The sequence below is a fragment of the Arctopsyche grandis genome, chromosome 10, assembly GCF_051622035.1.
Source record: "Arctopsyche grandis isolate Sample6627 chromosome 10, ASM5162203v2, whole genome shotgun sequence".
Lineage (NCBI taxonomy): Eukaryota > Metazoa > Arthropoda > Insecta > Trichoptera > Hydropsychidae > Arctopsyche > Arctopsyche grandis.
In genome coordinates, this window is record NC_135364.1 from 28,137,795 (window position 1) to 28,281,973 (window position 144,179).

At 35.4% G+C, this 144,179-nt stretch overlaps 10 protein-coding genes and 7 non-coding genes across 26 annotated transcripts; 9 read left to right on the forward strand and 8 right to left on the reverse strand.

Annotated features, from left to right (window-relative positions):
* Positions 1-18,885: 18,885 nt before the first annotated feature.
* Positions 18,886-30,812, forward strand: LOC143918402 (tRNA (adenine(37)-N6)-methyltransferase). 2 transcript variants are annotated; one of them, XM_077440318.1, is made up of 10 exons: positions 18,886-19,281; positions 20,162-20,491; positions 20,629-20,726; positions 24,141-24,369; positions 24,453-24,610; positions 24,683-24,910; positions 27,356-27,524; positions 27,595-27,677; positions 27,754-27,857; positions 30,188-30,812. In XM_077440318.1, exons 2-10 carry the CDS (start codon positions 20,418-20,420, stop codon positions 30,398-30,400), a joined length of 1,356 nt encoding a protein of 451 aa, XP_077296444.1. In that variant the 5' UTR covers positions 18,886-19,281; positions 20,162-20,417; the 3' UTR covers positions 30,401-30,812. The 2 variants fall into 2 exon arrangements, with proteins under 2 accessions (XP_077296444.1, XP_077296442.1); XM_077440316.1 differs by having other exon boundaries at positions 18,886-20,491.
* Positions 25,292-26,625, reverse strand: LOC143918406 (uncharacterized). The gene is made up of 2 exons (XM_077440323.1): positions 26,381-26,625; positions 25,292-26,305 (listed from the first exon to the last, which is right to left on the reverse strand). Exon 2 carries the CDS (start codon positions 26,031-26,033, stop codon positions 25,692-25,694), a length of 342 nt encoding a protein of 113 aa, XP_077296449.1. The 5' UTR covers positions 26,034-26,305; positions 26,381-26,625; the 3' UTR covers positions 25,292-25,691.
* LOC143918400 (uncharacterized protein KIAA2013 homolog) lies at positions 30,545-38,034 on the reverse strand. The gene is made up of 4 exons (XM_077440306.1): positions 37,556-38,034; positions 34,744-37,472; positions 32,577-34,680; positions 30,545-30,936 (listed from the first exon to the last, which is right to left on the reverse strand). Exon 2 carries the CDS (start codon positions 37,165-37,167, stop codon positions 35,365-35,367), a length of 1,803 nt encoding a protein of 600 aa, XP_077296432.1. The 5' UTR covers positions 37,168-37,472; positions 37,556-38,034; the 3' UTR covers positions 30,545-30,936; positions 32,577-34,680; positions 34,744-35,364.
* On the forward strand, positions 37,693-46,277 carry LOC143918401 (uncharacterized). 8 transcript variants are annotated; one of them, XM_077440307.1, is made up of 5 exons: positions 37,693-39,553; positions 42,259-42,339; positions 42,414-42,545; positions 43,974-45,702; positions 45,796-46,277. In XM_077440307.1, the coding sequence occupies exons 4-5, from the start codon at positions 44,082-44,084 to the stop codon at positions 45,834-45,836; spliced, it is 1,662 nt and encodes a 553-aa protein (XP_077296433.1). In that variant the 5' UTR covers positions 37,693-39,553; positions 42,259-42,339; positions 42,414-42,545; positions 43,974-44,081; the 3' UTR covers positions 45,837-46,277. The 8 variants fall into 8 exon arrangements, with proteins under 8 accessions (XP_077296433.1, XP_077296434.1, XP_077296440.1 ...); XM_077440308.1 differs by having other exon boundaries at positions 38,621-39,553; positions 42,286-42,339; XM_077440314.1 differs by having other exon boundaries at positions 39,382-39,553; positions 42,308-42,339.
* Positions 46,278-46,383: 106 nt separating this feature from the next.
* LOC143918489 (5S ribosomal RNA) lies at positions 46,384-46,502 on the reverse strand. The gene has a single exon (XR_013261133.1). It is a non-coding gene; the product is annotated as a 5S ribosomal RNA (ribosomal RNA).
* A 6,552-nt stretch (positions 46,503-53,054) lies between these two features.
* On the forward strand, positions 53,055-53,173 carry LOC143918493 (5S ribosomal RNA). The gene has a single exon (XR_013261137.1). It is a non-coding gene; the product is annotated as a 5S ribosomal RNA (ribosomal RNA).
* Positions 53,174-53,796: 623 nt separating this feature from the next.
* LOC143918404 (uncharacterized) lies at positions 53,797-56,756 on the forward strand. Of its 2 annotated transcripts, XR_013261117.1 has the most exons (5): positions 53,798-53,942; positions 53,995-54,162; positions 54,380-55,976; positions 56,040-56,362; positions 56,415-56,756. XR_013261117.1 is itself a non-coding variant. In XM_077440320.1 (3 exons), the coding sequence occupies exons 1-3, from the start codon at positions 53,837-53,839 to the stop codon at positions 54,847-54,849; spliced, it is 816 nt and encodes a 271-aa protein (XP_077296446.1). In that variant the 5' UTR covers positions 53,797-53,836; the 3' UTR covers positions 54,850-55,266. The 2 variants fall into 2 exon arrangements, 1 of the variants encoding a protein (XP_077296446.1); XM_077440320.1 differs by lacking the exons at positions 56,040-56,362; positions 56,415-56,756 and having other exon boundaries at positions 53,797-53,942; positions 54,308-55,266.
* Positions 56,757-60,880: 4,124 nt separating this feature from the next.
* Positions 60,881-60,999, forward strand: LOC143918495 (5S ribosomal RNA). Its single transcript, XR_013261139.1, has one exon. It is a non-coding gene; the product is annotated as a 5S ribosomal RNA (ribosomal RNA).
* Positions 61,000-61,478: 479 nt separating this feature from the next.
* LOC143918482 (U2 spliceosomal RNA) lies at positions 61,479-61,671 on the forward strand. The gene has a single exon (XR_013261126.1). It is a non-coding gene; the product is annotated as a U2 spliceosomal RNA (small nuclear RNA).
* A 4,688-nt stretch (positions 61,672-66,359) lies between these two features.
* On the forward strand, positions 66,360-66,552 carry LOC143918484 (U2 spliceosomal RNA). Its single transcript, XR_013261128.1, has one exon. It is a non-coding gene; the product is annotated as a U2 spliceosomal RNA (small nuclear RNA).
* A 2,364-nt stretch (positions 66,553-68,916) lies between these two features.
* LOC143918483 (U2 spliceosomal RNA) lies at positions 68,917-69,109 on the reverse strand. Its single transcript, XR_013261127.1, has one exon. It is a non-coding gene; the product is annotated as a U2 spliceosomal RNA (small nuclear RNA).
* Positions 69,110-69,588: 479 nt separating this feature from the next.
* LOC143918494 (5S ribosomal RNA) lies at positions 69,589-69,707 on the reverse strand. Its single transcript, XR_013261138.1, has one exon. It is a non-coding gene; the product is annotated as a 5S ribosomal RNA (ribosomal RNA).
* A 3,903-nt stretch (positions 69,708-73,610) lies between these two features.
* Positions 73,611-76,212, reverse strand: LOC143917751 (zinc finger MYM-type protein 1-like). Its single transcript, XM_077439332.1, has 5 exons — positions 76,188-76,212; positions 75,991-76,140; positions 74,644-74,872; positions 74,096-74,505; positions 73,611-74,035 (listed from the first exon to the last, which is right to left on the reverse strand). The coding sequence occupies exons 1-5, from the start codon at positions 76,210-76,212 to the stop codon at positions 73,611-73,613; spliced, it is 1,239 nt and encodes a 412-aa protein (XP_077295458.1).
* Positions 76,213-76,322: 110 nt separating this feature from the next.
* Positions 76,323-77,243, forward strand: LOC143917752 (uncharacterized). The gene has a single exon (XM_077439333.1). It carries the CDS (start codon positions 76,323-76,325, stop codon positions 77,241-77,243), a length of 921 nt encoding a protein of 306 aa, XP_077295459.1.
* A 3,364-nt stretch (positions 77,244-80,607) lies between these two features.
* On the reverse strand, positions 80,608-121,175 carry ldd (lipid droplet defective). The gene is made up of 66 exons (XM_077439334.1): positions 120,900-121,175; positions 106,973-107,070; positions 106,807-106,897; positions 106,609-106,738; positions 106,384-106,526; positions 106,151-106,278; positions 105,887-106,078; positions 105,659-105,822; positions 105,304-105,585; positions 104,976-105,228; positions 104,715-104,897; positions 103,432-103,673; positions 102,627-102,840; positions 102,325-102,549; positions 102,040-102,260; positions 101,809-101,957; positions 100,222-100,355; positions 99,953-100,144; positions 99,662-99,867; positions 99,468-99,574; positions 99,336-99,392; positions 99,109-99,239; positions 98,849-99,037; positions 98,022-98,773; positions 97,698-97,947; positions 97,450-97,626; positions 97,112-97,374; positions 95,863-96,028; positions 95,624-95,790; positions 95,302-95,548; positions 95,114-95,221; positions 93,981-94,192; positions 93,346-93,482; positions 93,135-93,253; positions 92,850-93,059; positions 92,569-92,773; positions 92,357-92,497; positions 91,333-91,472; positions 91,020-91,259; positions 90,801-90,936; positions 90,630-90,732; positions 90,217-90,559; positions 89,949-90,139; positions 88,969-89,107; positions 88,673-88,877; positions 88,396-88,600; positions 88,113-88,322; positions 87,429-87,546; positions 87,194-87,349; positions 86,787-87,121; positions 86,518-86,717; positions 86,052-86,334; positions 85,880-85,985; positions 85,646-85,806; positions 85,349-85,567; positions 85,090-85,270; positions 83,640-83,752; positions 83,424-83,571; positions 83,077-83,336; positions 82,718-82,997; positions 82,420-82,561; positions 81,699-81,796; positions 81,475-81,623; positions 81,223-81,405; positions 80,847-81,153; positions 80,608-80,773 (listed from the first exon to the last, which is right to left on the reverse strand). Exons 2-66 carry the CDS (start codon positions 107,039-107,041, stop codon positions 80,630-80,632), a joined length of 12,351 nt encoding a protein of 4,116 aa, XP_077295460.1. The 5' UTR covers positions 107,042-107,070; positions 120,900-121,175; the 3' UTR covers positions 80,608-80,629.
* An 11,167-nt stretch (positions 121,176-132,342) lies between these two features.
* Positions 132,343-136,064, forward strand: LOC143917579 (uncharacterized). Its single transcript, XM_077439132.1, has 8 exons — positions 132,343-132,665; positions 132,772-133,031; positions 133,101-133,314; positions 134,404-134,545; positions 134,680-135,159; positions 135,232-135,347; positions 135,427-135,582; positions 135,658-136,064. Exons 1-8 carry the CDS (start codon positions 132,579-132,581, stop codon positions 135,850-135,852), a joined length of 1,650 nt encoding a protein of 549 aa, XP_077295258.1. The 5' UTR covers positions 132,343-132,578; the 3' UTR covers positions 135,853-136,064.
* A 1,425-nt stretch (positions 136,065-137,489) lies between these two features.
* Positions 137,490-144,103, reverse strand: LOC143918399 (NEDD8 ultimate buster 1). The gene is made up of 12 exons (XM_077440305.1): positions 143,579-144,103; positions 143,242-143,501; positions 142,994-143,094; positions 142,801-142,910; positions 142,573-142,730; positions 142,307-142,503; positions 141,945-142,233; positions 138,290-138,461; positions 138,146-138,220; positions 137,951-138,071; positions 137,805-137,877; positions 137,490-137,727 (listed from the first exon to the last, which is right to left on the reverse strand). Exons 1-12 carry the CDS (start codon positions 143,759-143,761, stop codon positions 137,601-137,603), a joined length of 1,866 nt encoding a protein of 621 aa, XP_077296431.1. The 5' UTR covers positions 143,762-144,103; the 3' UTR covers positions 137,490-137,600.
* Between the last annotated feature and the right edge of the window lie 76 nt (positions 144,104-144,179).

Genomic DNA, 144,179 nt, shown 5'->3' on the forward strand with positions numbered 1-144,179 from the left:
TTCCTCGTCTAAAATTCTAGTATATTCTAATCGTTAATCTGTTTTTCGATATATATTATTGACATACATATACAATTATATTGGTTCGTTTAATAGTACATGATATGTAGATCGTAATGTTGTGATACTATTCGATATCAAAATTGAAGCAAATCAGTATCATTTAAACCGTCATCAGATTGAACTTAATATACATAACATTTTCAACAGGATATGGCAATATATGTACTATTACAGGTTTACATTCGTTGAATGTAATATATTTCATCATAGTTCATCAGCTATACCTACATTAAGATAATTTGAGTCGAAATATATCGCCATACAGGTGACTATAATAACAGTATAATATTCACGGTCATATATTATTTCTAAAAATGGACACAATAATTCTACTGTTTCTCATATTTATGGGTTTAATTTCTATCAGTAATATTTCATGCCTAAAGGTATAATATAGTCATTATATGTAATATAGATCTATACATATGTACATACATACATATTTCATACATATTATTTTTTTAGGATACATATAAATTTGAAATTGAAAGCATTTTTTTATGTAAAGGTATTAAAAAAAAGAATATTACAAATCCATATTTAAATTTTACAAAAACTGATAAAACCTTTCTAATAAATTTCAATATAACAGTTTTAGAAGATGATGGTCCTGTAAAGGTAAAAAATTTCACTTTTTCAATAATTATGATGACGTAGTGTTGTGCCCGTTGATTTCAACGGGTGGTTTCGGAAAGGAATGTTATTTATAAGCAAACGCAAGTGTAAGGTAATTTATAAGCAAAGGCACATGTAAGGTAATTTATAAGCAAACGTACGTATTAATGGTAAAATGTTGAGTGCCCGCATTACTCGCTCGCCGATCCAACCCATTCACCCGTTCGAAATATGAATCAATGTGTGTGTGTGTGTGCCTTCATGGATGTGTTTATGTGTGTACCCTCCCGCGCAGCGCATCTGACGCCAACGTCACCCGTTCCAAGTCAGGTGATCAATATCAGGAGCACGTGTCAGACGCTCCACACAATAAAAAACAATATAAAAGCAGATAGATCCCTTAATACAGACTTGTATCCCTTCAAAACAACATCCCGAATTAAATCAGGACCAAAAGATCTATTATGTTTCAGCTTCTGGAACCCATACTCCATATCACTGATTTCGAATTCGAATATTGACAGAATAGAGAAATAGCTCGCTTGAAAATTGACTTATTTTCTTGAAGAATCTATCAAAAGAAGAATGCACAATTTCATTAAATACATGAACAGCAGTGTTTACCCCCAAACACTCAAATAGACCATTCCACTCAGATTCAGACAAAACCGAATTTAGACCAGCAAAATCAATATCACCAAATATTCAACCATACATATCAGAATTAAAAATATTATGATGATTATTATTGCGCAAAGAATTATTTATGATTGAATATGAACATATTATATTACATTCAATATTGAGCGTGGGGCGATATTTATTTATTTATTTATTTATTTATTCTAAACAGACCATTGTGGCATAACAGGAATTCCTAAAGCGCCACAATGGTCAAAAAATATAACACAAAAAAAAAACAAAAAAAAAATTAAACATAAACATAAATACATCCATACATAAACATAAAAAATAGCATTTAATGATAACAAATAAAGTAAAAATATCAAATAAAATATAGCATAAGGAATGCCTTGCACCTACAGCCAGTTTCAATAAATATGTAAGAAACAACTACAAATACAAAACATCCCTGTAAGGCCCAAATATGTATCTTCAGGTACGATGAAAGTGGAACTTCTACTAGAAATGGCGTAATTAATATTAGATATCACTAAATCAAGCTTACCACCATATATGTATATTGCTTACTTTATTTAAATCAGTCAAATCAGCAAATATGCGATAGCTCCACACTTAAATTATTTAAAGATAGAGTGTTAAAATCACCCACAATTAAAATATGTTAATTCCTTAAATATTTAAATTCATCTTGTAATTTATCAAAATAAGCTTCAGATATCTTATAGTTTTGAATTGGAAGAAAATAGACAACGCAAATAAAAATTGAATACCGCGGTATATCAACGCAAACCCATAAATGTTCACCGAAGGTTTGGAGACGATTAATTTGGCGAGTACATCATTTTGTTGTGCCAAAACAGAGGAAAGGCATTCAACTGTATTGGAGTTGAGACCCCTAACATTATGGTGCAGCATTGTCATCCAACGAACGTTGCGCACCCTATTTATGCAAGGGTTTGAAACTCCTCCGAAATTTCCAAGGATTAATCTTCTTCTTCTTGTTTATGCCTTGTCCGCATCCGGACGTTGGCGACCACCTCGTCGATTATTTGAAGATATCCACATCGGTCTTCAGCGGCTCGGAATAACTCTTCGGCGCTCATATCGGTCCACATGCGCATGTTTCGAAGCCAAGATAACTTTTTCCTGCCAATCCATTTTTTTCCTTCTATTTTCCCCATGGTTATCAAACGGAGAAATTCGTATTTTGGACCCCGTATCATGTGTCCGAGGTACTCAATCTTTCTCCGCTTGATGACAGAAACAAGTTCCCTGCCTCTCCCCATCATGCCGAGGACAGCTTCGTTTGATATCTTTTTGGTCCACGGAATCTTCAGCAAACGCCTATAGACCCACATCTTAAAAGCTTCGATGCGGCTGATCATCTTGGTCTTCAGAGTCCACGTCTCACATCCGTGTAGTAATACTGTCCAGACGTAGCTCTTCGCGAATCTCAACCGCGTATGAAGATGGAGATGCTTATTTGTAAGCGCCGCCTTAATTTTTACAAATGCTGTTCTAGCCATCTCGATGCGGATTCTTAGATCTTCATCTGGGTACATCTTTTCATTCAGTCAGGTACCCAGGTATTTGAATCTTTTTACTCTTTCTATCACCTCTCCATCCAAGGTTTGATTCCCGGTGTCTGTTTGCATTCTATCTACTATCATAAATTTTGTCTTCTTTAGATATATGCGCAGACCTCTTCGATTGCTTTCTTCATGTACACGGTCTAGAGATCTTTGCAGGTCTGCTAAATTTTCAGCGACTAGTGCCGTGTCATCAGCATATCTTATATTGGTGATCGTCTTGCCGCCCACCTTGATGCCCTCCGCCTCTTGGAGAGCATCGTGGAAGATGGATTTGGTGTAGGTGTTAAAAAGAGTAGGTGATAGGATGCATCCTTGCCTGACGCCCCGTTCTATAGGAATCTCATCAGTGAATTGATCATCGACACGCAATAATTTCAGTCTGATTCCAATAAATATTTCGTAGCAATCTGACATCTCTGTCATCCAGGCCAATATTTATTTAATGTTTCCATCAGGTGAGCGTGTTGGACACGATCAAGGATTAATAGCCACTCCTAAAGGCCAAATATCATGTTGAAGTATGTACATTAGAGTAGTGATCCTCAATCACCGACACTTTAAAAGAAGCATAGTCTCCCTTTGAGTTTAAATTTAAAACAGACGCATCGCCAGAAGGAACCTTTAAGTCAATGAATTGCTTCATAGAGATTTCTGTTGTGTACATACATATATACATAAAATATGTGTAAATGCTTCCTACGTTGGGCCGCCAGTAATAATGAATTTCCAAATCAGTTCCGCGTACAAACGAACGTCTTGAAGTTCGAGCATTATTAGCAGAACCCAATAAAATTGGAGATGGATCAGGGAGTGGATCCTGAGGTGCAGGTAGAGGTGACAAGACCAAGTTATCTGGCAAACTATTCTTCTCTATGAGATGAACAGGAGAAGTTTCATTTGATTTATCCAAAACGAACGGTGACCCCCTTCTTCTCTACAGAAGTCGTCTTCTTCAATGAATCCAGTGAAGCAATAGAGCGCGATCACACAGCAAGGGAGCGGTATGCTGTACGCGGGATATTTTTTTTAGATAGTCTTAAACATACAAAAAAAACACGCTTATACGGCGTATGATACGCCGTATCGTGCGGGATTGGAGCGGTCTCGTTGAAATTCTAAAGAATTGTTTATACTAACTTGACGGTGATATATACCATTTCGTCGACCCTCGGACGGAGCTTGACAGTGATCGATAACGGTGTATCCCATATTTGCAAAAAAATATAGCAGAACTTGTCAGAATAATAAGATTATAGAAAATAAAAATTACATTAAGGATTTCAAGCTTTTATTGTTTAATAATTCAGCTTTAAACTTAATTAGTAAACAATTAACAAAAATAGACAAACAAGTGTCTCTTGTCAAGGCCCTCTTGTCAGATACACAAGTCAGCGTCAATGCTTCAATACCCGTTAATAGTTCATCAAATGCAGAAAAAAGACACAATTTTTGGTCTCTAGATAGCATATTTGATTTCGAAGTTAGAATTGTATTAATCAATTTGTTTATTTCACGCGACCTCTTCTGGAATTCTTCCGGAGTATTCGACATCGTAACAGTAAGCTTATCAATTAAATTTATTTTATTTGAATTTATTAATAAATTTATCGAATTTATTATTATACACACAAATATGTATGATACACGCTAACGGCAATCAGCTGATTGTGACAATTCATTTAAACTTATTGTAATCACATAAATACATATAAAATTAAGAAATATAAAAAAAACAACAATTATCAAGTACCACAGTCAATTAAGACCAGTCAGTTAAAATAATAAAGTCACAAAAATAAACAAAGCTGCCGTTATAATAAGCGATACGTCATTCCGCAACGAACGTCAGAACGATATTTTAAAAAGGGAACGAAAACATTTCTGTGTGACATAATTTGTTTCAAATAACACACGTGTTTACGGTCGCAATCAATCGGTGCGTCTCATAATTATATAAGAAAAAAAAAATTAATATTGTTCAAGCACGGATAATCCGCAAACCGGATAATCGAGAGTTTACTGTACTTACTTTTTATTTATACCTTTTTCATTACCGATCTATCTATATACATGTACATATATAAAAATGAATGTGTGTGTGTGTGTCTCGAATAGGCTGCTAAACCACTGAATCGATTACGATGAAACTTTCGGGATTTGTTGTGTGCATGTCCGGGAAGCTTACTGTGACAAAAAAACGGGAACAGAAACGGGAAAAACGGGAATGAGTGTCATTGCAACGCGATAATTTCAAATGTGTTCGCTACCTGCGTTATATTGAATATATATATATATATATATATATATATATATATATATATATATATATATATATATATATATATATATATATATATATATATATATATATATATATATATATATATATATATATATATATATATATATATATCTAATCTATAATTTGGAAAGAGACTTTGTATGTATGTAAATATCCTTGGTCGTCGTCCGTAGATCGGTGACGTCATCGAACACGTGATTCGATTTTTTTTTTTTTTCGATCCATGGGCGCCGATTTGTTTTATTCGTTTCGCGAGTAGCTTCATGGGGCCCCGCCAGGGGCGCCACAAGGGGCGCAGCCCCGTGGGGCCCCGAAGGGGGCCCGGAGGGCGCAGCCTCATGGGGCGCAGCCCCATGGGGCTCAAAAGGGGGCGCAGCTTTATGGGGCACAGCCTTATCGGCCGCAGCCTTATGGGGCGCAACCTTATGGGGCGCAGCCTTATGGGGCGCTGTCTTATGGGGCGCAGCCTTAGGGGCGCAGCCTTATGGGGCGCCGCCTTATGGGGCGCCGCCTTATGGGGCGCCGCCTTATGGGGCGCCGCCTTATGGGGCGCCGCCTTATGGAGCTTAGCCACATGGGGCCCCGAAGGGGCGCAAGGGGGCGCAGCCCCATGGGGCCCCAAAGGGGGCGCAGCCTCATGGGGCGTAGCCCCATGGGGCCCCGAAGGGGGCGCAGGGGGGCGGAGCCTCATGGGGCCCCGAAGGGGGCGCAGGGGGGCGCAGCCTCATGGGGCGTAGCCTTATGGGGCGCTGTCTTATGGGGCGCAGTCTTATGGGGCGCCGCCTTATGGAGCTTAGCCGCATGCGGCCCCGAAGGGGGCGCAGCCCCATGGGGCCCCAAAGGGGGCGCAGCCTCATGGGGCCCCGAAGGGGGTGCAGCCTCATTGGGCCCCAAAGGGGGCGCAGCCTCATGGGGCACAGCCCCATGGGGCCCCGAAGGGGGCGCAGGGGGGCGCAGCCTCATGGGGCGCCGCCTTATGGGGCGCTGCCTTATGGGGCGCCGCCTTATGGGGCGCAGCCTTATGGGGCGCTGTCTTATGGGGCGCAGCCTTATGGGGCGCCGCCATATGGGGCGCCGCCTTATGGGGCGCTGCCTTATGGGGCGCCGCCTTATGGGGCCCCGAAGGGGGCGCAGCCCCATGGGGCCCCGAAGGGGGCGCAGCCTCATGGGGCCCCGAAGGGGGCGCAGCCTCATGGGGCGAAGCCCCATGGGGCGCAGCCTTATGAGGCGAAGCCCTAAACGGCATTTAATAATGGGGGCGCGGAGGGGCGAAGCCCTAAAAGGCATTAACTAAGGGGGGCGAAGCCCTAAACGGCATTTAATAATGGGGGCGCGGAGGGGCGAAGCCCTAAAAGGCAACTGATAATGGGGGCGAAGCCCTAGACGGCAATTAACCATGGGGACGTGGAGGGGCGAAGCCCTTATCGGCAACTGATCATGGGGGCGAAGCCCTAGACGGCATTTAATCATGAGGGTGCGGAGGGGCGAAGCCCCAAAAGGCATTAGTTAAGGGGGGCGAAGCCCTAAACGGCAGTTAATCATGGGGGCGCGGAGGGGCGAAGCCCTAAAAGGCATTAGCTAAGGGGGGCGAAGCCCTAAACGGCAATTAATCTTGGGGGCGCGGGGGGCGAAGCCCTAAAAGGCATTAACTAAGGGGGGCGAAGCCCTAGACGGCTTTGAATCATGGGGGCGCGGAGGGGCGAAGCCCTAAAAGGCAACTGATCATGGGGGCGAAGCCCTAAACGGCAATTGCTCATGGGGCGTGGAGGGGCGAAGCCCTAGAAGGCAAAGGCTCAGGGGGGTGCCGAGGGCGAAGCCCTAGAAGGCAAAAAAAAAATTTTGATTTTTTAAAAAAAAAATTTTGATTTTTTTTTTATTTTTTTTTTAATTTTTTTTTAATTTTTTTTTAAAAATTTTTTTTAAAATTTTTAAATTTTTTTTTTTTTTTAATTAAATTAGCTTAGTCATGTTTAAGCGGTTTATATTATAAACACTGAGCGAAGCCGGGTAATACAGCTAGTATATATATAAATATATATATATATATATATATATATATATATATATATATATATATATATATATATATATATATATATATATATATATATAAATATATATATTTATATATTTTTAAATATATATATTATATAATATATATTTTTATATATAAAATATAAAAATGAATGTCTTGTCAGTCTGTGTGTCTCGAATAGGCTCCTAAGCCACTGAACCGATTACGATGGAACTTTCAGGATTTATTGTATGCATGTCCGGGAAAAAACGGGAAAAGTGTCGTTGCAACGCAATAATTTCAAATGTGTTCGCTGCCTGCGTTTTTCCGACAAATGGGAACGGCAACGGGAACGAGAATTGCATGCGTTATTGTGGCATTGCAACGCATGTCGGGTTCAGCTAGTAATTCGATAAATTAGGTTACATGTCAATTTTTAGTGATTTTTTTAAATTAAATTAATATTTTATATTTTGAAAATCACTATTATTTTTATTACTAACAATTTTACACGTTGGCAAGAAAAGTCGATCTTAATAAAATCGTCAAGTTGAAAGCGATTCAGAGTCGAATCATAGTCGGAATTGTACATATACATTTTGAAGCAACTCCAAAACCCTGGTTTTATCTACAATGCAATTCCACTTTTTTCAATATTGCACTACCTATCGTATTTTGAAAACAGTAGAAACTCTATGAAAGCTTCTTCTCCTTTTCCTGAATAATTCCTAAGTTCCTGAAGTGAACTAGTTATATACATACATATATGAATTAATATTGGTTTGTATACTTGTTTTCCTGATATACAAAACCATTTTTCATCTTAGAACCACCAAATCGGTATACTATCTCATGGTATCCTGACTTTTAAAGGGATCAGCTCTTAAAAAGATTTTTGCCAGGGATAGTATATTATATATAAGAGTTTGTTTTCTGAAATTATGATATAATTAAAATAATATTATGTGTATTTTTGGTTACATAAAAAATAATTTAAATTTCCGTTTTAGCTTGTGAGAAAATATGCAACTGCTCAAGGTTCCAAATATGTCACACTGTTCAATGTAAAATCTGACAACATATGCGAATATAAATTTATCATTGCCAAATTTCTTGAAAAATTTTCCGAAATCCTAATTGAAAAACGAAAACAATGTCACGTGAAAAAAGTTGGGCTTTAATTATATTATTTTTAATTTTTGAATAATTGGATGGCATTGGTTTACGATTTTGTTCTATTTTTCAGGGAACAGCTCAAATGAAGGATGAAAACCTATTAAAGCTTTTTACAAACATATTCAAATTCGATAGTACTAAAGCACTTTACGGCAAATTTAAAGTAACGCACAAGCTATATTCGCCGAAAGGAAATATTTTATGCTATGTCCTAAAGTTCGAAATCAAAAAAATCTGAGATGTTTTGAGGCGTATTGTAAATTTTTGTATTATCTGTTTAAATATATGTAGGTCATATGTACATATTTGAATAAAGGTCTTAATGTAATTTTAATCAAGTCAGAAATGTAAATCTACATGTACATTCAAACAATATGCATGTACAGATATAATATGTACATATGTACATATATAAAAATTATTTTTTATATGTACATATGTTTATTGTTTATTTGAATATACATATAAAATATATGTCTACTACGCAAATCCTGGACCGACGAGAGAGGGGGGGGAAAGGGTATGCAAATAACCCGGGCCCGACTTTCGAAGAGGGCCCGGGGCCCTCGCAAACAATATGTACATTTTTAGCAAAAGTATAAAAGCATTATTTGGCCTTTATACTCTTAGGGTTTTTTGAGCACTAAGCAAAACGGATTTTACCTAATTATGGCATAATAAAATTTAGGGAAAGATCTGTAAAGCAATTTAGATCAGAATAGTTAGTTACTTCGTCTCAATATCCAAAACAAATTATTAAAATAACCCTTGGCCGATTCAAGCAGGTAACAACCGGACAGTTAAAAGTACGAGATTAGTGCATTTTTACATCGATAATAAAGATAAAATCTTTCACATTTACCTATTTGCAAATTTGCTATGAAACTTTTAATTTAAAATTGCAAATGTGATGCACGTGCAATTCCTAGAATAATTCCACAGAAATATACTAATAAATGGTTGATTTCAATCGTTAAAAGTATCCGTTTGTCTTTCGATTTTAGGATAAAATACGTTATTCAAACATGTTAAAATTTTGCTGTGTAATTGCGAACGGTAGACTGGATTTAGAATATTTCAAATCGAAGTTAGCTTTTGAATTAATAATATTTGTCATTTACGAATTCATTGTTTTCAATGTTGATTATTTTAACCCATCATGAACATGTATCAATCTGAAGTATGTACATATGTATGTACAATATGTATATAGAGACATTTTAAAAAGCTCTCACAGAAAAAATCATCCCAAATTCAATACATTATTACCTACTGTGTACCTGCTTTTCCATAAATAATATAAGTTGATATTTTACAGTTTTTTATGTTATATAATGTTATATGCTTAATTTTTATTTCATGTATGATAGCATTATTTTTTTAAAATGAAACTATTTTTTAACGTGTGTATACATATGTATATTTTAATTATTTCATTTTTCATTTTATGTGTTGTTATAGTTTATTGTTGTATTTAATTAATTTCATTTGTTTCACTGTATTGTATTTATGTATATAAATTAATATGAAATATATTTTTATTAATTAGTACTTTTTTTTACATATTTTTTTTTCAATGGCTTAACAAATGGCTGGAAAGGCTTAATGGATAGTATTCTTGTTTACATTGTGCATGTACAAAAAGTGGAAGAGAAATCGAACAAGAGTAAGCTTCGACTTCACTAAATTTTATACATTACTTGTTATTAAGCTAAAACTTCTGGATATGAAATTTCAGTTCAATACATTGAAAGGTTTCTGGGAAAAAACTCAAAGAACTTCGATTCCAGTAATTGATATATGTACATATGTATGCAAATAAAGTAATATTTTTTAAATATATGAAACAATTCCATATCCAAAATAAATTGAGAAGCGTTGATCTACATATCATATCAAATAATTATTATTCACTACGTAATTTAAAAATAATAAAAACATTTTTTTAAATATAACTCTTGCTCTCATGGTCCATGATTCGATTATAAGTATACATATGTACTAGGGCTTCCAAGCCGGTTTAAGCCGAAACCGAAAAGCCGGCTTTTTGACCATTTTTCAAAAACCCGAAAACCGGTTTTTTGGCTCGATCAACCAGTTTTCTTTGGTAAACGTTTTTTCATCAAAACATAACAATTATTAATTTCAAATTTCTATGAAAGATCAAAATAAATGTGTATATCCAAACTTTCTTCGGGAATAGGCGTATACTTCTTTGAACAACAAAAAAAGGTACAGCACTTAGCGGTGGTTTTGAGATTTAGTAATGGATGAAGTCCAGATCATAAACCAATAAAATATTATTGAAAGTAGTTTCAATAATCTACCCACAAAGCCTTTCAAAATTTCGGCAAATTGGGTTTTCCATAATTTATAGTTCTTATCGTAAATAAGAATTCGTTGTTGTTTTATACTAAAACAGATGTATAAAATAACTTTGAAAATGGAAATATTTCATACTTCGTTTTCTTATTCACTTATTATTCACATATTCTTATTCATATTGTTCTTATTCACGATTCCACGATTACAGTTTTTCTACGAGGTAAGACATTATTTTTTTAATATATTTTTGATATTAGCTTATTTAAATCATTTAATTATTTGTGCGTATTCAAGATCTACCATTTTACGGCTATATATATATATATATATATATATATATATATATATATATATATATATATATATATATATATATATATATATATATATATATATATATATATATATATATATATATATATATATATATATATATATATATAAATCTTAATTTTCTTAAACCCATGAAAGCCGGCCAACCGGCTTTTTATTTGTAAAAAAACCGAAAATCGGCTTTTTCTCTCGAACGGTTTTTTGGAACCCCTATACATACATAGTTCTATAAAAACATCAATGCTTTTTATTTAAAATACATACATACATATGCGAATCAAACGCCATAACTACAGATCATTGCGAAGATGAACATCAAAATATTACTAATCATGGTTCTGGATTTCATTCCAAGCATTCATACTTCTGTGACAATGTTTGCGGATAGTCTAAAAATTAGAGTACATATATATTTAAAAAAACTTCAAATTTAATCCAATTTTGTAAATACAATGTCCATTAATTGCAAATTATTTCTCAGGGGCCATTCGATGTCCTTATTCATGATGTAACACCATGTCGAGGTATTAAAAAAAAAAATATTGGAATTTTTCAATTTAACTACACAAAGTTGGAGAAACAGTTTTTAATTGATGTTAATTTAACAGTTTTGGAAGACGATGGCCCTGTTAAGGTGATATTTTTTTTGTATCCTTGTTTATTAAATTATTATACATTAAGCTTTCACATTTGATTTTATTTTAGCTAATTACCAGGTTTTCAATGTTACAAAATTCTAAATACATTCCATTAATCACTGCCAAATTTGCGAATTGAGAGTGATAATTGGTGCCGTTTTAAAGGAATTACCTCTAATTTTTCCAGACAAGAAAAACATTTGTCGTGTTAAAAAAGTGAATATTTATTTGTTTAATTTTTTCAAATTCGGAATCGTTTATTTTTTTACTTACGTCTTATACAGTTCACATGGTTTTCGTGTTAGTGGTAATTTTTTATATCTCTTATCTCTTATCCGATCGTTTTCATACTTTGCCATATTGCTCATTTTGGTCATCAATATACGTTAATGTATCGTCTGCCATTACGTTGGAGATAAAATATCGTATACAATGCGTAACAAATATCCAGAATCTCGGATACGGTGACGTTTATGATGGTACGTAAGGCTACCATAATCTATCTTCAACCTTTTCGCCTTGATATGCTATTTCAGATTTTAATTGCTTAAAAGCCTATAATTCACTCTATATTTTATAAAATTTGCTCTATAGGTTCTCGTTATCTCTAATATTTAAATATTTATAGTTTTCATATGTATATATAGATAAATTTCAAATTTGGCGTCTAGCTTCATGTAATGTAATACACGATATATATTGATTTTTAGCCAAATATGTCAAATCTGACATTTCACGGCTAAAAGTATATCTCTTCACGGAGTTTTATCTGCGAGATAAGTATTCAATAAGAAGTTATATTGTATCTAATTGTTAATATGATTTACAATAAGCATACATACATTCAGTTTTTTACAACAAGCTTATTTATTATTAATCTAGTGTGATTTCTTTTAAGGGTACGATTCATGTGAAAAATATAAACATTTTAGAGAAAAAATACTTCACTTTTAAAGAAGCAATGTATGGAACATTCAAAGTATCACATAAAATATATACACCAAAAGGTAATCTGATGTGTATTGTAAGTGTTTACGATGTAATAAAACCTCTATAAAATGCTGCTAACTTTCATATGTATAAATAATTCCTTACAAAATATTTACATTCAAACGATATAATAAACTGTTTTAAAATTATATTTACTTTACGTTTTTTTCATATTTAACTGTATTAAATGAAATAAAGTTTGTTTTCAAATAAAAAGTATTTTTAGGAAAATATACCTACGCACTATGAAACGAATTGAATCTAAATGTGTTAGTATAAAAAATACATGTGTGTAATAATTACACTGTTCGACAAATGACGATTTTTTTTTGGTCCAGAGACGAGATATGACTTTTCTTATAGATCTATGCCCAGTGAATACGAATCTGGTAATAAAAAATGTTGATTGGCTCGAGATTTGGAGATATATATTGCTGTCGGTTCCCTCATCACTGAGGATCGTGACTATGATGTGCGGTCAACCAGCTGCCTCCATTCAGTTCTAAATTCGGCCAGGCGAAGACTTGCTACCGTGGAAGCGCCCGTCGCTGCAGATACTTGGTCAGTCCAGCGTGCGGGGGATCTGCCTCTGGCTCTTCTGCCTTCGACGCTACCAACCACAACCAACCGCTCCAGGCTCTCCTCACCTCTTCGTGCAATGTGGCCGAAGAACTGCAATATACGTTTCAGGCATATTGTTGACAATCTATCCTTGATTTTCAATTCTTCAAGAATAGACACATTCGTGCGTTTGTCGGTCCAAGGCACGCGCAGTAGCCGTCTCCAGGACCACATCTCGAAGGCATCGATTCTCCGTCTATCCGCCGCCTTCATGGTCCACGTCTCGACACCATAAAGGCAGACAGAAAAAACGAGACTCTTCACGAGACGGATTTTGACAGCAGTTGTAATGGCTCTATTCTTCCAAATCTTCGTTAGTTGTGACATTGCCGATTTTGCTAATGTAATCCGGCGCCGTATTTCCAATTCGCTGCCGCCGTTGTTAGATATGAGTGACCCCAGATAGACAAAATTATCAACCACATCTATACCGTTTAAAGCTGAGTTGTTGTTTTGCAGCTGTTGGTGACGGTCAATTATCATAATTTTTGTTTTGGGGCGGTTTATCTGGAGGCCAAGCACATTACTCTCTGTCTCAACACGACGGATCAGTTCGGCCATTTCTTCATGATTATTAGCTATGAGCGTTGTGTCATCCGCATACCGAAGATTGGATAGTTTTTTTCCACCAATGGACACTCCACCCTTCCAACCATCCAGTGCTCTACGCATTATATACTCTCCATATATATTAAATAGGTCTGGAGATAATATACACCCTTGCCTTACTCCACGTTGTACTCGAAAATTTGTCGAGTTTAGCGAATTGATTCGAACTACTGCATTGTTATCATTATACAAGTTATGTATTATTTTTACAAGATGCATGGGGACTCCCATGTCCAGTAGAACTTTCCACAGATAGTCCCAGTTCACAAAGTCAAAAGCTTTTTTATAGTCTATAAAACAAAGAACGGCTGGAGTTTGAAACTCCCGACATTTTTCAATGAGTTGACGTATATTCAGTATTTGTTCCCTCGTCCCTTTGCCTTTTACAAACCCTGCTTGTTCGTTCGGTATTTGCCATCCAAGGTAACTGCTCAAACGATCTTTAATTATATACAGCAATACTTTACTAGAGTGCGATATTAAGGCTAAGGTCCTGTAATTCTCGCATTTTTTTGTAGATCCTTTCTTGTGTAAGGGAATGAATATTGAATTGACCCAATCTTTCGGCCATACTCCGTTTACCCAGATCTTGTTGCACATATTACATAGCGCCTTTATCGCAGTTTCACCAAGCTCTTTCAGAAGTTCAGCTTGTATACCATCGCTGCCAGGAGACTTTTTACATTTCAGTTTCTTTATGGCATTTACAACTTCAGATGTCAAGATGTCAGGCTCCCTGACATCAATTAGGGAAACAATTGAGGTCGACGAACTACCACTGTACAATTCCGAACAGTATTCTTTCCATCGGTTGAGTATCACATCAATATCTGTAAGCGTGTTTCCAAATTGATCATCTATTGTCCAAGTTTTGGGTGAAAATTTTTTTTTTTTTTTTTTTGGAGATATATATGTTTTTTAAATCGCGCGATTTTTCTATATCTTAGTTTTGTTCGGTCGATGTCTCAAAATCTTTCAATTTCCTGTTCAAAATGAATATTGGAATCTATCTTTGGGTATTTTATCCTTCATTTGTAGTACTTTTCCGCTTTCAAATCTCTCTAAGTAGTCGTCTAGTATAAATCAAATGTCAAAAGTACATAATTTCATTTGGGATTTTTTCCCACTGTTAATACTATTTTATATTGAGTATTTTCTATTGAAAGATGTTTATTGAGATAGTGATCTGGCCACACTATTTTTCTGCCACCCATTCGTGTCTGATTGTAATTGTTTTGACGCTTATAAGGCAATACAATCAATATACATAAGCATTTTATAGAATGCGAATTCATACAAACATCCACAGTGACATCTATGGAGAATTTTTTGCAGCATTTTATAATCAAATTGGTGAACCTCGAGACTCATGAGTAACTTGATATTAGTTAGAAATATGTATTGGGAAGGAGATGCCAATTTTTACAGGAACCGTTTCAATGAAAATCAGAAAAATTGGCAAACTCTGATAAGGAACGATCGACTTAAACTGGGTTGCTTTTACTTATTTAAATTTGAAAGTGATTTTAAAAATTATATAAGAATTTGCTGTCCAAAATAAATTGAAGAGCAGTGATCTAACAATAACGTGCAACAAAAAAGTGCTTATGTAACATAATTATGTATTTTTTACAAAATCAAATCAATTATTTGAAAATCATAGTTCTTGCTCTAATGATTCATGATTCGATTATAAGTACATATGTGCATGTATACACATATTTATGTATGTATTCATGTATATATGTATGTCTATAAAAACATGACATTTTTTTATATTTAAAACGCGTATCAAATACTGCGGAATATTTGCAAAGATGAACATTAAACTTTTATTAATCGTAATTTTGGATTTCATTTCAAACGCATACACGAGTGTGACAGTTTTCAAAGATGGTGCCAGGTTTCAAGTAAATATTTTAGAACACTTAAATTTTGTAAATACGTATGGTATTTACATACATACATGTTTTTGAAAATTGCTCATTGATTTTTCAGGGGCCGTTTGATCTCGTTATTCACAATGTTTCGTCATGTCGAGGCATTAAAAAAAAAGATATTGGAAATTTCCAATTAAATTACACAAAGCCGGAAGAGCAATTTTTAATCAATGCCAGTTTGACAGTTATTGAAGATGACAATTAAGGTGACAATTTAAGGTGACAATTTTTCATATCCTGAAAGCAGCAATTACTTGTTTAATTTATTATTGATTTGACTTTTCATACATTTTTTATTCTAGCTACTGAGTCGAGTTATGATTTTACAAAAGACTAAATATATTCCAATATTGAATGTTAAAAGTGAAGATCTTTGCGAATACGGAGTTCAAATTGAAGCCTTTTTAAAGGATATTCGTCTAATTTTTCCAGACAAGAAAAACATTTGTCGTATTAAAAAAGTGATTATGTTTTAATTATTAAAAATTTAAAAAAAAACAGGTCTTTAAAATATTTAATATATCATTAAATTTTTCAGGGAACGGTTAATATTATAAATAAAAACATATTAGACAAACAGTTTTTAAGCAAAAACAATGAAGCATTGTATGGGTCGTATAAAATAACACACAAAATGTACACACCGAAAGGTAACGTTTTGTGTTTTACAATAGTTTTTGAAATAAATAAACCTAAGAAAACAAAAAAAACTAATTTAAAATAAAAAATATGCCTTTTTCATATGGATAATTTATTACAGTAATAACCTAAAAAAATCTACATTCTATGCAGTTATATGTATGACTGAATTAAATTAAAAATATAAATTTTCGTATGTTCTGATTATTTGTATTATGTTTTACACAATAATAATAAAAACAGTAATTCTTTATTCTCGAAAAAAGTTTTTTTTTCACACTTCTCCCAATTACATAACCCAGCGGTTCAGAACCTGTGGTACGCGAAAAAAAATCAGTAATGGCGGAAATGCAGGAATGAATGATTTATAGAGACACGTATGTTGGACATTTTAGATGCTAATAGACGCTAAATTCGTAAAATATGCGAATAGATGCTAAAATAACAAACTAAAGTGAAATTTGCATAAAATTTATAAAATTAATAGACAATTTAGAAAGGTCTTCCTATCTCTTTGTCCATTTATTATGTAAAGAAATTGATGAGATAAAACAGAGCTTGCAGTTTACCATAGACGGTGTTTTTCTTGTCGAAACCAAGCAACTGCTTTTGTCTACTACTGTCAGCAAAAGAAGACAGTTGGAGCTGTTTATCCGAAAGGCTGCTCAAAAAAGCGTCTTAAAACTAGACTCGCACTCAATACTAAACGAGACAAATCTATTCCTTCAAACATTAAGTAAACTATTCAATCCATCTGTGGCAGGTACAAAATCTAATATTAATGTTAAAGAAACAGTTTTGTTTTTTAGAAACCTGCCATTGTTTAATGTATTAACAGAGGCTCAATGTTTGGAAGGATATCAGCACTTTTTTAGACAATTAATAGAGAATATAAAAAGTGAATCCACGCCGGATATATTGCTATTATTAACGGCAATATAAAAAATATGCTCCATGTTGAGTTTTAATAAATTTTAATTGGTATTATATTTTTATATTCATAATTTTTTGTCTTAAAAATAAAATTAAAAAAAAAACCATAAGACTTTGAACTGAAGTATGTGTGACTCAAAATGCACTAATTCATATGAGCTATCAACCCTTTGCACTTACCTTCATAACACTCTGTGTATATATATATAAAATTTAATGTTTGTCTGTCTGTCTTGAATAGGCTCCTAAACCACGAACCGATTACGATGGAACTTTCAGGATTTGTTGTATGCATCCGGGCACCATTTTTTTCACAGCAATCCGGGCAGATTACTGTGAAAAAAAACGGGAAAAACCTCTTAATAATAATGTTCGTAATTCGTATTATCGACGCGAAAGTATGAAGCGCCATTGTGTAATAAAGGAAATTTATTTGTCGGCAACCACGATAACCAGTTGATTTTTGAAAAGACGTTGTTTGATCTCCAACCATCTAGGGGTTCCATAAAACCGCCCGAAATAAAAAGTCGGTTTTCGGTTTTTTTACAAATAAAAAGCCGGTTGGCCTTTTGGTTTTTTAACAAATAATTATAAAAATCTTCACATGTCATGTTTTTGAAGTTGCATTGAGTAAGAATTAAAGATTTAACTGACTGCGCACTTAGTCTATTCCTCTCTTTGCTCCACTGAGTATCAATCAGTGAAAAAACTATTTCCACATTTGCGTTATGTGCGCTTATACAAAAATAAAACTCGCAGATCTTGAGCAGTTCTGAGAAACATTCAATGTTTTTAACACTTTTGAAGTAGATTGTCCACTGCTCGTGCAACTTCAAATCATAATATGCTTCATCTTCATCTGATTTTGATTTAAGAAATGAAATCAAGTTACAAAATTGATCGTGTGGCTTAACATCGTCAATCTCTACACCTCTAATGCTCAAGAACTCAATGCATGAAACTAAATCATCATATTTTAGGTTTTCGTTCTCTTTCAGCAATGTCATCCACTCAAAACATTTGAAATCATCCAAGGGTATCATCCATTCTGTAGGAATCTCGTCACCGCAATCGAAACATCTATTGCGACGGAGAATACATTTCTCACGCTCAACCATTGACGTCATCTCGAGTCGAGAAACTTCCACCCCAATAAATCAAGCAGAACGACGCGAAGTCGAAGAACACCTGCATCCATTAAAGTTCACAAATAACAACTACATTGTAACCCATTGAACAAACATCCAGACTCACTGGAACAAAGGGCGATAAAAACTAAATCGAGTGGAACGACGCCACATATTCGAGAATATTCCACCCTAACAACGAACCACATTCCTCGCATAACTTGCACACGTAAACACCACCTGCGGTTCTCAGAATCAATCGCCAGTAAAGTCACGTGGACCCCCAAAAATAATATAAAAGGAGATTCAACCCAGACAACTTCAGTCAACAGGCAGCAGCAGAACATGCTACATTGACAACCAGTCAAGCTCCAACAGCCACCACGAGTCGACACACAGCAGCAGACCAGTCAACACACAGCAGCAGACCAGTCGACACACAGCAGCAGACCAGTCAACACACAGCAGCAGACCATGCTACATTGACAGCCAGTCAAGCTCCAACAGCCACCACGAGTAGACAACAACTAGTCAGACTTCAGCAACCACCACGACAGCAGTCGACATCCAGCATCTGACCAGCTACCACTACACTACCCTACAATGGAAGAACGCTTGCAACTCAGCCGGATCCAGAGCAATGACACATTGCAGATCCAGCGGCCATCACGACATCAAGTCAACAGCCAATAGCCGTCTCGAGAACACTACGATTCCAGGTGCTTCAACAACATATTTATACACAAGTGTATATTCAAACAATAAAGTACCTTATCCAAACAAACAGCAGTAATAACTACTAAAACACAGACGAACTCGTCTATAATACATGGCGGACTGGTGGTGAATAACACCTTCACAACTAGATCAGTCCCCATACAATTATTAAAATGGTAATTATTAAAATTGAGTTGGATCTTTCTGGCGAGTTTAATAAGACAAACTTCGGAACTAAAGTATCAGAAGCACAGAACGTATACAGGGTAGGTATGTCGGGACTTCGGGTAGATTTCGCTTAGTGTAAGTGCGAGCAGTGCGCACGCATAAGGTACACGTACAGTTAATCTGTGGTACAATCTGTCTGGCGCTTGTCGATCGTTTGCACCGCATCGAAAAAATGCATTCAGGTAAAAAATCTCTGACACACAAAGTTCTATGCAAAAAAATGCACAACGGTGCATATACATACATTAGAATCACTATGCACTGTAGAGTTAACTAACGTATTTTCTTGAAATTAATCCGACTGTAAAGTCGAAGTCATAATATTATTTTCGTTAATTAATAGTATTACGGTATGTGTCAACTATAAAAGTACCTTATCCAAACAAACAGAAGTAATAACTACTAAAACACAGACGAACTCGTCTATAATACATGGCGGACTGGTGGTGAAGAACACCTTCACAACTAGATCAGTCCCCATAATTCCATCAAGTAATCTTCACAAGCCTTGTAAACACTGAAAAATTCGTTGGAAATGGACTCGGCTTCGACATTATCACGAAGCTGTTCTCTTACGCTTAGTGGCAAAAAATTGTTGTTTCTTCGATTAGGAAGCATATGAAGTACGGATTGAAGTATCTTTGAAATTTCCAGAACGGAATTATGTTCCGCCAGTCCCGCCCGATGTTTAGCAAAAAGGAGGACTTACAGTAGGTAAGGGAGGACGGGAGGACAAAACATGGAAAAGGAGGACATGTCCTCCTTTTGGATACCATCTGGCAACCCTAAGTTGTTAGCTCTACGAAAGTGTTTTTATTCCATGAGTTGGCACTTCTGTATCAGCAGCATCTGTCAGTGCCGGTGCTGACGTCACTAATAACATCAACAGTGACAGACAGATGTAGTCAAAATGGGATCGCAGGAGAATCTTCAACATTTATTCAATCAGCTCGCCATCGCTCGAAATGAAATGAGAAATTTGAGGTTAGATTTTTTTTTATTCATTAAATATATATATATATATATATATATATATATATATATATATATATATATATATATATATATATATATATATATCACTACTTACTAACTGTATGTAATTTGTTACTCATTACCAGACAACAACTCATCACATTGAGACACAGTCACAGAAAAGACGTGGACGAAATAAAACTAGCACTAGAACATTGGACGTGCATCCGTTGTAGCAGTGAAGGTATTACAAATGTTTATTTTCTATTATTCAATGTACGGTTGAATTCGCCCATTGATATTTCCTTACTATTGCTTACCTGTATAACTATCTCGATACAAGTATATAAATTTACTATGTCACACTCTTTCATACAATATTTTATTTTATTTTATTTTATTAATTGAAAAATCAACAGACAGGATGTACATAGATATGTATAAAAAAACAAATAGTAAATAAATAATATATGTAACATCCGAGTCCAATAATAGATTTTTACAAAAATGAAAAAGATAAATATGAGGAAAACAAATTAAAAAGTAAAGAATAAAGGCATGACAAAATAAGTAGAACATTGCATAATTAAACTATAGTATTAAAATATTTGGAAAAGGTTATAAAATAGAATATAAGAAGAAATTGAAATTTACAAATATAAAACAAATGAAAAAGGTAAATACAAAATAAACAAATGAAAAGGAAAAGAATGAAAGCTATAATATGATTAAATAGCACATTACATAACTAAACTAAAGTATAAAAATATTGGAAATATTGGAAAAATAGAATAGGAGAAGAAATGAATCAATCGGTCAAGATTCTCTTGATGTTAGACCTGAATTGATGTAGGGAAATACCAAATAGATCAACCTCATTCAGCTCTCCGTTAAACATACGATAAACGCGCTGCAGATAAAAATATTTTTGGGAATTAGTATTGAAAGGATCAAGTGAAAAGAGTGCAACGCGTCTAGAGTACCGAACTGGGATTCTGAAATTAACCTTATTCAGTAAATCAGAACAATCAAGGAAACCATTTATGAGCTTAAAGAAGAATATCGCATCAGTATGTCGTCGCCTGACAGAAAGATTGTTAAAAGAAAGGATTTTTAAAATGTCGGAAACAGTAGAATGGGTATATGTAGGAAAAAGGTATATATATATATATGTGCGAAATCCCAGTGTTGTAATCCAATCTCTGTGACAATTCCTCTACCACTCTACCTGAAGAAAAAGATCTTCGATCAATGCGTTTTGCCAGTGATGACGTATGGATGTGAAACTTGGATGCTAAACGCCAAGATGCTACACAAACTTCAATGCAATCAAAGAAGTATGCTCGGCATAACGAGGAAAGACAGGAGCGGAACACGTGGGTGAAAAGTATGACATAGATAGAGTGAAGAGATTGAAATGGCGGTGCTACTTTAGTATGCGGTCTACCATAGCATGCGATCTACCTTTGAATCGCAGTCGATTATTATTTTGTATCGTAGCAACGACCTGTTTATTACAATTTTTGCTTTTTACTGCCGGCCCATAATGTTGTCGAAGCATTTCTATCAAAATATCGTCAGCAGCGAAGAAAATACCGAACCTAACAACCTAATCTTACATGAATAGGGCCAACCCTAACTTAACCTAACCTAACCTGACCCTTAAATAAATAGGTGTTGGCAGAGAAATGTTATAATAATAGAAATGGCTTTTAAGCGTTATATTGTTGTCAAGTGACGATTGTCCACAGACATTCCTAAATAATTTTAGCATCAGTCGTATTTGATGCTTGGTGGTCGACGTATGTATGTCCGATAAAAATTTCTTTGGGCAAATGCATCGTTAAAAATTGCACGATGCGTTCAAAAACACACAATAAACAACATGGGATACATTTTTATAAGTAAATTGATCATTTAAGTAACATATTTATTTTACATACATATATACAAATATACCAGGAAGGCTTAACAGGTAAACCCCAAATGCGCCTTCCTGGTCCACACAATCATTACATAGATACATGTAAATCTAATCAATATCTGACATCTATCGTCAGATATTACAAATATCGTATTAATACGATAAATAACGATGAATAACTTTCATGTAACGATACGAATTTTTATATTCGATGAACAACCACAGAGACATCTATGGTGAGCAATATGGCGAAACCTAAGATATAGCAATAACTAAAGGTTCGCAACAGAAAATTGGGAAGGAAACGCCAATTTTACAGGAATCGTTTCAATGAAAATCAGAAAAATTGGCAAATTCTGATAAGAAACGATCGACCTAGACAAATCAAGGTCTGGCCAACAACGAGACTTAGCGGAGAATCGAACTCGTAACATCAAGTACGAAATAATTCAACATTCACCACTAGAACACGCTACTGGTTATATTATTCAATTAACATCGTATATGAAAGTTTTCATGAAAGCGTCTTGACGACAGCTAGCATACGCGTACGTGTACAATATTGCGTATTTATGGAAACGGTACACGTGCTATGGAAACAATAAATGTATTTGAAAGGGCGCTTCTATGTATTATTATATCATTTCTCTGGGTGTTGGCTGCTAAGATATATATATTTTTTTTAGTTTTATTTCATCAATATTTTCACAAAAAAAACATATCTTAGCAGCCAACACCTATTTATTTAAGGGTTAGGTTAGGTTAGGTTAAGTTAAGGTTTGCCCTATTCATTTAAGATTAGGTTGTTAGGGTCGGTATTATTCAGTCTCACTGTCACACGCGAGAACTCAGACAGTGAGACCCATATTAAAGTAAAAACGTGAAGGTAGATCGCATACTTAAGTAGATACGTGAAGGTAGACCGCATAGTTAACCGTTTGCCCGCGGCAATAAATATAGCGAACAAGTCCTATACGCGGCACCTTTTTCGCGAATTTGGCAATCAAGTTTTCGACCTTAAATACAGATTTTAATATTTACTCAAGTAACCAGATATGTTAATTAACACATAAAGTATTATATTAAACAATAAAATACATAATATATCTCGTAGTTTTGGCTTAATTGTCAAATAATCATTCTTCATACAATTGAGACGTATCGTCGCCATTGTTCAACAGACGTGACGTCACATAAACGAGGTTTCAGTACGGTTCCACAAAAAACTAATATATTCATTTTAAGCAAATTGAATAGATGTCATTCAACTCTCAGTAATATATTCAACCAATTGTGAACCTTAAAACAGTTGAAATAGGCGCATATAAGGCTGAAAATCCCGTGCAAAGTTCAGAAATTCTATGAAAGACAGCCGCGCTACAGACTTGTCGCCCAAAGGTTCCATAGAAGACGGCCGCGGGCAAACGGTTAAGTTGCACCGAAATGGCAATGTGCGGGCCACGTGGCTAGAAGAATGGACGAAAGGTGGATAAAAGAAATGCTTGAATGGTACCCAAGAGAATTCAAAAGCGTAAAAGGAAGATAGCGGGGAAGATGAGTAAACGAAATTAGGAAAAGTGTAGTGTGAGATGGATGAGAGTTGCGCAAAACAGAGACAGTGAAAGCGTGTTGAAGAGGTCTTCATCCAGCTGTGATGATGATGATGATGAATTCTGCTACAAATAAAATTTACATATCTCTAATGATAGACGTACAACATTATGTACTTTTCAGCGAAACCGACCACGTCCAACAATAATGTAACAGCTATCTCGAACAATGCCGAATCTGATTTTCCATTCAAAATCATTGGCTATATTGAAACTGGATTCGCGAACAAAAGAGGCGTTCCTCGACAACCTGGCCTTCTGGCAGAATCTCAAGGCATCGTCAGGCTGGAAACGGGCGTGTTGACAAATCCTCATCATGCTCTGGAAGGATTGGAACATTTCTCTCACATGTGGTTAGTATATATGTAATATAACACTGCAAACGTTCACACAAAATATAATCGTGATTGATCGTAATTCTCAACGTCACTTCCAGGATACTCTTCCACTTCCACTCGAATGAAAACACTCACGTTAGAGCCAAAGTGGCACCGCCGAGATTGAACGGCGTACGAACCGGTGTGTTCGCCACTCGGTCACCACATAGACCTAGTCCAATTGGACTATCGCTCGTTAAAATAGACAATATCGACGGTAAACTATATATAAAACACGTATACAGTAACGAATGTGCTTTTTTTTTTATTAACAAAAATCATTTTCCAGGTGAGTGTATTTTATTCTCCGGTGTTGATATGGTGAATGGTACCCCGGTGTTAGATATAAAGCCGTATGTACCTCAATACGACACTCCGTATCCTAGTCAAGTGAATTCTGTTCAACATTCCAATCAAAATTTGCAATGGGAGAGACTCCCGAGGGAGTCCGATGGTAGATCCGAAGACGGTGACTCCATTCTGCAAGACCAATCAGACACGGACATTGACATTCAAGGTATTGATATTTTTAAACGACTGAACTGGCCCGTGTGAGTGATTCTTTTGCACAATATGTACAAAAACAAAACTAATGATGTTAAATAACTTAGTTTGTTAAGTCAAAATTTCGCCAATTATGAATATATACAGGCATTATATTGCATTAAAATCATAGATGTAGAATAACCTAGATATGCCATTACATACAAATTTCGTTGGAGATCTTGTCGCCACTAACTGAGTGGTTTAACTAGCGGGGAAGTGGTGAAAAAAAAGGAAAGAACGCAGCGGTTGGCAGTGGTCAGCGACCAGTTTATGTACATATGTACATGCACTGAAGTTTTATTTTATTTATAACTAAAATATTTAGGTATACACACTATATTAAACTACAGATGTATGTTACTGTAATTTATTTATTTATTTTATTCTAAACAGACCATTGTGGCATAACAGGAATTCCTAAAGCGCCACAATGGTCAAAAAATATAACCCAAAAAAACAAAATAACAATTAAACATAAATTAATACATAACGAAAATAATATACTCATCAATTATACATAAAAAAAAATACATTTGAACATAAACATAAATACATCCATACATAAACATAAAAAATAGCATTTAATAATAACAGATAAAGTAAAAATATCAAATAAAATATAGCATAAGGAATGCCTTGCACCTACAGCCAGTTTCAATAAATATGTAAGAAACAACTACAAATACAAAACATCCCTGTAAGGCCCAAATGGAAGAGAGTTAATCAAAATTTCACTCATAAATCACAATCAATCATGAAAACAATGATGAGCGCAGACTACCAGATAAATGGATTAGAGTAATTTCCGACAATTTACGCTCACTAAGGTGGAAAATATCACATTCAGTCTCGGCAGCATCGATTTCATTAAAAAGTCGAATAGCTCTTGGAATAAGAGCCATTCGAAAAAGGACTGTGCGGGCAGGAGGTACAGCCAGCAAATGATGATGTCCACCACGCACATAGTGATTAGGGACATAAAGTCCCAACTGCTCCAGCAACAACGGGCATGACGTATTACCACATAAGAGCAGGAGAACGAAACGAATTAATGAGAAGTTTCTCCGAAGTTCAAGGGAATTATACCAAAGCATGCCCAAAAGGAAAGGAGTGGGGTAGAGATATGGGTAATACCCATATTCTTTCCTATAATAAAACCATCATTAACTATTACAATATTTAAACATTAGTAACCTTCCACAAGGATCAATTTTAAAGCTGACACTTTAATATTTAGTTCATTGTTTGTAGTTTTAAACTTAATGTCGATTTCTGAATTTCCTTCAGTGCCAACAAGATATACGCGTGCATTTAGTGACACCTGTGGCAGAGGTTGTCGCTCGCTGTTCCATCAGTACATAGAACACTACATACATCGCGCTGATATTTCATTAATGTTAAAATACTACTATATTTGAAGACATTATATATTAATTCTTACTTATGATATGTGATGCCATCCGCCTTTTTATGTTTTCTTGAGTAGTTTTAACACAATTTCACTGAACACGTTGGCATTTTCTATACTCTAATACGAATACGATACATTTCAACTTAATAATAACTCATTGTAATAGGTTGTAGCGGGTAGCGAGCCTTCATTCAGTTTGACAGTTCTTTTGTAGCAAATCGTAATAAATGCGATCAGACGGGTGTTAATTATGTTTATTAATTACACTGTTCGACAAATGACGACTTTTTTTTTGGTTCAGAGACGAGATATGACTTTTCTTATAGATCTATGCCCAGTGAATACGAATCTGGTAATAAAAAATGTTGATTGGCTCGAGATTCGGAGATATATGTGTTTTTTAAATCGCGCGATTTTTCTATATCTTAGTTTTGTTCGGTCGATGTCTCAAAATCTTTCAATTGAATATTGGAATCTATATTCGGGTATTTTATCTTTCATTTATAGTACTTTTCCGCTTTCAAATCTCTTGTAAGTAGTCGTCTAGTATAAATCAAAAGTCAAAAGTACATATTTTCATTTGGGATTTTTTTCCCACTGTTAATACTATTTTATATTGAGTATTTTCTATTGAAAGATGTTTATTGGGATAGTGATCTGGCTTCACTATTTTTTGTTTTCGTTTAAAAGGGTTAATTGGAAGTGTGCTGAATTTTAAATTGCTAAAATTGCGAGCTAAAAGCTCGTACTAGTATTTACTCGTATTTACACGAATCTGAATTGAATTAATAGGGATAAATATATTAAATTGTCTTTATATGAGAATTAAATAAAATTTCACTTAGAAAAATCATATTTCGACTATCCTTGTGGATTAATAACAAATATTCATTTATTTTATCGAGGTAAGTCAGTTATCAATAGAATTTTTCATTCTAGATTTCAAGTACAAATAGCAACATGTACTTGAAATCTAACGATCAAAAGGCATTCCGTCAATTTCAGATAGATTACTCATCGGCGAAGCGTCTTCCAACAACCTAGCCAACGAATCCGATATACAAGCAGACCTGCCCCACATTCGCGTATTGGACGGAAGAGATTCCGATGATGTATTCCTGAACGACACGCACGCATTGCCGGTGAACTCGATCCAAGAAAACTACTTCGACAGGTCATTCATCATAGCCGTACCTTTTTCAAACACCGTCTCAACATTCTAACACATAAACTATTTATTTAAGATCACCGATGCGTTTGGTATCTCAAAGAGAAGCTCCCGAGGGCAGCGAAGGAAGTTCTCCCCCTTCACCAGCCCAAACATCAGGTATCAATAAAAGTTGCATTTACTATGCATTATTTAAAACGTATGTTTCTAAATCATATTTTCAATTACATTATAGGAATCCGCATTGCTAATTGGATATCGAACGCTCCCGTTTCGAGGTTGAATGTTCAATTCTCCGACGAATGCTCCAGACAGATTGAACTTTTGATGGGCAACAGAGTAAGATTGATCCGTGCATAATTTAATGTATATATGTATGTGGTAGAGAATCCTGACAGATGACGCTGTTCAGGACCAGGGTTGGGATGTGGCGGTTGAGGTGAAGACCAAACATGTGCGTTTTCAGTCATTTTGTTTATTAAGATGATACGTGCGGTGGTTTAGCGACCAACCGCACGGAGCACAGGTCCAACTGCGACTAACCGTTACATCTCTGACCCTTTTCATCCCCTTCTCACAATCAGTCGTAACATACTCAGTCGTAACATACCGTTACATCAGCCTTTCGTTCAATTCCAACCCTACATATACATGTGGTAGAGAATCCTGACAGATGACGCTGTTCAGGACCACGGTTGGGATGTGGCGGTTGAGGTGAAGACCAAACATGTGCGTTTTCAGTCATTTTGTTTATTAAGATGATACGTGTGGTGGTTTAGCGACCAACCGCACGGAGTACAGGTCCAACTGCGACTAACCGTTACATCTCTGACCCTTTTCATCCCCTTCTCACAATCAGTCGTAACATACTCAGTCGTAACATACCGTTACATCAGCCTTTCGTTCAATTCCAACCCTACATATACATGTGGTAGAGAATCCTGACAGATGACGCTGTTCAGGACCACGGTTGGGATGTGGCGGTTGAGGTGAAGACCAAACATGTGCGTTTTCAGTCATTTTGTTTATTAAGATGATACGTGCGGTGGTTTAGCGACCAACCGCACGAAGCACAGGTCCAACTGCGACTAACCGTTACACCTCTGCCCCTTTTCATCCCCTACTCACAATCGGTCGTAACATACCTTTACATCAGCCTTTCGTTCAATTCCAACCCTACATATACATGTGGTAGAGAATCCTGACAGATGACGCTGTTCAGGACCACGGTTGGGATGTGGCAGTTGAGGTGAAGACCAAACACGTGCGTTTTCAGTCATGTTATTTATTAACCGCTTAGACGCCCAGCCGACGCGCTGAGCGTATAATAGATACGGCTGTTTGCGCCTTAAGGCGCTTTGGGCAGCTAAGCGGTTAAGATGATACGTGCAGTGGTTTAGCGATCAACCGCACGGAGCACAGGTCCAACTGCGACTAACCGTAACATCTCTGCCCCTTTTCATCCCCTTCTCACAATCAGTCGTAACATACCGTTACATCAGCCTTTCGTTCAATTCCAACCTTACATATACATATTATATATAATCAGTGGTGTAGTAGGGGCAGGTCGCCGCCCTGGTACTTATTTTTAAGCCAGGTCACCGCCCTGGCACTTTGATTGGTATGAAAGATTTTGGCTAATATTAATAACACTTGAGATGAGAAGAATAAGAGGCGACTTAATCGAAGTCTTCGAAATAATAAATAATCATCATAATTGTCCTATGTCCAAACTCATCACTAGAGACACGTATTTTGGGCATTTTGCTATTAATGCTTAATTGATGCAAACAAAAGTGACAATTTAGAAGGGTCTTCCTATCCCTTGGCGCATTTATTATCTGAAGAAATTGAGGTGATAAAACAGAGCTTGCAGTTTACCATAGACGGTGTTTTTCCTGACGAAACCAAGCAACTGCTTTTGTCTACTACTTACTATAAACAAAAAAAGACAGTTGGAGCTGTGTATCCAAATGGCTGTTCAAAAAAGCGTCTTAAAACTAGACTCGCACTCAAGACTAAACGAGAAAAAACTATTCGAGACTAAACTAAACTAAACGAGAAAAAATCCTCCAAACATTGAGTAAAATATTCAATCCATCTGTGGAAGGTACAAAGTCTAATATTAATGTTAAAGAAATAGTTTTGTTTTTTAGAAACCTGCCATTGTTTAATGTATTAACAGAGGCTCAATGTTTGGAAGGATATCAGCACTTTTTTAGACAATTAATAGAGAATATAAAAAGTGAATCCACGCCGGATATATTGCTATTATTGATGGCAACAAAAATTAAATATGAAGAGTTTGTTTGTGCAGCTCTAAAATCTATTTGGTGTCCCGTCAATAGTGTGGATGCTGAAAAGTATTTTAGTAAATACAATATAATTGTTACCGATCGTCTCACGAATCTCAAAAAAGAATCTGTAGAAATAAGCTCCATGTTGAGTTTTAATAAATTTTGATTGGTATTTTATTTTTATATTCATATTTTTTGTCTTTGTATTTTTATATTCATGTTTTTTTCGTTGTAATTTTAATTCTAAATTTGAATTTTTCTATTATTTTTTAATTTTTTATTATTTAAAATTAAACTCTTCATAAAAATAGATGTCCAAAATACGTGTCTCTAATAATACGTTATTTTTAATTTATTTATTTATGATTTTAGACGTCAAGCCAGCGAGTTCAATCTATGATATCGGCAATCCTCTCCGAAGATCCAAGATCGGTGTACATCCGCAACCGATACTCGGACGAACCGTACGTCTGTGTCATCGAAAGATTGATAGTCACGTGTTTCTTCGACGACTCGGCACACACATGTCTGGTGACGAACGTCGATAGCAACACAGCAAATACGGAGAGTGAAGAAGATCATTAACTGCATATCAAATATTATAAATTATTTATTATTAGCGCTCTGTATTTAAATACATACAACATATAACTTATCCATTGAGTTTCATTAAATCACCTCGTCGGGGATAGGAAAGGTTCAATGAATCGAAACACTATTTTCTTTTTTATAAATTATGCCATATATTACATATTTACACACGTATAGCATTATGGAGAAAAATTCTCAACGATATTTATGTACATTACACATTAAAACTAATGTTTTTTTTTTTTCAAACGCACTCATATTATAATTAATAAAAATCATATCAAGTAAAATGTATAGGAAATGAGCATTGTAATAAATCTATGCGATATTTTTACATATATTATTTATTTACTTTTTGTGTTTTTTATACCTATCTCTGTACATCCTGTCTGTTGATTTTTCAATTAATAAAATAAAATAAAATACTTTCGTCCCACTTGTGCAAATTATTCGCGTTTCTCACCGAGACAAGTGTGCGCTTTAATACAATTATAGAATGTTATTTCGTAAGTGTGTTTTCAATATGTACACTACCGTCCATATGTTTAAGACCAAAGTGTTTTTGGAGCATATTTTACACAATTTTGGACCAATTTAAAAAATACAAACTCAGTTATGTTCAAAAAATACGCATTTATTAAAATAAATAGAGATATTACAACAATTAATAAACATAAAATTATAAAAAAATAAAAACGTCAAACTGAACTTTCGTCAAAAAACCCACCCTTACTTTTAATCACTGCTGCACATAGTCTCGGCATTCTATTTATTAAATTTTGAAGTGTGATGGGAGGTATGGACTTCCAACTTTCCTGTAGATGATTCCAAAACTTATTTATGGATGTTGAGCGATGGATTCTGGTTCGTCTGTCCAATTCGTCCCACAAAAGTTCTATTGGGTTTAAATCGGGGGATTGAGGAGGCCAGTTCATGATTTTTAAATTATTTTTTTCTTCTTCTTGTTGTAAGAAGTCCATGCATAGCTTTGATTTATGTTTTGGGTCATTATCTTGTTGGAATATAAAATCATGCCCACATAAGTTCCGGCCGCACGGCAAAACTTGTTCTTTTAAAATTTTCAAATACCCTTCTTTTTTTAAAATTCCATCAATTTTGATTAAATTCCCAACTCCAGCTCTTGAGAAACATCCCCATATCATTATGGATCCACCACCATGCTTGATTGTTGGCAGCACACAGTCTGGCATCATTTTTTCTTGGGGAGTGCGCCGGACGTAAACTCGTCTTTTCGAACCGAACAATTCAAACTTCGATTCATCGGACCAAATCACTTTTGACCAATCTTCAATTGACCAATTACGATGCTGAAGAGCCCAAGCTAGTCTTTTCGCTTTATTATTTCTTCTTAATAATGGTTTTCTTACTGCTATGCGCCCTCCCAGCTTCACTTCCATCAGCCGACGTTTAACCGTGGTGACCGATACTTTTTTGAAGGCTGTCTTTTCTATGTCAGAGGCGATTTCTGGTGCCGTTATCCTTCTATTTCGCTTGCTCAATAATATAATTTGTTGATCCAATGCTTGTGTTGTGATTCTGGGACGTCCTGATTTTGATAAATCCATAATGTTGTTAGAATTTTGGAATTTTTTTATCGTCTGTTGTACTGCAGTCTTCGAAATATTCAGATCTTCGGCGATATATCGTTGGGTTTTTTGCTGTTTGTAAAGAGCAATAATGGCTCCTCGAGTTTCCATGGTGAGATTTTTATTTTTTCCCATATTTATTCAAAAATTTTTGTCCTCTTTATGTATTATAAATTTTTCGCTAATACGACTTCAAAGTCTGACTGATCAGATTAAACTGAACCAAATTCATTTAGGGTTTATTATTTTGAACTGTTTCGATGTCATATCAGCAGGATAAAATAACAAAAAAAGTTCGTAACATAAACTGCGTATAGTAGAGTTGTCGAATTGCAACTTGTGTCGATTCGTCACGCGGTGTCTTTGAGCCCATTTTGAACCCTTATATAAAAAAAACAACAAACCAATGGGATAATCCCTGCTTTTTTTTGCTCAAATTAAATCCAAGGGTGTAGGGAAACAAATGATACCCATTTCTTTGAACTATTTTACGCTAAATTATTTTAATGGACATTAGAAATCGAGTTATAGGTTTGGTCTTAAACATATGGACGGTAGTGTACTTGAAACGGAATGTATGACAAGGTCAGATGACGAAGTTTAAACATTTGCACAGCGTTTTGTATCTACAATACAACTTTTTGTAACACAAGAACAATAATAATAAACATACGAAATGAAAACGAAGACAATTTAACATATGTTATATTAATAAATGCAAGCATTTATAATACTGGTTATAACGTGGAAGATAAAATGTTTTTCTTAAAATATAATATAACATTCAAGAACAATCGTTAACCCTTTGAATGCTGATCAACGCCGATCGGTTTTTTGCTAACACATCCATGGGTCTGTAAAACGCCGATAGGCTTTGTATATTAAGCATGTACAAAGTAAACAAGAATACTACCTGCTAATAAGCCTTTAAAGGGGTAGTATTGAAAAAAAATGGGTCGTGTAATCCGTGTCAATGTTTATAAAGACTAGTTTACACCGAATTTTCTGAACTTATAAGCATAGCACGATTACCCGATGGAAATACCTAACTGCCGAGCATTTTAGATTGTGAGCATTACATTTAAACAACAATGAAGAAGATGGAACTAGTTTTGGAAAAATACATTCATCAATAGACTTATGTTGTTTATTTTATATTGTTGCAAGATATATTAGATAATCTAAACAGACCTTTACAAAACTCGAAATCCTCGGCGGTAGTTATCTAGGGTTTGTTTGGATTAGCTACAATTTTTATGCTTTCCATTGATGCTTTCCATTGATGTCTAAATAATTCTAGTTGGAAATGTTTGTGGGTTTTCAACAGAAAAGACGTCGGCACTCAAAGGGTTAAGTGTTTGAAATAAAACTTTTTTCAATACTAAACAAAACAAAACATAAGAACAGTGAAAATAAGAGAAAATTATATTTTCTTTGTACAAAGTAGGCAAATTAAAATGGTACTCCATTTTCAATACTTTGTGTTTATATGTAAATAAAATTACAGCAGAAAGTTTTTCATTTTGTTAACAATGATATTTTGGCATTAAACGAAAATCAATCAACTGCATGAACCAGTTTTTTTGAGTAGTTTTATTTAGAAAATAAATTATTAATCTTATGTAAAAATATGTATTATTAAATCACACTTTTTATGAGTAATACGATAATTTTGTCAATTAGTTAAAACACTTTTCCAAATAGCTTTTGGTAGAGTTTGATTACTTAATAAAATTCATAATACAATTTCACAAAACATCCGAGTTAATAGATTTTCGTTTTAAGGTATATTCATACTAGCACCGCACATATCGGCAACTGCATGTAACCAGCAGTATGAAAATATGGACACATTCATGTCTAACGTGGCGTAGACGTAACAACAATAGCTGAAAAAATCTATTCATACTGTACAGCAGTACATGTCACCGTAACGTATTAAAAAAAAGCGTTTCTTTGGCCACTGTGGAAATATTCGCGTACGACGTGACGTCATAGTAGCGAGTGCACTAACGAAAGTGCGCATGCGCATATGAATATTTTCGGAAGCGTCATATTGTGACAATATTCCGCCAAAACTTGTCTGAATGTGCCGAAACCGTAAGATGCTGGATAGTATGAATAGAAACTATCGTTTACATGAGCTACTGTGCTGTGCTGTTGCCGTGAACTGCTGGATAGTATGAATAGACCTTTATGCCTAAAAAAAATGTATATATTGTACAGAAAAATATTCATGTAATTGCATTCAATTATTGCATTTTACGATGGAATAAAATTCAAAACGAGCATATAAACAAACAGTAAGTCCCTGACTTAAAAGATTGGCTTATCGACTTTCACAGTTATTCTAGTCATATTTATCAGCGTTATGCTCGGATGATAAGTTCCACAATAATTGCCAAGAGGCATATTAATAAAAGAAATAGAAAATACACACATATACATATGTATTGGTTATATGGATATGAAGCCTTTTTTTTTTTGGAGAACTAAAGCGTTAAAATTTTCAACTGACCATGTTGAAGATCTGATCGATCATACTTACATATGTATGAAGATGTAGTCAATCATACAAACAGAGATGAAGATCTGATCGATCATACTTACATATGTATGAAGATGAAGTCAATCATACAAACAAAGATGAAGATCTGATCGATCATACTTACATATGTATGAAGATGTAGTCAATCATACAAACAGGGATGAAGATCTGATCAATCATACTTACATATGTATGAAGATGAAGTCAATCATACAAACAAAGATGAAGATCTGATCGATCATACTTACATATGTATTAAGATGAAGTTAATCATACAAACAGAGATGAAGATCTGATCGATCATACTTACATATGTATTAAGATGAAGTCAATCATACAAACAAAGATTAAGATCTGATCGATCATACTTACATATGTATGAAGATGAAGTTAATCATACAAACAGAGATGAAGATCTGATTGATCATACTTACATATGTATGTATGAAGATGAAGTCAATCATACAAATAGAAACAAGGATTTGATCGATCATACAACATGACACCCGATGAGCTATCTTTCTTCTTGTTGGAAGTACTCAATACCGACAAAATCAAACTGCGTCTAATTTGCCGAAGTAAAACCCCAATACTTTAAAGAATGCTTTCAAAACATTGCTACCGGTTTTATGGAAAACTGACCCATGCGGTTCTTCGACTAAGCAAAAACCTTCTGAACAAAGTCAAGGATTTACTGTAATTAAAGGGAGTTTTGCTTTTGAAGTACCATTTATACGCTACCTGCTGTGTACACGTATGCAGTATCTCATAATACCCTGAAGTCTTTATAAATTCAAAACATTTTAAGGTTTACTATACAGTCTTCGGTATTTATCCGGCGAATCGCAATACTCAGTGACGATGATTCGACAGAGGAACAAGTGGAAAACGACTATTATGAAACAAATGGTCACCCAGAAGAGCGTGGAGAGACCGCCCAGGCTGTGACCGTGCCTGTGAAGTGCGATCACGTGGTGCTCGTGAGCCGGAGCCAACACCACCTCCTTCACGTGTATGGCGTGCTGCAGATCCTCCATGTGCTGCTTGTCCGACGTGACGTACAGCACGGGCGTGATCGGATCGGTCAGCTTCACGGGGAAATACTTCCGAGACGGTCCCAGCTGAATGGGACTGTCGAGACAGCCCCCGTCGCACGCGTAATAACTCTTATCCGACCTGTCCAAAGCCACGTACAGGGCGGCCTTATTGTCCTCCTGCACGACCACACTAATGTTCACGTGCGTCAGGTTTCCGTAGTTGATGCGTCTGAAGTGAAAGTCGCGATGGAGATCAGACGGATGGATCTTGAACTCGAGGTGCTGATTGCTGAAGCGCAGCCCGCCGAAGCTCAACACCATGGCTTGCATGACCCCGCTGGCGCCGGCCTTCAGCAAATTGTGGCAACCTTGCTTCTCCAAAGTCAACAGCCACGCTCCGACCACGTTGTTAATCTGAATCAAATTCTCCATAGGCTTCCACAGATTGTCCGCTTGCAAAGTGTAATGCCCTTCGTAGCAACCCTCGGCATAAGTCAACGTCCTCAAAATATCTGCCTTACGTACGACCGATATTCCCTCCTCGTACTCTAACGTCCTAACTTGAGATAGCACGTTGTAAATGGTAGCGTTGATATTATCGCCGTTCAACGCGTCAACGGCTAAAGATTCGCTTATACTGAATCCGGTATACCAAAGCTGTTGCCAAATGCCAGTGTGGAGCGTTTTCAAATCTGAACTCTTATCGACATATATTTCTATGGCTCGCTCCATATCTTTTAAAGCCAACTTTTCTATAACGTCTCTCTCCTCGGCGTACTTACTCCTCGGAATCGGCTCACCGTACTGCACCACCGTGAATGAATTGAGAGTGATCGTAGTGCCGGGATTCAGGCTTATCGTCGGTTGTATTAGCGTCGATACTACGCTGACCGCTATGACTAAATCGTCGTCTTGGTGAGTCTCCACCATGCCGGTGTGAACATCGTACTCGTGCACCGCCATCCCGTGATGCAGCCGAACAGTCTGCTTCACAGCCGTGGACCACTCTGAAATCCTAGGAATCTTTAAAGAGAGTTGTATATTGGCCGAGGTAGGATTCGAGAAACGCAACTGTTGCACAAGTAGAGAGGGTATAGCGCGGTGAGCGTAGGCCGAATGAGTGACGTCGTAGCCGTACGGAGAGCAGGAATACTTATAGACTATTCCGGACCTGTAATCCGTGAGGGTGGCGTCTTCGGAGTCGGGCACGTTGGCCTGAACGATGGGATGGAAGAAGAGAGGCAAAGCGAGGGTCCGTCCCTCTTTGATGGCGAAATGTGAATCCGAGGTGTAGGTGAGTGCGATGTGTCCGTTGGCGAGGTACGGCACATATCTGTCGGTGGACGTGTGTAGTCTGGCGTCTCTGTCGCGAAGAGCCTGGTCGTGGTGGCGCAGAGCCGCGTGCAGGCTGTCCGAGTGGGGTCCGGCCGGGGTAGACGAGGTGAGGCCACTCAGAAGGGGTCTGCCGTAGAGGAGAAGGAACGCGGCCACCACCAGGACGAGGAGAGCGCGTCGTCTGGTGAGATGGCGTTCTGCGAATCTCCGAGCGCCCACCCTCACGCGCTCCATTTCGCTGCACTTGGCTGGACGAGTGGGACGATTGGGACGAGTGGGACGAGTGGGGTGGAGTTAGAGGCGGATGCGCCCCCCGCTTGAGGGCGAAACCTCACTCTGCGAAAGCATTTCAAGTGTCAATTCGGTGGCCGGAAGCCGGTTTCCCCGGAGACTCAATAGCCGGTAGCCTCGCTCTCTCGTTCACGTTCTCGTTCTCGTTCTCGCGCTGTCACAGTGTCAGGTGTCACTTCGTGCGCACTACCAACTGTTCGATGCGAATCCAACAATCCCATGACTGACTGACCGATCAACATATGTATCTAAAAAAACGTAACAAATTAAAACAAAAATAATACAATCATATATATTTTAGGCAGCGCAGGAATATAAGTGGTATGTTTACCGTATCCCACGGCCTATAGAGACACGCGGTTGTGTTTGTTTGGAAGAGGATTGTCCGAGCCAAAAGCCCTCATGGCCGTTGGTTGTCCTCTTACGGCTTCGGCTTTTGTTTTCCCTCTTTTCCACCGACCATCTGTCAGTCGCTCTAGATTCTCCCGTGGGTCCGGCGCCCGGTGATCCCGGCGCGGACCGCCAGATGCAGCGTCCCTCGTAAAAGCCGGCCTCGAACTAAGCCCCGAACTCTGGCCCCGTGATCCGCCCAAGTCTGATCACGGCGAGCGCTCATTGGCATAATAGAAACCCTCCGAGGAGTATGGCTTCTTCCATAGTCGTGCCTCACCGACTATGTCTACCGACTATGCTCGACCACGTGTTCGACCCAAGCTTCGAACACGGCGAGCTCTCAGACGCCCGCTAGCCGCCGACCGAGAAGGTCTTGGCGTGGCTGGTCTACCCTTCCTGACCAGCCACAGCCTACTCAATCCACAGCCCCCGCCATAAAGGGGCAGAGGTGTCGAGCAACTCCCCGTCTCGGCCATCAACTCATCAATAAAAACAAGATCCTAACCGATCCTAACCGTCTTTTGTATAATTCCCCCACCCCGCACCGTTCCAGAGCAAGCTGATCGAGACGACGACACATACACAGCCACTGATCATCCACACATACACACGCATATATACAGCCCCTGCAGCTATCGTTCAAGGATCTTTATTACTCGATATACATTTCGTAATCGTCCGTAAGAAAAACGTTTTAGTTCGCGGGACAGGTGTATTGAGGGTTTGGTGCAAACGATCGAAAAGCGCCAGACAGATTGAACCACAGATTAACTGGATGGCTGCTTTAAACGCAATTCTCGACTTCACGAATTAAAAATTGCACATCAGATGACGAGTAACCTTTCAATGTGCACAGGTGCAATTATTAAAATGGTAGTTATTAAAATTGAGTTGGATCTTTTTGGCGAGTTTTTAATAATTTAATAAGGAAAATAAAGTATCAGAAGCACAGAACGTATACAGGGTAGGTATGTCGGGACTTCGGGTAGATTTCGCTTAGTGTAAGTGCGAGCAGTGCGCACGCATAAGGTACACGTGTTGTTAATCTGTGCTTCAGTCTGTCTGGCGCTTTTCGATCGTTTGCACCGCATCGGTGTGTTGACCGTTGGTCTCCGTGACGAGACAGAGTGTTAAATTATAGAAAACGAAAATATCGGAAGGCAAAGATCGAAAATCGAAAGATCTTAGGTCGAAAGATCAAAAAAAATGGTGCATGGTAAACGGTACATACTCACAAACGGCCTGTTCCTCTTGTTGTATCCTGCTCGCGAGAATGGGGTCGTGCCACGCATTAACGACTTTTCAGGCATGTGTTGTGGTCGCTTGATGACATCACTGTTGGGTTTCGTTCGTTTTACGATCAAGCGATGAACTCTTTCTTCTGGAATGGTCGAAGGGGACGTTGCCCTTGAGTTATGCATGTTTGTACAGGATTGATGATGAGATCACTGGTTTTAATTCGTAATAGCACAAGTCGTGCTATATTCCTACAGCCCTGTCCGCATCCGGACGTTGGCAACCACCCCGTCGATTATTTGAAGATATCGGCATCGGTCTTCAGCGGCTCGGAATAGAACTTCGGCGCTCATATCGGTCCACAAAAATTGCGAATACGGAATGTCTGGCAGTTGAGATCTCGATTTTTGTGCGCGCGATTGCAATTTGCGCAATAATCCGTTTACAGTGCAAAACTATCTTTTAAAAAATCATGTACCTTATAGCTTTCTGTGTGTCTTTAGCGAGTAAGCGAGGTGTCGTTTAAATTGTCATATCGAGTACTAATGTGTCGCCTTACTTGCCATTTCATGCCATAATAAAGAACACTAAATCCTAAATTTCACCAATTTTGCATTATAGATTGGCACTCCTGTAGTAGCAGAACTGTCAAACAGATCATACTTGTGGAATAGTCTGTTCACTTTGGAAAGACATTTAGGTAAACCGTAAATTGTGTCCCTTACACCTCCCCCCCTGCTCTCGACCCTCCAACCCCCTACGATGACCAACACAGGGTTGTATATTTCTTGAACAACACAACATTTGATGAAGAGTCGATAGAATTCAACTTTAATATTTTGTTTAGCTAGAGAGTTCTTGTTTTCCATATAAACAAAAGTCTTCAATTAAGACAAGACGAGCTATTAATAGAAAAAAATTTAGGAGTAAGTTTGAATTCGTGTTTCTAAGTTTCTTATATCATTGCCAATATAATGCCATTCAACTTACATATGTATATTGGTACAAAAAATATTTTCAATACGTTTTGTAAACTTCCATTTGAAGAGATTTATCGAAAAGTACCCACATATATATACATGTATTAACAACTGATAACACAGAGTATATCTTTGCTGAAAATAGATTTTTCCATTGATAAAATAGATAAGCCGAAATACCAATTTTTATATATGTATTTAGATATATGTAGGATAGATTTTATTTCAGTTGTACTTTCAAAGCAAACCAGTCACGCTCGCACTGTTCATTTCCTGAGTATGTTACATTTGAATTAATATCCAATAATTATGTATACGTGTATTTATAATATATTTTAAATAAAATCTAACGTTATTTTTTATCATAATCATGATTGTTGTTTGCGTTTGTTACTATCGGAATATATTAGATTAGTATTGAATAAAAAGACTTGAAGTCGAAAATATATTACATATATATTTATGATAAAAAAGTAAATATATTTTAATTAATTTAAATTTACCATTTTCCTCTTATCAAGTTTTATTATCTGAATCCAATTTTTGAATTGAATCTTATCTTGAAAAAATATGTTCAAAGTGCATGCATTGAAAATTCTAGAATATTTTCAAATTCGATTTTATACAACTAACATTCACCGTGTTTACTTTATCATTTATATTTTAGCTAGCCGTAATCTGATTCCAGTTGTGTACATCCAACAATTCAATATAACTTATTTACTAATGTATTATTAGTTTATAACTAGAATTTAAATGCTGAGAAATCTCACCGTCGCTCCCCAAGCAAATTAAAACAGACAATCTTCAATGTATATATTAATTTATGCAACCAATTTGATACATATGTAAGTTTCAGTTCCCAAATTCAATGAAATTCATTAAGTGGTTATGAAAAAAATATTTAAATAATAAAAATCAACTCTCTTTTCTTATAATAACCTTATCTATGGATATTATGAATATATGTATGTATGTTCACAAGTTTGTAAAGTAAAAATTGGGTTTGACTTAACCCATAATCTTATCTACAACTATCAGTGGCGGATCAAGTAAATGGGGGCCCCGAGCGCATTTGAAATTTGAGGCCCCCACTTCAGTGAAAAAAATGCTATCATCGTTTTTTACTATGCTTTTCAGTATATGGATGGTTTTTCATTATGATTTTACAAAATCTTATTTTTTATTTATTTATTATACAGTACACTCTCGATTATCCGGGCTAATGCTGGGGAGGAAGGGCACGGATAATCCGAATCATCAAATTTTGACTTGGTTTCGAATATAATATCACATATACAACACAACTTTTTTGTTTCATAATTTTAATACTCATTATTAGAGACACGTATTTTGGACACTTTGCTATTAATGCTTAAGAGGGCTGTACACCCGAAACCTTAATTTTGTTACCGTTCCTTTCTTCGATATATATTGAGTGTATGTATATATTGAGTGAATGCGACAATATATATCAATATATATATTGAGTGAATGCGACAGTTGCGCTTCGACCAGATAAAACGTATTTTAAATTGACAAAATCGAGGTTTCGTATTCTCCTATTTTCTCCTCCAAAACTGGACCAATTTAAAAAAAAAATCATCATCGGTATGAGAAAGATACTTTCTGTGCATCTATTGGCGTATTTTTTTTTAAATCGACCGTTAAATAAGCACGCTGGACTCGTTTCGTGGGTGTAAAAAAGAGGCGATTTTATAGATGTTTGGCGGCTCCTAGCTCATATAAAAAATAATTAATCAAAAAAATAAAACGATAGATGCACCCCAATGGTAGATATCCATAGCATATTAAAAAATAATTTCTCTAGTGCCATAATTGAGGAAGGGAGAAGTATAATACGTTTGTATGGACAAGGCGCTGCTGTCCAGCCCTCTTAATTGATGCTAAAATAACAAACAAAAGTGAAATTTGCATAAAATTTATAAAATCAATAGACAATTTAGAAGCGTCTTCCTATCCCTTTACTCATTTATTATGTGAAGAAATTGAGGAGATAAAACAGAGCTTGCAGTTTACCATAGATGGTAAACCAAGTCGAAACCAAGCAACTGCTTTTGTCTACTACTGTAAGCAAAAGAAGACAGTTGGAGCTGTGTATCCAAAAAGCTAAAATTGACAAAAATAGATGCCCATAATACGTGTCCCTACTCATTATTTATTAAGAAAAACGCTCATAGTTAAGCAGATAAGTGGCCGTTAGTATTCAGTACTAGTTTTATGACTTAGGTAACCACTGGTATCTTCTTCACTTGTAGTATCACTCTCATTTTCTTCCTCTTGAGAAACAAAAGAAACGACATCTACATCATCCATGCGTTTAAATCATGATTGAGCCACTCCTTGTTTTCCTTATCCACGTTTTCAAAACATTTTAAATTTTTCAATAATCCACATATTTCAGATATATCATTTGCTTCATTCTCTTCAGAATTCACTAAATCTGATTCCAGTTCAGGAAGAATCTTTCTCCACCATCCAACAAGTACTACTGGCTTTACTCTTGACCAAGATTGTGTTATTCCGTATATAGCATCCAATATCGTCATTTTTTTCCAGAAATTGATCAGGTTGTCATCTTCCTCAACAAGAGTTTTAAGAAGACGATAAAGCCGTTTCATTGATGATATAACACCTTGGTCCATGGGCTGAATCAAAGATGTCACATTAGGGAGCAAATATTTTGTAACCGTAAGTCCATCGTTTGTTTTCAATATGCTTTCGTTCATTTCGTTGAGAAGGAGCATTATCTAATAACAATACTGCTTTCTATGGCAATGTATGATAAACCGCCGCTGTGTGTCATCATCATTTACAATTATCCACCACCCATTGCTGGATGAAGGCCTATCCAACAAGTTTCCGTTAGTATTTGTACAAAGCAGCAGTCATCCATGTCATTTGTGCCCTTTCTTGCATGCTTTTACATTCTTTTGGGTACCATTCAAGAACTTTTTTCATTCAATTTTCTTCCGTTCTTCTCGAAATCACCGAAAACAATTGTACATAATTGTTTTCTTGGCCTTTTTAATAGTTATTCATTTATTTATACTTGGGAAAGGCAGCATAGCCGATGGACCCAGCTATACCATTTTTCAGGTTGCTCCTGAGTGACATTTATGGTATTAAACTTGTACTTACGTATATAAATATTAGGGGGACCGAAAAGTAATCAAAACTTTTCAACGAGCTCCTTCGCAGTCAGTTTGTGTCGAGATACGGTCCAGTAAACACTTTTAAAGTTTTGTTATTATTAAAGCCCGGATAACCAGGGTGCTGTTCATTGTTCAAATGTTGGAAATGCATTGTTAAAGGTTTGCCGAACCTTTTTTACAAAGCATTTACAACAATTGAACGATGAGCAGCGCGTTTTGGGTCCGTACTCTAGTTATTATGTTGAATTTATTGTTTCTATTAAAAAAGAAGAATTTCTATCTGTGGAAGGATGTTGAGACCAATAATAGAGGAAGGGCACTTGCGTCATTTTATGCTGTTTATGTTAGACCAAGTAATAAAAGCAAACGAAGCAGTGAAAACAATCAAGGATACTTAGGGGATATTCTAAAACTTAATAAAAAGTGTCATCAGTGGTATAAAAAATTTAAAAATAGGAATAGGGACATCAAAGAGATTGCACGAAAAGAAGAGCTCAAAAATTAGATGATGATATCCTGACGTCAATGGTGGAATCAGATCCTCGTGAAACCATCTAGGAATTATCGTTGAAGATTGGCTGTCTTCGTCACATAGGAAAATTGCGGACAGGGAATTTGGGAATATTCTTTTGATTACTTTTCGGTCCCCCTAATATATAGATTATGAATTTTGAAATCATATTCAAATACTGATGACATAGTGGGTAGGATGGTTTTTGCCAATTTGATGTGGAAACGTTTCAATAATCACATAAATTAGCAAACCCTGATAGGAAATTGTCGACTTGGAGAAACAAATATCCAAATCTGGTCAGCAGCACTACAGATAATACTCGGAATAAATTATTTTTCTCAACTCACGGGATCGAACCTCTCGGTGGTTATAAGTATGCTGTGCTGCTGGTTAAAATAATGTATATATAAAATATTTATATGCTCAAATATCTTTTTCATTTGATTACAGTTTGGAAAAATTCAAATTCAACACATCGATTGAAAGGAACTGACCGCTTGAAGATAGTTGAATAAAATTGTTTATCTTTTTATTGGCAATTTCCACTTATAATATAAAATGACAGAAGAAGAGGTTGAAAAAATAAACAAAGGTGACCCAGTTTGGTTTCGCGTTAGAACCCCCGTAAGAACATTTGATGGAAGAAGTATAGAATTGAAAATTTTACATTCAGCATTCACCGATAGACCAGCCGGGGTGGTTTCTCTCGTCGGTTCAATATCAATAGGCAAATCAGAACTAGCGAGAAAATACTGTGTTGTACAAAAAAAGTTCTATAAACACGTCATCTACATCAATGCTCTGAACAGCGCGACCATATTGGATTCGTTTGAAGCGTTAGCGAAACTGATCGAGATTCCAACAGAAGGCAAAGTCGACGAGTCGATTGACAACGTTAAAATAAAGCCAATAAAGAGAGACCGAGATCTAAAAGACATCATCGAAGACGTTTACGAATATTTCAAAAACAATGGTAAAACACTCATGATTATAGATCACGCTGAAGACGCAGATGTGAAAGATATCGTTTTTAAAGGTTCGCCTGATTACGAGATATACACTTTGGTCCCATCTCGGACTCAGATATGGGGACCTAGAGAGAGGGAGGATGTTAAATTGATGCGTCTGAACGGATACTCTGAGGACGATATTGTAGAACATTTGAATAAGTATATGAACAACGAAAATGAAGACGATTACCTCTTATTAAATACAGTGATGCAGAAGAGTCCTCTGGCGATTAAACAATCACTCGGCTATATCGAAGAACAGATTAAAAGAGCGAATAGAAAAAAAGACTCCGTACAGCTCAAAATCAGACCTTTCCTAGGTTTATTTGTCAATCATCTTAAAGATGGAAATGAAGTTGACGATATGCTCCAACAGATAATCATAACGTTATGCCACCTCGCAATGCAAATATTACCCATCAGTGGCGAGCGTGGAAAAAAGGCTGCTCCGATACTAAAAATCATGGCATACCTGTCACCGGACGATATCGATATTGAAGATTTGTTCTTGATCGTACCGGAAGAAATAGACAGACTGTACGACTCCGTTGATATGATTCGCAACTACGGCATACTAGCTTATGACCGAGGAATAGGAAACATCAGTCGTCTGACTCAACGGGCTCTGCAAGTGTTCCTGAAGGAGGCGGGCGAAGAAGAGAAGGTCATTAGGGATTCGGTGAAGACTTTAGAACGATCTAAAACCAGAGATCACGTAATGCAGGTGTGGGAACACGCGAGTAACTTCCCCAAGATAATTAAAGATTGCTACGACGGTTGCAAGTTCGGTGAGAGGAAGGAAACACCTATTCACATATTGGCTTCTCATCGCAAAGATGTCGCTACGATCTCTAAAATATTCGATGTTTACAGTGAATCCATCAAAACCAAAGACACGGTTAAGAATACACCGTTGCATTACGCGTCCAAGCACGGCAACGTAGTCGTTGTTAAATTCTTAATCGAAAAAGGGGTCGAGATAAATTGTAAAAACTTGTGGAAACAAACGCCTCTGCATTTGGCGAGTGAGTTTGGAAAACTGGAGGTTGTTAAGCTGCTCGTCAGCCATAAAGCCGACATCACCATCAAGGACAAAGCCGAGGATACGCCCTTAGGCTGTGCGATCAAGTTTAAACGTACCGATGTCGTGGAATACTTCAATTCAATAGGTGATTTGAATACGTCGTATAGATTTAAGTTTTATGTATATGTCGATTTGATTTATGTAACTTATATGGTTTGTTTAATTTTCTATCTTACAGAAGCGCAAGAATCAGCGGCCGAAGTCGAAGCAACCAAATAATTCCAGTTTATATACGGATCGTAGAGAAGAATGAGCTTAATTTTACGTGGTTATATTTTAAATATACATAGATGAATATATGTACATATGTACATACATATAATATGTCATAAATTTGTACGACGGAAATGTTTCCATATTGACTAATTTTTAACCAGATTTTTTATGAACTATTTTTGTCTATACATATATTACTAATTGTTCTGTATTAAAAAATATTTTTTCATATTAAAAGGTTTTTGTTATGTTAAAAAAAGTGTACATGGAAGGCCAAGATGGAAGTGTTCACTTTTAAGTTGTATATGTATATAGAAAAAATAGGCATTTTTATTTAAAGTTTAGACCATTGTAGCGTTACAGGAATTCCTAATGCGCCACAATGGTCAAAAATACAACAGAAAAGAAGAGAAACAAAAAATAACTAAAGAAATTATGCATGACAAAAATAAAAAATATACACAAACAAAACATTTGACATTTTCTGACAGTATACCGATACACAACACTATACTACATGTGTACATTAAATAAAAAAGTAAAATTAGGGGGCCAACGGCACGCGGTGTTCCCAAGCGGTCACCCATCCAAGTACTGACCGCGCCCAATGTTGCTTAACTTCGGTGATCGGACGAGAACCGGTGTATTCAACGTGGTATGGTCGTTGGCAACAAAATGGCTTCATATTTCATATTTGATTTGTAAATTTACTCCTAAGCATAAAAACTCCCAAAATATCAAGTCAAGAAAAAGTTTCATATGTACTGTACGGGTCTACGTGACGAGACAGAATGTTAAATTACAGAAAACACAAAGATCGAAAATCGAAAGATCAAAGAAAAATGGTGCATGGTAAACGGTACATTCCAGAGAAGTGTTATTTATTTATTTAATAGTTTTGGACCATTGTGGCATTACAGGAAGAACCTAATGCGCCACAATGGCCTACATTTGAAAAAGATATAAAAACATGATATAAAAACAAGTAAACTGTAAATAAAGGAAAAAGCAAAAAACATGGTAAAATAAAATAATAAAAAAAAAAGTAACAAAAGGAAAATAATACATCATTCAGAGAGAAAAAAAAATAACAAAAGTGTAAAAATTAAAAATAAAATCCATAAATCCCATTCTTTGTTTACACTGAACAAAATTAAAATAGTATATAAAAATGTACAAAGGAGAAAGAAAAAGTAAAATAAAATAAAACAAAATATGAATAAAAAATAAAATCACAGCGAGGCCCAAATGGAAGAGAGTAGATTAAGATTCCACTCATTCATCACATTCAAATTAAGAAAGTAATGATGAGCGCAGGTTACCAGATAAATATGTTAAGATAATATCCGATAATCTACGCTCCCCAAGGTGGAAAATATCACATTCAGGGACAGCAGCAACGATTTCATTGAGAAGTCGAATAGCTCTTGGAATAGTAGCCATTCGAAAAAGAACTGTGCGAGCAGCAGGTACAACCATCAAATGATGATGTCTACCACGCACATAATTATTAGGGACATAAAGTCCCAACTGTTCCAGCAACAACGGGCATGACGTATTACCACGCAATAGCTGGAGAACGAAACGAATTAACGAGAAGTTTCTCCGAAGTTCAAGGGAATTATACCCAAGCATGCCCAAAAGGAAAGGAGTAGAATAGAGATATGGGTAGTACCCATACTCTTTCTTATAAATAAAACGAAGAAATGCTTTTTTATACAATAGAAGTGCCTTTTTGAACAAATACCCTGTGTCAAACGCGTTCACAGTACTATAATTAGAGGTAGGATAGTCACAGTGCTATCCATTGTTCGGCAAACCTTTAACAATGCATTTACAACCTTTGAACAATACACGGCCCCCTCAGGCTCCGGTGACTAGTAATAATAGTTGTCTCTGTCACGCTCGTAAGCGTGTCCGCGCGCGAGAAAGAGTCAGAACATCGTGTCTACGCGCCAGCTTTTAATTAGCAGACTTTTTTTCACGAACGGAGTGTGGCCACAGCCACACCGCAACTGTCGACACTTTTGATGCCTTAGGGCACTTCTATTGTATAACACTTATCTGGTACATACTCACTTAATTTGCGCGAGCAGGATACAACAGGAACAAGAGGAACATGCTTTTCCTCATTTTTCCTTCATTTTTTCTTAATGTGCGCGCGCAGAATACAGGAGGAAAAGCATGTTCCTCTTGTTCCTGTTGTATCCTGCTCGCGCAAATTAAGTGAGTATATACCGTTTACCATGCACCTTTTTTGAACGGTTTTGTTGACTTTTAAAAAGTTTATACCAAACGTCACTTTCACTGTCAAACGTTGCACTTTTAGGTTATATGCAACGGCCGAAGGAAAAGTTTTTATTCTTATATCCCAATTCCCATAATCTTCTTATGTACTATGTACTGTATGTATAAATAGCCAATAATTCGTCGATACTGTATGTACAAATAGCCACATCCTAAGAGAAAATAAACCTTGTAAAAATAAAGAAGATCGACAGTTTTCATAATTTGGCACAGCTCTTCATTTGTAATTTTTATACTTTCATTCTTTTTTATTATTACTTACTTCTTCCTACTTTCACTTACGATTACTATTAAAGAAAAAGTTTGCCTCTTAATTTGTAATTTGTCATTTCTATCATCTTGTTCCTCGTGCTTATGTCACAACATCGACTAAAAGGATTAGCAATGATTGGTATTAGCACTGGTCGAAATTGACAATCTAGGTGTGCAAAAGTCTAAAACGAAGTAGATATTATTCTAATAATTGTTGCATTTCTCAGTATAGAATAAATAAGTGGTTCCTGATCCCATTTTTTTTGCGTGATGGTACTGGTAATGGCTTGGTAAATTGGTGCTGAGGATAAAAGGTGATTTTTTGATCTAGCCATTTCGATTCACGCGCCAGCATGTACTTAATAACACGATGAGACTTTGTCCACCTTTGGGAAATATTGCTATTAAAATTAGTAATTTGCCGCTTAATATTAATGTTCTTATCCTCAATTTTTCTATCAAGCCCTAATCTATCACAAATATACGAAAATACGGCTGAATTTTTCGCATTTGTTGTCTTTTCTTCACAGCTCTTTCCGATATGAAGACACGGCACCTGAAATAATTAAATATTTTACAGGATTGCAATTTTTTTTAAATAATTGTGTATGGGCTGTGTACTTTAATGTATAATTAATATATAAAAAAAAATACAGTCTACCTCACGGGACCGAAAGTGAAACGTTGGAAGAACGACGTAAACGCCCTCTGCACTCCCACCGCGAGATCAGATAAGCGCGCGTAAATCCGTTCGTTACAGTATTTTAATATGCATAGATGTTCAGTATTTTTATTATTTGTCCGGTCACAAAAACACGGGCAAAGCCGGGTGGCGAAACTGGGAATTTTATAAAATTCTTTGTTACATATTGTTATTTTTACTATTTTAAATTACTTTTGTATATTTTTATTTTTTTTCGTGCCTTCTCTTAAAATATTTTTTTTATATAATTTTACTTTATTTTCTATTCAATGTTCTATTGCATCTCTCTATATCTTTCTTTCATCATGTCTTTAATAAAGTTATAAACCCCTGATATAATATACATACATATGTAGTGTTTGTGTCCTTTTGATGCTGTCGATTTTATATGCTAAAAAATTAATTCACTATATTAAAAAAAAATTACACTTTATCGAGAATTCTCGAGATTCGAAACAAAAAAGAAAATCTCGAATTCTCGAGATTCAAACATTTCGAGAAAATAAGATTCTCAAATCTCGAGATTCAAATATTCCGAGAAAATGAAATTCTCGAATCTCGAGAATCAAAAAAAGTCGAGATATCACAACCTCTAATCACAATCTCTATACGCAACTGCCCTGACGCAAATTGTTGAAAGCGTATTTGGGTTTATGATATTTATTAGTTGATTTGTAATCGACTAAACCTATTAATCCAATAAACCTATTATTAATCCTATAATCCTATTAACGCCAGCTGTAAACTGAAAACACATACACTCTTATGCTGCGTACGGACCAAACCAACGACGATTTTGGGCCAACTTTTAAAAGCAGTAGCGTACAAAATATCGAAATAAAAATTAAATTAAATATCAAAATTAAGCTAAAGAGCAAGATTGAGCTAAAATTAGATCATCGATGATGTGTTGAATTACAACAATGTTTTGAATTACGACGATACGCATTTAAAACCAGAGAAATATTAAAATTTCTCTGCTTACGAGCGAAAAAAAAAATCTTGTTATTATTTCTTAAAAGTCGACACGATATGTCACTGTATTTCGGCCGTCGATGATGGATAAAAAAAACATTTGACAAAAAACCGCGGTGTCGGTTGTCGGTGATTTGTCAAAGGGTTTTTTTTTCTTTCGTCGAAATAAAATTAATAATCACACATTATCCGATAAATGTTACCTCTGAAATGATTTAATTACTTGATTTATTTCGACGAGAGAAACAATTAGAGAATAAAAATTTCGATTGATGTACCGACAACGCAATGGATTGGTGACAATCGTTGGATCACCCATACTAATACATGATATATTCTCAGTAACTGTGCTTTACGGGGAACTAAAAATAATAATTCTTTGATTTTTTTTCGATCTTAGTGCGTATCTTCGAAAGTCAAAACATCGTAAGTCGAGGATTACCTGTATGTGATTGTTGATCTAATTTTAGGTCAATCTCGAAAATTTATTTAAATTGTGGATGTTCTGTTTTCACTTTCAATATTTTATTTTAATTTTAATATAATGATTATAATTTTATTTTGATATTTGAATTTAATTTTAATATGATAATAATAGTTTTAATTTTGATATTTAATTTCAATTTTTAAATTTAATTTTTAGTTCGATATTTGGTAAACGGACTACTAGTCAAATGTGAACCTGTCACAGGACAACTGGTCGCTCTAGATCGGTCACTCGTGATCATCCGTCACGCTAAAACTGGTCACGAAAAAACTAGTCACACGCTAAATCTGGTCACGAGAAAACTAGTCACACGCTAAAACTGGTCACGGGAAAACTGGTCACACACAAAAATTTAAAATTAGTCACACAAACAAAAATATTCTCAAATACTTTTTATTTACGAAATTGTTATTATTATCGACTAGACATATGTTCGAACCAAAGGCCCTCGTGGCCGTTGTTTGTGGTCTTCGCGAGGAGTTCGCGTACATCTGTCAACCCATCTGACGTTCACATCACTCGCATCCGAGAAGGTTGCCAATCGCTTTTGCGTTAATTTCACTTTGACAGTTCGAATGTCAAATCAAAATTAAATCTTAATTCACCGCGGTAAATGTACCGCGGGGAGTGAAAAACTTATTGCCCAAACTTACGACGGTGCCGCTGTACTGAGCGCAGAGAGGGGAGGTGTGCAGGAAATTTTGAAACAAATTTATAAAAATGCACACTTTATTCACTGTTATGCTCATCAACTTAATTTAGTCGTTGAGAAAGCCGCGTCGCGAAACCAGCAAGCGCGAATTTTTTTTAGCAATCTTTCTGGAGTACCAGCCTATTTTTCGAAATCTTCTTCGCGTTTGGACGCACTTCAAAAAGTTTCAAAAATAATTGCTCGAGGTTCGAATACTCGATGGAATTTTAACATTAGAGTCGTGAATACGGCATTTGAGAATAAGGATGCCCTAATTAAATGTTTTGAAACGCTTCAAAACGATCAAAATCCAGCTACGATTCTTGGAGCTTCGGAGCTTCTTGGTATATTCGAAAATGAAAACTTTAACTTTTGGTTGAATTTTTTTCACGAAATCATGCCTCATGTTGATATTTTATATACTAAATTGCAACTCAAGGATGCCAATGCTTTAACTGTTCATGAAGGGGTAGACACTTTCATTAAAACTTTACGGGGAAAACGGGATAAATTGTCCTCAATTGATGATTTAAATTTTTTCCCTCCTCAAAAAAGGATAAAATATTACACAGCGAATAATATAATCACAGCAATAGAAGTGTGTGATTATATCGCTAGTCAAATTGAAGAGCGGTTTAAGTTCACAAGTCATTTGTCTGCTGTAAAATTATTTTTCCCTTGTTTATACCCCAATATTTCATTTTCAGATCATATTCTGTCGACGAAACCGTTAAAGCATACCCAATGCTAGACAAACAACGTCTAAAAACGGAATTACACGCATTATATGAACTTCATCACTTTAAAAATATTAACAGTGTTTATAAAATATATAATTTGTTTCGTGATACGGGTGTTGGAAATTCGCTTATCGAGGTTTTTGCCGTCTTAAAAATAATTGTCACAACTCCTATGACCACAGCAGAGCCGGAAAGATGTTTTTCAGCTCTTAATAGCATTAAATCGTTTTTGAGAAATTCAATGGGGCAGGATAGATTAACCGCATTGGCTATGATTAGCATAGAAAAAGAAATGATTGGGGAAATACCGGACTTTAATAGAAAAGTCATTGATAAATTTGCAGAACTTAAAAACCGAAGAATGGAATTTAATTTTAAATAGAAGTATAGGGGATGAACGAATGAGACGACTGGCATGTTGATGCACGTGCTTTTATTATGACAGCTGAAGGCAGAGTGAGGTAGCCACTCTGAACACAGCTGAGTTGGTCCCAACTCGCAGGAAGGTGACCGAACTTTTTCACCACCCCTTTAAGATCTGTTCATACCTATCCAGCACGACCCGTATCTAACAGGTATCCTTAACAAAACAATGCTTTTTCAAGCATTTTAATATGCTTTTATGTATTTAGTATAATAGTATTTTATTACTAATATGTATAATGCCATACTAATATATTATTAAGGCTACTAAACTACCGCGACTAGGAGACTTTCAATCTCGAGGAACGACATTCCTAAAGAAGAAATTCTCTCGGGCAGCTACTTAAATTTGTTTGTCTTATAAGCCAATTAATCTCTTCTCTTAAAGAATGACATATTAAAAATAAAGACAATTTGAGTTCCCTTGGTTAGAGCGGAGTATTTTTAACAGCCGCTGTTACAAGGGTGGGAAAGAGGTGGAGACGCAATCTCCAATGGGTCAAAGCTGTTATTACATAAATATAGTATACATATTATAAATAATTAATGTTGTATGTTTCTTCTAAATCAAATAAAAAAAAAGTTTAAACTATGCCCAATTCCACCTTGAGCGTTATGAAGCCGAATATGAAGCCAACTTATTGCCAACGACCATACCACGTTGAATACACCGGTTCTCGTCCGATCACCGAAGTTAAGCAACATTGGGCGCGGTCAGTACTTGGATGGGTGACCGCTTGGGAACACCGCGTGCCGTTGGCCCTTAATTTTTTTTATCTGCTTTTGGAAGACTGGCCAAGTAAAATAAATCATAATTATTAAAAAAAAAATGTTTTTGAAATTTCTACCACCTGCCTGGAAAAATATTTTTGTAGAGAACTCTGAAATATAATTCAACGGCATAAGAAATTTTAAAAATATTAACGAATTAATTAATTTTGAGTTTCAATAAAAATTAGTTGTCAGCAAAATATTAATGTATAATTGTTTTTTTTTTTTTTTTAAATGCATCTCCTGAATCATCAATAAATGCTGTGAAACGACTGTTGGCTTTTACTTGGATCCTCCACCCACCCCGTACGCAACACTGGTCTTCAGAAGTGGGATCCAAGATGGGCCGTGGAACAAAGTCACCAGCGAAGGAAGAGAAGCTACAGCGAAGCCATCCTCGGGAGCTGTAGGAGAGAGTTCGAGCCATGGAGACACGAAATAAAAAAATGCAGTTTTCACTGCAACACACAGAATCGGTCATCACATATTCGGTTGTCGAATTGCAGTTATCACTGTATGGGGATCTAGTCTTGTTGTGAAGGTCTTCTTCACCACCAGTCCGCCATGTATTATAGACAGGTTCGTCTGTGTTCGGTATTAAATACAGCTATGTTGAATATGGTATTTATTTGGTAGTAACACGTATACACAAGTATGATTAATTGTTGGCAAAAGTTTGTCGTTCAGCGGTCTCTGGATATGGTAGAGTGTCGCTGGCTCGGCATTCAGCTATGTTCAGCAAGTCTCTGGATACGGCAGTGTGTTGCTGGCTCGTTGTTCGGCTATGTTCGGCAAGTCGCTGGATACGGCAGTGTGTTGCTGGCTGGTTGTTCTTCCAAGTCCGCGTAGTGAAGTGGTGGCTGGTCAGGAGCTGGATGTTGACTGGTCTGCTGCTGTGTGTCGACGCTTGCTGCTCTGGGTCGACTGGCGTGGTTTGGGTTGTACCTCCTTTTATAGTGTTTCTGGAATGCTTGGTGGAAGTGGTTATTGACGCGTACGAAAGGAATTTTGTTTTCGTCGAGGCGTCGAATTTTCTGGAATGCTTGATGGAAGTGGTTATTGACGCGTACGAGAGGAATTTTGTTTTCGTCGAGGCGTCGAATTTTCTGGAATGCTTGATGGAAGTGGTTATTGACGCGTACGAGAGGAATTTTGTTTTCGTCGAGGCGTCGAATTTTCTGGAATGCTTGATGGAAGTGGTTATTGACGCGTACGAGAGGAATTTTGTTTTCGTCGAGGCGTCGAATTTTCTGGAATGCTTGGCGCCTTTCCGCTCGATGTATTTTAATGGTGGCGGCGTGTTTCGACCGTTTTGGTTCCACTCGACTGGTAGGGGCGTTCCGCCTGAGTTTAGTATAATGACTGCAGGTGCATGTCGTCTGGGTTTCGGGAATGTAGTTTGTTGTTGCGGAATATTCTCGAATGTTTCGATGACGATGACGACGACGAGATTCCTACATGGCTCTCCGGTGAGTGTTAACGATGTGTGTGATTTTGTGGGAATCTTGATGTGTTGGAGTCTATTGACTCGATGGCGTCGTTGTTTGTCCGGTTGTGCTGGAGAAAGTTGTCTCAACAGCGGGTCTTGTGTTGCATGCCGGTCCAAGTCTTGTTCTCTACCAGGTTGCTTATTTTGGGCGAGCTGCGTTGGTAGTGAAGGTTTGTGATGGCTTGGATGGTGCTGTTGTGCAGGCTGCTGTGTTCTGCGTGGAGTCATTCGCGTGACTGTTTTGCTGGTTGTGCTGGAGTTAGTTGTCTCGGCAGCGGGTCTTGCGTGAAGAACGTTGGTTGACGAAGTGCGTTGAGTGCTGGTCTTCGTTGGTTGTGCTGGAGTTAGTTGTCTCGGCAGCGGGTCTTGCGTGAAGAACGTTGGTTGACGAAGTGCGTTGAGTGCTGATCTTCGTTGGTTGTGCTGGAGTTAGTTGTCTCGACAGCGGATCTTGCGTGAAGAACGTTGGTTGACGAAGTGCGTTGAGTGCTGGTCTTCGTTGGTTGTGCTGGAGTTAGTTGTCTCGACAGCGGATCTTGCGTGAAGAACGTTGGTTGACGAAGTGCGTTGAGTGCTGGTCTTCGTTGGTTGTGCTGGAGTTAGTTGTCTCGACAGCGGATCTTGCGTGAAGAACGTTGGTTGACGAAGTGCGTTGAGTGCTGGTCTTCGTTGGTTGTGCTGGAGTTAGTTGTCTCGACAGCGGATCTTGCGTGAAGAACGTTGGTTGACGAAGTGCGTTGAGTGCTGGTCTTCGTTGGTTGTGCTGGAGTTAGTTGTCTCGGCAGCGGGTCTTGCGTGAAGAACGTTGGTTGACGAAGTGCGTTGAGTGCTGGTCTTCCAAGGGTTGTGGTTGCTCTTGTTGATTTTCGTTCTGGGCTGCTGGGATGTCGTCTCCGTTTACAGACATGATGTTAGCAGTTGTGTAGTTTGCTATGTGGGCTGCTTTGTAGGCTGCGATGTGGGCTGCTATGTAGGCTGCGATGTGGGCTGCTATGTAGGCTGCGATGTGGGCTGCTATGTAGGCTGCGATGTGGGCTGCTATGTAGGCTGCGATGTGGGCTGCTATGTAGGCTGCGATGTGGGCTGCTATGTAGGCTGCGATGTGGGCTGCTATGTAGGCTGCGATGTGGGCTGCTATGTAGGCTGCGATGTGGGCTGCTATGTAGGCTGCTTTGAAGGCTGCGTGGCTCTTAGTCGGGGGTCACCAGTTATGGTGAGGTTGGAAGTTGACTGCACTGTGGGCTGCTTTGTTGACTGCTTTGAAGGCTGCGTGGCTCTTAGTCGGGGGTCACCAGTTATGGTGAGGTTGGAAGTTGACTGCTTTGAAGGCTGCGTGGCTCTTAGTCGGGGGTCACCAGTTATGGTGAGGTTGGAAGTTGACTGCACTGTGGGCTGCTTTGTTGACTGCTTTGAAGGCTGCGTGGCTCTTAGTCGGGGGTCACCAGTTATGGGGATCTAGTCTTGTTGTGAAGGTCTTCTTCACCACCAGTCCGCCATGTATTATAGACAGGTTCGTCTGTGTTCGGTATTAAATACAGCTATGTTGAATATGGTATTTATTTGGTAGTAACACGTATACACAAGTATGATTAATTGTTGGCAAAAGTTTGTCGTTCAGCGGTCTCTGGATATGGTAGAGTGTCGCTGGCTCGGCATTCAGCTATGTTCAGCAAGTCTCTGGATACGGCAGTGTGTTGCTGGCTCGTTGTTCGGCTATGTTCGGCAAGTCGCTGGATACGGCAGTGTGTTGCTGGCTGGTTGTTCTTCCAAGTCCGCGTAGTGAAGTGGTGGCTGGTCAGGAGCTGGATGTTGACTGGTCTGCTGCTGTGTGTCGACGCTTGCTGCTCTGGGTCGACTGGCGTGGTTTGGGTTGTACCTCCTTTTATAGTGTTTCTGGAATGCTTGGTGGAAGTGGTTATTGACGCGTACGAAAGGAATTTTGTTTTCGTCGAGGCGTCGAATTTTCTGGAATGCTTGATGGAAGTGGTTATTGACGCGTACGAGAGGAATTTTGTTTTCGTCGAGGCGTCGAATTTTCTGGAATGCTTGATGGAAGTGGTTATTGACGCGTACGAGAGGAATTTTGTTTTCGTCGAGGCGTCGAATTTTCTGGAATGCTTGATGGAAGTGGTTATTGACGCGTACGAGAGGAATTTTGTTTTCGTCGAGGCGTCGAATTTTCTGGAATGCTTGGCGCCTTTCCGCTCGATGTATTTTAATGGTGGCGGCGTGTTTCGACCGTTTTGGTTCCACTCGACTGGTAGGGGCGTTCCGCCTGAGTTTAGTATAATGACTGCAGGTGCATGTCGTCTGGGTTTCGGGAATGTAGTTTGTTGTTGCGGAATATTCTCGAATGTTTCGATGACGATGACGACGACGAGATTCCTACAACTGCAACTCGACTTTGACATTATCGGCGGTGGCCGCCGAGAATTCATCGGGATGACGGAAGGAGGTTACGAAACGGGAGGTTTCGTACAAGTGCTGCCAGGAGAGGACAACTTGGGGCGCTGTCAAGGGCAACATCGAGGAGCAGCATCCGGCAATTGCAGAGTCATCCAAAGGGCGACCGGGACGAGTGCAGTTCACCGGTCCACGTACGCCGCAAGTACCAATAATTAGCGGCTGTTGGGGACGACGATCCACGGGAAAGCATCGTCGTCAGAAGAGGAGCGGAGAGCAGGAATGCGGAGGAGCAAGAATTCATCGGGATGACGGAAGGAGGTTACGAAACGGGAGGTTTCGTACAAGTGCTGCCGGGAGAGGACAACTTGAGGCGTTGTCAAGGGCAACATCGGAGAGCAGCATCCGGAAATTGCAGAGTCATCCAAAGGGCGACCGGGACGAGGGCAGTTCGCCAATTCGCCGCAAGTAGCAAGAATTAGCGGCTGTAGGTGACGACGATCCACGGGAAAACATCGTCGTCAGAAGAGGAGCGGAGATCGACTACAACTGAGAGATGTCGATTACAAGCCACTATTCCCTTCAACTGTTTGTTGACGGCAGATGTCACCAAACTGGAAAAAAAATCTAATTGGAAACTAGTCGAGTCTAATTGGAAGAGTCGGAAAGTAAACGGATTGAAATGGAATTCAATCGGAACCATGCAATGGCAGAGAGGCACATTTATCAGATTGGATAAATGTTGGTTGGTCAGTCGGCGGAGTCAATCAAGTCACTTTTGGGAGGATAGAGGCACCGCTTCAGAGGGAATGGCAACGGAAGCACGTTCTGGGTGGAACGTTGGTCTGCAGCAGGATGCTGGGCCACATGACAGGAAGACGGAGCCACCGCAACAAATTTGGACGTTGGGGAAACAAGTGACTTGGATCAACCACGTGAGGGCATTTGAAACCGAAGAAACGCCATATCGCGACTTCAACGAGAGAGAGAGCGGAACAATTGATATACGTCAACATCGAAAAAAATCTAGTTGGAAACTAGTGGAAACACGAGTACCTGAAAAAATACATGGACAGTTGCAGCAGTGTTTAGATCATCTCGCAGATGTAACGGGAAAATACATCAGAAAGAAATGGATTTCAGTTGGGTCAATGGAACGGAAAAGCAGCACATTCAACAGAGTGGCAGACTGTTGGGTGCACATTTACCAAGGTCAATGGAACGGAAAAGAAGCACAACCAGCAGAGTGGCAGACTGAGGTGTGCACATTTTCCAGGGTCAAGGGAACGGAAAAGAAGCACCACCAACAGAGTGGCAGACTGAGGGGTGCACATTTTCCAGGGTCAACCGTCATTTTTGTGAGGATGGTGGCGATTCTTGTGGGACATGGCTTTGGAGCACGTTCTGGGTTGAACGTTGGTCTGCAGCAGGATGCTGGGCCACATGACATAGGAACACTGGGCCACCGTAGCAAATTTGGACGATGGTGACACGAGAGACATGGACCAAGTCACTTTTGTGAGGATGGGAGCGATTCTTGTGGGACATGGCTTTGGAGCACGTTCTGGGTTGAACGTTGGTCTGCAGCAGGATGCTGGGCCACATGACAGGAATACGGGGCTGCCATAGCAAATTTGGACTTTGGTGATACGAGCAACATGGACCAAACACGTGAGAAGTTTTGGACCGAAGAGCTAACAAATAATGATTTCCAAATGTAGAACATCGGATGACTAATTTTAGGCGAGTAGAAATGTTACTGTAACTGTTTCCATTGTAAAGGTGACGTAAAGTGAAGTGTAACGAAAGTTTAATGTAATTGTTTCCATTGTAAAGGTGACGTAAAGTGAAGTGTAATGAAAGTTTTTATGTAATTGTTTCAATTGTAAAGGTGACGTAAATTGAAATGTAACGAAAGTTCAATGTAATTGCTTCCATTGTAAAGGTGTCGTAAATTGAAGGGTAACGAAAGGTTAATGTAATTGTTTCCATTGTAAAGACGACGTAAATTGTAGTGTAACGAAATTTTAAATGTTTTTGTTTCCATTGTAAAGGTGACGTAAATTGAAATGTAACGAAAGTTCAATGTAATTGTTTCCATTGCAAAGGTGTCGTAAATTGAAGGGTAACGAAAGTTTAATGTAATTGTTTACATTGTAAAGGTGTCGTAAATTGAAATGTAACGAAAGTTAAATGCAATTGTTTCCATTGTAAAGATGACGTTAATCTAACTGTTACAGAATTTAAATTGTAAAGGTAACGTTAATGTAACGGTAGTAGAAATTAAATGTCATTGTTTTCATTGTAACTGCAAAGATAACGGCTGTAATTGTAAATGTGACTGATATCGGAGATAAATGTAACTACTGTAGATTTATCAGTTATGATTTGTTGGTCAACCGGGACGATTTGACCTAAGAGGGAGGCAATGTTACGTACGCCGTGGATTTAGCGAATTGTACTTATATTAGTTATTTCTCAGAATCGGTACGGGGAGACCCAATATCGGGGAGACCCAATATCGGGGAAATACATATCCGAATACGTGACTATACAACAGGTAAACAGATTAGGCGTCCTGAGAGATCTACCCTTTATAAGGCGGTACGTAGGCGATATCAGGTCATTCTGGACGGAGCAGTGACAGTACGTGTATCTCCTGAATCATCAATAAATGCTGTGAAACGACTGTTGGCCTTTTTACTTGGATCCTCCACCCACCCCTACGCAACAATATTATAAGTAATTAATGTTGTATGTTTCTTCTAAATCAAATAAAAAAAAAGTTTAAACTATGCCCAATTCCACCTTGAGCGTTTTTTGCATTCCTTCTGGCATACCTGCCGGCAGTAATGTCGAATTAGATGACTCGAGATAATCTTATTGTTTCGAAGACATTGTTTGATAATTATTTAGAAAACCATAATATTTCTGAATTGACAATTCTTGTGCCTCCATTAAATATTACTCAAAAATAATCAATTAAAGAATCTTCAATATGAAATAATCATCCTAATAATAATGTAGAATCAACACAACCTACTACCAGGCGCGGCTCGTGCATGGGAACTGCGGCGCTACAGCACCCCCAGAAAAATTACAAAAAAATCGCATTTACAACTTGTATTTAGATATATTTGACATACTCATTAATAATGATAATCTCATTAATAAAAATTATATTCACAAGTTGTAAATGTATACAAATGTGATTTTTTTGTATTTTTTCTGGGGGTGCTGCAGCGCCGCAGTTCCCATGCACGAGCCGCGCCTGCCTACCACATCACAAAATAAACCTAATTCAATACCTTCCAAAGTCAAAGAATTTTTGTGGAAAAAAGACTATAGGGGATGAAACGAATGAGACGACTGGCATGTTGATGCACGTGTTTTTATTATGGCAGCCGAAGACGGAGTGAGGTAGCAACTATGAACACGGCCGAGTTGGTCCCAACTCGCAGGAAGTTGACCGAACTCGATCATGTCATATAGCGAGCCGCCACAAGACAAAATTTCAAATATACCATCGACATTTACAGGAAATTCGGTGCAGCTAAATTCAATAAAAAATTTAGAAACGCTGTGATTCAATTAGGACAAGAATAGTTTCAAAACTTTTCATGAAATGTAACGAATGCACGAGGATGCATATATGAATCATACACAATGAAAAACTAAAATATGATTTTTTTTATTTTTCCCATAATCTAAATATGATTTTATATTAGCCTATATGTTTTATTTTTAAAAATAAAAAAAAATCATTTACAGTAGGGCTAAGTACCAAAATATGAAGCCAACTTGTTGCCAACGACCATACCACGTTGAATACACCGGTTCTCGTCCGGTCACCGAAGTTAAGCAACATTGGGCGCGGTCAGTACTTGGATGGGTGACCGCTTGGGAACACCGCGTGCCGTTGGCCCCTAATTTTTTTTATTTTTTTTGATCTGCCTTTGGAAGACTGGCCAAGTAAAATAAATCATAATTATTAAAAAAAAATGTTTTTGGAAATTTCTACCACCTGCCTGGAAAAATATTTTTGTAGAGAACTCTGAAATATAATTCAACGGCATAAGAAATTTTAAAAATATTAACGAATTAATTTATTTTGAGTTTCAATAAAAATTAGTTGTCAGCAAAATATTAATGTATAATTGTTTTTTTTTTTTTATATGCATGCTGAAAAATTTTATTTAATAAATGCATAGGCCAGTTGCAAAGATATGTATGTATGTATTTAATTTCTCCCCTCTTCCGTTCCTTACGTAAATTTGTATAGATTAGAAAAATGTGAGTGTTAGTTTAATAATACTACTTATAGATGTCGTGAGGTTCATCCGATTTACCCAATGAGTAACATTTCGGTATGGCTTATAAGCCGCTATTTTCTTGGTTGGAGTTATCGCTTCTCGGCCTGTTGGCTAAGATCAAAGTGTAGTATCTGTTCTTATCAGCTTAATATCTGATAGTTCCCGCATCGCGGGACCAGTATATTAAACTGATTTTTGGAAAGTGACGGGATGATCGGGGCTTGCTCCACTCCTGTCGCGGGTTGGCCCGGCATTGCAGTGCCGCCGGGATCGGCCCACATTCACTTAGCACATGACATACGAATGTCCCTAGAACTTTATCTTTTAGTTCGATATGTTGGACGCCACTGATTTCAAGAGTCGTCATAGTGACCATTCGTTGGTTGGTTCATAAGGACACCATAATAGTGCGTAGGAACCAATGAACGAATGGTCTCTACGTTGACTCTTTGAATCAGTGGCGTACATAATATCGGGTTCGGTGATTACTAGTCAAATGTGAACTGTCATAGGACGGTAAACGGACTACTAGTCAAATGTGAACCTGTCACAGGAAACTGGTCGCTCTAGATCGGACACTCGTGATCGGTCACCGTGATCACGAGAAAACTGATGATTGTGACTGCGTTTTATCGATAGTTTTCTCGGGTAGTGACACTCCCTTGACCTATCTATCTATCGTGTTATATCAGATCGATCTCTCGTTGATGTTGTAGTGCGGGCTGGCGGCTGCTCGCTCGTTGAACGTTTGTCAGGCTAGAACACTAAGCAAAATTAGTGCATCATCTGTGGGATACTGTCGGGGTTAGTGTGTTAGTGGGTGGTTAGCAGGTTTGGGACCGTTTGGTGGTGATTTGTTTAATTTAACTGAATGCTAATTTTAGCCTATACCCGTCTTCAAAATGTCGATGGGCCTTTGATTAAACGTGAGTTTGGTCTCACTGAGGGAGTTGATCAGGGGGTTGTCTATCTTGCCGAGAGACTTGAAGTAGTTCACGGCAAGTTTGTCAAGGTAGTCAGTGCTTAGGTCGTTATGAATAATAGTGTTTCTTGTGTACCAGTCATAGTTTCCCGCGGCACGCAACAATTTGTTTTGGACAGTCTGTAATTTGAGTATTGATTTGTTGGAGATGGCTGTGTGAGCCCAGACGGGGCTCGCATATGTGATTTGTGGGCGGATGATGGATTTGTACAGCAAACACTTGTTTTTAAGCGAGAGTTTGCTGTTATGTTTACATAGTGGGTAAAGCTTTGACGTAACTGCCCTAGCTCTACGCACCGCATTGGTGATGTGGGGTTTCCAGGTTAGTTTCTGGTCGGTTATTACCCCCAGGTAGCGGGTAGACGTGGTCCAGTTGACTGGTTTGTCATTTATGATTACTGGCTTGGCTGGTTTACGCCGTTTTTAACGTCTGGAGAAGAATATTGCCTGACTTTTATCCGGGTTGATTTTCATCAGCCATTTATCGTACCACGCTACTAGTTGGTCCGAGTACTTCTGGAGGGCAAGCGAGACTCCCTTGGGGCTAATGGAGCTTGCTAAGATGGCAGTGTCGTCGGCGTATTGCGCGATGTTTGTGTATCTATGGGTGGGAGTGGGTATGTCGTGTGTGTATAGGTTGAATAGTGTGGGGCCGAGGATAGAGCCTTGGGGAACTCCGGCGGGGATGTCCCGCTGAGTTGACATTTGGTCTTTCAATTTGACCTGAAATTTCCGTTCTCTTAGGAAGGATGCAATGGATCGAATTGAGTGGGGGGTGATGTTAGCGGCAATCATTTTATAAAGGAGGCCTGCGTGCCAAACTTTATCGAAGGCTTTGGAAATATCTAGGAAGATTGCTCCAGTGGACATGTTTCGGTCGAAGCCGTCTATTGCGGTTTCAACGACTCTGTGTATCTGGTGAACTGCAGAGTGTTGAGGTCTAAAGCCAAATTGTGTTTTGGGAAGGAGGTCAATTTTAGCGATCTCGTTGTTGAGGTTTGAGATTAAAATCCGTTCCAGGATTTTACTCAGTGAGGAGAGCAAGCTGATGAAGCTTGTTGCGAGGGAGGGGTTCGAAAAGGGTTTTCTGATTAGGATGATGTTGGCAAGTTTCCATTGACTTGTAAAATAGCAGATTCTGTTGGTGGCGTTTAATATTGCTGTGAGTGCAGCGATGGCTTTTTGAGGGAGTTCTTTTAGAGCTATGTTGGAGATTCCATCCGGGCCAGGGGCCTTTTTAGCAGAGATAGTTTTAATGATTTTTAGGACTTCAAGCGGCGAAGTGGCGACAATGGGTACGGGGGCTGGGTTTTCAAGGTAGCTATTGACGGAGCTTTCAACTTTTTGGCAGAAGTCGCTATGTAGGTTGGAGTTTGATAGAGAAAACTGTTCCCGGAGACTGTCGGCTAGTGCTTCTGCTTTATCGGTGGTGGAGTAGACGAAGTTGTCTCCAACTTTGATACTATCGATTCTATTGCCGTTGCTTCTGAATATTTTAGACAGTTTCCAGAAACCGTTATATCCGTCTTCTAGCGCTCTGAGTTTAGTATCCCAGTTGTCGTTACGTAGTTGCCACAGTGCGTTTTTAACGTCTTGCTGAAGTCTATTCATTCTCTGTTTAAGGATAGGGTCTTTGTTCCTTTGGAATGCCTTCCTGGCTCTGTTCTTGTGGTAAATCTTGCGGGTGCAGAGGGGAGTGAGGAGTGGTAGTGGTGCTGGCGTCCAAGGCTGACTGTATTTCATCGGTGATGGTATTAATGGCGGAGTCTATGTCTTGGGTGGTGTGAATCGAGTGGGGGTAAGATACGGTTTGATGAAGAAGAGTTGAGAATTTTTCCCAAGATATGGTGCTGCGGAGGGTGGGATTTATAGTGACGGGGGTGTTGATGAGTTCTAGTATGACCGGATGATGGTCGGAAAAGAGATCGTTTATTACAGTCAAGGACTGCGCGCCTGCAAAATTTTGGGTTAGAACGATGTCTAGAATATCGGGTCTACCTTTGAGGTTAGTAGGGATTCTTGTGGGTTCGTCTGGGGCCGTGACGGAGAGTTTTGGGTTTGAGAGTTGGGAGTAACTTTAAGGAGTTTTTTTGGGAGTTAGAGTTTTCCCATTTTTATTTGTGGTTCAGCTGTTCCATCTGGAGTGTTTGGCGTTAAGGTCACCTGCGGCAATGGTGGATTTGTTGGTGTTAAAAATGTTGTCCAAGTCTGCGGTGAGTAAGTGTTGTTTTGGTGGGTTGTAGACTGCGTGGAGGATAAGTGGGGTGCCTGTGTTAGTCCAAACTTCTACCGACGTCAGTTCTATCCCTGTGGTGATCGGCCGCGGGGCCAAGTTATGTTGGATTGTGTGTTTGGTGAATATGGCTGTGCCGCCGGCGGCTTTTCCTATTCTGTCGTTTCTGTACGTAGTGTAGTTTGAGAAGTGTAGTCGATTACCAGGTTTGAGCCAAGTTTCGTTTACTAGCGCGATAGCAATGGAGTGTTGGAGCAAAAATTGCTCGAATTCGACACGCTTGCAGAGTATGCTGCAGGCGTTCCAGTAAACGATCTTGAGGTATCGAGTCATTTTTGTAGTTGTGTAAGTTGGGCTAGGATGGACGACATCATAAACTGCATTTGATTGAAGCTTTCAGTCGTCCAGGGGGTTGAGTTTTGGTTCTGTGTTGTGTTGATTTGTTTAGGGGGGGTGACTATTTTAGGCGGGGTGTCTAGGGTGGTGGGAGTTAGAGGTGGGAAGTTGGATTTGGAGTATGAATAATGTGGTTGCTGTGGTTTTGGAGGTAGGGGGAGCGTGGGGTTTCGGGGTTGACGGGCGTTTTTCTTGGTTTTGTTGTTGGGGTTTGCAAGGCAGCCTCTGTAGCTGGAGACGTGAGGGCCTCTGCAGCTGGTACAAGTTGGAGTGGGGTCTTTTACGTCACACTGGGTGGTCAGGTGAGGACCTGTGCATTTGATGCACATGGGGGCGACATGGCAGTTTTAAGAGCCATGTCCAAAGCCCTGGCAGCGGTGGCACTGTGGTACAGTGTCACCGCGGCGAAGTGATTCTGTGCGTACGATTTGACCGAAGATGCTTGGGAGGTTGAAGAGTTTCTTCCCCTCTTCATCGCGTGTGGTCTCAATAGTGAACATGGGCATTTTTTGGGAGTTGCGTCGTGACTTCATTACCGTTGCTTTTGTGGCTTTGTAGCCAAGACGGTTCAATTCAGCGAGGACTTCATTTTCGGAAAAGTTTGGGTTAATGCCCCTTATAACAATTTTTAATGGCTTATCCTCCGTTAGGGGATGAGCTTATAATTCAAACTTCTCAGTTACGAGCAGTTTGGTGATGTTACGGTAGTCGGTAATGGTGAGAGGTGAAATTTTCACCTTATTCTCGGAATATACGGATGTAAACTTGTGATCCTTGTAATCAAGTTTTCTGTATAGTACATTGTAGTCCGATGGGTTCTTGAGGAAAATTGGGGCCACTTTTGGTTTAGGACCAGTTGCTGGGGGAGCATTTGAGCCCGAGTTCATGGACTGGTGGGCTGGGCGTGTGTTTTGTGTTGCTGAGGCGGTGGCACGAGTTGCCAATGAGGTGAGGGGTTGAGATGTGTGAAGGGTTTGATGAGGCTTGTCAGCCGACAGGGCGCTGGGACCGTTTTTTGGGACGGTTGTCTCGTGTGTGTGCTTGTGGGGGAGTTATGAAGTGGAGATTGTCGGAAATTTTTCCAGTTACGGATGCCCACGGGGCGGGGATTCTCTTTCGGTTGTGGTTGACTTGAGTGGGTTTGTGGTGCGGTTCCTGGTGGGGACTTGACGGTGACCTCCATTGGCTCGATATCATTTGAGTCGTCCCCTCTTCCGTTCCTTACGTAAATTTGTATAGATTAGAAAAATGTGAGTGTTATTTTAATAATACTACTTATAGATGTCGTGAGGTTCATCCGATTTACCCAATGAGTAACATTTCGGTATGGCTTATAAGCCGCTATTTTCTTGGTTGGAGTTATCGCTTCTCGGCCTGTTGGCTAAGATCAAAGTGTAGTATCTGTTCTTATCAGCTTAATATCTGATAGTTCCCGCATCGCGGGACCAGTATATTAAACTGATTTTTGGAAAGTGACGGGATGATCGGGGCTTGCTCCACTCCTGTCGCGGGTTGGCCCGGCGTTGCATTGCCGCCGGGATCGGCCCACATTCACTTATCACATGATATGAGAATGTCCCTAGAACTTTATGTTTTAGTTCGATATGTTGTACGCCACCGATTCGACGAAGTGGCACTGAGACCATTCGTTGGTTGGTTTCGTAAGCACCCATAATAGTGCGTACGAACCAATGAACGAATGAATAGTTTCGGGGTTCAATTCTTTGAATTAGTGGCGTACAAAATATCGGGTTCGGTGATTACTAGTCATATGTGAACCTGTCATAGGACTGTAAACGGACTACTAGTCAAATGTGAACCTGTCACAGGAAACTGGTCGCTCTAGATCGGACACTCGTGATCGGTCACCGTGATCACGAGAAAACTGATGATTGTGACTGCGTTTTATCGATAGTTTTCTCGGGTAGTGACACTCCCTTGACCTATCTATCTATCGTGTTATATCAGATCGTGTTATACCAGTTGGTCGCTCTAGATCGGTCACTCGTGATCATCCGTCACGCTAAAACTGGTCACGAGAAAACTGGTCACACGCTAAAACTGGTCACGCGAAAATTGGTCACGAGAAAACTGGTCATACGCTAAAACTGGTCACGGGAAAACTGGTCCTATATATATATATATATATATATATATATATATATATATATATATATATATATATATATATATATATATATATATATATATATATATATATATATATATATATATATATATCTAAATTACAGGGAAAAAATTAAAAAAAAAACCTTTTATGCACAGTAAATACAATGATACATACACTAATCCGTCAAAAACTGCAGCCGTCGAGCCTGATCGCTTATATTTCATCGGGAGCAATTCAGTTCGTAGCTTTGAGATAAGATCCATGCACCAGACCTATATTTTCATGTTTCGTACATACATATATAAAACATTGCTAATTGTTGAATATGAGTAAATTGAGTAATTGTTGAATATGAGAAGTGAAAAATATGGAATAGTACAAGTGATATTGTTTTGAGTTGCTGACTATCACCGATTTAATTACCAATGTATTGATAAGTAAGTAATATGTGTGTACAATAGAACCACGATTATCCGTATTGTTAAAAACAAACACAAAGTTTACGATTTTGCTGCTTTGAAATGCATAACATAAAAATTCTAAAATATATATATACCTAAATCTAAATTACAGGGACAAAATTAATAAAAAACCTTTTATGCACAGTAAATACAATGATTTATTATGTTTTCAACACATTATACATAAACATATTCTTGAATATATATTATTTGGTTTGATTTTTAAATGCTTTTTATTATTACGAAATTATGTTCACAATAAATCTTATATCTTCATATTTTAATAGCTACTGATCTACTGATCATTTTCTATTTTACAATTTTATTTTATTTGGCTAGTAATCATAGTATTACATTATTGTTAATGCACAGCATAATAGGAGTAAGAGATCAAAAACCTATTTACAATTGAATATATATTATAATATATAGATGACATATCGAAAATGTTTTACAATGTAACAAAGATAAACAAATAATCTTACCGACGATTTATTTATGTAGATGAGATGTAACAAGTTCATTATAAAATGACGAATTCACTTTTAGATACCGTCCATATTAAAGATGAAGCTGATGGCATAATCATCGCTCTTGCACAAACATGCAGAATGATTATCTGGCAACGTCCCATTGGCTCCGAAGCTGAGAAACGAAAACGACCTTCTCTTTTACATATAATTACTATTGTAACAAGTGAACATAAATAAAGGATCCTCTTACTGACACAATCAGTGTTTTCGTAGACCTCCCCGCGGTACATTTACCGCGGTGAATTAAGATTAAATTTTGATTTGACATTCGAACTGTCAAAGTGAAATTAACGCAAAAGCGATTGCATACCTTCTCGGATGCGAGCGATGTGAACGTCAGATGGGTTGACAGATGCACGCGAACTCCTCGCGAAGACCACAAACAACGGCCACGGCCACGAGGGCCTTTGGCTCGAACATATGTCTAGTCGATAATAATAAAAATTTCGTAAATAAAAAGTATTTGAGAATATTTTTGTTTGTGTGACCAATTTTAAATTTTTGGGTGTGACCAGTTTTAGCGTGTGACCAATTTTAGCGTGACGGATGATCACGAGTGACCGATCTGGAGCCACCAGTTGTCCTGTGACAGGTTCACAATATTTTGTACGCCACTAATTCAAAGAATTGAACCCCGAAACTATTCATTCGTTCATCGGTTCGTACGCACTATTATGGGTGCTTACGAAACCAACCAACGAATGGTCTCAGTGCCACTTCGTCGAATCGGTGGCGTACAACATATCGAACTAAAACATAAAGTTCTAGGGACATTCTTATGTCATGTGATAAGTGAATGTGGGCCGATCCCGGCGGCACTGCAATGCCGGGCCAACCCGCGACAGGAGTGGAGCAAGCCCCGATCATCCCGTCACTTTCCAAAAATCAGTTTAATATACTGGTCCCGCGATGCGGGAACTATCAGATATTAAGCTGATAAGAACAGATACTACACTTTGATCTTAGCCAACAGGCCGAGAAGCGATAACTCCAACCAAGAAAATAGCGGCTTATAAGCCATACCGAAATGTTACTCATTGGGTAAATCGGATGAACCTCACGACATCTATAAGTAGTATTATTAAACTAACACTCACATTTTTCTAATCTATACAAATTTACGTAAGGAACGGAAGAGGGGAGAAATTAAATACATACATACATATCTTTGCAACTGGCCTATGCATTTATTAAATAAAATTTTTCAGCATGCATATAAAAAAAAAAAAACAATTATACATTAATATTTTGCTGACAACTAATTTTTATTGAAACTCAAAATAAATTAATTCGTTAATATTTTTAAAATTTCTTATGCCGTTGAATTATATTTCAGAGTTCTCTACAAAAATATTTTTCCAGGCAGGTGGTAGAAATTTCCAAAAACATTTTTTTTTAATAATTATGATTTATTTTACTTGGCCAGTCTTCCAAAAGCAGATCAAAAAAAATAAAAAAAATTAGGGGCCAACGGCACGCGGTGTTCCCAAGCGGTCACCCATCCAAGTACTGACCGCGCCCAATGTTGCTTAACTTCGGTGATCGGACGAGAACCGGTGTATTCAACGTGGTATGGTCGTTGGCAACAAGTTGGCTTCATAACGCTCAAGGTGGAATTGGGCATAGTTTAAACTTTTTTTTTATTTGATTTAGAAGAAACATACAACATTAATTACTTATATATGTATACTATATTTATGTAATAGCAGCTTTGACCCATTGGAGATTGCGTCTCCACCTCTTTCCCACAATGTAACAGCGGCTGTTAAAAATACTCCGCTCTAACCAAGGGAACTCAAATTGTCTTTATTTTTAATATGTCATTCTTTAAGAGAAGAGATTAATTGGCTTATAAGACAAACAAATTTAAGTAGCTGCCCGAGAGAATTTCTTCTTTAGGAATGTCGTTCCTCGAGATTGAAAGTCTCCCAGTCACGGTAGCTTAGTAGCCTTAATAATATATTAGTATGGAATTATATTATATTAATATACATATTAGTAATAAAATACTATTATACTATATACATAAAAGCATATTAAAATGCTTGAAAAGGCATTGTTTTGTTAAAGGTACCTGTTAGATACGGGTCGTGCTGGATAGGTATGAACAGACCTTAAGAGGGTTGGATAGCAGCGTCACTTTTGAATATCGCTTTATAAAAAATGTTGTTTTTTTTTCTGTCTTCGAGCTACAGCCCGAACTACCACGAAAGTGAGTGAGAGTGTGTGTGTGCGCGCGCGTTTTGCATCGAGCACAAATTCCCAAACATCGAATATTATTGATGTATTATTGATGCGAGCGGGAAATATTTGTACTTGCAACGTTTGGGAACATGCATCTTTCGTAATATGCTGTTTCGGTCGCTCGCGCTTATGAATGTATTTACGCGTCCCGCTTCATTGAATTCTCCTTTCCGTCGTGTCATATGCATATCGTTCAGCGTTTGTTTGTACGAAAGTCTAAGAACTGAGTACTTACAATGGATGGAAGAAAAGGGAAGAAATAACGTATGTTCCAGTCGACTAAAAGACAAAAACGATATTTTAAACGAAATATCCATCTTACAACACATTCGACCACCAGGTAATAATGCTTTCTTGTGACTTAGTAACTATTATTTATTATGCAAAATGTAGTGATGTGAGCATAGCATAGGAAAAGGAGTAAGACAAGGAGATACAATCTCGCCCAAGTTATTCAATGCGGTGCTTGAGGGAGTTTTCAGGAAATTGGATTGGGATACAGCCGGAGTAAGCATCAATGGTCGCTTTTTGAGTCACCTTCGGTTCGCAGACGATATAGTTCTAGTAGCTCGTGATTCAGCTGACCTACTTATCAGACTAACACAGCTGGACAGGGAAAGTAGAAAAGTAGGATTAAAAATTAACGTAGATAAGACTAAACTAATGTTCAATAGTTATTGCATGCCTGATAGCATCCCCTTAGATGATAAACCAGTAGAAGTAGTAAATAATTATTTATATTTAGGTCAAATAATTGACATGTCTGGTAGTAAAAATGAAGAGATAAAGAGATAAACATCGATGTCGCCAATGCTGCTGCTGTTGGAAACTTAGCTGTAGCCTCCACAAGTTCTGGACCGACATCTTTGTATACAGTTCCGCGAGATTTATTCGATCAAAATTTATCAGAAACAGCTAGTTCAACGTCATCAACGAGGCTTGATGATTTAGTTATAGATGCAGAAGCAGACAATCCCAACGAAACAGATATTCATGAACAATTAGAAGGGCGCAGAATAGTAGATATTAAATATTTATTTTCAGCGCTTTCAAAAATTTAGCATGAACACACTAATTGTACATTATCTGACTTAAATTTTGTGAAAGAAATAAGAAAAGGTTTTCTCAGCGAATATGTTTTTCGGTGTAGAATGTGCTTAGCAAAGGAAACTGTATACTCCGAAGATCCGAAACTGCAAGTTTCCGCAAATACTGCTTTCGTAGAAGGAATTATTTGTACAGGTAATGGCTATTCACAATTAAATGAAATTTGAGTCGTGGAACTTACACAAGCATAGAACAACATTTAGCGCCAACAATCGAAGAATGTGCCTTTGATGAAATGATTGTCGTTGGTGAAGAAGAAAAAAGGCTCGCCATTTTAAATGGTGACATAGACGAGGAAGGATATCCCTTACTGACAGTCATTGCAGACGGTTCTTGGGCAAAGAGATCATATAAAAGTGGGTTTAACTCCTTGTCTGGTGCAGCGTGCATAGTAGGGCTCCGAACTAAAAAAGTTTTATATCTCGGAGTACGAAACTCTTAGGGCGGTTTCAGACTAGCGTTTTATACGCGCGTATAATCTCGTTTTTTGAAGTGCATGTAGGCACGTATAGGCGCTTCGTTTTCCATACGCGCAACTCGTACGAGCGTAGACGCGCTTATAAGCTCGTATTATCCATGTTGATACTAAATCACCACTACCGGTTCGAGCGAAAACGCCGAAATAAGCCCGTGTACGCGCGTTCGGTTTTTTGAAGCGCAAAAAGTAGCGCGCGTGTAAGCGCGTATGGCGAAATGACCGTATACGCGCAGAAATAAAACGCTAGTCTGAAACCGCCCTTACCGCTGCATATGTGCCAGAGCTACAAAATTAAATATAGATGCAACTGAGCACAAGTGTTTTAAAAATTGGCGTGACAGCGCTAATGTCATGGAAGCTGATAAGTCTATTTAAATATATCTATATTTTATTTAATAATGTGTGTTTTATTTTCATTTATTATTTTATGTTCAGTATATTTGTTATCTGTAAATGCATTTTCATTTTTCAAAACTGCACCAAGGAAAGATCCCTGGAAAATATACTTCCCACTTTTATTACTAATTGTTTTAATAAAAAATATATTTGCCTTCTGTTTGTACCTGTGAACAATATTCAAGAAGAAAAAAATCGTATATATCAATTTAAAATAATTTGCCCGTGAAAGGGTTTAATTACTATAATCTTTTCCTGTATTTTAAAAAATGTGAATATTTCACTAATATATATGTAGAAAATAGATTTTAGTATTTTATTTTCATTTTCTCCGCAAACAAAATGAAAAAATATTTTGAATAAATTCAATAATTACTTTACATAACACATTGTTTTATTTTAGAAGTTCGTATAAAAGTGTCACGTACATACATAGACACACCAATCTGGAGAAATAAAAAGAAATCGACAAGTCAGAAGTTGCAATTTGGTGTGCGCGAATATAGTACTTATGTATCGAAATATGTAATACGTACATATTGTGTAGTTACGATTCGAGCGAATTGTATATCGTATGTATGAACTTGTCATGTGAACAGTGGTATATGAGTCGTATGTGAGTGCGTATGTGAGTGCGAGTGTGTGTGTATAGTGTACGTGTACTAGCCTCGGACCCCCCCCCGACCCCCGCACATATATTGAGTAAAAGGGACAGATGCGCGTCCAACAGATTCTACCTCTTTTAAATTTACAAAATCCAGCTTTCCTAATCAACTATTTTCTCCTCCAAAACTGAACCAATTTTAAAAAAAATTTCATCATCGGTATGAGAAAGATATTTTCTGTGCATCTATCAGCGTATTTTTTTTAAAATCGACCGTTAAATAAGCACGCTGGACTCTTTTCGTGGGTGTAAAAAAGAGGCGATTTTATAGATGTTTGGCGGCTCCTAGCTCCTACAAAAAATAATAAATCAAAAAAATAAAACGATAGATGCACCCCAATGGTGGATATCCATAGCATATTAAAAAATAATTTCTCTAGTGCCATAATTGAGGAAGGGAGAAGTTTAGTAAGTTTGTATGGACAAGGCGCTGCTGTCCAGCCCTCTTAAAGGTTGGTGAAAAAGTTCGGTCATCTTCCTGCGAGTTGGGACCAACTCGGCTGTGTTCAGAGTGGCTACCTCACTCTGCCTTCAGCTGTCATAATAAAAACACGTGCATCAACATGCCAATCATCTCATTCGTTCATCCCCTATACTTCTATTTAAAATTAAATTCCATTCTTCGGTTTTTAAGTTCTGCAAATTTATCAATGACTTTTCTATTAAAGTCCGGTATTTCCCCAATCATTTCTTTTTCTATGCTAATCATAGCCAATGCGGTTAATCTATCCTGCCCCATTGAATTTCTCAAAAACGATTTAATGCTATTAAGAGCTGAAAAACATCTTTCCGGCTCTGCTGTGGTCATAGGAGTTGTGACAATTATTTTTAAGACGGCAAAAACCTGGATAAGCGAATTTCCCACACCCGTATCGCGAAACAAATTATATATTTTATAAACACTGTTAATATTTTTAAAGTGATGAAGTTCATATAATGCGTGTAATTCCATTTTTAGACGTTGTTTGTCTAGCATTGGGTATGCTTTAACGGTTTTGTCGACTTCTGTCGACAGAATATGATCTGAAAATGAAATATTGGGGTATAAACAAGGGAAAAATAATTTTACAGCAGACAAATGACTTGTGAACTTAAACCGCTCTTCAATTTGACTAGCGATATAATCACACACTTCTATTGCTGCGATTATATTGTTCGCTGTGTAATATTTTATCCTTTTTTGAGGAGGGAAAAAATTTAAATCATCAATTGAGGACAATTTATCCCGTTTTCCCCGTAAAGTTTTAATTAAAGTGTCTACCCCTTCATGAACAGTTAAAGCATTGGCATCCTTGAGTTGCAATTTAGTATATAAAATATCAACATGAGGCATGATTTCGTGAAAAAAATTCAACCAAAAGTTAAAGTTTTCATTTTCGAATATACCAAGAAGCTCCGAAGCTCCAAGAATCGTAGCTGGATTTTGATCGTTTTGAAGCGTTTGAAAACATTTAATTAGGGCATCCTTATTCTCAAATACCGTATTCACGACTCTAGTGTTAAAATTCCATCGAGTATTCGAACCTCGAGCAATTATTTTTGAAACTTTTTCAAGTGCGTCCAAACGCGATGAAGATTTCGAAAAATAGGCTGGTACTCCAGAAAGATTGCTAAAAAAAATTCGCGCTTGCTGGTTTCGCGACGCGGCTTTCTCAACGACTAAATTAAGTTGATGAGCATAACAGTGAATAAAGTGTGCATTTTTATAAGTTTGTTTCAAAATTTCCTGCACACCTCCCCTCTCTGCGCTCAGTACAGCGGCACCGTCGTAAGTTTGGGCAATAAGTTTTTCATTGTCGTCGTTTAAAACTAGTTTTAATTGTTCAGTAATGCATGCTGCTAAACCTTCTGCGCTCTTATCTTCCGGATTAAAAAATCCCCAAAACCTTTCAAAAACTTTACCCCCTAATTCGTAACGAAAAACAATAACCTGTTGACAATGCATCGATACATCGCTCGTTTCATCTGCCATAACAGCTAGATAGCTTGCTTTTTTTATTTCAGCACTAATTTGTTCCCTACACACGTTCAAAATACAATCTAAAAGTTCATTTTGAATAGTTTCTGACGTCCCTTCAAAAACCGAAGAAGTTTGAAAATATTTTTTCAAAGAATCGTCCAAATTTTGTGAATATTCTAGAAGCCCCCGAAAAACTCCTGGATCTTTTGAATTATCTGTTTCATCGTGTCCCCTCATTGGCATTTCAAATTTACCGCAAAATTTAACGCAATCAATCATTTTAGATAAAACATCCCGATTTTTTTGGACGTTTTCGTTATGCTTATCTATTTCCCGGCGATAAGCTTCGCTTGAATGGGTTTTTATGTTCGCCGATCCCAAAATCGTGAGATTACACCCATTTTTTAAGTGTTCGACACTTCCCTCGTGTTTTCTAATTTTATCGTTTATAGCTCGCGCAGCGAAAGCTGGCACGTACCAATACAAACACGTATATTGTATCCGTGAAGATATGAATAAGATTTTTTGTATCTGTTTTCTAGGACAATCAGTTGGTCCCTTTCATACGCACCCACTTTCCGAGCATGACAGAAACAACAATTATTTTTTTGTATTGCTCGGTGATTTTTGCTCAGTGATCAAGTGTGCACTACAGGGTGATTTTTTCCAGTTTCACTGGTCAGTCACCGATCAACCCCCACAAACTGACGTAACGCGTTCTTATATTGTTTGCTAATTGGTTAATTGGAGTTAGTTCATTAGAATTAGTGGATATATGATAATAAAATGCTTTGTAATAAAATTGGATCTGGGAAAACACTAACGGGACAATCTCGCGAAATTGTGTATAATGTTTTCAACTATTTCATGCATCGTATAGTGAATAGTGAAAGTGACGAAAGAAATAGTTTTATGAAAAATTTATATGCTTCAACTGCGGAAGCGACTGGTGTTTCTAAAAGAAGTGTTCAGCGAATTGTTTGTGAAGTACGAAATCAATTTGTGGTGGCTAATAAACCGCCAACATCGCAACCTTCAATATCGGAGCCATCAACGACACAACCTATATCTTCAGAGTCATCAGATCCAGCAGCATCCACATCTTCATCGACTGTGCGAGTTGTTTTAAGGACACCGGGCAAAAATCGTGTAAGGTTATCAAAAATAACTACAGTGGATAGTTTTGATCAAGAGGTCATCAGGCGAACTATCTACGATTTTCATCTAGTTCATAAGACATTTCCGACGCTACAAAAGTTATTAGAAGTTTTGAAAGACAGTTTAAAATTTAAAGGTGCAATTTCTTCGTTAAGAGTTATCGTTCGTAGGCTAGGTTTCAAATGGAGAAAGATGAATAATAATAAACAAACACTTATTGAAAAAAATGTAATTCGACTGAAGAGATCCATATATCTTTCCAAATTAGAAGAGTATAGATTGCAAGGCCGCCCTATAGTTTACACGGATGAATCCTATATAAATAGCTCACATACGATGCCAAAATCATGGTCCGATGAAACTAGCAAAGGTTGCAGATTACCGATTTATAAGGGTAATATGCTAATAATAGTTCACGCCTGTTCTGAAAAAGGATTTATTCCAAATGCGTTACTTATATATCCATCTAAAATTAAAACCGGAGATTATCATAATAATATGAACGCGATTAATTACCAAAAATGGATTAAAGAAAAGCTTGTTCCAAATTTACAACCCCAATCTGTAATTGTTATTGATAATGCGTCGTACCATAATGTCACGTCAGAACCTATGCCCACATCTAATTCCAGAAAAGCTGACATGCTAGCTTGGTTAAGAAAATTTAATATACCTTATCCAGAAAAATGCACAAAGCCTGTTTTATATGAAATAATAAAAAACAATAAACAAAATCATCAAGAGTTTGTACTTGATAAAATCTTGGAAGCTCACGGACATAACGTACTACGCCTACCACCCTACCACCCAGAACTAAACCCTATAGAATTACTGTGGGGCATTATTAAGGGTAAAGTAGCTTCAAAAAATGTCATGTTTGACTTAAAGGTCGTTGAAGAGCTGTTTAGGAAAAAAGCAGAGTCAATCACTATTGATACATTCAGAGACGTTTGGAGACATGTGAAAAAACATGAAGAAAAATTTATTGAACTGGAACCAAAACTCGATATTTTAACGGACAATTTCACTGACATTATAAAAGTAGAATATTCTGATAGTGAATATATGGATTCTTCAAGTGATGGAGAATTAAGTGGCGTAGAAGAATTATGATACGACATTGTATAGAAACAGAAGACTATCCAAAACGAGCAAAGAAGTAACGAATTAAAGAAAATCAGAAAAGGTTAGTAAAACTAGAAGTACGTTTAGTAGTAGAGTAGTAAAAGTAAAGTCTTATAATAGAAAAGTTTGAAATTGAAATTCAAAAATAAGATTATAAAATGAACAATGTATTTAATTTGATTAGAAACACTTCCGGTTCGGGTAGACTTTCTGGGTGTAAATGTACTGCGGCATTATCCAAAGATCGCCGCAATATTTTTTTTGTAAGTTTATTTTATTATTATTTATGACAAGTTCTGACTTGGCTACAAAATTCTGAAGCCGACAAACAATTCTATGCAAAATAATGAAAAAATATTTTGATGGTCTAGGCACCCAACAGTAAACAAATTTGAAGTGAGCAAATAAACAACAAAGTGTAGCGCTTTCTTTGCGAATTTATTTTATTATCTTTGTAACGGTCGGGACTTAATACTAGCCGACAAAGAAGAATGTCTATATATAATAATGAAAAGGACTGCATTATTATCAAAATTCGAACACTTTTAAAATCACTTATTTCCTGTTTAATATAATTTATATCCTATATTTTTTTCTCATTTTTTAATTCGTATTAATTTTTGCATACGTACGTTTGTTTTACTTATAATTTAAAAAAATGCTATTTATCATTTTATTCGTGGTACGTATTCAAATATTAAATAAATATGCCACCCAAATTATATCATAGATCTTAAAAACATTACACGATCGGTTGAAATAAAATATATAAATAACAGCCTGTATATGAAAAATGCATTTGTATGAGTACTGTGCACGCGCCTTCTGTAGCTAATAGACCTGTAAATGTTTTGAGTCAATAACTCCTGTTTTCGTCCAAGATGCGTCGCCTCCAAACAAAAGACACGGATAACAAAACAACGCGTTTTTTTCTGCACATCCCGTTAACCAACTGTATTTTTTATAAATGTCTGGATTAAATTTTCGCGAGTAACTAAAAGATCTACTAGTTGCATGCTGTGAAGTATTTAAATTGGGCGTGAGGCGGCCTAATGCTTTTATTGCGACTTTTTCGGCAAGTTCTAGTCGCGAAAAATGTACATTTTGTAAATACTTTACTGAATTCTTTGGTTCTTCCATTTTTAAAAGAAAAAAATCTTAATCTTAATATATATAAATAAAAATTACGAGTAAACAGATAGACTATCAGAAGAATTAAAAAGTTTGCTGTTATCAAAATGAAAACGACTCACCGGAGATTTGATGAGGGCTCGTACACAACCAATTAAGAGTAACGAAAACGTATAAAAGAAACGAATAAAGCTGTGATCGTGGGAGCCAACCAATCAAATGAAAGAATAAGCGCGCGAAATCTTAGACAAACTGACAGTTGAATGTCGATAGTGCTGCCGATCCTGCTCTATCAGCGGCGAGGTTGGAAATAAACTCAGCCCAGAGGCGATGAGCTGGTAAAGTATTAACGTGTGTGAGCGAAAGAGACAGAGCTATCTGCCTGCAGTTGCAAACATGTGTCTCGCTCACTCTGGACTATGCGGTGTTCCAGCACGCCGCTGTAACACTGTACAGCCAGTGCAACAACACTTTAATTCATCTGTCACCATACAAGTAGTGAGGTCTTCGACACAGTCAATATTACTTACTATCACTCGCCTTTCAATTTGAGGTAGAAGTTGTTTAAATGTGTTGCAGCATTTAAAACCATAGCAAAATTTTCGCGGAACACCTATTCAGGTCCCGTGGAGCACCAGTTTTCCGCGGAACATATGTAGTTTGGGGAACCCTGCTCTAGGATATATAAATACAAGAATACAATTAAAAAAAATTGGACATACCTTGAAGACGTAAAGCAAGTTATTTATTTGCAAAGTAGCACGAAGTCACTACCCGTGTTGATCAGTCGACAGATCGACACAAAATGGTCAGAAAAGGTTTAGGGATTATTTTTATGACATAACATCTGGCGAGTGGATGGTTCACAATTGAGGTAAAAAAATGTATTCAGGTAAAAAAATCTCTGATACACGAAGTTCTATGCAAAAAAAAAATGCACATCGGTGCATATATGTACATATGAATCACTATGCACTGTAGGGTTAACTAACGTATTTTCTTGTAATTAATCCGACTGTAAAGTCGAAGTCGTAATATTATTGTAGGAATCTAGCACAACTTGTGCTATTACGAATCAAAACCTGTGATCTCATACATTTCACACCAATCATCGTCGCTCCTGTACAAACATGCATAGCTCAAGGGAAACGTCCCCTTCGACCATTCCAGAAGAAAGAGTTCATCGCTTGATCGTAAAACGAACGAAACCCAACAGTGATGTAATCAGGAAACTGTAACACGTGTCCTAAAAAGCGTTTACACGTGGCACACGACCGCATTCGAGTCGTGGCGCTGACCCCATAGCTATAAACCACACGTGTACCGAAGACACGTGCCTCGAAAACAGGTCAACACGTGTCCTGGTAACGGAGACAAATCATCTGCACACGGCACGCTGCAAGCCAGAACGTATATAAAGCGACGCACCAGCTCCCAACACCAGAGTGAACCTCTGGAGCTCAACCAGATCACTTCTCCGAATCTCAACCTCTTCGTACATACAATAACCATTGTAACAATTAAACAAAAATAAACGATCCTCTTACAAACACAAACGGTGTTTTCTTAGACCGGGACACGGTCAACACATCTGTCCCACGTACTAAATTATTTTCTTTAATTAATAGTATTACGGTATGTGTCAACTATTGTCGCCAATTTTATTGAAGTAAATCCACAACTAATATATAATATGTAATTCTTTATAAAAATCGTGAGTTTAAATTATTTTATAAATAAAATCGTTAAATTGTACGTATTTTAATATGTTCTGGCCAAAACCAATTGTTTCCTCTGTCTCGTACTTTTTTTAATTATTAAATTGATTAGTTTTGTGTATGAAATTCATACACTGTGAAAGTACTTACTTTTTATTTATACCTATTTCATTACCAATAATTTAATAAATGGGATAAACATTCACATTCGAATGATTTAAAAATAATCATATTTTTGAATGAATAACATAAAAATATTTATATAATAATATTTGTCTAAATATTACTTATACAACTTACATATATGTATAACTACATCCAATGTGTAACTACAGACAAAACTACATCCAAACCTTTGATAAAAAGAAAAGAATGTTAAAAACTATATAATTTAATTGGGTTTCATTAGTTTACATTTAATCAGAAGACGGTTTATTAAATTTAATTTTTTTTTATTTTTAAACAATCACATGGCAATAATAATGGCATCGAAGAGATTCATTGTATAAATGTAATATTTGTTTATTAAAACTTAGTGATGACATAATTGGAACATAAATTAACATCTTTATTTTTACTATATTGTCTTTCAAGTGTGGAAAGTTTTATTTGGCCATCGTTTGCACGTGTCGGTTTTTCGTCTCGGCTGTGCGAAAAATTTATAAATACCTAAAATAAAAATATTTTATTACATTTAACATAATTCAATATATAAGTATAATGTGTACATATGTATACATACTTGATCTAGTGAACTTTGATTAATACTATAATCGATCACATTCAATTTGGCATCGATTTGCGATAAACCGCTGAATATATCGCTCAACTGAGTTTTCACAACATTGGCATTCAACTCTTTGATTGCGGTGCTACAACTCGTACGCGAAACACCATTTTGATTATTGACTGGCACTAAGAATTGCGTGGTGCAATAGTGAGAATTTTGCACTCTCATTTGTGGAAACATTTCAGACATACTCTGAATAAGTTGACCCTTTTGATTTGGCGAAGCTAATCTTATCGATACTAAATATCCTCCACCATACCTAAAGATGATGTTTAAATTAATAACAATACATAGTACACTTGAATGGTTAATTTTTTCGTAGACTTACTTATGTTTTAAGTAATTTGGAGGACCAATTGCTAGGAATTTCCCTAATGCAGTTACTGCCACTGTTTGACATAGAGATTCACATTCTATTAAACTATGTGAACTTAATAGTATGCAACGACCAGCTTTTATAGCTTTTTGTATAGCATTTCCGGTGTTGAAGCGTGCTCCAGGATCCATTCCACTGCAATTGAAACGTCAATCAATCAACAACATGTTTTCTGATGTAAAAATGTACTTTAAATAAAGTTACCTCGTTGGTTCGTCTAAAAGAACAATGGGGGAGTTACCCATTAGTGAAATAGCAGTGCATAATTTTCTTTTATTGCCACCGCTTAATGTATTTGATTGCTGATTAGAATATTTCAGCAAATCAAATTGTTTGAGTGTGCTTTTTATCTTCTGTAACATAAAGAGTCAATTTAATAGAGTGAAAGATTAGTGATTGTATTTAACAAAATTGAAAACTATATATACTGAAGTTTTGTTTGTAAGGCCTCTTAAACTCGAATAAAAGTCCAAATGCTCCGTTACAGTTAAGAGACGATCTAAAGAATCAACTTGCGGACAATATGCTGAAAACAGTAGTATAATTTATTAATTTTTAATGCTGTATAGCAATAGTAATGCTATATAGCATAACTGTATAGTAATGCAATAGTATAGCAATAGTAATGCTATATATGTATATATAACAGTAGTATAATTTAGTAATTTTTAATGCTGTATAGCAATAGTAATGCTGTATAGCAATAATAATGCTGTATAGCAATAGTAATGCTGTATAGCAACAGTAATGCTGTATAGCAATAGTAATGCTATATAGCATAACAGTATAGTAATGCAATAGTAATGCAATAGTAATACAATAGTTATGCAATAGTAATACAATAGTAATATATATATATATATATATATATATATATATATATATATATATATATATATATATATATATATATATATATATATATATATAACAGTTGTATAATTTAGTAATTTTTAATGCTGTATAGCAATAATAATGCTGTATAGAAATAGTAATGCTGTATAGCAATAGTAATGCTATAATGCTGTATAGCAATAGTAATGCTATAATGCTGTATAGAGATAGTAATGCTATAATGCTGTATAGCAATAGTAATGCTGTATAGCAATAGTAATGCTGTATAGCAATAGTGCTAATTCAAAATTTTACCAATCAATCCATTGCACAGTTCCCTTTGGGTGACCAATTTTCCTAATATAAATATTTGACCATCTGTTGGCTTAATTTCTCCAGTTAACATCTTGAATGTTGTTGATTTTCCCGCACCATTTACGCCAAGAAGGCCGAAGCACTAAAATCATTAGGTAATCAAGTAAATTATAGAATTCGGAAAAATGTATTTATTTAAGGTTGTGGCTACTTTCAATAATTTGCGGATATAGTACCTGCAAATAGCCACAACCTTCATTTAAATTAAATATAACTGTTATTATGACAGTATCTTTACCTGAGCAGGCTTCACTCCAAATGTGAGACTATCGACAGCAACTCTATTCTCCAAAACACCACTGTACACCTTCCTCAAAGATAATATTTGTAAAACATCATTTGCGTCTAATTTGGTTGCTTGATCTTGAAGTTTATCCAATTTAGATATGGACACGTTACTATCAAAGCCCATATTGTAATGTGGTTTCAATGTAGCAAGTTCCACTCTATATTTTTCTGTTATGACATCGCAATCTTCTTTATCTATATCTATGGAAGAGTGGTTTTCTTTTTGGAAACTATAAAAAAAAATAGTAAATTATTACATTATTATATTGAAAATAATACCTTGTTCTGAGTAAACTAATAAGTTCTCACATTGCAAATAGCGAGTCCAAGAGATGATACTCGTACAGCATATTGATCAAAAAGAATAAAATTGCAGTTAATGTCAAGCTTAAATAGTGACAACCCATCAGCTCCCAGCCTAATGGCGACAGATACGTGTCCATTCCAAATCTACTTAAAACTGATGCTTGTATTGTATTTTTAGATATTTCTACTAAGCCGTCGCCGAGGGCAAACTGTGGACATATTAAAAACACTTTGTGCAGAGCCCATCGTACGTAATCCATGTGCTGAAACAAATTTAAAGGTTTATACGTAAATATACAACTGAAAAACTAGAAAGGTTTGAATGTATATCAATATACTTATGTACATACTTCGGATGTAGACAACACATCGATTATCAATAGTATAGTCAGTCCCACAACTCCAATGAATACATTTGAGCAAAATAAAATCATATTGGCAAGACTAGCATCAACGAAGAATTTCTCCAAAATGTGCATCAATGTGGAACATGAAATTCTGACAAAATTAAACATCAATTATTTGTATATGAATTTGCACTTTAAACAGTTGTACTAAGCACATACCCGTAAAGTAAAAGCAGCAAGGAAATTGCTGGTATATTTTCTTTATATAAGTATACTGGTAAAGCAAATATTTCAAAGACGCACAATGCTAATATTATAGCCCCGATAATTATCTGAAATATACCAAAAATCAAATGAGTATTTATATTTTAAAGTTTGAGGGTATTAGATGTCTGATGTAATGAGAACAGAGATTAAAATACAAATATAAAACATTAGAGAAAATTACATTAACAGATATGAAGAAAGAAGATTTGAATAGCAGTTTAGATGTATGGAATACAATATGATCACTAAGAGTCATTATATGTATGTATGCAGAGCCGGCTAGGCAAACTAGGCACATGCCTAGGGCGCCATAAACAAGGGACGCTATGAGGCGCCCCCATTTTCTTTGTTTGATTATTAAATTGAAAAAATAAATATAATAATTTGGCTTTGTTTGGACTTATAAAACATTCTATATTCAACTTAATTTTTCTACTCGAATTAACTATATTGATTGCAAAATACTATAATTTATGAGGAACGCAGCAAGTTCACTTTAAAATACAACGACTCTTGAGCAGGGCAGGGCATTAGGTATTATCCCCCCTGCCTAAAGTGCAGTCTAAGGGGGGCTAGCAGTGGAGACCCCTGAATTGACGTAGCAGGACTTGTGGTCGGTAACGGCACTCAGTCACTTTCCACCAGAGTTCTCAGAACTGAGAGCGCGAAAGCGTGAGACTGCGTGCCAGAGACCGTGAGACCGTACGTGCCTAAACAATGGAGAAGTAAACGGACGTGGAAGATGCAGTGAGCGACCTGCCCTTTATAAGCAGGTACTTGGCCATATCAAGGCATTCTGGAAGGAGCACTGGCTGCGCGTGGACCTCCTTAATCACCCAATAAATGCTGTGAAGACTTTGGCCTTTTATTTGGATCCTCCACTCACCCCTACGCAACAATATTATAATTTGCGAAGAACGCAGGAAGTTTACTGTCAAATATCGACGACTCACGAATAAAACTTGTAAATCAACAAACTGTCGTCGGTACAAATCGTAATTTGGAATTGTATTTGATATAAACTACCGCTGAAACATATGTATGTATACATATATAATCAGGGATGGATTTGCTTGGCGAAATTAAATATCTTAACCAATCATATTCGAAAGAAGAAATGTCTTAAAATTCTTCAATTCATTGTTGAATATAAATTAATGTCTTCATTACCGAATCTATTCATACTTATGCGTATTTTATTTTATTTTATTCATTTTTATACATAAAACATTTTAAATTTAATTTTTTATTCATTTTGTCTTAATATATTTTTCTCCAACATAAAATTTCAAGAACTTTCATGAAATTTATTGTTTAAAAATTAAAGGGGGGGGGGGCGCTGAAATCAATCTGTCTAGGGGCACCTTTTACCCTCGGGCTGGGCCTGTATATATGTAATTACCAATAAATCCCATATTAATGCGCTAATCCAATATGTGAAAGGTGATACACCAGATAATAACTGCAATCTTTTTTCTTGACTAGTCCTTTCGTTGACTAGATAAATTGCGCCCCCAGCTGGAACTAAACTAAACCCTATAAGAAGCACCACACCGATGCCCACATCAGCTACGTGCTGTAAACTAAAGCAGATATATGTAAATAAGTATGTAGAGCATTGAAAATCATTAAATTATTGACAATTCAATCATCCAACTTACAGAGTAGATCTACTGAGTTGTTCCTGAGATAATTTCAACGGATGATTGTACGTGGTTATTTTCACATGCTTATCATTAGATTTATATTTGAATATTGCATTGCTAAGCGTATTCATATACGCTGGTAGGGCATGATCACCTTTATTATTGTACCAAACCGTGAAACCGTCAGGAATGCTAAGTTTCGAATCTCGGAACGTAGAGCTCCATCCGCCGTACCTAAAAATTCGTCAAAATTTAAATGACCACTTAGCATATTTCAGTTATTCGTTAGAAAATCTGACTTCTGTATTATACCTTTTTTCTGTGTATATGTCTTGAGTATTAATAATCCAATCGATAGTGTCTTTAGACGTCGGTAACAACATCATTTTGTTCATCGGTAAGACTGTGTCATTAGCCATATTCGTATCAATGCACTTTTGATAACCGTCTATACATTTACAATCTCTAGTATTCTAAAATATAATATTATAAATATATATAAGTGACTTCGTAGTAGATACAATCTCGTTAACTGACTTAACTTACTTCAATCCATTGTTCTAATGTTCGGTTGTTAGCTTTTATAGAATTATTCATTATATTCCTGATGATATGATTGCCATCTATATTACCCGTAGGATTTTCTTGTAAACTATAATATTCGTTATTGTTATTCAAATGAAAGATATGTATATATTTTAAAGAGATGAGTACATACGTTACAAATTCTGCGGAAAATTTGTTATAAAGTGATGATGAAAGATTTAGAGGATCTTCGCTGTCATCTGGAGGACGTATTAACGAGAAACCCATTGCAAAAGCTACAAAGACAGCCGGTAATAGCAAGGTAATAATCAATACTCGATAATTGCGATGGTAGTGCAAAAACCGTTTCTTCAATAATGCCAACATCTGTTCAGTAAAAGATCCATGTAAAGTACCATTTTCATTCATCAAATGTAGCCTGTCTGATTTCTGAAATTCGTCTTTTCTACTATCGTCTGAAATTAACAATACGAAATCGTCAATGGATGTATAATTTCATGCAAAAATCTATAATTTAGTTAGTCAATCTTGAGACTATAAGACAGTATGAGTTTAGTACTCGTATCCAATGATAGAACAGTCAAATGTTACCATTAATAGTTTCAAAAATTTCAGATCTTGTAAATGATATAACTTACCACTCGAAATGGTGTCACTGGAAATCTCTGCAGCTTCTTGTTCCCAAATGTTAGTACCGTCATGCATTATTGAATTATTCGAATCAGCCTTCTTACAGATGTCAAGAAATACTTGTTCCAAACTACTACATTCCATATTCAAATTAGAAAATTTTAAAATTAGCTTTCTCTCTTCTAGAAGTTGGAGAACTGAAGAAAAACTGAAATGAACACACATTTTAGATGATTTAAATACAGAAGCAAATTGATTATTTATTTCAACGACATACTTATGACACTGTCCATCAGAACTAAGAAACGGTAAGTTGAATTTTACATTATTCATATTAACAGTATCGAGAGTTGCATTAGTAACAATTTCTCTAATATTATTAAGCAAATGTTTGGCATTCATAGTCATAACGTCGACTTCTTCGATTGAATTTTGATGAGCTTCATAATCCAATTCGTTTATAATATCACTATTCAAATTCCTCTTTTCCGAATTCAAATTGTTCAAATTTCCATTTAGAAATTGTTTCGAGGGAAAAGTTACCGTTAAATTGTAACCAGATCCATATTTATGTTTGAGTTCCAATGGGGATCCGCTTGTTAAAATTTTACCCTAAAATTCAAATATGAATATAAAAAGCCATTTTAATGTTATATAAAACAAGTGTAAGTTAATTTAATATACCTTATGCATAATAATCAAAGTATCACTAAGCAATTCAGCTTCGTCCAAGTGATGAGTAGTGAGTAGAATTGTGCGATTTCCTTTAAGACTAACTATCAAAGACCAAATATCTCTCCTGGCCACAGGATCGACTCCGCTCGAAGGCTCATCAAGTATCTAAATGTACGTACATTAAATAATTAAATAAACCTCTCTGTTTTTATAATTAAAAAATAAAGTTTTAAGTTAAAAATACCACAAGGTGTGGATTCGCTATGAACGCCAATCCGACGGAGAGTCTCCGCCTTAAGCCACCAGACAATTTGCATACGGGTTCTTCAGATAAATGTACTAATCCCATTATTTCAAGCATGCTAAAATTTGAATTTATAGTTTACAATTTCAATACGTAAAGTGATCAATATATAATTAACCCTTTGCCCGCGGCAATAAATATAGCGAACAAGCCCTGTACGTGGCACCTTTTTCACGAATTTGGCAATCGAGTTTTCGACCTTAAATACAGATTTTAATATTTACTCAAGTAACCAGATATGTTAATTAACACATAAAGTATTATTTTAAATAATAAAATACATAATATATCTCGTAGTTTTGGCTTAATTGTCTAATAATCATTATTCATACAATTGAGACGTATCATCACCATTGTTTAACAGACGTGACGTCATATAAACGAGGTTTCAATATGGTTTCACAAAAAACTAATTTTGACTGGTATATATTCATTTTAAGCAAATTGAATAGATGTCATTCAACTCTCAGTAATATATTCAACCAATTTTGAACCTTAAAACAGTTGAAATAGGCGCATATAAGCCTCAAAATCCCATGCAAAGTTCAGAACTTCCATAGAAGACGGCCGCAGGCAAACGGTTAATGTAAATTTAAGTAATCGAATAATAAATTTATTTTTAACCTATCAACGTCATATTTTACTTGTCCGTGATTGGAATCTGTTTTCAGACGAGCATAATAAATGAGATGTTCTCTTGAACTCATCAGTTCTAACAGAATATCAGCTTGCGGACATAACCCTATATGGTTTTTGACAACATTGTCTATTCCGGTTTGTTTATTTATGATTATTTTCCCAGAATTCGGTTCAGTTATTCCAGTAAGAATTTTTCTGCAATATGTGACGAAAAATTAAATTAAAATTCAAACAAACATAAACATAAATTGTAATCAAAAAAATTTACATAAGCGTTGTTTTTCCAGCTCCATTATGACCGAGTAAGGTAGTAATATGTCCTTTATATAAATCTATATTGACATTATCCAAAGCCTTGATCTCTTTCTTATCGCGATTTTTGTATACTTTAGTTACATTTTCGATTCTTACACCAATCGATGATTCACTATTGTTTAAATTATTGGTTATAACATCGACGTGTATTCTGTCATCTAAAATTCAATCAATCACTGTAATATGTAATATTTTAATATAATGGTAAATTATTTATTAAGACCACTTACTGAATCTTATGTAATTGATTATGTAGCCTATAATGAAGTAAATGAGTGCGTCAAAAATGACAATAATACAAGTGTTAGCAACACTAATGGGATCATCAACGAGGGGAGATTCATTTATATTCATCCATTGCAATCCAACACCTTGTACTTCAAAACGAGCGATAAGTAATATGGTATAACAAAAACCAGTTGACATGAATAAGCTCTGCAAATCACATCGATCATTAAAATGTTAATATATATTACTGAAGATAACTTTTGGAATATTATATATGTACATATATGTAAATAATTACCGTTATAATCTTTTGTGGTAGTGTAAGGAGTGCTTCTAATGAAATCACTATTACATATGGCATGAAGAATATCAAGTATATGATAACTGCTGAAACGGCACCTAAACTTGCCGATTTGAAAAAGGAAGTTACCATGTAGCTGAAATAACAATAATTTAGCAATGAAAAAACGAAACCATTATTTTTGATAATAATTAAGTGGTGAAGCACTTAAATAAGAATTCGGAACAAGTAGTAAACAGTCAAACATTCAGTCACCGATGATTCATAGGATAATAAAATTTAACTTAAGCCAATATTGAGGTACTGTATTGGTCTTCTAATAATATACACAGGTATAATTTTTAAGCATGTGTAGGAATATAGCACGACTTGTGCTATTACGAATCAAAACCAGTGATCTCAACATCGATCCTGTACAAACATGCATAACTCAAGGGCAACGTTCCCTTCGACCATTCCAGAAGAAAGAGTTCATCGCTCGATCGTAAAACGAACGAAACCCAACAGTGATGTCATCAGGCAACCGCAACACATGTCCTGAAAAGTCGTTTACGCGTGGCACACGACCCCATTCTCAAACGAACGACGTCCTGGCGCTGACCCCATAGCTATAAACCACACGTGTACCGAGGACACGTGCCTCGAAAACAGGTCAACACGTGTCCTGGAAAGAAGACAAAGCATCTGCACACGGCACGCTTCAAGCCAGAACGTATGTATATAAAGCGACGAACCAGCTCGCAACACCAGAGTGAACTTCTAGAGTTCAACCAGCTCACTTCTCCGAAGCTCAATAAACATTACATCGTACATACAATAAACATTGTAACAATTGATCAAAAATAAACGATCCTCTTACAAACTACACAACATGTGTTTCGTTAGGCCGGAATACGGTCAACATACCTTCCCTGCCCCTCATATGTATATACATATACAAAATAATACGATATGTAAATATGTATAATAGAACTTACCAAAACATAACAACAGAAAATCCAAAATTAAACAAAACCAACAGCAAAGCAAACGTGTTAGATTTTGGTAATATGTTTCCGAATTTCAAAATAATACAGAGCGCAGCCATTGTAATAAACACTTCAATCAGTGATGCTATAAACCAAGAGAGAGTGTGGTTTTTACGTTGCAACCTCATTACACACATGAGCTAAAAAAAATGTAAGCAATCATCAAATGAACTATTAGATAAGAAACAAGCAAAATTAAATGTTTGAAAATGCTCACCGAAGTATTTCCAGATTCTCTTTCCCATACCAAATGCCTAACTACGGATGCCACGACTAATATTAGCGAGAAAAAGAATGCAATAACCAGTGCTTGCGATTCATACAGAATTGTTTTGAATTCGTCTTGAATATAGCAAGGATAGGGCATTTGCTGTGTGTGAATTCCCCATTTTGAAACGCCATTGTTCATTGCATCGCGACGAATTCGTTCCAAATTGGAATGGTTTTTAGATTGACTAGAAATGATGATAGCTTGGTCGATCATGTCTTGCAGTTGAACAAAGCCTCTGAAGTATCTAAGATTTTCTAAAAAGTTCCCATTCGGACCAGGCATCCAAAACCTAAAAGTATTATGACATAATGACAAACATAAATGATATTTCACGTTACTTTTTAAATTATTTAATATACCTGTTTTTCAGACGACTCGTTGAAGGTACATTGTCAATATCCATTCTAATTTTATATTGAATGTTTGTATTTGTATTATTATCAGTATCCATAAAAACAATACCTATAAATCAATTACATACGTATTAGACCAAATTAAATAGACTAAAATACTAAATGAAAAATGCATACCAGCTGAAAATTCATTTGCTTCCATTAATCGAGCAGCTCTCTCTTCTAAAGTCTTTTCACTATTCATTGGTACAAATCTATTTAAAAGTATGCAACTTGACATACTTGACACTCTATTTAAAACTTCTTTCATGAACTGTGGATAAAATATAGTAAAACAAAATTAAACAACTTTAGCATTAAAAATAATCCTACAACGTACACATTTCAATAACATACTGTTGAATTTCCAAAGCTATCAATCAAACTGTTAAGATCAATATTTGTAAAATCACTGCTTGAGAAATTTTCTCCAAACGTGTCTGCAAATTTATCTTGAACAAATGATGATTTGAGAAGTTTTTGCATTGTAAATAAACTAACATTGTGTTTTATGATGTTATCGAGTGAAGAAAAACCATCAGAAAAATCGTGAAGTAGTGTGAAGAGACGTCCTATTTGCGAAAATGTTTCGTTTACCTTTAAAATAATCAAATTCAAATTATATCTCATGAATTTGTATTGAATGCAAATATGTTTGGGAATATCTTACATGCACTATAATATTATGTATATTCATATTATTTGGAGTATATAAAATTTTTCCCATCAGCATAGGCTTAGCATAGCTCCATAATATTTTTCCACCATCCATTTTCAATATCTCTTCATAAAACTCTCGACAATAATCATCTAGAATACATTTTATCTCAAATAAAATTAAATCTCCTAGTTAAAATCTCTCACAAACACAATACTAAAAATAACATAGATATAGAATACATAGATACGCCCTGACGCTCTAAGCCGATCACTCTTTTGGTGCATGAACACCCAAAGGAAAGTTCAATGTACAATGGAAAGTACTAAGTCGGAAGGTCGATTGACGTTTTTCGAAAATGCCAACGTATTCAATGAAATTGTGTTACAATTACTCAAGAAAACATAAAAAGGCGGATGGCATCACATATCATAAGTAAGAATTAATATATAATGTCTTCAATTATAGTAGCATTTTAACATATAATGAAATATCGGCGCGATGTATATAGTGTTGTATGCAGTGATTGAACAGCGGTCGACAACCTCTGCCACAGATGTTTCTAAATGCACGCGTATATCTTGTTGGCACTGGAGGAAATTCAGAAATCGACATTAAGTTTAAAACTACAAACAATGAACTAAATATTAAAGTGTAAGCTTTAAAATTGATCCTTGTGGACGTTACTAATATTTAAATATTGTAATAGTTAATGATGGTTTTATTATAGTAACATACATTTGTAGTTTAAGTATAATTTGTGTATAGCTAAATATTTTTTTCTTAATATGGTTCTATTAGTTTGGCTTACTGTCCAATAAAATAAAGTTATAAATAAAATAAAACTTCAGTGCATGTACATATGTATATAAACTGGTTGCCGACCACTGCGTCGATCTTTTTTTTCACCACTTCCCCGCTAGTTAAACCCCCCGCACCTCTCAGTTGGTGGCGACAACATCTCCGACCAAAAGTGTTCGTAATGGCTTATCTAGGTTATTCTATATCTATGAAAAATAATCATAAATTCACTTACTGGGAAGGGATTCTAATTGTTTATGATCAGGTTCTGTTATACTATCCTTTACTTCAGCGATCACTTTATAAAATCTACTGGTATTGATCACAAATGGCTTTCCACACATCATATTACCAACATTGTCAAAGAACTTTGGATCTTTAAAATGAAGACATGACGATTTTGATAAAGTTACAATTACATATCATAAATAAATTGATAATATTTACCATATAATAGATTCGAAAGACTAGAAGATCTTTGGAATGATTTTATGATTGGTTCATTAGCCAGAACTTCTGACACGTTCAAAATAACTTGCCTCAATGACGGCATCAACCCAATAATATTTCCAAAATTTTTTATCACCGTTTCACCATCTTGTGTCGTCAAATTTGAAGAGTAGACAATTTGATCAATCAACACACGTACAACCTGTAATGTTTTTTTAACTTATTCAGACTGAAACATTACGTACATAAATAAAATATAAATGCATAATAATACATACGCCATCGAAAACAGCTGTATAATTAATATTTTCTAATAAAACAACGGCTAACGTCAGAGTTTCATTGTTGGTCATTTTGCATAATTGTATTTGTGTTTCACGCAACATTTTTTGATCATAATTTTTTGGTACATGAAATATAGTAGAGAAAAGTGTGCGCTTGCAAATAAACTCTCCAATGTGAATATTATCACTATCACTATTCAGTAGCTAAAATCATTAGCAAAGTTGTATAAAAAATATTCTTGATTCATTTATTAATCGAATAAAATAATTCAAACGTACCGGTGATAAATCTATCAATGACGATTGAATAGTGTTAAGAGTTGCTAATGTCAAATTCGTGTTTGAATGTGTTTTATTCTTAATGTTATCCCAATTGTAGAACACATTATTCATTTCAACTAAAACGAAATTAGTATTTTAATAGGTGAATTATATATATAATATGTACATATATTAGATTATTAGAATCAGCACTTAAAAGAATGCTCACATTTTATATTGACACTATTCATAAGCTCGTCTATAAACGGACTAATACTGCTAAGACCTGTTGCAAATTTTTTCAAATCATGTTCTATTTCCAAATTGTCTATTATTGGATTAAATTCAGTAATGATGTTATCCACACTAAAAACAATACAAATTAAAAAGCGAATAATACAAAAACAAATATAAATTAAGGTTGTGGCTATTTGTAGGTACTATATCTGCAAATTATTGGCTATTTGCAGGTACTATATCTGCGAATTATTGGCTATTTGCAGGTACTATATCTGCGAATTATTGGCTATTTGCAGGTACTATATCTGCGCATGCGTGAGAACTGTCACTGTCAGCGTGTTTACTGTTAAAATTTTGTTTTAAACCTCTTAAAATTTAGTTCGAACTCGTAAAGTGACGTAGTATGAACGATTTATTAAACATATAAGATTAAAATAATGAACGATTGATTAAACAAGTCTAGCATACATTAAATGTAAGAAATTATAATCGGATTATAAGTTCACGCGCATGCGCAGAATGCTTTGCACCTGTCGCAGATATAGTACCTGCAAATATCCAATAATTCGCAGTTATAGTACCAGCAAATAGCCACAACCATAAATTAATTGATTTTTCACTTACTGCGATGCAATTGCTTTGATGTAACTTTTCTGTACCATTTGCAGTGTAAAATCAATGACAGAATTGACTTGGAATTTGGTTAAACCGTCCCAATCCAAAACACTTAGCTTTTGGACGACGTGTCCAAGGTTCCAGAGCGATCGTTCAATTGCAGAAATTATATTTGAGAGCCAATCGAGAGACCAAAATGTATCATGTTGCAAAATTTGTATCTTAAATATAGAAACGGCGCCAAAATGTAACCACTATTAATATAATAAAGGGATATGTGCATAGATATAGAATACATAGATACGCCCTGACGCTCTAAACCGATCACCCTTTTGGTGCATGCACACCCAAAGGAAAGTAAAGTGCATGCACACTCTCTCTTAGTAGCTAGTTAGCTTCTAAGACGGAAGGTCGATTGACGTTTTTCGAAAATGCCAACGTATTCAGTGAAATTGTGTTACAATTACTCAAGAAAACATAAAAAGGCGGATGGCATCACATATCATAAGTAACAATTAATATATAATGTCTTCAATTATAGTATTATTAGTATTTAAACATATAATGAAATATCGGCGCGATGTATGTAGTGTTGTATGCAGTAATTGAACAGCGGTCGACAAACTCTGCCACAGGTGTCTCTAAATGCACACGTATATCTTGTTGGCACTGAAGGAAATTCAGAAATCGACATTAAGTTTAAAACTACAAACAATGAACTAAATATTAAAGTGTCAGCTTTAAAATTGATCCTTGTGGAAGTTACTAATATTTAAATATTGTAATAGTTAATGATGGTTTTATTATAGTAACATACATTTGTAGTATTAACATACTATAACATACTATATAGTGTGTATAGCTAAATATTATTTTCTTAATATGGCTTTATTAGTTTGGTTTACTGTCCAATAAAATAAAGTTATAAACAAAATAAAACTTCAGAGCATGTACACATGTACATAAACTGGTTGCTGACCACTGCCGACCACTGCGTCGAACTTTTTTTTCACCACTTCCCCGCTAGTTAAACCCCCCGCACCCCTCAGTTAATGGCGACAACATCTCCAACGAAATTTGTATGTAAAGGCATATCTATGTATTCTATATCTATGGATATGTGTTATATAAATTAAACTCACATTGTCAGATATATAAGATATGTCAATATATTCCGATGAAATGTTCATTTTTGAACCATTATGATAGATTTCATAATAATACTTCTCCAGTTCATCACTTGGAAATATCTAAAAATAAAAATACTAATTAATTACTGTTACTTAAACGAAAATAATAGAAATATTCAAGAACTGAATAAAATTTAAACCTTATTAATATTTATTTTCCAATCAATGATATCATATGTATTTTGACCTAATTCTGCATTGATTAAAGCTGGAAAACTCGATGAATTTTTAATAACATCTTTCAGTGCAATATCAACTGGTAAATTATTCTTCATAATGTTGAAAAGATATTGCCATGTTGGATGCGTGGAAAAACCTTTAATATCCTTGAAATGAGGTGAACTAGCTCGGATTAATTTCATTACATGAGACCCCAACATTACATAACTGCAAAATGGATTAAATTCAATGTATTACATCGATAAGTCATTGTAAATATTATGAAGACTGAATGATACTTACAGTGACATTTTATTAATCGGATTAGAAATCGAACTGTTGAAGAAACATATACTCAGCTTGTCCAATTGTCCCGAATCCAAATTGCGAATGTACTGTCGTACGTGTTCTAAAAGTTGATTTAACGACTTGTTCATCTCCATCCAAGTGAAATTTCTGCCTGCTATAATCTAAAGGACAATAAGACCAAGTTATACAAGTTGGTTAATGGAATTAGTAGTCATTAAAATGTGAATTTTTACTTCAGATAAAGCGAGATCCCAATGAAAATCGTTGATAAGCGTTGAATATACATCACTTAAATTTATATTGTGCAAATCACACATTAAAACAGCGTATTCATCCTTTTTAATCAATTGTAAATTTATTTGTTTTATCCACGGCGTGATGACTGATGGTGCAGAAGACCTTTGAATAATACGGAATAATTAGAGACACGTATTTTGGGCATTTCGCTATTAATGCTTAATTGATGAGATAAAGAAATTGATGGGATAAAACAGAGCTTGCAGTTTAACATAGATGGTGTTTTTCTTGTCGAAACCAAGCAACTGCTTTTGTCTACTACTGTAAATAGTAGACAAAAGTGTGGATGCTGAAAGGTATTGTTACGTATACTAAAAAGAGCCGCCGGTTAGTTGCAATCGGATTAGGCCGGGTAGCATTCCAGAGACTGTGTGACCGTTATAATTGTTTTCAAGGATTATCCCTAGACTAAGTGCTGTCAGCTAAACAATGATTGCACTTAGCGGCGATAGCGATACTCGGTCGCATTCCCGTGGAGTTCTTAGAACTAATAACGCCAAAGCGTGGGACTGCACATCCGAGTACGTGACCATAACAATAGGTAAACAAATCGGATGTCGTAGATGTCCTGAGAGACCTGCCTCTTATAAGGCGGTACTTAGGCGATATCAAGACATTCTGGACTGAGCACTGCCAGAGTGTGTATCTCCTTAATCATCAATAAATGCTGTGACACGACTTTGGCCTTTTACTTGGATCCTCCACCCACCCCTACGCAACAGTATTTTAGTAAATACAATATAATTGTTACCGATCGTCGCACAAATCTCAAAAAATAATCTGTAGAAATATGCTCCATGTTGAGTTTTAATAAATTTTAATTGGTATTATATTTTTAAATTCATATTTTTTGTCTTTGTATTTTTATATTCATGTTTTTTTCATTGAAATTTTAATTCCAAAATATTTTTCTATTATTTTTTAATTGTTGTGTTTTTCTTTAAATTGTATATATGTATGTATATAAATTTTATTAAAATTGATCGAAATTTTTTATTATTTAAAATTAATCTCTTCATAAAAATAGATGCTAAAATTGAACATTTTTAATGCCCTAAAACGCTAAAATGCAAAATGAAAATGCTAAAATTGACAAAAATAGATTCCCAAAATACGTGTCTCGAGGAATAATTAACAATTCACAAAAAATATCAATAGCAAAAATTTCATATTAAATTTCCTTACGTTGAATTCATAAATAGCGTAATTCCATCGATCAAATTGTTGAGTACGAAAAACATTAGATCGGTTTTTGCAGATTCTGTCGTTATTCTACCGTTTATATTTTTCATATTTGCTATATTTTCAGCTGAAATCCAATTCGGCAGCATGGCAGCTCGGGGTCCTCTATTCAATAAGTCTATTAAAACTTCTCGAATTTTAATACTATTATTGCGAAATACACTATCGGTCAATATTTCACTTGTAATATAATCGTCGTCGTAAACCTAAAACAAAAAGTACATACAAAACACATTCTAAAAATTGGTCCATACTTCAGATAAAGTCCAAATTAAACGAACCTGGGCGGCAAGTTGGATGGGTTGAATTTCCATATAAAGCGAAGTCGTATTCATTTGGCATAATTGAGACATAAATTTAGATATATAACCAGTACTGTCCGGTACATAATCTGATATATTAAGCGTACACAATACTTCAGTGCTATTCAGTTTTATGTCTTTGATCAATCGAACAATCTGTAACAAATTTATAGTTAAATATTTATCAACACTTATGTAATAAATGAGCAAATAATAAAAATACTTACTTTTACTCTTGATAGGTTGGTGATAATATCATCGACTATTTTCGGAGAATTCTCCACTAGATCTAATACCATATTGGAATATGTTTTGTTGTAAAACATTCTCAACGTCGACCACCAATCGTTTCCAGTCACAAAATTCAACGTTATCAAATAATGCTCCAATTTCATATTGAGATATTGAAAGTATGCTTTCAAATCAAAATCGTAAGAGTATTTGGATATTATCTTTAAAAACTCGCCTGAATTGGTGCTAGAATTAAAAAATAAATCCATATAAATGAATTGCTTATTAAATATAATTAAATATCCATTGAATAGCATTACCTATTTAATTTGAATACATCAAAGATAACCCGTTTCCATTTATCAGAGTGTGAATCAATATATTGTAGTGAGTCATCAATTTGATTTAATGTTTCAACATATTCTCGAATGCCAACATCAAACTTATTCTTTTTCTTATAAAGCAATTCGATATATTTTTTATATTCAGTTTTACACACAGATTTTAAAGTTCTAGCACTCGATTTGATCCAAGTTTTATCAATCACCATCTTAGTATTATTATTACAAACCCTTTCAAAGCTATTACTTATACTGAAATCATTTACAGTCGTAATCGACAATAGTTCTTCTGCTATTGCGTAAGCGAGAATTTCTATCATATCACTTGATTTCTTTTCTATGAATTTTAAAAACAATTTTAGATCATCTTGATTCAATGACTCCCTAATTTCGACATTGGATTCATTCAAATTCTTCAAGTTATCATCAATGAATATTAATAAGTTGGTGATTTCTGAGAGATATGTAACCCTCAAAGTTTCAATAGCATAGGAACTATTGAAAACTCTTAATGTTACAGGTGTAGACGGCGTAATATCATCATCAGTCAGTATCACAGTACGGCCAATATTTTGGAATTTATTTAACCAATCATCCGTTACGAATGTGAAGTTCGTATTCTTCTTTTTAGAAAACTGTGTCAGTTTTTCATTCAAAATCAACGAATTTTCTAAAAGTGTTTCAAATGTAGCATTGAAATCTGAGATCGGCTTACTAAAGAAAATAAATTGCTGCAAGTAAAATTGAATATAAATTAGAATATTATATAATCTTTTTATTTGGCTTTTACTTTGTATTGATCATACCGATTTTGCAAACAGATCCAAAAGCACATTTTCATTAATCGGTACAGAAACCCAATATATAAAAGATGGACATATATAAGGTGTAATTGATTTGATGTCTGATTTAGTGATCCTTGCATTTGTCGGAATAACAATATTATCTAGAATCCTTTCACAATCCCAAAATTGTTTGCCCAAAGAACGATACACCTAAAATACACAAATCAAGTTGAAATAATCAGATTTCACAAAAACACTACGCATATCAACAAAAGAAATACCTGTTTCATGAAATCTTGATCCAAAAACGAATTCATCAAAGCGTCAAGAAATTCAGGAAATTTGCTAAACATTATATAAGGCCCAGTCTTCCTTGTAAATCCGAGTAATTGTAACACGTTGGGATTGGGTACTGTAAAATTAAACCAAAATTAAGTCAAATTTTAATATAAATCAATCGAAAATTTGTATCAGGAAGTATAACCCAATAGTATATGTATTTAAAAACCTAATATTTGATCGAAGTATTCAATCAAATCAGTGACCATTTGTTCTCCACCTTCTGCTGCATATTTTACAGTATATATAATTGCATTCCAATATAAATTTCGACACTCTTTTAAGGTAATTGTATCGTTACTCGTACAAGCAATAGACGTCTCCCAAATTTTCGACGGTGTAAAATCCCCATCTATTGTATAATCTCTCGTTGCATTTAATAACGCGTCTATATTTTTAATAGTGTGTCTAAAAATGAAAGTCACTTCCAACGTAAAATGATATGAAATTTAAATATAAATTTAAAAAGAATTATGTACATAGAATAGCAACTACCTGATTACATGTATTTCACTTGTTATATTTATTGCATACTTCCATGCATTCAGTAATTCATTCTGGAGACTTTGTTGAGAATTGATTTGTATATTCGTTACAGATCTAGCAAAATCAGAAAATTGAGTGACAAATCCATTGAAACTACGTGCCGTCATTGAAAATGTATTTGCTCTTGCTTTATCATTGTATGAAGAATTCGTCACCTATTTTTAAAATAAATTATACATTGAATTCCTTTATAACATTTCAATACAGTAATTGCATTCAAAATATATGTAATATACTTACGAGTCCTGCTATTTTGCCCACATGGTCAAAATTATCCCATTCCGTTTTCAATGTTTCATCTGCACAAAATATTGCTTCGATAGCTTTCATAGCATTAGATGCATTAGTGTTAAACATCATTATATTTGCTATACTAGAGTTTGAACAAGGCCACGAATTCTCGTCAGTAATGAGTTCTATGAATGGTTGAACCTGCAACGATATAAATGTTTATAAAATACAAAAATATTTACAAATTTATGTTGTTGAAAAGGAAATTTTCAACTCACATCAACATCTTTAATGGCGATAAACGTTGCAAGCTCTCTTATAAATGACGGCAAATTAAATACAATATCTTTAATGTATTTTGAAGTAATAGGTAATTCGTCGATTGCATATTGTTCGTCACTTGTAATCAAAGCTGAAAATTATTAAAATTACATCATATTTAAGCTTTCTCTTAGAATATTAAAAACTCTCGTGAACCGCAAAAATTAAGTACATACTTTAAAATTAAAATCGTAAAAAAATTATTACATCAATCCCTTCGATTAATTATAATAAGAATTTGGTGGTAGATTTGATATAATGTTTTTTAATTGTTATGTTATAGGCATTTAGAAGAGACTTGAGTATAAAACTACATACATATGTATATTAAAGGTAAGGTATTTGAGTTTGTACTGTCGTTGCTAGAGCATTTTATATATTTTTATTGGGTTTGGTGCAAACGATCGACAAGCGCCAGACAGACTGAACCACAGATAAACTGGATGGCTGCTTTAAACGCAATTCTCGACTTCACGAATTATAGATTGCACATCAGATGACGAGTAACCTTTCGATGTGCACAGATGCAATTATTAAAATTGAGTTGGATCTTTCTGGCGAGTTTACTAAGGCAAAATTCGAAGTATGAGAAGCACAGAACGTATACAGGGTAGATATGTCGGCACTTCGGGTAGATTTCGCTTAGTGTAAGTGCGAGCAGTGCGCACGCATAAGGTACACGTGTTGTTAATCTGTGGTTCAGTCTGTCTGGCGCTTGTCGATCGTTTGCACCGCATCGATTTTTGTTTTATCTTTAATTTATAAAAGGAATACCTAACATGTAACCCTAATGCAGTTTCATGGCCAGACACATTGTACATTTGATACAAATATTATCAGTATTATATCAAGTACATAAATACACATTAATTAATATCCACAGAGACATCTATGGTTAAATTTGTAAATTTGCAGCATGTTATACAATTCAGCGAAATTCGAGATTGCTGAAAACTAGAGATTTTGCGAGAAAATGGGTAAGGTTGCCAATTTTTTGGAACCGTTTCAATGAAAATCAGATAAATTGGCAAACTCTGATAGGAAAGGATCCACCTGCAGTCACAAATCCAAGGTCTGGCAAGCAGAAACCAGTGGGATTTGAACCCATGACCATGCTGTTCATAGCATTGCAATGAATTTTAGTACATATTGTTACGTACACTCGGATTAGGCAGAGTAAGTGCAATCGGATTAGGCAGAGCGGCATCCCAGAGACTGTGTGATCGCTATAATTGGTTTCAAGGATTATTTTTAGACTCTAAGTGCATGTAGGCTAAACAATGGCCACCGAAGTGGCTCTTCACAGAAGTGACCGATACCGTGGGACTGGGTGTCGTGGGAATACATATCCGGGTACATGCCTAAACAATAGGGAAGTAACCGGATGCCCTGAGAGACCTGCCCCTTATACTCTGTTCAAAGCATTATATGATAACCATTTGTCTATTCTGCTGGTTAAAAATAAACGTTAATTGTAATTCAGACCATGTAACAGGTTGACCATCACAGATGAATTAATTAAAATACTTAAATATTATACAAACCTTTCAATGTTTTCAGCAATTGATTTGCAATATAAAATAAACTATTAACTCCGACCATTTTGTCCTTCACCTTGTTCCAAATGGCAACTCGGTTTAAACCAAAAACTTTTCTGTCCATTATTTGTAAAGCTGACAGCGAAACGCTTACACTAAAAAAATCATTTATTAAATGCATACATAACAAGTTTTTATCATCATATATGTATGCACATATTTGTGCTTTATATATACCTTATTTGCAATGCTTTATCCATATTGTTTATAGTGAATTGTTCTAATTCAAGTTTCTCAACTAGCCGATGAATATTAACTAGATCGTGTGCTTTTGAATTCAGTATAAAACCGAAATTCGTGTTGAGTTTTACATACAACTGTTGCATTGTACTGATGAGTTCATCCCAATTTACATTAGAGCCCTTTCCCAATTCAGTATCATTCAGAATCAAGTTTATCTGGAATATTCATTCATAAATGACGGGTGTCAATAGATGTTTCATGAGATTATTGTTTACTTACGGTACTTAAAAATACGTCATCCTTAAAATCACTGTTTAGTTTTTCATATAAAGCTGTTGTAATATTGCATAAAATTTTCGTCAAATGCAACGAGTCTTTGTCGGAAGGATAATTTATGAATTGATTGTTATTTAACGTTTCCTTGCATGTACTTGGACTTGATGTGCAGTCCTCGACTAGCTCGCAGAGCACTGTTGCTTGATCAACTGTAAGAATGTTTATAGTCTACAAATCAGGAGACCTCAATGGATTATTATGCAAAATAATAATACGAATCAAGAAAAACATTTCATTGTTTTCACCTTTTCTTTATCGTTCAACGTTGATAGAATGACCTCTAAAATACTTATGAAATTTTCTTTGATTTGCCCGATGAGAGTTTTTGGAATTTTGCCGACTTCTTTCGATAATGCGCTTAGAGCCAATTTAAGCTTAATTAATGTAGGCGTTATAAAAGTTTCCAAAATGGCATTATTAGATATTACTTCACGCGCCAAAGCAGTATTTACAGTCACGCTAAAATTGTATTTAAAAACACGATTTATTTAATGTAACGTTAATTTTAAGGTTGTGGCTATTTGCAAGTACTACATATATCTGCGAATTATTGGCTATTTGCAGGTACTATATCTGAGACAGGCGCAAAGCCTTCTGCGCATGCGCGTGAACTTATAATCCGATTATAATTGCGTACATTTAATGTATGCTAGACTTGTTTAATCAATCGTACATTATACATGAGGCAAATAAATTTCGCACGTTATTATAATAGATTTATATCATTTAGCTAGTACGCGGCTTGTACTTGTATGTAGGTATTATACGTTGTATATGATAATAATTATCTAACAATTAATAATATTAACTAATTTGGATTATATTTTTTACTCTACGTCACTTTAAGATTTCGAACTAAATTTTAAGAGGTTTAAAACAAAATTTTAACAGTAAACACGCTGACAGTGACAGTCCACGCGCATGCGCAGAAAGCTGTGCGCCTGTCGCAGATATAGTACCTGCAAATAGCCAATAATTTGCAGACATAGTACCTGTAAATAGCCACAACCTAATTTTAATCAAACTTACTAAATATGTAAACATACTTACAGCAATACATCTGTTTTATCCAACTTTGATTTCAGTACAGCTTCGATAGCATCATAATTAGAGTAGTTAAAAAGACTTCTCCAATCTGGTTTGGTTTTATTGTTTTCGGGATGAATCGCTTCGTCTATTACGTAATTTATAAAAATGCCAATGTTGTGGAAAAAGTCTTGGGGTTTAATAAAACGTGCCTCATTGTCTTTGCCTAAAGTTTCTGATACAACAAATGACGCCGTCTTACTGATCTACAAATACATACAAACAAAACTTAACATTTGCATTACATAAAGGACATTGCCAATTTTTGTCATATATTTTTATTTTATTTTATTTTACAAAATCAATTAATCAAGCACACTCGTCTAACAGATTGCTCCAAAGCGACGAGTGTGCTAAAAAGATTAAGAAGTACAAAAGGAAAAAATACAAGTTAAAAAAAAAAACAAATTATATATACAAATATACAAATTAAATAAGGAAAGGATAACTAAATAAAACATGAAATCATAATAAAATCATAATTAAAAACACTAACTCAACCTTTCTAAATGGTCGCGACCTCCATAGCTTAGGAAGTGGTGCAGAGAATGAAGAGAGACGTGACAAATGTCAATGGCACCATCCAGTGAATTTAAGAAGCGGAGGCCGCCAGGAATGGGAGAATAACTAAATGCCACAGTTCTAGCCAAAGGAGTGTGAAAAAGGGGACGATGGCGGGTCCATATCACACTCTCTGGAGCATGAAGGCCCAACTCAGCCAGGATAGACGGACAGGAGATACAGCCTCTAAATATGGAAAACAAGAACTTGATGAAGGCAACACTCCTCCTGTGGTCAAGAGAAGTGTAGCCGATCATACCCATGACGAATTTTGAAGGAAATAAGTATGGGTAAATCCCATATTGATCCTTATAAAGCAGTCTGAGAAAACGTCTTTGGACAAGTTCAAGCTTCACAGATAGAGACTTAGTGTAAGGATACCAGATCATAGAGGCGTATTCCAAGATACTCCTAACTAGAGCATTGTACAGCAATCTCAAAAAATTTCTAGATATTACAATTTATTCTTAAATTATTTTTTTTTATTTAGGTTTTTTTTATTTAATTAATCTAATTTTATATTCAAATATTCTTCAAATATCAATATTTGTGAGTATATATATACAATGTTTTAACAGCGGGATTATGGTAGTGTCGAGAATTACGAAAGACAAACCCAAGCATTCGTGAGGCAGAGGAACACACAGTTCGTGAGGCAGAGGAACAATATAAAATATTCAACATACCGTAGAACTTATATTGTTGACTCCAAAACTTTCAACGACGTCGTTAACGTAACTTTTCCAAATTGAATCGCAAACAATCGGTTTTACTCTGGTCGCTTCTTCTCTAGTAATCTTCAAAAATACTTGCAATTTATACAAATCGCAAAACATTTGCGCGGAATGATAAATCTTTCTGGTGAAAACCTGTGAAAATATTCATGGTATTTTTAAATCACATATTACAAACAATGAACAGAATTTAATTGTAAAAGATGACGATACCTGAACTCGATTAACGTCGGTTAGGCCGTCAATGATTTTTCCAATGACGACGGGTCCGAGCTTTGATATTTTTTCAATGCCTTTTGGATGTCTAGCAGATACATTATACATAACTTCTTCCATATGCAAGTTAATTCTAAGTGTATTGTAAGCACCTGCTATCATCTTATCAATAAGCGTCATAAAATAAAGAAATTGGTGCTTAGAATCATTTGGTAACATTTTCAGTGATATTTCGACTATTCCACTCAAGCTGAAGAAAATAAATTTTGTATGAAAGCTTATTTTATATCAATTCAAAATACGTAATACCATAATATATACTTACACATTCAATACACTAGAAGCTGAAAAAGTTTTTTCTTTGACTACTGACGATATAGTTGTTCGTAGTTGATCGTTTATATGAATCCATTTTTCAAAACTAATACTATCACTAACATTGTTGTTCTTCAAATCAATATTTATAGGATTTTTTGAGACTTTACTATTGATAACATTGCTTATAAAATCTAAAGAGTTTGAGAAGGTATTGGTTCCACTTAGAATAAATTTATATGCATCAGTTTCGCTGAACAATGGTTCAAAAACAGTAACCATTCGTTGGATTCTAAAATAGATGATTTATTACATTATAAACCAAAAGAACTTTGATGATGTATTCAATACTATGAAAAACTTACAAATTCATATCTATATAAGAAATGTGATTTTCAGCATCTTGCAGGTTTTGAAATTCTTTTGGGATATAGTTGTGAAAATTCGTCAACTGTATAATTGAAGTAAACATTTCACCCAATTTGTTCAACGTTGGTTTTCCTGTTAATTCGTTAGCCATAGTGCCAATCTAAAATATCGACTTGTTATTTGTGAATTTTATTAAAACCAATAAATAATATTAAAATACTTACAATTCCAAAATATTTCTTAATATTTATTTCGTAAATAAGTGAAATGGAAATTTTTTCTAAATCCTTGAAACTCATGTTGCACATAACATTAGCAACGTCTGCAATATCTTCAATATTTTTCGATATCAAAAATTGTTGAAAAATTTCTCCATCACATGATAATTTTTTCGATGACGACAAATGGCCAATAGCCTGAAATTATATATTCAATAGGTAAATAATTATTTACTATATTATTTATTCTGAGAAACGTCGAAAGCATACATAATCAAGGTTGATTGATGATTGAAGAAGACTATTAAATATTTTCCTAGGTGCCTTTAATTGATCGCTTAATATAACTTCGACTTTTTGAGGATTTTTAAAAACATCTCCAATTCTAAATCCATTATCTACAAAAAAAAAAAAAAATTAAATCGAAATATAAATCACGAAGAGAAATAAATTTCACACTCTTTGTATTTATGTATGTTTGTACAAAATTAGACAATACATACAAACAAAACTTTCGATTTCTTTATTGTCGATGAGTCTCGTAAGAGTTGCTAATAATTTCAAAGCATTTGGTATAACTTCTACTGTTTCCATTACGCTTTCATTCTGGAATATGGGAAGAAATTGATTCTGAAGTGATGTTAAGCTACAGGAAAATACATTATAATTAATTTATTTTCACAATACGATCGATCAAATATAATAATAGATTATCGAGCAATAATTACCCAGAGTTATCATACGAAGGTATTTCTTCGTATTCATCTAATGGATTGCATTCGTTGTTGATAGTACATATGAAAGATTGCAAAAATGGCAACACTCCAGCACTAGGAAGTGCCCTCGACGCAAATTGACCTTAAAATTAAATTAATGATGTATTAAAATAATATAAATGTACATATTTTTAGTCAAGATTTGCTTACATGTAGGTTTTTCATCTGGATAAACATTTGATCGAACAATTACTAAACTTATTATAGTTGCTGCTGCCCATACTACGCCGCCTATTGTAATCTGAAAATGTGATAAAAAATTGTTATTGCAATGTTTTGGAAAATATTGTGTAATAGTTGTATATTAATAACTTACAGGTTTTCTTTTTCTAATTAAATAGTCTTTCCATAGCAGCAGCCACAATTGAGAGCTGCTGGAAGACATTTTTTCCACTGTAGTCAAATCATTGGTAACTGAAAAAGTCTGTTGATTTAATATTTTTCTTAACAATACAAATATGTAAAACTGAAAATCATAAATATATGCTTGTAATATACAATCAATGGAATGGGGTACTCTTCAAATACCTTTTAAATATATTTAATTTAATATTTGTTTTGTAGCATACATTTGTATACTAAAAAGAGCCGCAGGTTAAGTGCCATCGGATTAAGCCAAGGCATCCCTGACACTCTGCGACCGTTATAATTGGTTTCAAGGATTACTAAGTGCATGTAGGCTAAACAATGGCCACCGAGTTGGCTATTATTGGTCCCTTCTCAGAAGTGACCGATACCGTGGTACCGTGGGACCGAATGTCGTGGGAATACATATCCGAGTACGTGACCATAACAATAGGTAAAAAAATCAGACGTCGAAGATGTCCTGAGAGACCTGCCCCTTATAAGGCGGTACTTAGGCGATATCAAGACATTCTGGACGGAGCACTGCCAGTGTGTGTATCTCCTTAATCATCAATAAATGCTGTGACACGACTTTGGTCTTTTACTTGGATCCTCTACCCACCCCAACGCAACAGTTCAATTGTTTAATATGAAAAAGGGTAAAAACTGCCTACCTACATATACACAATATAAAACAATATTAATTAATTGATTAAATTTTCAATAGATTGCGCCAAATGCCGAGAAACTTATTTTCTTAGAGGAAACATTGATAATATAGAAGTTTTTTATTGATTTGTTATTATGTTCGTATTATATTTGTACGTTTTGTTGGCAGTGTTTTAACTGAGACGTACATATGTATGTATGTCAAATCAAAACGAAGCATCGCACACAGATACACAGATACGAGCGTTATCCCACACACGATCGCACGAGTTAACGAGCGTTATCGCACACAGATACACATAGACATACAGAATAGCGATATTATATATATGATATAAAACTGAAAATCATAAGTAGTATATAATCTATATACAGCTTATAATATTCAATAAAAGAAATGGGGTGTTTTTTTTTTTATTTTATAATTAATCGAATTGCCAGATGTTTCTCGGGTGAGTGGATAGAAAGTTAGAGCATCATGAGAAAATATATCAAATTTGATGATCCAAAATTGAAAAATGTAGATTTGCACAGCAGACAAACTAACATTCACCTTTATATGATATTACAAGATTAAAAAAATATACCTAATTTAACGCCTACCTAATTATCATGAAAATAAACTAAATAAATATTTATTATTAAGAGGGCTGGACACCAGCGTCTTGTCCATACAAACGTACTATACTTCTCCCTTCCTCAATTATGGCACCAGAGAAAATATTTTTTAATATGCTATGGATATCCACCATTGGGGTGCATTTATCGTTTTATTTTTTTGATTAATTATTTTTTATAGGAGCTAGGAGCCGCCAAACATCTATAAAATCGCCTCTTTTTTACACCCACGAAAAGAGTCCAGCGTGCTTATTTAACGGTCGATTTAAAAAAAAATACGCCGATAGATGCACAGAAAATATCTGTCTCATACCGATGATGAAATTTTTTTAAAAATTGGTCCAGTTTTGGAGGAGAAAATAGGAGAATACGAAACCTCGATTTTGTCGATTTAAAATACGTATTATCTGGTGGAAGCGCAACTGTCGCATTCACTCAATATATATATTGATATATATTGTCGGATTCACTCAATATATTCATTCATTCATTCAATATATATATCGAAGAAAGGAACATATTAAGATTTCAGGTGTACAGCCCTCTTAAATAAGATCCGTTTGTAAAATAATATACATATACATATCTATTCATGTTTTAATGTAAATCGGATATAATAATACAAAAGAAATGCCTATATATATAAATGCGTATAATGTACAATATTGACACAAAAAATATGAATCTGTGAAACGCATATCCGCATACGTTGCATGTGCATTAGATAAGTATAATAAATACATTCTTACATTTTTAATTAAGTGCATGCGTGGAAAAAAACAAACTATACACCTCAGTTATATTTTACTTGTGTTCCCAATACATGAATGATACATATTTTCTTTTAGCGTGTACACATACAACTTTCACGAACTCCATAGATACAATTTCGTCTAAATAAAACAGTACACAAAAAGTGAAGATTTGATTTACAGTAACTGCTGAGAAATTTATTTTAGTAAGCTCAACTTATGTACGTATTTTATTTTTAGTGTGCTCATCGATAGTAAATTTTTCGCGAAGGAATTTTTCAATGAAATATTTTATAGCAAAAATACATACATACTTAAAAATGTAGAACGACGAGGAAGTGCGCAATGAAACAAGTTTTATTACGGAATTGAGACTTGTGCCAATATCGATATATGTATTTCTACATATTATGCAATTGAAATTGATGATTTTTTAACGCAAATTAAAAACGGCGTTAGGCATACATAATGAAACATCAATGAATATACATACGCATCTACCTATTTTACCAAATTAACCAAAAAATATAAATACATATACATAAATTATGAGTTACATACAAACATACATCCATATATCTTCCGAATGTGAAACGCCCGAAAACGCAAATATCGGAAGGCAAAGATCGAAAATCGAAAGATCAAAAAAAAAGGGTGCATGGTAAACGGTACATACTCACTTAATTTGCGCGAGTAGGATCCAACAGGAACAAGAGGAACAGGCTTTTCCTCCCGTATTCTGCGCGCGCACATTACTACGGGAGGAAAAGCCTGTTCCTCTTGTTCCTGTTGTATCCTGCTCGCGCAAATTATGTGAGTATGTACCGTTTACCATGCACCCTTTTTTTTATCTTTCGACTTAAGATCTTTCGATTTTTACGTTTTCGAGTGTTTAACATTCGGGCCCGTGAGGTAGACCCATTTTTTCTCGTGGAACAATTTAAATTCGTAACATGTGTCACATCCGTTTTTTTGGATATTTCCTGTGTTCCTATTTCACCCCAAAATTAAATTCAGGTGTAGTTTTGCGTGAGAAGTCCACCTTATCGGTACTTTTGGCTTGCGCCATTGTGTAGTCAAGGAAATGTGTTTGTTGGTAACCACGTTACCAGTTGGTTTGAAGAGACTTTCGGCTTTAAAGAGACGTTATTTGAGCTCCAACAATCACTTGAAACGGGAATTGCATGCCTTATTCTGGCATTGCAACGCATGCCGGGTTCAGCTAGTCTATATATGTATGTATTATGGGTCTACGTGACGAGCCAGAATGTTAAATTACAGAAAACACAAATATCGGAAGGCAACTAACTATCTTAAGTCGAAAGATCAAAAAAAAGCGTGCATGGTAAACGGTACATACTCACTTAATTTGGGCGAGCACGGTACAACAGGAACAAGAGGAACAGGCTTTTCCTCCCGTATACTGCGCGCGCACATTAATACGGGAGGAAAAGCCAGTTCCTCTTGTTCCTGTTGTATCCTGCTCGCGCAAATTAAGTAAGAATGTACCGTTTACCATGCACCTTTTTTTTTGATCTTTCGACTTAAGATCTTTCGATTTTCGATCTTTGCCTTCCGATATTTGCGTTTTCTGTAATTTAACATTCCGGCTCGTCACGGAGAGCAATGTATTATATATAAAATTGAATGTCTGTTGTTGCAACGCAATAATTTCAAACGTGTTCGCGTCACGACCTGCGTTGTTAGGGTAAAATAAACAAACGATTGAATTATTTCAATGCAATCGCTGCTTGCGTTTTTCCGACAAATGGAAACGGGAACGAGAACGGGAACGGGAACGGGAATTGCATGCGTTATTGTGTTATTGCAACGCATGCCGGGTTCAGCTAGTAATATGTATATAAAATCTAGCATACAATTCAGTTCGATGTCTCGAAAAGACCGTGACATGGAAAACAACTTTATTTAAAAGGAACTTTTCATACATATTTAAAAGTATTTATATGTTAGTCAATTCTTCACGTCATCGTTTCATACGAAATATTTTTTACTATACATAAAAAAACGAAAACAGGAAAAATTAAATGAACCTACACATATGTATATATGTATAGAGTTGTTTTGGGATATGTTTTATTAATGTTCTTTCAACAAAAAAAAAAAAACATTTACACAACATAAATAAATAGTAATTTAATTTCCAATAATAGCTGAATATTTTGAGTGAATTTCACGCTTGATTAGTTGGAGATTTAATGAGAAGCCATTAATTTGCAATGATTACACCGAATGCATTTATAGTCACAGGTGCAAACGCCCTTAAAGTCATTAAGAGTTTCAAGGTAATTTTTAACGAGTGGTCAGGTTATCTTTAGAGTAGTGAGGAAAGAGTCAAGGATCTTGAGATCTTTGTACAAGAAGGCTCGTTCGAAAATCATTTTAATCAAGCACAAAAAAAAAACAAAACTCCAATCACTGTATTTATAATAATACAAAGCATCATCACTAGAAAGACCGGATCACGTAGTACGAGAGAATTGTTTGTTACAAAAACTAACAACAAAAAATAAAAGTTGCGCAAGTTTGCCACTGCTAAATATCATGTCACTTTCGGTGTTGTGTCGCCAACAATGTAAATTTATCGCTAATTGAATGAAAAGGCAACAATCTGTCATTATAAATTGTGAAATTGAGCATTGTGGGGTGTATATGGGTCAGACGTCATATAATAACAATTATTAGAAACTAACTGTATGAGAATGTAGATTTTTGAATGATTAATATCAATGATCGCCGTTATGTATGCAATTTAAGTCTTTTGTAGACATATTGACAAAATTTAGCTTCTTGGTGACGGAAATTTGGTCATCGTTGCGTGTATAGATTTATGAAATTTCGTCTAATTTCCTTAGTTCTTAGTTAAGTCGTTAACCCTTTGAGTGCTGACGTCTTTTCTGTTGAAAGTCCGCCACGTTGAAAATTTCGCCAACATTTCAAACTAGAATTATATAAAAATTGTAGGTAATCCAAACAATCCCTAGATAGCTACCGCCGAGGATTCCGAGTTTAGTAAAGGTGTGTTTAAACTCTCTAATATATCTAGCAACAATATAAAATAAACAAAACAAGTCTATTGATGAATGTATTTTTCCAAAACTAGTTCCATCTTCTTCATTGTTGTTAAAATGTAATGCTCACAATTAAAATTCAAAGCCACAATCTAAAATACTCAGCAGTTAGGGATTTGCATCGGGTAATTCTGCTATGGTTATGAATTCAGAAATTTCGGTGTAAACGAGTCTTTATAAACGTTGACAAATGAATGACACGGATTACACGACCCATTTTCAATGATACCTTTAAAGGCTTAGTAGGTAGTATTCTTGTTTACTTTGTACATGCTCAATATACAACGCCTATCGGCGTTTTGCAGACACATGGATTTGTCAGCAAAACGCCAATCGGCGTTGGTCAGCATTTAAAGGGTTAAAAGACAAATATTTTCGCTTTAAACATGTATGTATATTATCAAAAATTTCTCGATTCGTAAAAAATGTCGAGATGTGTAAAATATTTGTGATTATTTGAAATCAAAGCCAAATAAAAAATAATGAAAAAATTTGGGCCATCTATTAAAACAATAAAAAAAAAACAGAAATTTTGGGCAAATTCTTAACAACTTGAATGCTTTTATGGATTTAATCAACATTTGAATGTTAGATCAGTATATTTTTCTTTAATATATTATACTAGTTGTTTCACCCGGCTTCGCTCAGTATTTTTAATATAAACAGCGTAAACATGGCGAATCTAATAGTAAATATTCATTCGTTTTTTTTATTAAATTTATTTGAATCGAAAAAAAATCGACTCCTCGTCATAGAAATTTTGACTTGTTTACGAAATTCCCAATCAAAGACATATATATACTTAAACACAAAGTCTCTTTCGAAATTATATATTAGATTTAGCATTAAATGCATTATTTATGATGGAAAAACACAGTCATTAATACTGATATATGCAATCATGCTAGGAATTGCAGGTAGATTTAGTTCATTACTTATATTACGATATATTAAGAATTGTCTGACCGTTGGATTTCGTAATAGCTACATACATACATATATTCTACTGTATTATCAAATGACTAGAGTTGTAAGGGTGTTGGCATATTAAGTTATTAAATAAAAAAAAATAAAAGAAATGTGTCGGTCCTGTGTTCGATCCGCACGCGGTTAAAAGGTATTTTTTTCAAATACCCTTTAAATATATTTATATTTAATTGTTTAATATGAAAAAAGGTAAAAACTACATTTAAAAAATAAATAAATTTTCAATAAATGGCAGTAAACGTTCAGAGACTTGGCGCCGTCTATATTCTTTTCTCTCTTCTTTTGTTATTATATTCGTACGTTTTTTGGCATTGTCTTAGCTGTGACGTACATATTAACCAGCAGCGTGGTCTAGTGGTGAATGTTGAATTATTTCGTACTTGATGTTACGGGTTCGAGTCCCACTAAGTCTCGTTGTTGGCCAGACCTTGGTTTTGTCGAGGTCGATCGTTTCTTATCAGAATTTGCCAATTTTTCTGATTTTCATTGAAACGGTTCCTGTAAAAATTGGCGTTTCCTTCCTTCCCATCCCAATTTTCTGTTGCAAGCCTTTAGTTATTCTTATATCTTAGGTTCCGCCATATTGCTGTGGTTGTTTATCGAATATAAAAATTCGTATTGTTACATGAAAGTTATTCATCGTTATTTATCGATGTTTGTAATATCTGACCATAGATGTCAGATATTGTTTAGATTTACATGTATCTATGTAATAATTATGTGGACCAGGAGGGTGCACTTGGGGTTTACCTGTTAAGCCTTCCTGGTATATTTGTATGTATGTAAAATATTATATGTATGTCGAATCGAAGCAACTATGATAGTACGACGAGCGTTATCTTACACAGACACACAGACAGACACACACACAAATTATATACATATGTGGGATTGGTATGAACCCGCGCAAAACTACATACGTCCATATAATATGAAAACATGTTTCGGAATCACTACATACATATGTATATTAATGAATTAGATATTCAATGTTAGATTTAACGATTTCCTCTTAAAAAAAACAATCGTCTCATTTTAAATAGTCTCAACTAAAAATTTGCCACTCGTTATAATATTTTTCCTGGAAAATCTTTTGAACACTAAATTCAATAATTAAGTTTAAGTGTCGGAGACATTAAAGTTCACAGTGTTAATTGGTTTTTTTTTTAAACGTGACGTTCAAACTCATTAGGAACAATTTCAAGAAATAATCATGCAAAAAACTTTCCTCGAATAAAGCATAAATACATACGTTTGAATTCAACCCTTTAACGTCACGTTAACGTTATTATTTATCGCTTTTGACTTGAAATTGCACGAACAGAATCGTATTACGTGTGATAATGGGCCATTGTTACTGTTGTTGCATTACTTTCATTGTTCTTTTAAAAACTTTTAAAAATGCTCGGATGGCTGCTGGGAATTGACGAAATGTAACCTTCGAGGTTTGTTTGAATGCTTTCGAAATGGACAGAGCTCGTGTCAAACGTCGTGGCTTTCGACGAGCCCAACAATTTCAAAATCGCATCGCTATGCAAATTTGTGCATCACTATGCAAATTTTACAAATGAATTTGTTTTCCTTGTGTGTTGCTTGAGTGAACTTTGATTTCAATGTCAAGGTTGTCAGGTTTTTCAGGTGTTTGTTTACCATATCAAAGTTCTATGTACCAATATACATATGTATATGCAATTAATAAATATGCATAGAATTCAAATCTAATGAAACTGTCAATTGTATAAAAACTGAATTTTTTTTTTTTTGTAATTCGAATGAATAACATTATTTTTTTTATGGTTGTAAATAATTTTTTTGTTCGTTTGAAAAAATGTGTGCTACTTTTTCTGCTAATAGTCTGCTAACAGCGATCGTCAAGATTTTTCAACCGATTTAACTCAATTGATGTATGCATGTATGAACTCGGTCAACGAGACTCGATGGACCGACAACAATTCCTCGTAATATCAGTGATCTTTTCATATCAGACCATACATCATCATTATCATCATTTATAGCCATCCACCATCCACGGCTTCCATTCGTCTCTATTTTGCGCAACTCTCATTCATCTCATCTCAAACATTTTTTAAATTTCATGCACATATCTCTTCACTTTTACATTTCCTCGGGGTTTACATTTTCCTTTCACTCTTTTACATTCTCTCGGGTACCATTCCACCACTTCTATAGTCCATTCTTCTAGCTGCAGAGTAGAAATAGAGAAAACCATACACATGTATTCACTTTTAAATATTGCTAATCTTATTTAATAAACAAGAATCAATCTAATAAATATAACCATAAGCAGTATGGAACGGTGGATGCGTTTATGTTTAGCACCGAGTGGTTACCGTGTTCGATCCCGTGTTAAACTTTAATACTGCTGGTCAGACTTGGATATTTGTGACACTAAGTCTATCGTTTCTTATCAGAGTTTGCCAATTTAACTTCGTTTTCTTTTATCTTTATTTATTTTATTTTATTCTATCTTTGATTTCATTGTTGAAACCGTTCCTCCATCAAATTGTAATTAATTGTCTAGGAAAGCGCATTGGGGTCTACCAATAAGGCCTTTCTGGTATATATCTATGTAAAATAAAAATAAAAAATATATATAACATTTATCTTATACATATGTACATATATAATATCGCTATTCTGCGTGTCTGTCTGTCTGTTTATCTGAAATAACGCTCGCCGTACTATAATAGTCGTTTCGATTCGACATAAATTTGTATGTACGTCACAGCTAAGCCACTGCCAACAAAACGTATACGAATATAATAACAAAAGAAAAAAACTTCTATATATACAGTTTGCTACTAATGTTTCCTTTAGGAAAATAGACAGCACCAAGGCTCTGAGCATTTACAGCCATCTATTGTTAATATGCCAACACCCATGCGATGACATTTCATCGGGTACAACATTAGTCTTATATATGAAACCAAAACGGCGTCAGTAAATCATTTCTGATGGATGTCGTCAAAGTCTGTCTGTCTGTTTATCTGAAAAAACGCTCGCCGTACTATAATAGTCGTTTCGATTCGACATAAATTTGTATGTACGTCACAGCTAAGCCACTGCCAACAAAACGTATACGAATATAATAACAAAAGAAAAAAACTTCTATATATACTGTTTGCTACCAATGTTTCCTCTAGGAAAATAGACAGCGCCAAGTCTCTGAGCATTTAACGCCATCTATTGTTAATATGCCAATACCCATGCGATGATATTTAATCGGGTACAACATTAGTCTTATATATGAAACCGGAACGGCGTCAGTAAATCATTTCTGATTGGATGTCGTCAAAGTCGTTTCTGATTGGCTGTCGTCAAAGTCGTTTCTCATTGGCTGGATTGGTCAAAGACGTTTGTGATTGGTCGGTCGTTAAATAATATGATCTTTTTCGATTCAAATAAATTTAACAAAAAAGATTTTTTCATGGCTTTCATTTCATTTCCAAGTTACTAAATAAAAACGAAATATTTGCACTCGCAAACATTTTCAAACTCAACTCATTTTCATTTTCAAAAGTGTATGAAATTTATTCGAATTTGATTATGATTGTAGATATTTGTTTTGATATTTGTTAAAGAAACTTTTTCGTTTCTAATTAATTTTAATTTAAAAAAATCTAATCCTTTGCACTCTACGTTTACTAAGCGTGCTCCCTTGGGGTGAAAACACACAGCAAGGAACGTGACACATGGTTTTTTTTAGATACTTTTAAGCATGTGGCATGCCCAGCACATATTCATGCTCAGCACACACCGTCCCAAAATCACCCCCTGGACTGTTTTCGGTAAAACTGTATCCTTGTATTTATCCTTGCTTGGCAGTAGTCGATAACGGTGTATCCCACATATGAATATATTTAGGAGAACCCCCACAGCGGGGAGCCAAGCACACGACGTGCCGTTCTTCTCTGTGTGATTTCGCCCTTAAGCTGGCCGTGTTGAAATGTGCAGATAATAAAAACAAAAAACTTGATTCAATAAAAAAAACCTAGACTGCTAACTACACAAAAACAACTATTAAAGAGCTTGCAAAAAAGACTGGACCTCATTGATTCAATATTCACGTAGGAGCGGCAAAACCAGTTAGGTCATCAAGTTCTTTGTGACGTTTGTTTGATAACAAACGACTATAATTTTATTTCTATTTCATTATACGTACGTACTTAAACTATACGAAAATTACTTTAATACATATATATATATATATATATATATATATATATATATATATATATATATTTTTTTTTTTTTTTTTTTTTTTTTGATGTACACACTGATAATTACAAAGCTCTGAGCATTTTTACAAAATGCTATTGCATCGTTAAATTAAATATTTCACAATCGAGTCAAAGTTTGCGATATTGCGTTACTGACTTTTTTCGTCACATGTGCATTTAATACTTTCGCAAAAGGTTAATTTTGAGACTAACAGTATAAACTTCATCATATGACCTGACGAGGAATCATAAAATTTATGACTATTTTTAAAATGTTCTATTATGCGTTCCTATTTACAAAACATTGCATAATTGCATAATGATTTAAAGTAAATCTTACATATAATATAATATATATACGTTACATGATGTTAATTGTAAATTACCTGAATAATCATGACCTAACGACATCCAACGCATGCTCTCGTGATTGAGATCATTTTTTTTTTAATTACACTTGTTAGCCACATAGTTTTGTTAGTTTCACGCAACCATTGCATTATGTTAATTTTACACAGGAAAAATGAATCTAATTTGTATAATTTTATTATTTTGTTTCTAAGGAAAAATTGTTATTAGACAACAAAAAACAATGAGTTTATTTATTATATAAAATTATTAAATCGGGGGTTTGGCCTATCATTTGATAATTAACCAGCAGAATAGACTAGTGATTAGCATATAATGCTATGAACAGAGTGGTCATGGGTTCAAATCCCACTGGTTTCTGCTGGCCAGACCTTGGATTTGTGACTCCAGGTCGATTCTTTCATATCAGAGATTGTCAATTGATCTGATTTTCATTGAAACAGTCCCAGCAAATTGGTAACCTTTTTCTCGCAAACCCATTTTCTCGCAAAATCTCGAATTTTCAACATTCTCGAAATTTGCGTAAAATCGAACTTAATAAATCTTTAGTAACATTTTATGCAAGGAAAATGCCTTATTTAGCAAATTGTTGACTTAATTCATTATGTGTTCCATATTGTGATAGACAATTTTAGCACTACTTGCAAAATGTAGTTAAAAAAATTTCGAATCATATATAAAATATAAATTACCGGGGCTGGCGCATTCTGCCCCAAAGAGACCTTTACGCAGCTAACTGAAAGCGACCTTCTGTATTCGGAAATAATTATCATTTTTCTCTCCCTCGACTGACTGTCTATATTCTACACACAGTACCACTTGCAAGTGTCAGAAGCTGGCGACCACGGGACCACGGCAGATAAACGACTGCCCCGAACTACATATGTAAATATCGTACCAGTTCAACTCGCGAACGGGATTAAGAGACACTTCTTGATGATTCACCAACACGTGTCACGGTTGCTCTTAAAAACGAGTCACCCCTGCATGTACATATGTATATGTACAATGTAGGATTGTACAATCATTTTCAAAAATTTACTGTTTATCTAGTTTTTAAGCTTAATCCTGATTTTACACATGTTATTTATGGAACCACCGATTTCAAATCCACGTATCAATTTTACCCCTCAGTTAGTGAAGACAAGATCTCCGACCAAAATCACACGTCAGGGCCCATCTATGTGTATTATACATCAATGCCCCAAACAATAGATATTATATTGACACATTTGAACTTAAAAATTTAAAATGAAAATGACTATAAAAATGCTTTGTATACAATTACTAAAGTTCACGTAGCCCTGGTCTTCAATTATATAAAATTTAAAATCCAATTACAATATTTTTTGCCATTGAAGGACGAGATCTCAGCAAGAGTAATTGGCATGTCTAAAGTAGATTTTAAGTAAAAAATAACATTAGTTGTGCTCTCGTTCACTACTAATCGACATAGATACACCTGTAACTATATGTACATACGTTTAACATTGAAATCCAAGTGGCCAACGACTATAAACAGACCGGCCAATTACAGAAACCCCTTCCGTGCTCTGTCCCACATATTTTGTACACACATTGTCCAAACAGTTCGGCATTAATGGTTGATTTTGCAAATTTGATTTCGAAAGAGTTCAACGCACAGTTTAATCCAAACTTGGACTTAAACACCGCTCGTATTTCAAATGTACGATAAACTGGTCTTATTCGTTCTCACTTTTGCTGCAAATGTGCGTTTGTTATTCCATGCAGAACTTACGCCACTTTCTACTATGTAATGTAACCTAATCGCTCGTTGCATTTTTCCATAATTACTTAACGGTGATACGCAACTCTATAAAGTGCGACTTTAAACATTCAAAAAATGATTTCAATTCGAACAGACATACAATTTTGATCATTTTAAACTGTTATGTTAATAATGGAAAGTTTTAAGTAGCACTTAAATCGTAATGATCTTTGAAAATCACGGAACTGATGTAATCATATAATATTATAATAATAAGAAACTAATCACCTTATTGATTTCCTTATAATTTACTATATTTTGTATTATTAATTGGTATTCAAGTACATTCGACATTGTATGCCTACATATTTCACGAATCAACTACCGTGAATTATGTATTATTGCCATAAACAAGGTTAAGACTTCAGTCATACATATGTAAGTAGCTTACTGAAAAAATTACATAGTTTAGTGTCATAATTGATTAGAATGATTTTGTACGATTCAGCGATCGGAAATATATTTAATAACATTGAGTCATCTTCCGCATTCACAATTTAAATTCACGTACATATTTTTTGCAACATCAAATCTCGAGATAAAGCAGGCCAATCAAAGCCAAATCAAAAATAATGCAAAAACTTGGGCTATCGATTAAAACAACCAAAAAAACCAAAAAATTTGGGCAAATTTTCTGGTTTGGGTTTGAATGTTAGATCAGTATATATTTATTTAATATAATATATGCTCAGGATATTTTATAAATAATATTCACTTTATATGACAATTTTTTTCTGTACTGACCAATTAAATATATTCCATTTAAATCGTTCGTGAATCACATATACAAAGGTCTAATATTCCAAGATTTACCATTGCCTAAGTAATCGTTTATTAAAAATAATGATATATATTATACTAAATATAAAATTCCAACACGGAAATCATAATAAAATCAAGGCAATATATTATAAAAAATTTGGATGTGACCAACCCATGCCTTTATCGATGTATTTATTTGAGGAATATAAGAAGGTCACAAAATAAAATTCGATAATTAAACATACCGGGTATGAGAGCATTTTCGATACAAATTGAGCGCAAATGTAGGGAAACTTACACAAGACGAAACATCTACTTCCGGTTGTCGGATTTAGTTCGAATTTTTTTTATTACTTAAAATCACTATAATTATTATACACATTAAATATCAAGAAAATAAAAATAATTTAAAAGGTCAAAATAAAATAATGAAATATTGTTTTAGAAAAAAATACCACTACTGGTTTACGAATTCTGATCAAAACCTCTTAGTTAGTATATGGGATCTGTTAACACATTTCGCATTAGAATATGAGTTTTCGTGGAAACTTTGGGCATCTAGCTAGCCATAATTTGCATCACATATGTATTTATTATTAACTTAAGTAGTAAAAATACTTACAAAAGCGAACGTTTTATAAATCGAGCGTTCGAGTTAAATGACCCAGAAGTTTTGTGGTTACGTGTAGAACGCTGTCAAAGAGTTAAACAAAAACTTTCAAACCAATTTTATTTTACACTGAATTAAAAACTAAGCCGCGGAACAGTTCTTGTTAAATCAGAGCACTTTTGATTGTTTTTACGATATTAATAACAAATCGAAAGAAAACAACAAAAAATCCAAAACGAACTCTTCGAAAGACGATCGTGTCTGTCGACGAACGTCACGGAACTGGTCACTGGTTAAGCACTGACCAGCTCTAACAAAGCTTCCACAACGTTGTGCAATCAGAATTCAATGATGTCAGCGATGCTCAACTGTTCAATAATACGATTGCGAGAAATCTTTGAAGTGACGAATCTATTTAAAGAAAGTCTGTACCAGCTCAGAACAAGTTTCGTCTTTTGAGTGTTTGATGGGTCAAGGACGAGGCTCGATTCAATTTGTAAGGTTTTTATTATGTGTTAAGTGATCTTTGTCCATGTTTTAAATTGTATATGTACACATATTGTTTGTATCCACTGATTAGTTACCACCAAGATGTAGGAATAGAAAGATTCAGGATAAGAGATAACGTGCTGACACCAAACCATCAATCTATGATTTATTTATTTTATTTTATTCTAAACAGACCATTGTGGCATAACAGGAATTCCTAAAGTGCCACAATGGTCAAAAAATATAACACAAAAAAAAAAACAAAATAACAATTAAACATAAATTAATACATAACGAAAATAATATACTCATCAATTATACATAAAAAAATACATTTGAACATAAACATAAATACATCCATACATAAACATAAAAATAGCATTTAATAATAATTCAGATAAAGTAAAAATATAAAATAAAAAATATAGCATGAGGAATGCCTTGCACCTATGTACATACAGCCAGTTCCAATAAATATGTAAGAAACAACTACAAATACAAAACATCCCTGTAAGGCCCAAATGGAAGTTAATCAAAATTGAGCGCAGACTACCAGACGCAAATAATGATGAGCGCAGACTACCAGATAATGGGTTAGAGTAATATTCGACAATTTACGCTCACTAAGGTGGAAAATATCAGATTCAGTCTCGGTAGCAACGATTTAATTTAGAAGTCGAATAGCTTTTGGAATAGGAGCCATTCGAAAAAGAACTGATAATGATGATGGATAAGTCAAAAAATATCGGAATTACATATGTTCTGACCAAGCGTGGAGAGAATATAATATTATATATACATAATAAATTAAACTATATTTGTATAGTTTTATTATGTTACTCTTTGATACGCTACAGTTGATAGGTAGCGTAGTGTATGTAGAATAAGAATCGGTAGTGAAACTCTGTAATATTGCTGAAAGCAGTGAAAACGTTTTGCTCCTTCAGTTCCTGATGTTCTCGTTCACTACTAACTAGGGATTGCAAAAATACCGGAATTTCAGATACCGGTATTATCGAAATAAAAAAAGAACGATACCGGTACTACTACTTTCGGTATTTTTGTAAAATTAATAAAAAAAAAATTTTAATAAATAAAAAAAAATTGCTTCCGATATCCCGAGCACCACTTGCATGTTTCTACATATTTATTGAAAAAAATATGCCAAACCCAAACATTCAATTACAGGATATTCGGGTACAAAATTGCAAAGTAGGTACGTCCCAGGTATAAAGGATTATATTGTTTCGTAGTTTTTTTTTGCAATTCCAACTTAAGGCTATCAGATACCTAATCATCACTCACTGGAGATGCAAATGAAGAGTCAATTACAGAAAACACAAATATCGAAAGGCAAAGATCGAAAATCGAAAGATCTTAAGTCGAAAGATCAAAAAAAAATGGTCCATGTTAAACGGTACAAACTCATGTACATACTCACTTAATTTGCGCGAGCAGGATACAACAGGAACAAGAGGAACATGCTTTTCCTCCCGTATTCTGCGCGCACAAATTAATACGGGAGGAAAAGCCTGTTCCATTTGTTCCTGTTGTATCCTGCTCGCGCAAATTATGGGAGTATGTACCGTTTATCATGCACCATTTTTTTTTTTTTTTGATCTTTCGACTTAAGATCTTTCGATTTTCGATCTTTGCCTTCCGATATTTGCGTTTTCTGTAATTTAACATTCTGTCTCGTCACGTAGACCGATGCAAAATATATACGCAACGTAGTTTTTAGCCACGAAGATATCGGTTTTGATATCTTCTACTAATAACTGATATTATTCTTTTGATATTAATATAATACTTTTGTTCAAGCAGCCAAAAACTGTATATTTACTAACAACTAGCGGTTTCCTTGTCACATACATATATTAAATTAATAAAAGTTCCCATTATGCTGTACATTAACATTGGAATAATATAATACTATGACTACGCACAAAATTAAATTAAAATTATAAAATAGAAAATGATCAGTAGATCAATAGCTATTAAAATAGATATAAGATGTATTGTGAACATAATAAAAAGTAATAATAAAAATCATTTAAAAAAAATTAATAGACAAGGGAAATACAACAACTGTTGACCATGACATAATTCTTGATACTGTTGCCTAGGGGTGGGTGAAGGATCCAAGTAAAAGGCCAAAGTCGTTTCACAGCATTTATTGGTGATTAAGGAGATACACACACTGGCAGTGCTCCGTCCAGAATGGCTTGATATCGCCTAAATACCTCCTTATAAAGGATAGGTCCCTCAGGGCATGTTCGGCGTCCGGTTTGCTTACCTATTGTTATAGTCACGTACTAGATATGCCACGGAAGTCAGTCCCACGCTATCGCTGTGGGTTCTGAGAAGTCTACCGGAATGCGACCGAGTTAACGCTACCTCCGCTAAGTGCATTGGGGGGTATCTCATTGTTAGCCGACTTGTACTTAAGCCTGGAGATAATCCTCGAAACCAATTATAACCGCGGCTCCTTTTAGTATACGGTATAATACGTAAGTTTTAAAGTACATATCTAATTTTGTGCCGATTTAGTTCAAGTTGCCAATAGATATGCACTGGTCAACAACTGTATCAGTTTTTAATCAATACGTCATTCATGTACCTTTTGAATAAAATTTAATACACGAAATTCAAGTTTGTATAGTAAAATCGTAGTAGCGGCTCGTGATAATTCATATTGGGAAGGCTGCAGATATTAATCAGGCTATACTGGGGAGGACTGCAGCCCCGTAGCTCATGTGGATGAAAAAATAGCATGCATTTATAATGTACTGGGAGGACTGCAGCCCATATGGACGAGCCGCCACCGGTAAAATGATTATTTCTTAACACTTATGTACATTTTTTGTGAGATGTAATTTGGCACACTTTCTATAGAGCGTGCATCTGATTCAATTATTTATCTATCAGCGGTTCTCAACTTGCCATAATTTTTTATGTATGTACTTATGCAATATTTATTTCAGGTTTAATACCGGCTAATGTGGCCAACACACAACTTCATTCATATAAATTTGTATCAAAAATTTTAAATTGTTAAATTGATTATGCACAATGGGAAAAAATATAAAACTGATTCCGGTTCACATAATAACCTGTTGATTTTAAAGATACTGAGACTGTTTATATTATAAATACGTACATACTTGTACACGAAGCGAGTTAAATATGTACATACATACGTGTTCCAAGCAGAGTTAGCCTCGATTTTTCTCCTTGAGTCTTCTCTCTGCGATATGTGTGGACTCGAAAGGGTAACCAAAGTTGAACTAATATAGCCTTCAAGTTTTGTGACAATTTTACTTATCACTGTCAGATCCCCATAGAATTTTTCAAAGCATAAGACATACGTCTACAATTATTGCAGTCTACTTTGCAGTACTTTGTACCTACACATCCAAAACAAGAACCATTTTTTCCACGAGCTATGTAATTTCAATTTGTTTTCATAAACAAACCATTCACACTACGTATGTGCACACAAGTAGTGCAGTTACAGTGTTTAAAAGTTGAAAACATTCCAGCACTTGCATAGTGCAAGAAAAGTTGAATATGGTAAAGCATAATACATACTAATTCTCGGTGCAGTCACACCGGTTTACCTAGCCTCGATACATCTATGGGTTTCCTAACAATCCCTTCTACAAGTCATCAACGAAATTAGAAATCGAAATTTGTGCATTGGATCACTTTTGATATCGTCCCACTGATAAATTCTATGAACGGAAAAATACAATTTTTTAAAACGTTTGTCATTGGAATTTGTTTAGAGATTTGAGTGTTTGCTCAAAGTTATAAAACTTGTTCTCTTAACGTTAAGTATGCACACTTACTTCATCGAATGAATTTGTATGTTGATATCACATACATATGTATTTATGTACATAGTTAGCATATCAATCGAATAACTACTTCAAAAATTTTGGCTGCCTTTATAACCGTTTGCCCGCGGCCGTCTTCCATAGAATTTCTGAACTTTGCACGGGATTTTGAGCCTTATATGCGCCTATTTCAACTGTTTTAAGGTTCAAAATTGGTTGAATATATTACTGAGAGTTGAATGCCATCTATTCAATTTGCTTAAAATGAATATATACCAGTCAAAATTAGTTTTTTGTGGAACCATACTGAAACCTCGTTTATGTGACGTCACGTATGTTAAACAATGGCGACGATACGTCTCAATTGTATGAAGAAAGATTATTTGACAATTAAGCCAAAACTACGAAATATATTATGTATTTTATTGTTTAAAATAATACTTTATGTGTTAATTAACATATCTGGTTACTTGAGTAAATATTAAAATCTGTATTTAAGGTCGAAAACTCGATTGCCAAATTTGAGAAAAAGGTGCCGCGTTCAGGGCAAAGGGATAATACACTTTTAAAAAGTTGTGAATGCTAAGAAGGATTCATGGGGGATGGTTCTATTAGACAAAACCGTTCATACTGTCGTGTAACAAACAACATAATCATTTTAGGTCTATTCTAATTTAACGACGATTAGAATATCGACGACAAATTGTAGGATCTTTAATTTTTAGCAGTTGTCTGTAAATATAGGAAAGATCATTTTGAGAAAAATGGGTGTTTGTAACATAATTATAAATTGATTTCTTGCCATTTTGATGTAATTTGTACTTGTATGTTATACACATAGTACATAATATGTGCATATGTATAGTACATATCTTGAATAGGCACATTATGTGCACAATGTGAGACAATGTGAAGGTCATATCATAATGAAATTCGGTTCTTGAGTACAATTACTTATTCAGAATCATTTTATAGGCATTTAGAAGGAGCTTGAGTATAAAACTACATATATTGAAGGTAAGGTATTTGAGTTTGTACTATCGTTGCTAGAGCATTTTACATATTTTTATTTTATCTTTAATTTATACCAGAAAGGTCTAGCATGTAACCCCAATGCGCTTTCATGGCCAGAAACATTGTACATTTGATACAAATATTATCAGTATTATACCAAGTACATAAATACATATTGATTAATGTCCACAAAGACATTTGTGGTCAAATTTGTAAATTTGCAGCATTTTATACAATTCAGCGAAATTCGAGATTGCTGAAAATTCGAGATATTGCGAGAAAATGGGTAAGGTTCAGATAAATTGGCAAACTCTGATAGGAAACGATTGACCTCGAGTCACAAAGCCAAGGTCTGGCCAGCAGAAACCAGTGGGATTTGAACTCGTGACCAGTCTGTTCATAGCATTGCAATGAATTTTAGTACATATTGTTACGTACACTCGGATTAGGCAGAGTAAGTGCAATCGGATTAGGCCGAGTAGCGTCCCAGAGACTGTGTGATTGGTTTCAAGGATTATCTTTAGACTCTAAGTGCATGTAGGCTAAACAATGGCCACCGAAGTGGCCCTTCGCAGAAGTGACCGGTACCGTGGGACTGGGTGTCGTGGGAATACATATCCGGGTACATGCCTAAACAATAGGGAAGTAACCGGATGCCCTGAGATACCTGCCCCTTATGAGGCGGTACTTAGGCGATATCAAGACATTCTGGACGGAGCACTGCCAGTGTGTGTATCTCCTTAATCACCAATAATTGCTGTGACACGACTTTGGCCTTTTACTTGGATCCTCCACCCACCCCTACGTAACAATATTTATGATTCTCTAGTATTTTTTCAATCCCCCAAATTTTACCACTTTCAATATTCTAATGTTGTCATTTCCAACATTCAAAATTTATCACAAATATGTTTTAAGTTCACGTCTATGTCAAAGTTTGTATTGACAGAAGGTAATTGGAGAAATTGCCTTAATTATCATTAGCATTTTCTTCAGACCATTTTAGGACCTAGAAAACTCATTCACACGTTACAAAATTCATGTCATGTGATGAAGATCGATATGTCCTTGCATTACTCGCTATGCAATTTAAAGCTGCGAGAGTTGCATGTTGTTCGCGTCGAATCATCAAATTGACTTATTTCGTTATCAAGATATAATCACCTATCAGAGACTTTAGGGGCGTGATTTAAAAACCTTGACATTGGACATAAAAGATACAATAATGTTACTTGAACGAACGTCAGATCTGATTAGTAGTCAATTAACCATTAGTCGGACACGGAAGACATCTCAACCGATTCATCAGATCGGATCGGCTCATCTCGAGGCATAATGACTTCACATCTCTAGTTAAAAGACAATAAATAAATTTGCATTGTTCACCGCCGAGAAAAATGCAAACATTAAATGTTAATCTAATGTGTTGTATACATGACAGCCATGTTTCCTGATTCGCATCGACAAATCTAATTATATTATTTAATGGCAAATCGTGTATTGTTCGTATCTATTGACTTGTGAGACGTGTTGCGCACGTAGTGTCAATCTCATATGCTCACTATAAACATACATATGTACATATATGTATAGAATGGGCATATTGTATGTACATACATATAATATGCGCAATCAAATATATGCGCTACCATTAAGCCAGCAGTTTGGCTTAATGGTAGCGTATATATTTAGCACCACTGAGATCAAAGGTTCGAGTCGTCGTCAAACTGCTGGTTAGGTTTGGGGGTTTTGTGACTCCAAATCGATCGTTTCTCTATCAGAGTTTGACAATTTTATCTGATCATTGTTGAAACGGTTCCTGAAAATTGGTATTAGATCATTTCCTGTTGTCACAAAATCTGTGTGTATATATATATATATATATATATATATATATATATATATATATATATATATATATATATATATATATATATATATATATATATATATATATATATATATATATATATATCTATAGATATCTCTATAGACATCTCTATAATTTCGTGTTTACTATACATATGTTTAAAAATTGTAATAATAATTGTATACAAAAATCTAAAAATAATTCATAGATGTCTCTATGATTATTATTTCTGTACTGATTAATTGTTATATGCTATGTATTCTGATTGTATATGTATTATTGTATTTCTGACCGTTATCGTACACTCGTCGCATTGGAGCGATCTGTAATGACGAGTGTATATTGATTGTAACAATAAAATAAATAAATAAATATGTAATGTCCTGAATCGGAGTATCGTAAACTTAAAGCATAGTCATAAAATTATTTCTATGTCAATATGTTTGCAAATTCAATGCATTTTAAAAATATAATATTGTATTAATTACTTACGCATGGTAAGTTATCGCTCTGGTGAAAATAGCTTCTATTTTGAAAGAAATGTGAGTTTTTGATTATAATTTTGTTGATTGCTTGAATCATGTAATGTAGTGGTTCACTCAAAATGTTGGCAATTAGGTGGTAATTATGAATTTCTTCACTGCTTCTTTGAAAATGCCAGAGACCCCCTTCAGCAAGCACCCTATCACCAGTAGCAGTCTATATAGTCTCAAAGCTAGTTTTTCCATGGACTAACTTTGATCTTCCAAAACATCCCCATTATTTAAGAACAAAAATTTAATGGATTATCTGAATCTTAATGCAATCTCTCAACTATTAATCCAATTAAGAATTCAAACAATATATGTAGCTTGAAATTCATCCCTAAAAAGTATCCAGTAAATATATTGTAGGATAGGAAGGTTGCAAGCTAAGTAGGGATGAATGTCATCACTAGTTAAATTTTATTATCAATTTATTTACTTTTTAAAACACTTTTTTCCTGTTTAGTATTCTTCTTGATAATACATAGATTATACGTTGTACGTATCTTGTGGTATTTAAAAGTATTTTTATGAACAATAGATATGATTGATTTTTGTATGTATGTATATATATATCTATGTATGTAACTAACAACTTTACAATTAGTTGAATAGATTAAATCGTTTCGAAGATAGCAGCTTGGAAAAACGTCATTATTATATTTTAATGATAGTGAATAAATATGTATGTAGGTACATACATATGTACAACGGAAAATTTTAAATTTTCTGATAATTAGCTTCAGTGACATCTATTGAATTATTTTCATATCATGCATAAAAAAAACAAAAGAAAATTATTCAAACTTATTATGCAAAAATACATGCAAACGTATTTTTATTTCAAAATTTAATTATAATATAACAAATATAAAATTGGGCATAGTTAAAATTATCTGCACATTTTAATGCTTTATATATTTTTATTTTTATCTTATCGCATATTTATTGTTAATAATAAATTAACCAATTTAACATTGTGCTATATGATCAGACCAAAAATCAGACCAGTCTGAAGAAATTTTATGATTAGAAAGTCAGTTTTTAAATAAATTGACCAGCAGTGAGGCTCGGTGGTTGCGTTTATGTTTAGCACTGAGAGATTCCGATTCCAAATTTGATCCCATGCTAATCTTTAATACTACTGGTTAGACTTGGATATTTATGACTCCATATCGATCGTTTCTTATCAGAGTTTGGCAATTTATCTGCTTTTCATTGTTGAAACGGTTCCTCCATCAAATTGGCAGAAATCATCCAACCCGCTATGTCACAAATATATAAATTTGATTTATGTACAATATGTAAAAATTTATGTACAAGTCTAAATCCATAGATGTCTCAATGGATTAATTATTTAATCAATTAATTGTAAATTTTGCGCTTTTCGGCTTCTCGAAATACAGTGATTTATGTGATAAAAATGCTGCAATGTTTGTAATTAATTGTCTAGAAAGGTGTATTGGGGTCTACCTGTCAGGTCTTCCTGATATATGTAAGTCAAAAATAAAATAAAGGTTGTGGCTATTTGCAGGTACTATATCTGCAAATTATTGGCTATTTGTAGGTACTATATCTGCGAATTATTGGCTATTTGCAGGTACTATATCTAGGACAGGCGCAAAGCCTTCTGCGCATGCGCGTAAACTGTCACTGTCAGCGTGTTTACTGATAAAATTTGGTTTTAAACCTCTTAAAATTTAGTTCGAACTCGTAAAGTGACGTAGTATGAACGATTGATTAAACATATAAGATTAAAATAATGAACGATTGATTAAACAAGTCTAGCATACATTAAATGTAAGAAATTATAATTGGATTATAAGTTTACGCGCATGCGCAGAAGGCTTTGCGCCTGTCGCAGACATAGTACCTGCAAATAGCCACAACCTTTTTCTATTGCTTTAAAACACTATAACGTGGGAACATGGGACAGAGTATCCACTGGCTACGTACATTCGTGGGTGAACAATAGAGACCCCCAGATTAGTAAGTGCCTGAACAAAGGATACGCTGGGGTTCTCACAGAACGATTTGGAGTCAAAAAATATTATATTATAATAACGTGCGCAATTTATTTGCCTCATGTATAATGAACGATTGATTAAACAAGTCTAGCATACATTAAATGTAAGAAATTATAATCGGATTATAAGTTCACGCGCATGCGCAGAAGGCTTTGCGCATGTCGCAGACATAGTACCTGCAAATAGCCACAACCTTTTTCTATTGCTTTAAAACACTATAACGTGGGAACATGGGACAGAGTATCCACTGGCTAAGTACATTCGTGGGTGAACAATAGAGACCCCCAGATTAGTAAGTGCCTGAACAAAGGATACGCTGGGGTTCTCACAGAACGATTTGGAGTCACAAAATATTATATTATAATAACGTGCGCAATTTATTTGCCTCGTGTATAATGAACGATTGATTAAACAAGACTAGCATACATTAAATGTAAGAAATTATAATCGGATTATAAGTTCACACGCATGCGCAGAAGGCTTTGCGCACGTCGCAGACATAGTACCTGCAAATAGCCACAAACTTTTTCTATTGCTTTAAAATACTATAACGTGGGAACATGGGACAGAGTACCCACTGGCTACGTACATTCGTGGGTGAACAATAGAGACCCCCAGATTAGTAAGTGCCTGAACAAAGGATACGCTGGGGTTCTCACAGAACGATTTGGAGTCAAAAAATATTATATTATAATAACGTGCGCAATTTATTTGCCTCATGTATAATGAACGATTGATTAAACAAGTCTAGCATACATTAAATGTAAGAAATTATAATCGGATTATAAGTTCACGCGCATGCGCAGAAGGCTTTGCGCATGTCGCAGACATAGTACCTGCAAATAGCCACAACCTTTTTCTATTGCTTTAAAACACTATAACGTGGGAACATGGGACAGAGTATCCACTGGCTAAGTACATTCGTGGGTGAACAATAGAGACCCCCAGATTAGTAAGTGCCTGAACAAAGGATACGCTGGGGTTCTCACAGAACGATTTGGAGTCACAAAATATTATATTATAATAACGTGCGCAATTTATTTGCCTCGTGTATAATGAACGATTGATTAAACAAGACTAGCATACATTAAATGTAAGAAATTATAATCGGATTATAAGTTCACACGCATGCGCAGAAGGCTTTGCGCACGTCGCAGACATAGTACCTGCAAATAGCCACAAACTTTTTCTATTGCTTTAAAATACTATAACGTGGGAACATGGGACAGAGTACCCACTGGCTAAGTACATTCGTGGGTGAACAATAGAGACCCCCAGATTAGTAAGTGCCTGAACAAAGGATACGCTGGGGTTCTCACAGAACGATTTGTAGTCACAAAATATTATATTATAATAACGTGCGCAATTTATTTGCCTCGTGTATAATGAACGATTAATTAAACAAGTCTAGTATACATTAAATGTAAGAAATTATAATCGGATTATAAGTTCACGCGCATGCGCAGAAGGCTTTGCGCATGTCGCAGACATAGTACCTGCAAATAGCCAATAATTCACAGATATAGTACCTGCAAATAGTCACAACCTAAAATAAATACACATAGTATATGTAACTCCTTTAAAAACCGTGCACTTGACCCACTACTTATTAAGAAAAGATAACGCGACAATCTCCATTGTAAATTGTTAAAAATTTTGTGTATTTAACCGAACAATTTCTGTGAGTCATTTACTCAATGTTTCGCTGAAAGATAACAGGTATGGCTTTGTGTTGAATGATAAAACAAATGGTCGATAACGATTACTGGCTAAGAAGGTGTATCAGATTCATTTGCGACTAGTTTGTGATAGCAAACGCTCGAACCAAACCGATTTGTTTTCATAAAATTCATAACTAAATTCACGACAGTCTATTGTGTTAGTTTAAAGTGTGAATACAGTTGATTGTATGGTGAAATTATTTCAAGATGAACGGACACATCAACCGATCTATTGGCACAAGTGCTGTATGTTACTTCTGCAATGAGACAATTGGCAACCAAAAGTTGTTACAGGTGATGTGGAATATTGTTATTTTCAGACTTTGATCTTATCTAATCAATAATGTACGTATAAACATATCTGTATTCTTGTGTATAATTTTTTTATTACAATATTTAGAACCACATCATACAATGTGGTAGTTATTTGGACAAATGTGAATATTGTGGAGATTGGGTTGAAAGAAAGGGCAAAGCGTCACACGAGCTCCGATGTCCTAAAGATAATTCAATTCGGAAATTAACAATGAATACACTGCCATCTAGAGCTGCTTTGGGAGCTCAGCTTCAAAGTACACTGGAAGATAAAATGAAAGAAGCTCAATATCAATCGACCATTGAAAATATTGATTATATAAAAAGAGAATTGGCAACTATGAGGTACAATGTAATCGTTTACATTGTACATATGTTGGAAAGTATTGATTGAAACTGATTTTTTATTTTTAGAATTGTACTTCAAGAAGAGCGGGATAAAAACGAGCAGCTGAAATATGAAATTGATCAAATGAGAAAGCAATACAATTTGTCCGAGGAAAGGAATAAAATAGTCGTTGCAACGATGACGGCAATGCGTCAGACTAATGAAGAAGAGTTGACGAATCAAAAACTTTTATTATCCGACCTAAATGAAGAAATCAATAATATAAATATGAAAAATCAAGTTAGTTAATATTATATACAGACCAATCAGTGCTCACATTAATTACATAGGTTTTTAGTAGGCGAGACAGGTGTGTTGACCGTGCCCCGGTCTAAGAAAACACCGTTTGTGTTTGTAAGAGGATCGTTTATTTTTGTTCAATTGTTACAATGGTTATTGTATATAGGAAGAGGCTGAGCTTCGGAGAAGTGATCTGGTTGAACTCCAGAGGTTCACTCTGGTGTTGGGAGCTGCTGCGTCGCTTTATATACGTTCTGGGTTGGAGCGTGCCGTGTGCAGATGCTTTGTCTTCGTTTCCAGGACACGTGTTGACCTATTTTGGAGGCACGTGCTCGGTACACGTGTGGCTTATAGCTATGGGGTCAGCGCCAGGACGTCATTCGTTTGAGAATGCGGGCATGTGCCACGCTTTAATGACTTTTCAGACACGTGTTAGGGTATCCTGATGACATCACTGTTGGGTTTCATTCGTTTTACGATCGAGCGATGAACTCTTCCTTCTGGAATGGTCGAAGGGGTCGTTGCCCTTGAGTTATGCATGTTTGTACAGGATCAATGGTGAGATCACTGGTTTCGATTCGTAATAGCACAAGTTGTGCTATATTCCTACAGGCTAAATTCCAAATTTCCAAAAATATTCTATAAAAAAATAATGCACAAAAAAAACCCAGCAGAATAAACTAATGGTTAGCATATAATGCTTTGAACAGAGTGGTCACGGGCTCAAATCCCAGATGGTTTCTTCTGGCCAGACCTTGAATTTGTGACTCCAAGTCGATCGTTTCCTATCCGAGTTTACCAATTTATCTGATTTTCATTGAAACGGTTCCAACAAATTGGCAACCTTACCCATTTTCTTGCAAATCTCGAGTTTTCACCATTCTCGAAATTCGCTGAATTGTTTAAAAATGCTGCAAATTCACAAATTTAACCATAGATGTCTCTGTGGGTGTTAATTGATATGTATTTACTTTGTATAATACTTGTATCGAATGTACAATATTTCGGGCCAGGAAGGCGCATCTGTTAGGCCTTCCTGGTATAGATTAAAAATAATATATATGTACATATACATGAATTATTTTACAGGAGTGCAATAATTATGTCATAAAAATGGATTTACAATTAACAAATTTGAAACAAATCATCGAGCATGAACAAAATGAAAGAGCACAATTGGAACTTGTTCTTAACAATCAAGATGGAAAATTGAGAAATTTCAGTAAAATTGGTGAGTTGATTTTATCGTGCTTTTGACGTCAAAATTTACTAAAATTTAATCAAAACTTATTATCTTTCAGATTACTTAAAATTTTTATATAATTCATGTTTGTCCTTGCTTTATAATATATTTTAAAATTGTAGAAGCTGATTTAGAAGATTTAAAAAACAAAAAAACCTATGAGACTTCATCAATGAATGAACAAATCTTCACGATTCAACGAGAATTGAACGAACTGAAAAATTTATACACCCAAGAAAATCAAACAGCCAAGAAACAACTGCAAAACATACAATCCCTTCATAGTGAAATTGATAAAAACGTCAAGAGTTCATCGGAATTGATCTCCAAATTGGAAATAATCGACTTCGAAATGAAATCTTTGAAGATCATCATCGAAGAACATTCATCCGCCATCGGCGCAACTGAAACGAACACGAACGCAATCTCCGAGGCAGTCTCACGTCTACAGATATCGAACGAGATGTCAGAAGTTAAACAAGACATATCTAAAGTAGAAGTGAAACAAGATATAAACAAAGCTGAAGAGAAACAAGACATACACAAAGCCGAAGTGAAACAAGACATATATAAAGCACCGTCGGAGATAGCCGACGTATCTGGTACATAACTATTCATTTCAATATCGGAATGCATACTTTTAAACCTGCAAATAATACGAATTCGCATTTCAGGACATTTGATATGGAGAATTGATAATTACCAACAAAAATTTAAAGATTCAGTCGAAAACAAATCGGTACTAACAAGTCGAAAGTTTTTATCACACAAATATGGATACACTCTTCAGGTCTGATTATTACACATATTTTCAATTAACTGCTTTGCATATCCAAGATGTATGAATGTAACGCTTTATGGGTTTTCAGGCGGATGTGAATTTGAACGGAATAGGCAAGTGGAAAGGACGTCATTTGACAATTTCAGTATATATAATCCCAGGTGAATTTGATCCGATATTAGAATGGCCTGCGAGTATGCAAGTTGACATCATTTTAAAGGATCAAACGCCAAAAAGGAAACAGGTGTGGTGTAAATATTCGCAATAGGCGCAAAGAACAAACTGTTCATTATAATAATGCATATGTTTTTGCTTTCAGTCGATGGATATAATAAAAATGTTAGAAATCAAAAGCAACGACTCCGAAGAGAGTGTATCGAAAATGTCGAACGGTTCCAATCTAAATTCGTCAGATATTAGGAAACAATACATATTCATTCCGCGTGCCAGTTTAGACAAGCTTGATTATACGAAAAATGATGCTATATTTCTAGAATTTATTGTTAAGAATTGAAATATTAAAATACTAGTGTTGTGCCCATTGATTTCGACGAGTGGCTTCGGAAAGGAACTGATACATGAATTAAAATAGAGTTATATGTTAATAGGGTTGTACCCGATGAAATATCATCATAAGGGTGTTGGCATATTAAGTTATTAAATAAAAATAAAAAATAAAAGTAATGTGTCACTGCTGTGTTCGATCTTTTAAACATATTTATATTTAATTGTTGTTTAATATGAAAAAAAAACTACCTAAATACCTACATATAAACAATATAAAACACCACTAGAAAAATTAATTAATCAAATAAATTTTCAATAGATGGCGCTAAATGTTCAGATACTTGCCTAGAGGAAACATTGATAGCAAACAGTATATATAGAAGTTTTTTATTGTTATTATAGTAACTCCAATGAACTATCTATAAATTATTACCCACAAGATTGTTATTATATTCATATTATATATATATGATACGTTTTGTTGGCAGTGGTTTAGCTGTGATGTACATATCCATGTCGAATCGAAACGACTATTATAGTACGGCGAGCGTTATCACATACACAGACAAACACACAGAATAGCGATATTATATATATGCTATATAAATATAAATAAAGTGTAAGGTAATTTATAGGCGCGCGCACGTATTAAAACGCTCCCCATTCGCACGCATCGTAATGATGAATGAATATGTGTGTGTCTTCATGGATGTGTGAATGTGTGTACGCTCTCGGGCAGCGCATCTGACGCTGAAGTCACCCGTTCCAAGTCAGATGCTCAATATCAGGAGCCCCACACCCTCACGTCTCTTCGACACGATAGGTCATTTATTTATTTATTTACAAATATACCAGGAAGGCTTAACAGGTAAACCCCAAATGCGCCTTCCTGGTCCACATAATTATTAAATAGATATGTACATGTAAATCTAAACAATATCTGACATCTATGGTCAGATATTACAAACATCGTATTAATACGATAAATAACAATGAATAGCTTTCATGTAACAATACGAATTTTTATATTCGATAAACAACCACAGAGACATCTATGGTGAGCAATATGGCGAAACCTAAGATATAACAATAAATAAAGGTTCGCAACAGAAAATTGGGAAGGAAACGCCAATTTTTACAGGAATCATTCCAATGAAAATCAGAAAAATTGGCAAATTCTGATTTTATTTTTGAAATCCCCATACTTGTCGACGCGTCCGCCACATACATCCATACATACATACATCGCGTCCGTTTCTATATATATATATTATATTTGCAAAGTAAACAGACTGATAAACATAAAATAATTTTACAATAACAAAAAAAAGAATTTGAATGCACTTTCCAACAACTTTAATATAATATGTATATATAACATTTCATAAAAAATATTTTAAAATCTACAACACATACAAAAAGTAGGTACAAATCACAAATTTCGAAAGATTTCAAAATTTTTCAGTTTATATATTTTGTAATATAATAAAACAGTTATTATATATATATTATAATGAGAAAACGAGCACATACACACAATTCCTAATGGAGTATTTAAAAAAAAATATATATTCAAACAGGAACAAAAAAATTCTTCAAATTATTTAAATATTACTTATTCGGTGTAATACTAAATATAAAAAATATATTATAATTGGACTGACATTTTCCAATTACCCGTGTATTTAAATTACAATTTTAAACTTACAAATGTAAGGATGGCAACATTTTATATATAAATATAAATATGTACATTCATTCTAAAAACTTTTTATACTGCTCCAAAAATACTTCTTCCTGTTTCAAATCCAAATCAAGATAATCATCGTCTTTGGTATCAATTCCTTCAGATAATCGCTTATATGCAGCTTTCATTTCTTTCCTTCAATAAAAATTCAAACAAGAATTAATTATATAAATTCATTTCAAATATAATGTACGTACAAAAAGATATCATACTTTTTCTTTTTCCTCTTTTCGTCCAACTCTGAAAAAGAATTTCCTAAGCTTGATGTCGATTGCATTACCGAGGCTGAAAATTTACAAACGTCAATTCAAAAGCCGTTCAAAAGAGAGCCGCTAAACGCAAATTTACATTTTTTTACCTCCAAGACTCGTCAACAATCCGCCAGAATTGGACAGCAAGTCGACGGCATTGCTAAAATTGTTGAAAGTTTGTTTGAGGGCTTCCACAGCAACACTGGAATCGAATCCAATATCTAAAAGCTGAAAGTATACAGACAAACGTCACAACAGCCGCCAATCATAAACACCAATAATAAAAATAGCACAATGTTTACCTTCTGCAATTCGCTATCATCGATTTCGAAATTTTCAGTCAAAGTCATGCTCAACGGCAGATCGGCCACATTCAACTGAAATCGAACATCACATAAACCGCCAGGTAATGATATTATTTAAATAATAATTGATGTAAAACGAACCAGTTCGGGCTGATCTTGAATGAATTGTACAGCGTTGGAAACATTGTTGTTGCTCTTTTTCAACGCGAGCACCGCTGATACTTTAGAATAGCCCATGTTGACTAGCATTTTTACAAAAGGCATAGATATAAACTGTTTTCCATCGTCACAGTGGCCGAGAAGTCTGCTCGCTCTGGATCACGAACACGAAAAAATTGGCAATTTTGTCATTCAATAAATATAGCGAACAAGCCCTGTACGGGCGGCACCTTTATCGCGAATTTGGCAATCGAGTTTTCGACCTTAAATACAGATTTTAATATTTACTCAAGTAACCAGATATGTTAATTAACACATAAAGTATTGTTTTAAACAATAAAATACACAATATATCTCGTAGTTTAGGCTTAATTGTCAAATAATCATTCTTCATACAATCGAGACGTATCGTCGCCATTGTTCAACAGACGTGACGTCACATAAACGAGGTTTCAGTATGGTTTCACAAAAATCTAATTTTGACTGGTATATATTCATTTTAAGCAAATTGAATAGATGGGATTCAACTCTCAGTAATATATTCAACCAATTGTGAACCTCAAAACAGTTGAAATAGGCGCATATAAGGCTCAAAATCCCGTGCAAAGTTCATAAATTATATGGAAGACAGCCGCGCTACAGACTTGTCGCCCAAAGCTTCCATAGAAGACGGTCGCGGGCAAACGGTTAAAAATAAACTTTTGCTTACTTAGTAATGTGTTTTTAATATATATATAGATCACGAAATATTTTCGAGAAAAGATAAATACTAGCGTATTCTTGGATTTTAATTAGAATATACATATGTAATTGGAAAATAATAATAAATTGAAGAGTTATAATAAAATATATACTACAAAATTATTTTGCATATCTACGTATATGATACAAGTGATAAGCCCGATGAATCATCGCATGGGTTATGCCAAATAAATCATGCAATAATAAAATAATAATAAAACCCAAAGTCAAAATCGAAAATCGAATATGAAAAAATAAATGGTTCAAAACATCGCTAAATAAAATTATTATTACGTATACAGGCGGACCTCAACTTTCGCACGTAATTGGTTCCTGAAAATGTGTGCGAAAGTTAAATGTTCGAAAGTAGAGGGATGTAAAAAAAAAAAAAGCATACCAAAAATTGTATCAAAAATGTACGTATTAAATAAAAATTATTTATATACATTAAAAAGTAAAGTAAATGCATAAAATAAAAAGCAGAAAAACACGATAAAATAAATAATAAAAAAACAAAAGAAAAATAATACGTAAGAAAAAAAAATGAACATAGCTGTAAAAATCAAATAAAATAAAATACTCAAATCCTATTCTTAGTTTTACATTCTACAAAAGAAAAATAGTACCAAAAAATGTACATAACGAGAGAGGAAAATAAAAACAAAAAAAAATCACAACTAGGCCCAAATGGAAGAGAGTAGATTAAAATTCCACACATACATCACATTCAAATTAAGAGAATAATGATGAGCGCAGGCTGCCAGAAAAATATGTTAAAATAACATCCAATAATCTACACTCACTTAGGTGGAAAAAATGGCATTCAGGCACGGCAAATTATAATCTCGTAATGAACGAGATTATAATTTGCCAAGAGTTGGTTGAATATGACATTTTTTTTTCTTCATAGAGAGTTCTGTAACAGACAGTACTCTTATGAATAGCCCTACGTACTTGAGATATTCGTTCTCCATTGGGATCACAGTCTTCCATAATGTTCAAAAACTTTTCGAGATGCGTAAAAGCTTCGTTCATATTTTTTATAGTTAAGGTATTAATGATTTCTTCTGGTTCTTCTTCCTCACTTTCAATATGTATATCATTCTCGTTCTCTTGTCGGTCCATTAGAAATTCATTGGTCATGGGTTCAGAATGAGATTCAATCATCTCATTAATATCTTCAATGTTAACATCTAGGTTAAGTTCGTTCATAAAGTGAACTATTTCGAGTGTGATAGTTTCTGGAGTTTGATCAAAATTTATGATATCACCCATCATTTGTGGTCATAGTTTTCTCCATGAACCTTTCATTGTTGATAAATTAACATTGGCATCAATTTTAAATCACCAGCTAAATTTCCACCAAGAAGCAATGGCAATCGGTTTTTAGAAGGTTTATGACCAGGGGCAACTGCTTCTTCCTTTGATAAGAATGTACGATTAGGCATCTTCTTCCAAAATAAACCAGTCTCATCTACATTGAATATTTGACTAGAGGAATATTCACCATCTTCATTAATTTTGGACAATGAGGAAATAAAGTCTTTTGCAGCATCTTCATCTGCATCAGCTGATTCTCCAGTGAATTTAATATTGTGTAAAGAATATCTTGTTTTAAAATTTTAAAATCAGCCGTTACTTGCATGAAACACCGTGTTAGAATCTTCTTTTAGTCTAGCCTTCCAATCCTTATGCAAACTAAGAGTTCTAGCTTGAATTATTGAAGTACTCAGAGGGATGTTTTTTTGATTTTGGTCACTTATCCATCACTATGCCGTGCCTTTTAGAAACAATATTTGATGATATATTTCCACAATTTTTAACGAATTCTTTAATTTTGTCTTCACTTTTTAATATAGAACATATCGTAGACCTGTTTATATCATACGAACGGCCGATTGACGCATAAGATTCTCCATTTTCCGACCTTTTTATGATATCCATCTTTGTTTCAATTGTATGAAGTTTATGAGTTCTCGACTTTTTATTTTTATTCGTATCTTCATTGTTTTTCCGTTTGTCACTCATATTTAATGTATGAAATATTTAGTAAATCAAACAACTTGACAAAACTCACGTATGTGCGAGCAGGATGTACCACTTTTCACAGCACGGGCTCGTTCATACGCATTTCATAGTGCGACAGGGAATGGAGGAGAGGGAAACAATTGCACGTAAACAAACATTTTTGCATTATCACCAAAAAAAAAAAAAAAAACGATTTTTTAAAAATGTGCGAAATGTCGAATGTGAAAAGTTGAGGTCCGCCTGTATTTTATAATATATAGCGTGAAGTAAGCAATTTCGATTAATATATACAAAAAAAAAGCCCAAATGAAGAATCGACGTTGGCTTAGTGGTTGAGACTCATTGAACTCAGATATACCTATAAGAGGATATTTGTGGTAGCTGGTTCGACACCGCGGCAAAGTTTCGATGAATGAATTTATACAAAGTTTAGGCTTTCTATCGATTTATTGTGTTCGGCTAGCGATATCCGACACACACACACACAGAATAGCGTCTTTATATACAAGTGGTAGAGAATCCTGATAGATGACGCTGTTCAGGACCACGGTTAGAGGTGAACACCAAACACGTGCGTTTTCAATCATGTTGTTTATTAAGACGATACGTGCGGGGGCTCAGCGACCAACCGCGCGGAGCACAGGTCCAACTGCGACTAACCGTTACATCCATGCCCCTTTTCATCCCCTTCTCACAATCAGTCGTAACATCAGCCTTTCGTTCAATTCCAACCCTACATATATATATATGTATAATAATAATAATACCATTTAGCTTTATTGTTGAAAAAATAATATTTGCAACTATAGTATATACCGAGAGAGTTCATCAGAAATCATTTAATGACACCACTATTTCACCAACTTACTCGTCTTCTTTAGCCCGTTTTCTAGATTCGACCCTCTGCTGTTGAAGGTTTTCTATAAATCCTGTAGCCGCTTGCACGTCTCCGCCGCAAGCTCGAAGCCCCATTCTGGCTTCAGACGGAGAATAGCCTATTTCTACCAACTGACACAGAGATAACTCGTCGATTTTGAGAGAATTCAACTCCCTCTCGGCTCTCTGCAAAATGTCTTTCGCCTCCGCTCTTTTATTCTGATGGTAAAATACGACCGCTTGCAACAGATGCAATCGCATAAAAAGCCCTTTTTCATTACCTAAAACGAATATTATACATTTATAAAACATTACATGCAAAGAGCACTCCACATATATAGAGAAAACACTCACCGCTGCTACCCTTGAGTGCAATCAATCTTTCAAGATTTGGTCCATAGCTTCGGTGAAAATTATTTTCACACACTGTCAATCGAGCCTCCGCATCGGGTATGTGCGTAATACTTTGAAGGCAAAGATAACACCAAGCAATGTCAAGATTCAACAGCGCATAGTTGTCGACTAACTTCAGAATATCGGCATTACATTCACTGTAACAGTACACATGATTTATATATGAAAAGAAAAAATTTATACACTACATACTATTTATTAATAACCTAAAATGTCTGTCGGCTTCGAGAAGAACGACGAGAGCCAGAGAATAATTTTCGGCTTTCAGAGCAGTTCGTCCCCGTTCGTGAAGAGCTATAGCTACCATCAGCGCTTTCTTTTCTTTCGCCGGAATATTTAACGCATTACCAGACTGATCTTCTAGCTAGAATCACACATATTAATATCGGCTCTACTGATCACTTGTACAAATTTCACTAATTAATTATTACAACCTGCATATAATTAGATCCGTACGAATCTTCGGACAAAAGTTCAGCGTCGTGTTTGGCGTTTTGCATCTCGATATACAAATCAGAGTTTTCTCGCATACTTTCAGGTGTTCCTGCAAAATATGAAGAGAAAAAAAAAAGTATTGAAAACAAAGAAAATTGTTAAAACTATTTCAATAAATGACAGTATGAATACCTGCCAAAATGATTGATAGCATTTGAGAACCGTTTTTAACACTTTGGGACGATAACGACTCGTTGTGCTTTATGACTTTTCCCTTGTGAATGAGCTTAAGTCTGAAAACACTCACAATCTTACATACGAGTCCAATTTATAATATTTTGTTTGTGATTTGTTACAGTCAGTGTCTCGAGTCACCAAGTTTGACTGCCACAACGTAGTATGACATAATACGCTAGAATAAAATAGGCCAAAACACACACCTGACGACTTGTATGGCCAATTGACCGGCGACTACGTCGATGAGTTCGCTCCCCAGAGCGTTCAGTTTCATGTCAACGTTGACACATTTGAGCCCGTTGATTTGCACCGGAATGGTGACTCTCAACGCCGCGACTCCCGTCTCTTTGAATCGCTCGTTCGCTTTGGATCGTTCGATCGAATGCTGCTGCAGGTCTTGCAAGGCGGTCAGCACCAGCTGTTCGCTCACGTTCAACTGCTTGGCGTACTCCGAAGCCAAGTCCTGGAACGATTCGAAACATTCGCATTCGTCCCGCCAGATGGTGACTTGAATACAATAGAATAGGAATGAGAGTCGACCTGCAGTGATTGTGTGGGTGAAGTGGGTGCAGTGGGTGAAGTGGGTGAAGTGGCAGCTGCCAAGACAGGTTGTTGCGAAGAATGTTGGGGCGAAGTGGCGAAGGGGGGCAGCCACAGCTTGACGTGGTCTCCCTCCAGCTTACTGCGCACCCTCAGCTTCACGTCTTCTTCCTGTGCTGACATTTCACTCTCTACTATACACTCCTCACTACACTCTGCTGTCTCAACTCAAACGCCATTGTTTACAAATTCACTGACGTTAATGAATATAACAGCGCACTACACGGCCATTTTGTTCAATCGTGACAATACAAATTTAAAAATATATTTTCTTTATAAAGAACTAGCGGTGTCACTCAGCTTTGCTCGGTATTTTTAATATAAACGCCTTAAACATGGTTAATCTTATAGTAAACATTCAGTTGGTTTTTTATTAAATTTATTTGAATTGGAAAAAAAATTATAATGACAGCCAATCATTGATGTATAAAGGTCTGTTCATACTTAACAGCACTGCACGGCTTCAGCACTGCACGACTCCGTTTCAAATATGTCATTTTATTACTTTTCTATTCATATCTACCTGCACGTCGCGGTCACG

Bases quoted from the DNA above. Each gene is read 5' to 3' on its own strand.
- LOC143918402 (XM_077440316.1), top strand. From the start codon at position 20,418: ATGGGATCGCAGGAGAATCTTCAACATTTATTCAATCAGCTCGCCATC. The intron at 20,727-24,140 runs GTATTACAAATG...TGTACTTTTCAG, and splicing joins CATCCGTTGTAGCAGTGAAG to CGAAACCGACCACGTCCAAC. The intron at 27,525-27,594 runs GTCATTCATCAT...TATTTATTTAAG, and splicing joins CAAGAAAACTACTTCGACAG to ATCACCGATGCGTTTGGTAT.
- LOC143918406 (XM_077440323.1), bottom strand. From the start codon at position 26,033: ATGCTTTGGTATAATTCCCTTGAACTTCGGAGAAACTTCTCATTAATT.
- LOC143918400 (XM_077440306.1), bottom strand. From the start codon at position 37,167: ATGGAGCGCGTGAGGGTGGGCGCTCGGAGATTCGCAGAACGCCATCTC.
- LOC143918401 (XM_077440307.1), top strand. From the start codon at position 44,082: ATGACAGAAGAAGAGGTTGAAAAAATAAACAAAGGTGACCCAGTTTGG. The intron at 45,703-45,795 runs GTGATTTGAATA...TCTATCTTACAG, and splicing joins GGAATACTTCAATTCAATAG to AAGCGCAAGAATCAGCGGCC.
- LOC143918404 (XM_077440320.1), top strand. From the start codon at position 53,837: ATGATTAATTGTTGGCAAAAGTTTGTCGTTCAGCGGTCTCTGGATATG. The intron at 53,943-53,994 runs GTGTTGCTGGCT...TGGATACGGCAG, and splicing joins AAGTCTCTGGATACGGCAGT to TGTGTTGCTGGCTGGTTGTT. The intron at 54,163-54,307 runs GTGGTTATTGAC...GCTTGATGGAAG, and splicing joins TTCTGGAATGCTTGGTGGAA to TGGTTATTGACGCGTACGAG.
- LOC143917751 (XM_077439332.1), bottom strand. From the start codon at position 76,212: ATGTCTTATGAACTAGATGAAAATC. The intron at 74,506-74,643 runs GCAAGCGCGAAT...TTTTAACACTAG, and splicing joins AAAGCCGCGTCGCGAAACCA to AGTCGTGAATACGGTATTTG. The intron at 74,036-74,095 runs GTCATTTGTCTG...TTTCATTTTCAG, and splicing joins AGAGCGGTTTAAGTTCACAA to ATCATATTCTGTCGACAGAA.
- LOC143917752 (XM_077439333.1), top strand. From the start codon at position 76,323: ATGAATAATAATAAACAAACACTTATTGAAAAAAATGTAATTCGACTG.
- ldd (XM_077439334.1), bottom strand. From the start codon at position 107,041: ATGTCTTCCAGCAGCTCTCAATTGTGGCTGCTGCTATGGAAAGACTAT. The intron at 93,254-93,345 runs GTGAGCATTCTT...ATTTCGTTTTAG, and splicing joins GAATAGTGTCAATATAAAAT to TTGAAATGAATAATGTGTTC. The intron at 87,350-87,428 runs GTATTTTTAACT...ACGTACATTTAG, and splicing joins TAGCGAATCCACACCTTGTG to ATACTTGATGAGCCTTCGAG.
- LOC143917579 (XM_077439132.1), top strand. From the start codon at position 132,579: ATGAACGGACACATCAACCGATCTATTGGCACAAGTGCTGTATGTTAC. The intron at 135,160-135,231 runs GTACATAACTAT...TTCGCATTTCAG, and splicing joins GGAGATAGCCGACGTATCTG to GACATTTGATATGGAGAATT. The intron at 135,583-135,657 runs GTGTGGTGTAAA...TTTTGCTTTCAG, and splicing joins AAACGCCAAAAAGGAAACAG to TCGATGGATATAATAAAAAT.
- LOC143918399 (XM_077440305.1), bottom strand. From the start codon at position 143,761: ATGTCAGCACAGGAAGAAGACGTGAAGCTGAGGGTGCGCAGTAAGCTG. The intron at 138,221-138,289 runs GTTCGTTTTACA...GTTCGATTTCAG, and splicing joins TTCAAGATCAGCCCGAACTG to TTGAATGTGGCCGATCTGCC. The intron at 137,728-137,804 runs GTATGATATCTT...TTTTTATTGAAG, and splicing joins GAAAAGAGGAAAAAGAAAAA to GAAAGAAATGAAAGCTGCAT.